The sequence below is a fragment of the Phocoena phocoena genome, chromosome 6 (assembly GCF_963924675.1).
Source record: "Phocoena phocoena chromosome 6, mPhoPho1.1, whole genome shotgun sequence".
In the NCBI taxonomy this organism is placed as follows: domain Eukaryota; kingdom Metazoa; phylum Chordata; class Mammalia; order Artiodactyla; family Phocoenidae; genus Phocoena; species Phocoena phocoena.
In genome coordinates, this window is record NC_089224.1 from 43890770 (window position 1) to 44034948 (window position 144179).

The 144179-nt window shown below is 35.7% G+C and overlaps 1 pseudogene; it reads right to left on the reverse strand.

Moving 5' to 3' along the window:
• Positions 1 to 142185: 142185 nt before the first annotated feature.
• LOC136124826 (spermine synthase pseudogene) lies at positions 142186 to 143278 on the reverse strand (annotated as a pseudogene).
• Positions 143279 to 144179: the final 901 nt, after the last annotated feature.

Here is a 144179-nt window from a genome sequence, read left to right on the forward strand (position 1 = left end):
AATGCCAATAAAATTTTATTACATTTATGGAGGGTAATTTTAGGATTACCCACGGTTTTAATTCCTATTGTCTAGTTCTAGGAAGATATTATTTTTAGGATGCAATTTAAAAAGTATGGATTTTGAAGTCAAATAGACAAGATTTCAAGTTTGACTCTGCTCCATCTACTAGTTATTTTATTTGTAGAAATTTGTTCAGTTATCCTGAGCCACATTTTACCCATTGTATAAAATTTATTAATATGTTTTGATTATTAGATTCCTATTAGAATTAAAAGCACTAATGTGTGTAAAGAGCCTAGTAGAATAACTGATTCTTAGTAAATCTTTATTGTTAGCTCTCTTCTCTTTGTTACTGAAGGCAAGAATTCTAGCAGAAGAAAACATACCACTTTCTACTTATTCCAGCTAATTTATTTCATCCATGGAAATAAAATGATTTCATGCTAAATATTACATGTTTTAAAAATTACCTTTCAAAACATCAAGGTAGCAGGATTTTATCAAGAAAGGTTGGATTTCCAATGATAGAGGTAACTGTAATACATCAAATTCAATAAGCCTCAATATTCTATGCAAATAATCATAATTCTCCAAACTCCATGTAAGTCACACTATGCCCTTTAAGTCATGAGTTGCTAAAGATCAGGGCTCATATTATCTTTTGCTGTACCACTAAGTGGCACCTAGAATATATCCAAGATAATGAAACACAATATACAATATTATCCTCTTTTCTCTCTCATTTATATATATATATATATATATATATATATATATATATATATATATATATATATATATATATATACACATCTAGATTTACAAATCATTGATTACATGGAACTTTCCCCATATATTCCAGCAATGTGTCAATTCATTTTAATAATAACCTAAAAGAAAGAGAAAAACTACTTTACTTATAGTTTTATAGTAACTAATTAGCAAATCAGACACCTGAACTCAGACTCATTGTGTCTGTACTATAACATGCTGGTAGAGCCTAGCCGCAGGGCTGGAAACTTTGCCTAAAAGAAAGTGTAGACATTCCAGATTTGTTACTCCAGGCTTGGTGTCTTGCCAGGAAAACCTTTAAGCAGTTCAGATAGTTTAGGAAAAGGGCAGTCAGCTGAAACAATGCTGACAGAATAGGCCACTAAGTCCAAAATATTAAAGGTGAGTTAAAAGCCAGGCAAGTAGGTGAGGACAAATGTAGGCAAGAATCTGAATGGAGGACATTCATAGATACTAAACATCCAGTGGACGGCATGCGGAGTGCATGTTAAATAATGATTATGCGGATCCTGGTACAGAAGAAACACGTTATCTCAACCAGGAGGATTCCTGCTGGGACAGGAAAAAGTGTCTGGGCAAGCTGACAATTTCCTTCTATAGGAGGGGGCTTTGTGGTGTACATATCTTGTTAGGGAAGCCAAATGTTCAGACACAACTGAGATGCTTTGAGCTGAGCATCTAGCATCAGGAACAAAGCAATTATGAAACCCACCTAAGTTCTCTTACCTTTATTTTTCTGAGCCAGAAGTGCTTGGGCTGAAAAGATTCTCTGCAAGATTAGTTCCATTTCTAGATCTTGAGGACTTACCTCTAGTTTCTTTATTTTCTTTGTTAAAGGTGGTTTACTTGACTAAAATCTCCTTGATGGCATAGACAAACTTCTCATTTTCACTTTTTACTGTGAGTGTCTTGTATGATGATGCCTAGTGTAGTCATTGCTGAAAACATATTATTAAATAGAATAATTATTTTTGACAAGGAAAATGTCCTCTTATCTCTTGTATTTTATGCATCTAAATATAGGTCTTTGATTGGCTTGAGGGAGTTCAAAATAGCTTCTTTGAGTATGTTTAGGTTACTATAAAATAAAAAAATCCCTGCATTCATTTTTTTATGTAGCATAAGTGCAAATGCTTTTTGGCATATGAAAACTAAACACTGGTACTCTGACACATAGGAAGAGCCAGGTCATTTATATCCTACTTAGTAACAATATAAATAATGAGATGCTAAATATTCACACACACAAAAGATAAAAACCTTAAAAGAGAAATTCGAGAAGAAGTCTTAAAGGATTTCTATTCTGCCTCTCTTAGAGAAAAGTGCTGTTTATTATGTTTGTGAATTGTTTTGGTGATGAAAATAGAGTTGGAAAAAAGATAGGGCAATGTACAACATAGTGTCATCTCTTTCTGTGATTTATTTTCTTATAGGGGTGGGGGGAAACAGGAGGGCAAATCATACAAATATTTTAGTAATAATAAAAATATGATTTATTTCAATCTCTTTTTAAAATGCCACTCTGCTTCAATCAGAGAGTGAGATGGTCATGCAAACAAATTCGGAACTAGATGATACAACTTTTCAAAAAGAAATGATTGCTACAGGCTAAATAAATGCACACATTCATAACACAAGTTGTCTTGTGTTTTCTCTTGCTATGCATATAGAAATTTATGGTGAAATATTATAATATAATATTTATAAGGCCAGACACTCAAACAGAATTGCTGAAATCACAGGACACTGCAACCTGCACTGCTGCCTTGCATTTAGGCCAACATTTTGGGGCTTAAGATGGTTAATTTTATATGTCAACTTGGCTAGGCCATGGTTCCCAGATATGTGGTCACACATGAGTCTAGATGTTTCTGTGAAGGTATTTTTTAGATAAGCTTAACATTTATTCAGCCAACTTTGAGTAAAGCAGATTACCTTCCATAATGCTGGTGGGCCTCATTCGATCTGTTAAAGACCTTAAGAGAAGAAGACTGAGGTTCCCAGAGGAAGGAAAAATTCTGCCTACAGACAGCCTTTGGACTCCAGCTACAACATGAATTCTTTCATTAGTCTCCAGTCTGCTGGACTGCTCTGCACCTTTGGGACTTGCCAACATGTTTCAGAATGGAATGACACATCTGAAAGTCACTTACACATTTTTCTGTTAACATTGGTTCTTGGATATGAATCCTCCCATTCGTTAAATTGACTCATTATCATTCAGAACTCCTTTCCTTTAGTGCTTTTGGAAATTTTGACTATGAGCTCATCTTCAGCAGGAGTTATTTTTGTGGTGGGGATTCCTTACACCTTGTAATTTCTAATTCAAAGTACCCTTACAAGGCATTTTCCAAGTTTCCCCTTCAGAACCTAAGTGTTTTTACTGGTTCCAGACCAGTTTTTATATTAACCTTTATTCTGGGATAAATAGTATCAACTGAGACTTCAAATTGAGGCATAGCCTTGGCATTTTGATGTTTCTCAGTTGACCCTATTACCATCTCTGTATGTGTAGGATTTAGCCAATTTCTCTCACAAAATTTTCATTCAAAATGGTGCACAGATATTTAAGGGGACACACAACTCTATATATTTCTTTTTGATAAGGGACATTTGAGAAGAATGGAGAAACCTACCACGCAGACACCTGGGTTAAGAGCTCTAAGGCAGAGGGTACTACAAGTGCTTGGAGTGTTGGAGGAACAGCAAGGAGACAAGTGTGGCTAGAACACAGTGAGAATGAGTGTGAGATGGGTGAGACGATGTCAGAAAGGCAGTAGGAGCCAGTTCATGTAAGGTGTTGTAGGCCATCCTTGTATGCAAGGATGAGAGCAGAGAGAGAAGATGGTGGCTTGGAGGAGGGTGGTAACAGTAGAAATGGTGAGAAGTTTTCAGATACTGGATATAGTTTAAAGTTATAATTTGCTGTTGGGATGATTATGAGTTTTTAAAGAAAAGAGAGGATTTAATTTTAGGAGTTTTATAGCTACGTGACCTTGGGTTACTAACTTTAACTTTTGTAGGTATTGTTTCTAATATATATAATCCATTTTACAGTAGCCATTAGCTACATATAAATATGGCTATTTACATTAAAATTAAAACTAATTAAATAAAATTAAAATTCAGTTCATGAGTAGTATTAGGCGCATTTCAAGTGCTCAGTAGCCACATGCATAGAAGGTTTCCATCATTGCACCAAACTTTATTGGAATGCGCTGGACTATTTTTAAAGGCCTTTCTACTCAAAATTTAATAATTAAATAATCTTAGTGGAAACATAGTGGACGTATATTGTTGCTATTTGTCAGTTAACTTATTTTGGCCAATAAGCAGTCTTGCTTAGGTCGTCAGTAAGTGCTTACTGAATTCAACTGAGCCGAGACCAGTACAGAAAACCGTAAGTGATACCTCTGACCTGAACAGAAGGCTAGCAGCTGCAATAGAAAAAAACCCAAAAAAAACCCCAAAACGGGTGGGGGGATGTGAGACATCAAGAAGAAGAATGGTCAGCTCTTGAAAAGTGATTAGTTAGGAAGTTGAGAAAGAAGTAGAGGACAACTGGACATTTAAAACAGCTGTGGAAAGGAGAAAACGGGTCAGAAGAAAGAGCAGTAGTGGGTCAGATGGGAAGTTGTAGCCCTTACAGTGCAAGCAGGTACTCTGGTGTGCATAATAAGATACTTGGAAAAAGAGATTAATCTGGAAACAATTTTTGGTGTTTATGTATTTTTCTTCTTTACATTCCTGTGTATTTAATAACTTCTCTACCCCTTAAAACACATAAGAAAATATATACATTGTATAAATAATTGCTGAACTAAATTGAAAATGGATTGATTGAATGCAACTATTTTTGCACTTTTTCCTCAAATGTACACAGAGTTATGTGTGGAAATATTTTAGTCTAACAAACAAGGAATAACCCTGGAATCTTTAAACTAGCTTATGCATATTAGCAATAAATTATGCATTTCCAGTTGGCATCTGTTTATTAAATAATTCACTTAGCTTAAATTTTGTCTAAATATCTTTCCCCAATAATTTACAAAATCTCCTGTCAATGAAATGAAATAAACCAAACTCATTTTTTCTCCCTCCTTCCCTCCCTCTCTTCCTACTTCTCTCTCCTTTACTTCTACTCACCTCTCTGCCCTCCAAGATGATAATAGGAAGGGTCTGAGATATACCAAAGATGTTATTAATTTATTCTGTGTTATATAGCAGTCAGAATTGATAGAACATTTTAGATGAGTGAAATACATGATTTATATGTTTAAGAGCCCTGGGAAGTTTTTATCAGCGCTCTAATTTTAAATAAAAGACTATTAACCCGCCTTCCTTTCTTTTTCTGCCATCCGCTCCCCAGTTCCTTCTACTGATACTGCTGCAAAAACTGAGGAAAACACTTTCTCACTGAGATCAAGCAGGGCTCTCTTGTAGTCCACTTTTATTGTCTTGATAACACAATTCTAGAATATATCATGTGTTTTTGGTCTTCAGTTACTTTGAGGGGAGGCACACTTGGTGAATTCGCTGTCAAGTGGTTTTCAAAGGAGCCGCTGCTTGTGCTTGATAGAGACCAGGGTGCAGGACCCAAATGGTAAATATTTAACAACGGGGAATTATTCTTCACTTGTTTGTACTCTGGCACAGATTTGTAATACTAATAATCAGCTTTAATTAATAGATGGCTGTGCCTGAAGTCACAAGTCTCCCAACAACAAATTACATACACATCTTATTAAAGCTTTTACTGCTGATGCCTCTTTTGCTGCAATAATGCACTCATCCTTCGATATGAACACCAAAAACATTGCCTGATCCATCATAGATGCTAAAAAAATCGTTGATTGAACAAAGGTATAAATAATGAAGGCTGAACCCTGCTATATCTTTCTGAGTGATTGTATTCCATTGTTTATGTAATAATATTGCCAGGTTTGATGAGGATGATAATAACAAGCAAATCCCCTGCATTTTAGATTGTATTGCAATTTGCAAAATCTTTTCACATATATTGAGTCAACCAATTTTCATAGAGAAAAGAGAGTTGAATTCACTTATTTTTTACAGGTCATTAGTATTGGTAACTTCCATCCAGGTAAGTCCCTTTGTCATTGATTCTAGGACTTCTTTAATTATACTGAACTGTGACCATAATGATTTATCTTGAACTGAAAGGTATTGAGGAGCAAGGAGGTTTCATGATGTTAAACATGTAAGGTTTTATCTAAAGGAGGCATTAGGAGAAAAGAGAATATTGTTATCAAAGTATTAACAGTCTACTTCTGTGATGCTATGTAAACACTATGCCAAAGAAATATATTCCTTAACTTATATTCTACGACCAGGATCATACAACCAGGGGCAGCCACAGAAGAATGAAAGAAAAGTTACTTGTGAAAGCAAGAATTGTATCCTTCAGTGTTCTATCTCTGGCAGTTTAATTAATATTTGGCTTGAGAGATAACTTGTTTGCTCTCAGAAGTTTAAAGCATCATTTCCTAAAGTGTATTATGCAGGATGGAAATCGGTGTACTAAATGTGATCAACATGGAGACAGGCTCTCTTCAAGGAAGGACTTGTGTCTGGGCTACAGGAAGTTGTGGAGGGCAGACAGCGGTCATCAGACTCTCTCCAGTTCTCAGCTCCTTCAGGGCAGGCCTCAGCTGCAGAGAACTGCGTTCTTGGTCTCCCTCATCTGGTGACTGAGGTAGGACATTTCCCCTGGCACCCCGGAGCTCCATCTCAATGTCTACATCGGGGAGCACAATCCAGGACACCAGAAAAATGGCTCCCTACTAAACGTTTGGGAAATCATCCAGGTTTTTACTTCTGAATTCTTAGAGCCTATAAATGCCCTTATGCATCAAGAATCTTTGAGACCAGACTCTGCTGTACAGCATTTCCCAAACTTGATAGTCACTTTTCCCCCCCAGGAACATTTCACCAGACTATTGTTCTGCAGAAAATGGGTTAGAGAATTGGAATAGCAATTCTCCTGATCCACTGTAGGTTGATTTCTCAGCCATGAACTCAGATAAATATTTTTGAACATATTACATTTTGCTGTACCACCTGTTGGGAATAATGAGTTTTCTTTCTGCCCGTTAAAAAAATTATATCTGATTTTTTTCCTATATCTATCTTTTGTAAGTCACAAGGGGACCTTCTTCATCTTATACCTCTCCTATTTCCCCAGGATGAATTCCGATTCTCCTTAGATGCTTCTTTGTACTTCAAGCACCCTCTGACTCCCTTCCTCACTCCTCGGTTGCAGCACTGCTGAACTATAGCTATATTTACATTGTCTTTACTACTATCATAACTTTAGTTTTTATTTGTAAGCTTTAATTTCAAACTTACAGAAAAGTTACAAGAATAGTATCAAAAAATCCATATACCCTTTTCCCAAATTCACCTATTGCTAATCTATTGCCCCACTTGCTTTCCACATGCCCACTCTCTCTTTCTCCATTATTAAATATGTATGTATATGTGTGTGTATATGTGTACATATATGTGTGTGTATAATTTTTTCTGAACCATTTGAGAGTAAATTGTTTACATTATGATACTGTACCTTAAATATTGGAGTGTGTATTTCCTAAGAGTAAGCATTTTCTTACATACCTACAGTGTAGTTCCCAACTTCAGTAAATTTATCATTGATCTAGTAACTTTCTCTTATTTTCTTATTTGCTATCTGTATTCCAATTTTGTCAGTTGCTCCAGTAATGTCCCTTAGAGCATGTTTTCTCAGTGAGAAGGCCCTTCTTTTTTTTTTTTTTTTTGCGATACGCGGGCCTCTCACTGTTGTGGCCTTTCCCGTTGCGGAGAAACAGGCTCCGGACGCGCAGGCTCAGTGGCCATGGCTCACGGACACAGCCTCTCCGCGGCATGTGGGATCTTCCCGGACCGGGGCACGAACCCGTGTCCCCTGCATCGGCAGGCGGACTCTCAACCACTGCGCCACCAGGGAAGCCCGAGAAGGCCCTTCTTGAACATGGAAAAATGAGCAGAGACAGGGATAGTAATTTCATTGTGTATATTTTTTTTTAATATTGGATCTGGAGTGAAACCAACACCAACTAATACTCCTTGAACAGTTGGCATATACTAGGCACTTTTACATAGATAATCTTGTTTAATCCTCTCAATAAGGCTATAAAGTAGCAGTATCCCCATTCAGCAAATGCTAGAACTGGAACTCAGGGAGTTTAACTGACTAGGCTAGAAGAGCAAATAAGAGATGGCTAATCCATTAAGCTAGCCCTCGGGGACTTTGTCTCTTCATCTTTGAATATGACACAGGCTCTACAGGCATAAAAAAATTCAATATTATTTTATTATTTGTTAAATCAACTGACTGAATGGACAGCTGGATGAAGAGACAGTACCAAGGTGAGACAACGGATTCTCGGAGTCCAAATTCAGCAATGACATGCAGTTAGAGGAGGCCTGTATGCCATTTTCTGTGTGTGTTGCAGTATTCTGGGATATAATGCTGATACTTTGCTGGGAAAAATTATGTTAATCCTTGAGAATTCTCTACCACATTTTGTTTCTTGATATGCCTCACATTTTACGAAGAATTACATTTCCTGGCCACTGGATTAATTTAATGTAGTTGTCATGTTCTTGTTAGGATATGCTCCAGCCCTGTGGATAATGAAAGCTCACTAAATAGAAAACAATAAAATAAAATAAATTGGAATAGGGTTTAAGAAGGAACAAATTAATGAGACTCTTACAAGGGGTATAACTCCTCGGAACGGAGAGCCTTTTATTTTTGTAAGGAGGCATCATTAATTATTCTAATCATGTGTACTCAAAGAAGAATATTCAAGAACCTTTTACAGGAGGGTTCAAGCAAGTTTATATCTTATTTTTTTCCTAAAGAATCTAGAAATTCCACGAATCAGCAGCTGAAAAATGTGTGTGTGTGTGTGTGTGTGTGTGTGTGTGTGTTAAGGTAGTTTGCACAAAGCTCCATCATTATTGAGGAGGTGATGATGTTAGATTTGCCTCAACAAGGGATTAGTTAGTTTATCAATTGGAGCTATCTGAATTTCCAGAAATTACCCTTCTGCTCCTGGATCCAATCTGGCTGTATATTTCCTTAAATGAGTCAGAACCTTTGCATTCTTTTCTTCCTGTTCTAACCTAGAGCTCTGTATGAGAGTGGAACTACAGTCATTTCTCTTCAACTGTTCTGAATATGAGTAAATTGAATTAAAACCCCCCCACTGTTGTACATCTCTGCAGCCGTGCCCCTTAGAAACAGCACTCAGGAGCTCTTGTTTTTGAGACTGTTCTTCCAGCATTCAGATTTAGGTACAGCAGGGGATGGAATAAGCAATTTTCAGATTCCATGGTGGGCTGGATTAAATTACTCCACAGGCGATATGTCTCACAGACCTACTACAATGGATTAAGTGTTTTGCTTCCTCTTTACATTTGAATATTTTTTCATAAGAGAAAGAAAATGTTAATGCAGACATAGTAGGGGAGAGACAGACAAACAAACAAACAAATTCAGTTAGCAAAGAAGCATCCTGGATATTTCCTGTTGGTGCAGGTCAGCCAGGACCAGATGGATTTGAAGATGAAAAGGTTGAAGCAGGCCATTCTGGTTGGAATTCATTAACAATTAATACATGTTCCATCAAGGACCAGGAGTAACAAGCAAGTTTGGGTTTCTTAAAAGATTTGTTTGTTTTGAATTCCTTTCTATAGTTTTATGACCTAGACTATTAGAACTTAAAAATAAAAAACCTAATATACATATAATTGCATATGGAGGAAAAACATAGGTAGGTATACAGAGTTAAAAAGACTTGGGCTGTGATTCAACAATCATATGAACTCTGACATGATATTTAATACTTTGAGTCTTTATTTTTCGATAGTAAATTGGAAATAACAATAACTGTCATAATTAACCTTTGCAGATATTACTAAAAGAAAATTTGAATCCTGTTTTCTTAACTGTTGAACACAGGTTCATAACTACAATCCTGTATTTCCACTTCTGTAGAGAATGAAAATAAAGCCTTAGAACTTATGATGTTAGCTTCCTTTCTTCTTTTTTTTTTTTTAACATATTCATTGGAGTACAATTGCTTTACAATGGTGTATTAGTTTCTGCTGTATAATAAAGTGAATCAGCTATACATATATATACATCTTCATATCTCCTCCCTCTTGCATCTCCCTCTCACCCACCCTCCCTATCCCAGCCCTTTATGTGGTCACAAAGCACTGAGCTGATCTCCCTGTGCTATGTGGCTGCTTCCCACTGGCTATCTATTTTACATTTGGTAGTGTATATATGTCCATGCCACTCTCTCACTTCGTCCCTGCTTACCCTTCCCCCTCCCCATGTCCTCAAGTCCATTCCTGTCCTGCCCCTAGGTTCTTCAGATCTTTTTTTTTTTTTTTTACATTCCATATATGTGTGTTAGCATGCAGTATTCGTTTTTCTATTTCTGACTTACTTCACTCTGCATGACAGTCTCTAGGTCCATCCACCTCGCTACAAATAAATCAATTTCGTTTCTTTTTATGGCTGAGTAATATTCCATTGTATATATATGCCACACCTTCTTTATTCATTCATCTGTTGATGGACATTTAAATTGCTTCTGTGTCCTGGCTATTGCAAATAGGGCTGCAATGAACATTGTGGTACATGTCTCTTTTTGGATTATGGTTTTCTCAGGGTATATGCCCAGTAGTGGGATTGCTGGGTCGTATGGTAGTTCTATTTTTAGTTTTTTAAGGAACCTCCACACTGTTCTTCATAGTGGTTATATCAATTTACATTCCCACCAGCAGTGCAAGAGGGTTCCCTTATCTCCACACCTTCTCCAGCATTTATTATTTGTACATTCTTTGATGGTGGCCATTCTGACTGGTGGGAGGTAATACCTCATTGCAGTTTTGATTTGCATTTTTCTGATGCTTAGTGATGTTGAGCATCCTTTCATGTGTTTGTTGGCAATCTGTATATCTTCTTTGGAGAAATGTCTATTTAGGTCTTCTGCCCATTTTTGGATTGGTTTGTTTGTTTTTTTGATATTAAGCTGCATGAGCTCCTTGTATATTTTGGAGATTAATCCTTTGTCAATTTCTTCAGTTGCAAATATTTTCTCCCATTCTAAGGGTTGTCTTTTTGTCTTGTTTATGGTTTCCTTTGCTGTGCAAAAGCTTTTAAGTTTCATTAGGTCCCATTTGTTTATTTTTGTTTTTATTTCCATTTCTCTAGGAGGTGGGTCAAAAACGATCTTGCTGTGATTTATGTCATGGAGTGTTCTGCCTATGTTTTCCTCTAAGAGTTTGATAGTGTCTGGACTTACATTTAGGTCTTTCATCCATTTTGAGTTTATTTCTGTGTATGGTGTTAGGGAGTGTTCTAATTTCATTCTTTTAGATGTAGCTGTCCAGTTTTCCCAGCACTACTTATTGAAGAGGCTGTCTTTTCTCCATTGCACATTCTTGTCTCCTTTATCCCAGATAGGGTGACCATATGTGCGTGGGTTTATCTCAGGGCTCTCTATCCTGTTCCACTAATCTATATTTCTGTTTTTGTGCCAGTACCATACTGTCTTAATTACAGTAGCTTTGTAGTATAGTCTGAAGTCAGGGAGCCTGATTCCTCCAGCTCCATTTTTCATTCTCTAGATTGCTTTGGCTATTCGGGGTCCTCTTTGTTTCCATACAATTGTGAAATTTTTTGTTCTAGTTCTGTGAAAAATGCCATTGGTAGCTTGATAGGGATTGCATTGAATCTGCAGATTGCTTTGGGTCATATAGTCAATTTCACAATGTTGACTCTTCCAATCCAAGAACATGGTATATCTCTCCATCTGTATCATCTTTAATTTCTTTCAACAATGTCTTATAGTTTTCTGCATGCAAGTTTTTGTCTCCTTAGGTAGGTTTATTCCTAGGTATTTTATTTTTTTTCTTGCAATAGTAAATGGGAGTGTTTCCTTAATTTCTCTTTCAGATTTTTCATCATTAGTGTATAGGAATGCAAGAGATTTCTGTGCATTAATTTTATTTCCTGCTACTTTACCAAATTCATTGATTAGCTCTAGTAGTTCTCTGGTAGCATCTTTAGGATTCTCTATGTATAGTATCATGTCATCTGCAAACAGTGACAGCTTTACTTCTGCGTTTCCGATTTGGATTCCTTTTATTTCTTTGTCTCCTCTGATTGTGTGACTAAAACTTCCAAAACTATGTTGAATAAGAGTGGTGAGAGTGGGCAACCTTGTCTTGTTCCTGATCTTAGTGGAAATGCTTTCAGTTTTTCACCATTGAGAATGACGTTGGCTGTGGGTTTGTCATATATGGCCTTTATTATATTGAGGTAATCTCTATGCCTATTTATAGACGGTTTTTTTTTTTATCATAAATGGGTGTTGAATTTTGTCAGAAGCTTATTCTGCATCTATTGAGATGATCATATGGTTTTCCTCCATCTATTTGTTAATATGGTGCATCACATTGATTGATTTGCGTATATTGAAGAATCCTTGCATTCCTGGGATAAACCCCACTTCATTATGGTATATCATTGTTTTAGTGTGCTGTTGGATTCTGTTTGCTAGTATTTTCTTGAGGATTTTTGCATCTATGTTCATCAGTGATATTGGCCTGTAGTTTTATTATTTTGTGGCATCTTTGTCTGGTTTTGGTATCAGGGTGATAGTAGCCTCATACACTAAGTTTGGGAGTGTTCCTCCCTCTGCTATATTTTGGAAAAGTTTGAGAAGGATAGGTGTTAACTCTTTTCTAAATGTTTGATAGAATTCACCTGTGAAGCCATCTGGTCCTGGGCTTTTGTTTTTTGGAAGATTTTTAATCACACTTTCAATTTCAGTGCTTGTGATTTGTCTGGTTATATTTTCTATTTCTTCCTGGTTCAGTCTCAGAAGGTTGTGCTTTTCTAAGAATTTGTCTAATTCTTCCAGTTGTACATTTTATTGGCATATATTTGCTTGTAGTAATCTCTCATGATCCTTTGTATTTCTGCAGTGTCAGTTGTGACTTCCTCTTTTTCATTTCTAATTCTATTGATTTGAGTCTTCTCCCTTTCTTTCTTGATGAGTTTGGCTAATGGTTTAACAATTTTGTGTATCTTCTCAAAGAACCAGCTTAAGTTTTATTGATATTTGCTATCTCTTCCTTCATTTCTTTCTCATTCATTTCTGACCTTTATGATTTCTTTCCTTCTACTATTTTTGGGTTTTTTTTGTTCTTCTTTCTCTAATTGCTTTAGGTGTAAGGTTAGGTTGTTTATTTGAGATGTTTCATGTTTCTTGAGGTAGGATTGCATTGCTATAAACTTCCCTCTTAGAACTGCTTTTGCTTCATCCCATAGGTTTTAGGTCATAATTTTTTCATTGCCATTTGTTTCCAGGTATATTTTGATTTCCTATTTGATTTCTTCAGTGATCTCTTGGTATTTAGTAGTGTATTGTTTAACCTCCTTGTGTTTGTATTTTTTTTACATATTTTTTCTCGTAATTGATATCCAGTGTCCTACTGTTGTGTTCAGAAAAGATACTTGATACAATTTCAGTTTTCCTAAATTTATCGAGGCTTGAATTGTGACCCAAGATATGATCTATCCTGGAAAATGTTCCATGAGCACTTGAGAAGAAAGTGTATTCTGTTGTTTTTGGAATGAATGTCCTATTAATATCAATTAAGTCCATCTTTTTTAATGTGTCACTTAAAGTTTGTGTTTCCTTATTTATTTTCGTTTTGGATGATCTGTCCATTGGTGAAAGTGGGGTGTTAAAGTCCCCTACTGTGATTGTGTTACTGTCAATTTCCCCTTTTATGGCTGTTAGCATTTGCCTTATGTCTTGAGGTGCTCCTATTTTGGGTGCATATAGATTTACAATTGTTATATCTCCTTCTTGAATTGATCCCTTGATCATTATGTAGTGTCCTCCATTGTCTCTTGCAATAGTCTTTATTTTAAAGTCTATTTTGTCTGATATGAGAATTGTTACTCCAGCTTTCTTTTGATTTCCATTTGCATGGAATATCTTTTTCCATCCCCTCACTTTCAGTCTGTATGTGTCCCTAGGTCTGACGTGGGTCTCTTGTAAACAGCACATGTATGCGTCCTGTTTTTGTATCCATTCAGCCAGTCTATGTCTTTTGGTTGGAGCATTTAATCCATTTACATTTAAGGTAATTATTGATATGTATGTTCCTTTTACCATTTTCTTAATTGTTTTGGGTTTGTTATTGTAGGTCTTTTCCTTCTCTTGTGTTTCCTGCCTAGAGAAGTTCCTTTAGCATTTGTTGCAGAGTTGGTTTGGTGGTGCTGAATTCTCTTAGCTTTTGCTTATCTGTAAATGTTTTAATTCTCCGTTGAATCTGAATGAGATCCTTGCTGGGTAGAGTAATCTTGGTTGTAGGTTTTTCCCTTTCATCACTTTAAATATGTCCTGCCACTCCCTTCTGGCTTGCAGAGTTTCTGCTGAAATATAAGCTGTTAACTTTATGGGGATTCCCTTGTATGTTATTTGTTGCTTTTCCCTTGCTGCTTTTAATTTTTTTTCTTTTTGTATTTAATTTTTGATAGTTTGATTAGTACGTGTCTTGACATGTTTCTCCTTGGATTTTTCCTATATGGGACTCTCCGTGCTTCCTGGACCTGACTGACTATATCCTTTCCCATATTAGGGAAGTTTTCAACTATAATCTCTTCAAATATTTTCTCAACCCCTTTCTTTTTCTTTTCTTCTTCTGGGACCCCTGTAATTCAAATGTTGGAGCATTTAATATTTTCCCAGAGGTCTCTGAGACTGTCCTAAATTATTTTTGTTCTTTTTTCTTTATTCTGGTCTGTGGTAGTTATTTCCACTATTTTATATTCCAGGTCACTTATTCGTTCTTCCGCCTCAGTTATTCGGCTATTGATTCCTTGTAGAGAATTTTTAATTTCATTAATTGTGTTGTTAATCATTGTTTGTTTGCTCTTTAGTTCTTCTAGGTCTTTGTTAAATGTTTCTTGTATTTTCTCCGTTCTATTTCCAAGATTTTGGATCATCTTTACTATCATTACTCTGAATTCTTTTTCAGGTAGACTGCCTATTTTCTCTTCATTTGTTTGGTCTGGTGGGTTTTTCCTTTGCTCCTTCATCTGCTGTGTATTTCTCTGTCTTCTCATTTTCCTTAACTTACTGTTTTTGGGGCCTCCATTTCCCAGGCTGCAGGTTCGTAGTTCCTGTAGTTTTTGGTGTCTCACCCCAGTGGCTAAGGTTGGTTCAGTGGGTTGTACAGGCTTCCTGGTGAAGGGGACTGGTATATGTGTTCTGGTGCATGAGGCTGGATCTTGTCTTTCTGGTGGGCAGGACCACATCCAGCTGTGTGTTTCGGGGTGTATATGAACTTATTATGATTTTAGGCAGCCTTTCTGCTATTGGGTGGGTTTGTGTTCCTGCCTTGCTAGTCATTTGGCTTAGGGTGTCCAGCACTGTAGCTTGCTGGTCGTTGAGTGTAGCTGGGTCTTAGCATTGAAATGGAGATCTCTGGGAGATCTTTCGCCATTTGATAGTACGTGGGGCCGGGAGGTCTCTGGTGGACCAATGTCCTGAACTCGGCTCTCCCACCTCAGAGGCTCAGGTGTGACACCCAGCTAGAGCACCAAGACCCTGTCTGCCACACAGCTCAAACATGGGAGAGGCGCCCTTGCTTGGAAACATGCAGCTGAGGAGCTTGGTGAGAAACTTTGCCATATACAAGCAGTGAGGCAGGGGCTCTCCTGAGGCACTGGATCTGTCCTTTCCCTGCGTGAGAGCTCAAGCACCAAGGTCTCACCCATGGCTTCCTTTCTTTTTTTTTTTTTTTTTGTGGACGCAGGCCCCTCACTGTTGTGGCCTCTCCCACTGCAGAGCACAGGCTCTGGACACACAGGCTCAGCAGCCATGGCTCACGGGCCCAGCCGCTCTGCGGCATGTGGGATCCTCCCGGACTGGGGCATGAACCTGTGTCCCCTGCATCAGCAGGCGGACCCTCAACCACTGCACCACCAGGGATGGCTTCCTTTCTTTTATCAACTTTAAAATGGTAGGATGCTGTGGGAGTGGGAGAAGGAAAGAAAGTGAATAAAACTGAAGAAGATTTTGAAATTTCTGGAAGCTTCTGTTATTCTTTTTCTTTTAAAACCCAAGAAAAGACAGTAAATATGAGTTCATCATTACAAAGAAATAAATCTGAAATCACAACAAAGCATTTTCCCTGTGGCCCTCATGGCTTTCCAAGGTAATTGAGTCTAAAGAAGAAAACAGAAGCGTATTATAAATAGAAACTAATAGACTAAACAGAAATAGAATTTGGATTTTTTTTTTTAAGAAAAACTCATATTGATGATATAATCTATTGTGTTAATGAGTGCTTATATACTTATAGAGAAAGTCAACCAACCCATTAAAGGACTCTCCAGTGTGGGCTCCTCCAATATTATCCCTGTGTTTAATACATCATATTTTAAAAATGAACCTGATGATGTCATTTAGACATACCCTATCTGTGACGACCAGACATCCTTTGGTGGCGCACATATTAAGTCTACTTTTTGGATCAAGAGAATGAGAGGTATTCCTAGGATTATATAAATAGAGAAGGATATTTGCATCTCCTGAATACTGTGTCTGGGGCTTTACTTTTGTCTCCCATACTAGCTCTCAGAGAGCATTATGTCAGAAAAAGCAGTATTTCTCTTCTGGTTCATCTGAAGAGATTTGTAAGGTCAAATACACACACTTAATTAGTGGAAAGTGAAATAAACACTCTTCAAGGTCTCTTAGCCCTATGATGGGGTAAGCTGCCAGCCAGAGCGGTGTATGACTGATGACACAACTAAGCAAAGCGTTTAGACAACTGTGTGCACTAGGTTTTGCTTAACAGCAAAGGAAGTAGTAAATAAATTGAATTTTAAGTCATCTGCAAATTAGACCATTAGTCACAGAGGCAGCTAAGTGGGCAGAGACAAGGACTGTGCATATATAATGATTTTTACTTTACTACCAAATATCCCAAATCTTCTTCCTTTGCTTTAAATTCTCACAATTGGGCTGAATCTAGAGGATGGCAAAACGCTATTTGGTTAACCCATTGCTTCCCAGTCTTTTTAATATTATAGAAAATACAGATATTGCATATTAAAAACAGCACATATGGGCTTTCCTGGTGGCACAGTGGTTAAGAATCCACCTGCCAATGCAGGGGACACGGGTTCAAGCCCTGGTCCGGGAAGATCCCACATGCCGCGGGGCAACTAAGCCCATGCGCCACAAATACTGAGCCTACGTGCCACAACTACTGAAGCCCACGCACCTACAGCCCGTGCTCCACAACAAGAGAAGCCACCGTAATGAGAAGCATGTGCACTGCAACGAAGAGTAGCCCCCGCTCGCCGCAACTAGAGAAAGCCCGCATGCAGCAACAAAGACCCGATGCAGCCAAAAATAAATAAATTTATTGAAAAAGAAAGCGCATATTGTTCCAGATATCACTCATGAAGCAAGTTTGAATGCCACTGAAAGGGGTCATCAGTTGCAAAATGAACTGCATATTTTAAATGTGAAGATTTACGCTCGAAACAGTGCATGTTAAGAGCCCTGCCTGGACTCTTACTGTCCCCTACACCTGAACCCAACTACGCATACCTCAGGTTAAGCACAGCCCTCCTTAGATTGGAACACAACTTCCTTCAGCAAAGTCTTGACTGCCTTGTTTGAGCGAAGATGGTTCACCTTCAGCACTGAGGTGCTCAGTAGAGTCACGCTGTGTACAGCCCTAAGGAACAGTGAGTGCTGAACCCCGCTTTACAATGCCTGCTGCCTGTGAGGACAGCAGGGTGCTGTTGGTCCACTATCCAAGAATTCCTTGATGAGTCTGTTTGTAACCAACCTAGGGTTTCTGCGTACCTCAGGCCCTACCCAGAAGTTCCAAAGATGCACTGACTCAATATCATGTACCATCCCTTTAAAGCATTTGCAGAGCACCAGCAAGAACATGGATCCCTTTCATGAAGCATCTGCTTTGCATCTTTCTAACTGCCACCTTAAAGACAGAGTAACAATGTCAAGAATTAGCAAGTAAAATCAGCTCTCCACTATCTGGTCTGTCCCATAAAGGATCTCTTGTACTAAATATTCTGTGTGGAACAAGAACAACAGTAGCTGAAAAGCCACAGAACTTGAAACTGGTTCAGGTGAAGGAATATTTTATGAATTGCTTCTATTATATTATAGTAGGCAGTATGTCACCAGAACCTGACAAGGTTAGGAATAATCTCATAATTTACACTCTAGGAGAACTCACAAAAGCATTTTGAGGTTAAGAATTCATTGGAACAGAGAAATAGTTTCACTTACAGTGATGTGAGTTAGAGGGCTATAAATCACCAGAGAAGTTAGCAAATTATTTTCCAGAGTATGTCAATTCACTTGGATAATATTTATTAATAATACTTTCCTAATTATAGGAAATTGTGTAAATAGAAATTAAAGTTAATTAGATATTACTCATAATTCAACCACCCAGAAGCAATTACCATAAATATATTGGAGCACATCTTTCTAGTCATTTTTCTATGAATATATAAATATGTATACAAAATATTAAGATATATTTTTTGTAAGTAAAAGTTCTAGCCACCAATTCCAGTGTGTGGGGGGAGGGTTTCCACAACACCAAGCAATTCTGTGACACCAGCTGGGTGTCCTACAGTTCAACTCAGTTGAGTTGACAGTATCCACTGAGAGAAAGCATCAGATTCCACAAGGTTAAGGGTTCAGTCCCATAAGACTGCCCCCACCCGTGCTTCAGATGCCAGTCACAAGGTCAGGTAATCACCACCTCTGCTTCTAACTGACCAGCTGTAGATCGGAAATTCCAATGACCTCTTTCTTGGTTTCAATTAATGTGCTAGAGAGGTTCACAGAACTCAGAGAAACATTTTACTTACTAGATTACTGGTTTATTATAAAAGGATACAACTCAGAAACAGTCAGATGGAAGAGATGCAGAGGGCAAGATATGGGGAAAGGGCACAGAGCTTCCACTGTGAAGGAGAGTGGGGCTTCTCTCCAGTTGCCCTACTTGCCTCAGATATGCATGTGTTTACCAACCTGGAAGCTCTCCAAACACCATCCTGTTGTTTTTTTATGGTGGCTTCATCATATAGGCATGACTGATGAAATCACTGACCACTGGTGATTGAACTCAATCTCTAGCCCCTCTTCCCTCTCCCAATGTTGGAGGATGGAACTGAAGGTTCCAACCCTCCAATCACATGGCTGGTTCTCTAGCAACCAGCCCCCCATCCTTAGGTTACCTAGGAGCTTTATAAAAGTCGTCTGATTAACATAACAAAAGAAGCCTTAGGAAATTCCAGAGGTTTTAAGAGCTCTGTGCCACAAACAGTGGATGAAGACCAAATATGTATTTCTTATTATAAATCACAATATCACGGTAAGCTGTTGCTTTTAACTAGTACATGTTTCAGATATCTCCCCTCCTCATTACTTTTATAATAGTGCTATGGACTGAATTGTGTCCTCTCCGACAAATTCAACATGTTGGAACCATAACCTACAATATGTCTGGAGCTAGATAGGTCTTTAGGAGGTAGTTAGCATTAAATTAAGTCATAAGACTGTGGCCTTGTAAGAAGAAGAAAAGAAGAACAACAGATTCTCTCTCTCTTTCTGCCATGTGAGGATGCAGTGAGGTGGCTGTCTGCAAGTCAGGAAGATGGCTCTTACCAGAACCAGACCATGCTGGCCCCATGATCCAGACTTGCAGCTTCCAGGGCTGTGAGAAAATACATTTCTGTTGTTTAAGCCACTCAGTTTATGGTATTTTGTTATGGCAGCCCAAGCAGAGTAAGACATAGACAGACTTCATTTGTATATAGTTTCTAGTTATCTTTGGTTATCACTTTCCTTTTCTAGTTCCTTTTCTTCCCTTCATACCTGACTGTTGCACACTGTCGTGATACTCAGGAACTGTATATGTTCTTTTTTTCAAAGAAAGAACCTTCCCAAACAGCATGAGGTGTTGAAAGGGATATCTTGGAACTTCCTTGAAAATGAATTGTGAGTATCTTCTAGATGAGAGTTATGATATAGCACCTAAAACATGAGAGTGAGTCTCCTAAATCATAGATTGTTAGTGCTTTTCGCTTTTAGCAGCATACTTGACAGATAAAAGGAAGGTATTTATATGTCAACTTTAAGCATATTTGTTAGCTGAAGTATGGAGAAATTACAAAAAATATTATGGAACATGTGAGTAAAGAAATGAGAGTGACTTCTGATGGGAAATCACACATTTGTAGGACACAAACTGTAGTTCCTTGTAAAACTTTCAATAGTGCTTGTGAATGGTGGGCTACAGAGCCAAGAGTAACCCTTAACTATTTTATTTATTTATGATTTGCTTATTGACAGGCTATTTTCCTATTTATATTTCAAGTAGTAAAATGAATTTTCTTTCCTCAGTTTACATCAAATGGTGTGGAAGGGAAGCAATTTCCAGAATGTGCTGAGAGAATGGGCAAAGGAAAATCATGCCAAGATTTTAAAACACTCCAGAACAAGGTACAAAGTAGAATTTCTCCTTAGGATAGCAGATGCATTAGCAGTAGGCACATTAAAAGTCTGTTCCCAGTGACAGGGTCTGTTTCTCAGGTATACATCATGAAAAATAGGGAAGAGAATGAACGTTGAAGGAAGTATGGAGAGAAGAACTAACTGTCTGTAGGTCAGAGCTTATGAGGAGTCCTTACTCTGGAACTGAGGCTCCTGAGGGAGATATCAGGCCATAGTCTGCAGTTCTCAGAAGTTAAAATGGGGGAAACAGAATCCCAGGTTGCTAAACAACTTCTCCAAGGTCACCCAACTAGCAACGAATCCAGAGCCAGTATTAAACTCTTCAAGTGCTTGAGTTTAGTTTTCTTTCCACTCCACACAATGACAACCATAATATTCCATATCTGCAAGTATGACAGTTTTCATTTGTAAGATTTCGAGTCTACATTTACTGTATACACCTAATCCTTAAATCAAAATAGGAAGATAACCTAAAAATAAAACTGACATTATTTCTTATTTCCAATCTCTCTTCCTCCTTTTGCTTTTTGGTCCCTAATTTTTATGCTAAAGACATTTATAGAGAATGTTACATTCTGGGGGAAAATATAATACCTCCAAATCCCTTAGTGAATATTCTTCATCAATTAATTTGGTTTCATAAGCACTCCAGAAGGAATACAAATAGCACCTGTATTTAGAACTGATTTTTTTCCTGCAGTGCCTTGGCAGGAGGGGGAAGTTGAAAGAGTGGGGTTATTTGGTAAAACTCTTTGCCCTTTTCTTTTTGTAAATGTTGTCTTTTTTTGTAAATGTCAAGTCCAAATTATAGGTGAGTATTGGCAGAGTTGCACAGACTATCTGAGACCCATTACAGCCTCTGGCATTTGTGCTGCTAAATTTGTAATGAGTTGCAGGTGTTTGTGATTGAATTTTGTGTTGCCTTTGTGATTGGCTCACTGCTTCACAGTCCATTAAGGCTACGCTTTTTTTTTTTTTTCCTTTGGTGATGTTAAAATTGTGGTAATACAAAAACTCCAGTTAAAAAATAAGGTAGATACTAATAGTTTTAACAGAGAGCAAGGTCTGTATGTTTTAAAACATGTCGATTTTCACAATAATCCATGGGGGCAGTCACCAGTTCAAGAATATATCTCAAATGTAATGATAATAGTTTGACATATTTCATTGAGATTGAAGTTGGAAGATATCATTTAGGCCATCTTCTACTCGAGCAGTTCTCAGTGCTTCAACATGGATAAGAATTACCAGGAAGAGATCCTTCTTTAAAAAAGAGTTCTGTTGCCTCCTTTTCTTTCTCTAAGATTTAGACTCAACAAATGTGGGCATAGAGGCCAGCAATCTGTATATTAAAAACCAAGATCTTAGGTCATTCCTAAATACGTGTTTCATATATGACTCTTTCAGAAGCACTATATCTAGCTCATTTCCTTTGCTTTATAGGTGAGGGATGAAGACCAGAGATTATAGAAAAAAAGATCTATTTGTGTTTCCTGAAGATTTCATGGAAGAGGCAAGTTTAGTAAGATAGCGTCATTCCCACTTCAGAATTATTGTTGTTTTTCTATTAGTTTAGATTATCCACAGACTTCACCGGGGCTTGTAGAGCTTAGTAATTATCCTGAGTTAGTACAGAGGTAGCATATACTATATTTGGTCTATCAAGTCCCTATATATAATCTGAAATATATATTTATATATTTTATAGGTATGGGTGTGTGTAGAGTCGACAAGGCAAATAAGATGATAATATAGAGTAGTTCATAGAATGTCTGATATAGAAAGGATGTGAAGTGTCATATGCTATTGCAAATATGTAGACTACAACTTTTAGATATGTGAATATCTTTCAGGATCTTACCCAGTTTCAGGATTATCACTAATAACACATTACTAATAAGTATTTTATGAACACTTACCATGCTCTTTTGATGAGCATTTAGTATGTATTATTCCAGTTTACTATCACAATAGCCTTATGAAGCTGGTACAACTATTTATTTAACCTTTTTTCGACAGGTGAGAAAATTGAGATTTGGAAAGTTTAAGTAACTTATCCAAGGTCAAAAAGCTAGTAATGTGTGAAGCTTGGATCTGAACCTAAGAACTCTGATTCCAGAGTCAGAGCCCTTGAGAACCAATGCCCCAATGCCACCCTGCCTTGGATATGTAGAAACATCACTACAGTATGGACCTACAGATAGCTGATTACCAGGGAGTGCTGCTTGATGAAACAAAAACTAAATAAGCACTATTGTATTTGCCTCATCTGATTCAGTACTGCATTTGCAGATCATGCCAGTGAATGCATAGCTGCCATATATATATATATATATATATATATATATATATATATACACACACACACACACTCATACCTGCAGTTTGATAAGCTACAGCTCTGAATAAGATCAAGTATAAATAAACCTATTTATGTATGTGGGTATATGTGTATATATCTATTTTCTATTTCCAGAATACGTGTATAAAATTAACGGAAACTCTAACAGAAACACACCAAACACAAATCATTTGCTGCATGATTTTCTTAACCTGTATTTTAATTTGGTGGTGCTCTACTTTGAATTTTAATTTTGCCTAAAGCTTGCTATCTTATTAAAATATTTACATAGGACTCAGGTATATATGTCAGATACAAGTAGTGTTGATTGGGTGCTTAGTGCCTGATATACAGTAGGCACTCAATAATTGAAGAAATAAAGCATGTGTTAGAAAGCATAGAAAATGCTCATATACAATATCTGTGTTAGTCATGGTCCTGGCAGGAAACAAATGCTCACCTAAGGGTTTAGCTAAAGCTACCCAAGAAAAGGACTATTTACAAAGGTTTGGGCAGTGAGGTATTCAGGCACTAAAAACAGCAGGAAGACATTACTACCTGTGAAAGGGCAAGAGGAAGAAATGGAGTTACCAGTGCCTGATAAAAGCTGGGCTAAGAAAAGAAGAGAGCTGCCAGGCAGAAGCTGTTACCATGGTCAGCTAGTGAAGAAACCATAGCCACAAAGGGAAAAGGATGGGGACCCAACAGGAAGAGGAAGTTCCTCTCATTGTTGAATCTCAAAGAGAAGCTTAAGGGAAAATGAATCTAGGTGATACATATCATGGATGTCAGGCATGGCCAAGAGTAGAGTGGAGAGGGGTACAAAATAGATCTGGGGTATAAGCTTTATATCATTTCATGCCATCTTTTCAACAATAATGTATCTTAGTAATTATCTCCATCACAAACAAAATTTTTATTTATTTTATATTATCAAAAGTATGTATTATGTCACCCAATATCTAGATGTTGGGGAAAAATTCACTTAACGGGAAAGTCAAAGTCCATGCTCTTGCTGAGATTATCTTTTAGAAAATAAGAAGACAGAAAATAAGACAAATGATGGAAAAAAGTCATTTCAGATAGTGGTAAGTGCTGTAAAGACAATGCAATATGGTTTTCCAATGATAGTTACTGGGAGAGGAGTAACTGGGAAAGAGATGACTTTAGACTGGGTGAGAGGAAAGGACTCTCTGATGAGGTACTATTTAATTAAGCAGAGACCTGTAGGATATGAAGAGTCTATGGAGAGGACAGCCTTTTAAAATCTGACAGAAAAGTGCTCCAAGGAAAGGGAACAGAAAGCACAAATGCATAAGACAGGAACAAGCTTGGTGGGTTATGTGAAGAACAGCCTAACAATGGCAGAGAGCCACGTGTTTGGTGAATATGGAGGAGAGTAACACAGGAGGTGGTGGGCAAGATAACACAGGGTCTTGGGATGAGTTTGGATTGCATTTACAGGACAACATAATTCCCTTGGAGGATTCTGAGCATGGAAAAGACGCTATCTGATTTACGTTTTTAAAAGATCCCTCAGGTTGCTACACTGAGAATAGATTATTAAAAAAAAAAGACGAGAACAGGCATGGAGACCTACTAGGATCGTTAGCATAGGATATGGTGAGGAGTCGATAGAAATGAGATTTTTTTTTTTTTTTAGCGTCAACATTCTTATGCAAATAGTGAAGAAAAAGGTGGGTGGGGAGCAAAATAATCACTACGGCTTTGGTCTGAGTAACTGGGTGAATGACAGTGTCACTTACTGAGAGGGGGGAGACTGAGATGGTCGTGGGTGGGAAAATGAAAAGAATTGGTGCATTTTATGTTTGAGATGCTTATGAGATATCCATGTGGAGTTTAAAGTCATGGAGCTGGAATGGATTATCTAGAGAGAGTGTGTAGACGGAAATGAGAAAGTTGAGCACACAACTGACTCAAAATTAAAGTACTTTTAATATATGGCATTCTTTTGGATACCTGAACTCAAATTGATGGCTAAGAAAGATTTTATTTTTCACTAGAATGTATTCAGCCTATAAATCAGTGTTTTTCAAATTTATTTATGTTTTTTAGCATCAGAAGTACTTTGCAAGCCAAATCTTGTGAAGGAAAACACTACATAAACATATTTAAATGTTGATTATATAAAGCTGGGTATGTATGGGGGCTTATTATAATGTTCTCACTACTCTTGAATGTGTTTAAAACTATCCATAAAAAAAAAAAGCATGAAAGAAACTGAGTGGAACTGTCCTATTTAAAGCAAGGGATGAGAATCTCAGGCCCGTTTCCTCATCTCCTTAGATGCTTTTCTATGGAATCCTTATAATTCCTCAGAATAAACTTTAAAGTTCCTGCCATTGATGAATACTTTTGAAATCTCTATGATAAGTTAATTAATTATGAGTTGGAAATACTGCACAGTCAATTACTATGGAAAACACTTTACAATTGTTATCTTACTAATGTTTAAGACCATCTTATATAATGGGTACTATTAGCATCCCCCTTTTGCAAATGGAGCAACTGTGGCTTAGAGAGGTCATGTAATTGGCTCAAGTTCAAGTAGCTGGTAATTGGAGGAGCTGTGATCCAAGCTCATGCTGCCTGACTTCACATTAATAACTACATTAATTACAGCAGTTGACACTCAAATTAACTTCAACAAAAAAATAACAACCACAAATTCAATCAGTCCTTTATTTAGGATGAGAATTTTCCAGTTAAGAATAGTAAAGATGTTAAATCCTGTCTGTGCATTTCTTCATGAGCTTTCTCTGCATTGTGTTTCTCAGAGCCGCAAGTTTTTACTCTTTTCTCTTTCTATTTACCAAATATTAAGCATGGAAAATGAATATCAAGTAAAGTAACAGTGACTGGCATTTACTCCTAACTTAGTGACAGCAGAATATGGAAGTTCAAAGAAATGATTAATTAACTCAGTAAAGCACCAACCATGTACGGTAACACCAATTCGAAGGCATTTTTACCAGGTTGATTTTTCTTGACTAGACTATTATCACTTTATTTTAGCTGAGATTTATGTCCAAATCAGGGAAAACTTTGATCCTGATATTTTTTTGGAGATCAAAGTTTCACAAGTAACACTGAGCTTTACAAGGTCTCAATGCAATGCATACTGCTATAAAGTATTAAACTAATGCAAAAGAATAATTTGCATTGGTGCTGGGAAATGTACCTTAGATATATGCAGGTACTCCAGTGCTCTACTGTAAACAATAATCAAGTTGAAATATGGAAAGAAAAGTGAATCTTGTATGACAACACACCTCAATCCACTCTTTTTCTTTTTTTCTGAGCATTTTGCTCCTAGATTTTAAAAGACCAGTTTGCCTGTTTGTTTAAGTAAATTTGTTTGTGCATTTTATTGTTTTTTCTTAGTATTTGTTGGGGAAAAGGGAAATGTAAAAGCTATTTTCTTGGTCTTTCTTGTTCTTTTGATTGCTGAATGATGCAGAATATATATTACTATTTTTTTTAACACAGGCTCAATTCATGTGTATGACATCCAAGCAGATGCTATAAACATTATGTCACTTCCAACCTCATAGGTTCAGCCAGCAGAATGACATTTAAAATCATGGTGATCACAGCAGAACTTTGATTCTTCATTTGTGAAAGGAGGTAGAGAAGCCCTTCCCATCTAAAGTAATTATAACTCTATCTGAACACTGATTTTGAAATAAAACTACATATGAAATGATACCTTTCTAATTAAAATGATTCTGTGGCCCTGCCCTTCTCTCTCCCCCTTTCCCCCCTCTCTGTCTCTCTCCCTCCCTCCATTTTCTTCACTCTGTTCCTTTCTCTTCCTTGTCCTCCTTCTATTTCTCTCACCCTATATTTTTCCATCTTTTCTCCTTTTTCTATCTTTCTTCTCTCCATTGTGGTATAAAGTACTGGAGAAGCTTTGACAATTACAATATTAAGTCTTTCATCAATGTGGTATATGTCTTCATTTATTTAGTTCTTTAATTTTATCAAATGCTTTATAGCTTTCTACATTTATATCTTATGCTCTTCTGGTAGATTTATTCTCAGGTATTTGATAAATTTCATGCTATAAGTAAAAAGTATCTGTTATAAAATTTTATTTGCTAACTTTTTGTTAGTAGTATATAAAATAAATTGTGTTGAGCAAACTTGTTAAGTTCAATAATTCATTTTAATACTGTGTTTGTGGATTTTTAAAAATTTTCTATACCTACTCATATCTTCTGCAAATAATGAGAGTTTTACTTTTTCCCTCTCTAATCCTTATACCATATGTCAGTTTGCTTGCTTGTTTGTCTTTCTTTACAGCATTACTGGGACCTCAAGTTGAGTATTGAAAAGGAATGGTGTTCCTGGGCACCTTGCTTTTTTTCCCCTAATTGAAAGAGAAAGTATTCAATACATCCAATTAAATATATGTTATGGATTTTTGGTGTAGATTTTGTAATATGTGATACAAATTTTTTTGTAGATTTTTAACCCATATCCAGGAAATTCCTTTCTACTCTTAATTTTGTATGCATTCTCATGTTCAGAAAAATATACCGAATTGTATCAGATGTTTTATCAAGCACCAGAACTGGACTCAGCCTGGAAATTTAAAACCTGATAGAAATTCCTACCGTAGCCACCTGTGCCTCAACTCTTTTTGTGTGTAAATATTCTTAATTAAAGAAACAATTTCTCTAATAGTTGTAAGATTATCCAGATTTACCCTATCTTCTAATTTCAATTTTGTTTATTTTCACTCTTAGGAATGTTTTTAAAATTTTTAAAATTTTAAAATTTATTACCATTAAGTTATGTAAAATGTCATATTATGCTAGTTTTAGTAACTATAGTATTTTTAGTAATGTCCTTTAAAAATTCTCAATATCAGTCATTTGTATGTACCATCTCTTTATTTTTCAATGATCAGTATTCTTGGGAGCATATCCATTTTATTACTCTTTACAAATATCCAACATTTGTATTTGTTGATTTTTTTCATTATATACTTTTTTAAATCAGTATTTTCATCTCTATTTCCTTCTTTCTTTTTTTTTTTTTTTTTCGGTACGCAGGTCTCTCACTGTTGTGGCCTCTCCAGTTGTGGCCTCTCCAGTTGCGGAGCACAGGCTCCAGACGCGCAGGCTCAGTGGCTATGGCTCACGGGCCCAGCCGCTCCGCGGCATGTGGGTCTTCCCGGACCGGGGCACGAACCCGTGTCCCCTGCATCGGCAGGTGGACTCTCAACCACTGCGCCACCAGGGGAGCCCTATTTCCTTCTTTCTAATTTCTTTGTATTTGATTTGTTTTATAATTCTAACTTCTTGAGTTGGATGCTTAGCTATTTTTTTCTGCTCTTTCTCTTTTTTAATATATGGATTTAAGGCTATAATTTCCTTCTAAATGTAGATTTATATGCACCTTATCATTTAAATATTTTCTAATTTTCATTTTAATTATCAATATTACAATTTAGAAATGTAGTTTTCAATTTCTGACATATGGGCATCTTCTGGTTATATGTTTACTTTGATTTTAACTTAATGTATTTGGGTCAAAGAAAGTTTTCTGCATGATTTCAATTCACTGGAATTTTTCACTGGAATCTTTGACAGCATATTTTAAATACTTGGAAATATTTCATATGTACTTGAAAATGATATGTATAACTAGATCAACTTTGTTAGTTGCAACGATCTAACAATCAAAATCTAAAAGAAGAAATTTGAAAGGTCTATGACCTTTACTCTTATCATTAGGAACATATGAAGATTTGGCCCTTGGTGTAATCCTGCTTGTAACACTAAGTCAAAGTTATAGGAGTATATTGGACCCAAGATAAATCCTACATACTAACTGGGCACCTCAAACTCATTTATTGAGTAATTTGTAATTGATAAGTAGGAAGTAATTAATGTGAGATAGCTGACCCTGAGGAGTTTACACAAAATCAGTTTTTATTTTGCTGAAGTACATCCAATAGTAATTCTTTATGAAAGTCTCCATAAAGAATAAACCATCTCCCAGGGGCACTGCCTTGCTTTTTAGGTAAAATTGCCCATACTTACCGGTAAATGCTTCTGCATTTGGTCCTTGAGAGACCAAACCTCTAGGATGTTCTAAGCACTATTTCTTATACCATCAACCTGTACATTTCCCCAGGGATTCTGACTATACCTATTACCTATTACTTCTGAGTTTAGAATATTTATGGAAAAGTTCCCACCTCTCCAGAGCTATTCTTGTATGTTTTTGGCTATAGGTATTTTCATAAATCTTATCCATATCTTTCTATATGTTAAGAACTTCTAATGTTCTAGGCCCACAAACAGTATTCTCTATTTCTCAGCACTAAGCATTTATTAATTTTAAATAAGTATTCTTAATGTTAAGAACTTTGGATACAAGCGTAGGCCTGTGTACTCAGGCAACCGTCTTGATTGATTCCTCAGCTTTTTTCTTCTTCTGAGTCTTTCCCAGTCTCTTTTGATGAGAACTGAAGAATTTTCCATTTATAAAGACTAACCGTCCAAGGTGAAGCACAGCATGGATGTGCTACCATAGTTATTCAAAGTGGTAAAGGGGATCATAATATGCCACCCCCCAAAATACCACTTTTCCTGTATTATTTTGAGCTTAAGCCCATTGAAAATCAACAGATGCAGAAAGAAGCCTTCTCAGGGCTTCCCATATCTGTCTGACAGCAGAAACCTCTGAGACATGAGGACTACCATAAATCCCCTCTCCCAGTGGAGTTTTATTGCTATGAAAAAACGAAAATTCAGAACTAAGATGGGCCTTCACAAACAAACTTGACTAAACAACTCTTATCTTCCATTGGTTTCCCCCACATATTTGCTTTCCCACAATTTACTGACCCTAGAAGCTCAAAATCGTTTTCCTTTCTCTTGTCATTTCTCCATAGATTTACTGTCCTTTGTTAAAACAGTATATAAACCTCCAGGTCTGATTGCCTCTTTGGAGTTTTTCATTTCATTTCTGTTAGCCCCGTATACATATGAAATAACCATGTTCCCCCTGTTATCTGTATTTTGTCCGTTCAATTTGCAGGGCCCCTGTTACTGAACCTAAGAGGATAGAGGAAAAAGGTTTTTTCCTCCCTTTCAGTGATGTATCTATAGTATGTGAAAAGACAGGTAGCCCCTGCTTTCTGAAAGTTCACTTTAAGCCACTTTGCTTTCAGGATACACCTACATTAGTACCTGTTTTCACTAACCAAAAGAAAACTGAGTAGGGTTTCTGTTTTTACAAACATGTCAAAAAGCAAAAATAGTGTTCAGTGTTTGTTTTGCAGTGAGCCATTATAGAGGAAGCATGCCCTGAGCAGTGAGAGTGGCATCACCAAGCTCCTTCCAGGAAACTATACTCAGCATCTCAGAATCAAGTCACCATTGCTTTTAACTGTGTTTGTGAGCATCTGTGCTTACCTTGATTTATTTTGTGTATCTGTTAGCAAGATGGGTCCTAAGGTAATTGCATCTTTGCTTTACACCACTTTGGCTTTCAGACAGTGGGGGAAAACTTTATAGGTGTGCTAAGTACTTACAGCCTCACAGAGTAGATAGCATAGTTATATTTCCAAGTAGGGGCATTGGGGCAAGAAATATGGATAATTTTTGGCAAGGAAAATGAGGGAGGAAATGGAAATAAGATAGGAAATTAAATGACACATATAAGAGGTAGTGGAACCCATGACATTTCTCACAGAACTAGAACCAATAATCCTAAAATTCATATGGAACCACAAAAGACCCCAAATAGCCAAAGCAATCTTGAGAAAAAAGAACAAAGCTGAAGGTATAACCCTCTTAGACATTAGACTATGCTACAAAGCTACAGTAATCAAATCAGTATGGTATTGGCACAAAAAAAAGACACATAGAAATAGAACATATTAGAGAGCCCAGAAATAAACGTATAGTCAACTAATCTATGACAAACGAGGCAAGAATATACAATGGAGAAAAGGCAGTCTCTTCAACAAGTGGTGCTGGGAAAACTGGACAGCCACATGTAAAAAACTGAGATTAGAACACTTCCTCACACCATATACAAAAATAAACTCAAAATGGTTTAAAGACCTAAATGTAAGACCTGAAACCATAAAATTCTTAGAAGAGAACATAGACATAACACACTTTGACATAAATCATAGCAATATTTTCTTAGATCAGTCTCCTAGGGCAAAAGAAATAAAAAACAAATAAATGAGACCTAGTTAAACTTAAAAGCTCTTACACAGCAAAGGAGACACTGACAAAATGAAAAGCCAATCTACTGAGTGGGAGAAAATATTTGTAAATGATGCAACTAACAAGGGTTAATATCCAAAATATACAAACAGCTCATACAGCTCAATGTCAAAAAAAACAAATAACCCAATCAAAAAATGGACAGAAGATCTAAATAGCCAGTTCTCCAAAGAAGACATACAGATGGCCAACAGGCACATGAAAAGATGCTCAACATCATTAATGTTTAGAGAAATGCAAATCAAAACAACGAGATATCACCTCACACCTATCAGAATGGCTATCATCAAAAAGGACACAAATAACAAATGTTGGCAAGGATCTGGAGAAAAGGGAACCCTGTATACTGTTGGTGAGAATGTAAAGTGGTGCACCCACTATGGAAAACTGTATGGAGGTTCCTCAAAAAAGGAAAAATAGAACCACCATATGACTCAGCATTTCTACTCCTGGGTATATATCTGGAAAAAATGAAAACACTAATTAGAACATATGCATACACCCCAATATTCACAGCACTATTTACAATAGTCAAGACATGGAAGCAACCCAAATGCCCATCAGCAGATGACTGGATTAAGAAGATGTGGTATATGTATACAATGGAATATTACTCAGCTATAAAAATAATGAAATAATACCATTTGTAGCAACATGGATGGACCTAGAGAATATTATGCTTAGTGAAATAAGACAGACAGAGAAAGACAAATGCTATATGATATCACATTTATGTGGAATCTAAAAAATAATACAAATGAATGCAAAACAGAAACAGACACACAGATATAGAAAACAAATTTTGTGGGGGGAGGGACAAATTAGAGGTATGGAATTAATAGATACAAACTACTAGATATAAAATTGATAAGCAACAAGGATATACTGTGTAGCACAGGGAATTATACCCATTATCTTGTAATAACCTATAATGAAATATCACCTGCAAAAATACTGAATCACTATGCTGTACACCTGAAACTAATATAATATTGTAAACCAACTATACTTCAATTAAAATAAAAAGAGGTAGTGGGTAGGTCAGTTTGGCTAGAACCAAGATTCAAGGAATAAGGGAGTGGAAACTGAGGCTAGTAAATTGGGAACAAGCTGTGTAAATTGAACCATGTCACTCCCTTGCACAGCATAAAACACTTTGCTTCATATAAGCAACAAAAGCCTTAACCTGTCCTTGCAATGATCTGAATAACCTGGTCTTTGCCAACTGCACAAAGCTGAACTCTCAATTTTCACTCTGATTATTATACGGGCTCTAGCTCACAGGCCTTGTTTAGGTTCCTCAAACATGCTTTTCCTCAAAATATCGTCATGACTTTGTATATGCTGTTCCCTTGGACAAACCTTACTTTTAACTTTTTTTTTTTTTTTTAATCAAAGCTAATCCTTCAGATCTCAGCTAAATTTTTCTTTCTAAAAAACAGTTTTTGATTCCTCCCTTCAATAACTTCAGGAAACCCTACTACACTCTCTGATAATACTCTGTAACTCTATTTTATAGTACTTAACAAACAGTAATTGAATAATTGCTTCTGTAATAGTTCTTTAAGTTGTTTCTCCCCTGACAGAGGAACAGAAGCTTTGCCAGGGCAGGAACTGTGGCTGTTATAGTCAGTGAACGGAGACTATAGAGAAGAATTTGAATTCCAATTGAAAGGAATTTTTGAAGCATGAAACTCAAACCGATGACTAAGATAATAAGAGTAAGCATAAAGATTTGAAAAATCAACCTCCTATTTATACATTTATCTCCCATATAAAATTTTAAGTTAATTGATAGAGGTGATTCTTGTTTCATTTTCAATTATAAGCCTGAAAATCTTTATAATTTATTTTTACAAATATGCTGTAGATTTGTGTACTAAAAGACACTGAATTAGAAATTGGAACATCTGTATTCTAATTCTTACCATTAGCTGGATGATTACGTTACCTCTTTCATACACCTGTATCATTGTCAGAATGTGAGGTTTGAATAAAACCATGTATATAAGTTTTTTTTTTTTTCTTTTGTACGTGGGCCTCTCACTGTTGTGGCCTGTCCCGCTGTGGAGCACAGGCTCCGGACGCGCAGGCTCAGCGGCCATGGCTCACGGGCCCAGCCGCTCTGTGGCATGTGGGATCTTCCTGGACTGGGGCAAGAACCCGTGTCACCTTCATCGGCAGGCAGATTCTCAACCACTGCACCACCAGGGAAGCCCTATATAAGTTGTTTTGATGTTTAAAATATTTTATACTTTAGCTGTTATTGTTATCTCAACATTCTGAAGTATTTAAGAAATTGTAATCATTGAATTAAAAGTTGGAGTTTTGTTATCAGAAATTTCCTCAAACATTTGTGATTTGAACATACCCTCTGGAGGCTAATAAATTAATGGACTTTTATATTATTATTTTTAGTATATTCTTGATTCTTACTTAAAAGTGTCTTCTCCCACCTTGATACTTTCCAAAGAATGCTACCATGTTGCTATTTTTTATTGCTTGCGGTTATTTTTGAAGACTTGGGTATATATTTCTTGGTTGGATCATGGCATACTCAGCTGTGAATGTAATGAGATCAATCCTAGGCATCCTCATATCAGGGTCCTCTTTTACAGCACCAGGCGTATTGGGATATGTACTCTACATCCAAACCATACTTCTGGTAACACACTGGCTTTTGATAAATGGATGTTGATAATAGTGAGTGTTGACCTGGGCCAACAATATTATTTTCAGCTAACTTTTTTCAGCTATTTGAACAAGATAAGGAGTGTGTTGCCACACATCAACAATAGCCAGAAGGAAAAAGATATGTTCTGTTTCTCACTAGAGTCACTTCAATGAGATGTCAATCAAAGTATGTTAGTCTAGTTGTCAGTACCCACACTAATACTGAAAGAAGCATTAAGCTTTACAAGACAATAAAGACAAGTTGGAGAGGTACCAGCAAGTCATTGGTTTTAATCTTAGTTAGATTAAGTATTCATTTTGACAAACTAAACAAAAATACATCTTAAAAAAAATAACAGAAAAGCTGTTGATTTTCAGGTCATTTCTCTAGGGAGGAGGGACTGGCAACTATTCTCCTTAAATGCTACCTTAGTGTTGGTAGTTTGCAAATATGGAGCATTTATTGTTTGATTTTTGTGCCTTCCTTACAACCTAAGTTTGGCAGAAACCCTACAGCATATTCTCAGGGAAAAAGAAAAAAAATTTAGACATTTCAACCATCTGCCAGGTATACCTATCAAATTATTCATTTCTCAGGCTGCTTAAGGTTATTTAAATTCATAGCTTTTCAAACTACTGACAAGGTTTGCACACTGTGAAGAAAATGAATATTGTTAAGGGTTAAATGGACAGCTTCACACTTTAAATGCATTATATATTCACCCCAGGCACTCTCCTACTGATTTTTCTTTTTATTGTTTTATTTTACGATCAGGAACTCTTCATAATTGTGGACCATGCTGACAATCTGCATGACAATGGAAAGATTCAAACAAAAGTGACCCAGGTGTAGGACAACAGTTGCATTATACCTAAGGAAACAAGATTTCACATAAATTTTAGATATACAAACAGGGCTTTGAGAAAGAAAGGTACACAAAGTTGAATCCACATTCCGCCTTGCTGGGCATATATACCCTCCTCTATGCAATTTGCATGACTTGACATGTAGACAGGCAAGATCACCTTTAGAAGTGGTCGTCATTAAAATGCAGGCTGTCTATCAAGAGAAATGGTCTCCCAGAAATCAATACCTTAAAAACCCTTGTGGCTAACTGTTCTGCCAGGCACTTTCAAATTTTTGTAACACTGAAAATAATGTAGAGTAAGTAGAGGTTTCATTTCTTTGATTTCTTTTTATCACATTCTGTCAGTCCTCGATCAAATTTCATAACTCAAAGACATACATTTACCACCAGGGGTAGTTCAAAGGGATGTTGACCTTTGATTTACAAAACCCCTTAGATTTACTCTGTGCTTTTCCTGAGAGGTTCTCCCTTTCCACATACCACCAGAATTTCTTATACAAATAAGAAAAAGCCTGCTGAGTTCAGGACATGGCTTAGGGCTGAGCTGGACCCTACTCCCCCTGGTGGCCAAGGGGTCATACTTCATGATCCTGCGTTTTGTTGATTGGTTTGCAAAACTGGTTTGGGGAGAGATTGCAAAGTATTGTAGTAAACTCTGATGCAAAGGGGCAATCATGCTGTGAGTGTCTGACAAGTATTGCATGTTTGTAAATAATTACACTTGGACCACAAGATTTGGATTATGACGCCCTTATCATAAAACCTTGCTCTTTCCTGTTAGACACACTTGGCAAAAGACATTCTAATCCTCCTTCAGAACTAAATAAATCAGCTTAGGCCAGTTACTTAACTTTTCTGAGCCTTGATTTTTCTTACCTGTAAAATAGGGCTAATAATTCTCTCCAGGTCATAGAATTCCTGGGTACAATAAATGAGAGAATATATTACAAGGACTTGGATCCATGATTTTGTAGACTGTTGAAAATGAGAGCTGTGATATGATCGTTGATATGATATCATTTTTCAAAATAATTGCTATAATGATAACTGATAGTTGTAAGGATAGTTCTCATCAGTTTCATGTAAAATAGTTACATTCTTAATTTATGAATTATGAATATTGTTCATTTATTAGAAGTCCTCAAGTTCATATATATAGAAAGTGGGAATTGTTTTTATTTTTCCTTCTGTCCATAAAAAGAAGATTACAATTATGAAGAGCCAAGTCTAGGCAAGCTCACACAAGTCTGAAACTAAAACAATGTCCCTTTGCACTGAAAACAATATAAAACTGTGTGGTTATGATAGCACTCATTAAACCAAAATACTCAAATTTTATATAAAATATGCAGTGTTATATTAGATATTGTTGTTTCAGTGAAATTTGCATTACTTAGAGGATAATAAATAAACAAAAATGAGATTTCTACAAAGATTGGGGACATTTGGTTGCTTGCATAGACCTTGAAGTTCAGAGGCAGTAGAGCATACATGGGTTCTGGTGTCAGATGTTCAGAGTTTGGTTTCTGGCTCCATCACTTGAAGGCGATTGTGACCAGGAAAAGATTCCTAAATATCTGTTTCCACATCTGCAATAGGGGGATAACAATAGCTTCCATCTTATAAGGCTTTTTAGAGGATTACATAAATTCATATGTATAAGTGTATGAAAGATAACTGACAGCCAATAATAATAATACTAGCTAACCCTGTATGTTCTTCCTCCACATGCATTGTCCGATGGATGTTTGATGACATTTTTAAAACTAAAGAATATATCAGTTGAATATTCTTAAAATGCTTAGGCCTGGGATTATGGTTACTGATTGATTGTCTTTAAGATAATGAGGAAAGAACAAATAGATGTTCTCTTCCACCCTTGAGCCTTAACAATAATCTTGATATAAGGCAATAAGGCTTCCGTTAGATACAAACAGGATTTCCTAAACCTGGAATACCTCGGACACTGAAATGGATTATTGAAGGAAGTAGTAAAATGTACTTCTTTGAAGAACTTAAAAAATGAGTTTGTTAAAGGTGAGAAGGATGCTTTAGAAGTTGATTATACCTGCAGGCCAGCAGATGAAAGATTAGATTATTTTACTTTGCTTTTTACAAGTCATCTTCAGCAACATGGAGCAGACTGAGAAGACTTAGACCCTAGACTATTCTCCCCTATATCCTAGGGCAGATACTATGGACACAGACCTATGTGCAGATTCTGAAAACCAGCAGTCAGAGGAGAATGTATGGAGTGGGGAGCTTTCTCCCTGATGTAACTGGCATTACATGATTGCAGGCTGGAATGGGAAGCAGCGCTTCTATAGTACTTATCCATTTTATCCCTCCTTTATCCTCTCCAAAACTATAAATAGCTTATAAAAATACACTGAATTCAGCAAGATAAAAGCAAACTAAAAATAATTATTGTGAGCCTTTCTGGACTTTGGGGAGGTGAACTTGGTAGAGAGTGTCAGGGATGAGATTACTGCAAACAAATATTGGCTGTGTGGTCCTGCATAATTGATCGAAGTGGATGCTAAATTTTTCTAAAGGCTATCAAAAGGTAGAAAACACAGTTATATAATTCAGGTATCCAAAAAATACAAAAAAACAAGCCGATAAACAAAAAATAATGAATTTCAAGCAAAATATAACGATTCCTCTTTCTAGGTTCAAACAGTAGCCTTCCATTGCTCACAGAAATGGATTTCACAGAGTTGGCTGACTCTTATAATGCCCTTCAGTGTTGGCTAATGGTGGACAAAACAAGTGCAACATAAGCTACCAGGCAAGGGTTGGTCTGTCAGTGAGTACCAGGGCTCCAGTATGTGGCTGGGATCCAGAGGCCACACTCTCTTCCCTGGTTAGGGGACTATGATGAACAAAGCAAAGGTGCAGACCTAATGGCATTAGGGAATTTCTCAGGTGAAAAAATAGGGACTAAGGTAGAGGAAAGAAGACAGAAATCCAGTTATCCAAACTGGGGCACAAAATGAAGATGCTGTCTGAGGAACAACGCCTAATTCCAGTTACAGAGCTGAGAGACAAGGTCAGAGTCAAATCAGAAGTGAGGGATTCAGGATGTGTAGTTCCCAAACAGTTGGTTGGGAAGGATTTATTAAGTCCATTCTGATTCAAGTGAGAGTAGTGCTAGAATAAACTTAGAGGTTGAGGTACAGCAACCCTAGCTGGAAGGCGTGACAGAGTATTATTGTAAGATATTATGAGAGTCCTTGTTCTGCCTTCCTTTCAAAATAAACCTAAAATCTCAACAGACTCAAATAGAGAATATTGTAAATGGACATGAACACATTAAAATTTTTCAGAAGGCAATTTGAAGTTATTCCTTTGTCATTAAGCTTGTTTTGACTACTTGTTTTGAGGCTCTAATAACTTTGATACAACTCCAAGATGTGCCACTATTTCATAAACCCTATAACTTCTTCATATCTACACTTCTATTATGATTTCCATTTGCCTTCTAAAGCCCTTTAGTCTTTCTTTTTGCTATTTCATTGCTTCCCTTCCCTACTACTTATTCAATAAAGTATTGCTTTTTCACACTTTGACCATATTATTCCTGCTTACAGTATAGGACAATAAAATTTATTATTTAACCCAGGTGAAAATATTACTTCATCTGTTTTCTACCACATTCTATATAGTTATACTCAATATTTTAATTATCCTCTGTTGCTTTAGTGTATTGTGGCAGGCTGTGCAGAAATTAAGTAACACAGCCCAATAGGTACAGCAATAAAGAAAAATAAGTTTATCTAACGTATTGAAAAAATATTTATCTCTTCTGAGGACTGATCTAAAGAAAACAAAAAGGAAAACTCAAATATATATTTTTAAATTGCTGTCATCACATAGGTGGCACTGATAGCAAGGGAAATCATTTTGTGCTTTAGAAAACAATGGTCTGCTGCTACTTTTTCTTTCTTGGGTAAGAAAATTCCCCTGAAGGTATACATATGAGGGTGAAGTTCAATAACATTTGGAGTTGCCTGACTTGGTGTCAGTTTGAAACTTCAGATTTCTAAATAAAATTGACAACGTCATTTATAGAAGCTTCACATTTTTATCTTTGGGACTAATAGCAGCAGGGAATAGAAGCATCTAAACAGCAAGATAGAAAGAAAGGTCCTATGATGCTTTGTGATTTTTAAATGAAAATAATAGAAGATGAAAGCAAATCTTTATTTCGTCTTGTTTGTGATGCCTAATAAATATGCTTGAGGGGATAAAAATACTCACTGAAAAAAGAAACATTTAAAAACTTGATAGGCTAAGCTATGCGGGTTCAGGCTTGACTACAATTCTTTGTTAATCCTTTTAGAAAAGGACCTTCTGAAAATGGCTTGAGGTTGAGTTATTTTTATTTTCTGGTAATTCGTTTATTCAATATTGAGCAACATTTTACAATTACTATTACTATATTCAAGGAAAGCAATGGAAGATACAAGAAAAAGATATGGTGTCTATTTTGTCCGTAAATGAGAAAATATATTCTTACCTTTGTAATCTAAGTACTTAGCATGCTATTTATAAAGTAGGCACCCAAATTTTGTTGAATTTTAATGAAGAATCTCAGTCTGGTAAGAGAAAGGAATAGTTGCAATATGCTAAGAAAAGTCTGTAATAGTATGCATGGAACACAATGGATGCACAGAGAAAGAAGTTCATGCTCCTACTCAGAGAAGTCAGCCCAGGTAAGAGGATAGTTGAGCTGAGTTTTACAGGAGGTGTAGGTGTTTATCCATGAGTTAAGGGAAGAGAAGAACAAGCCATGATACGCAAGATGCTTGTATTGTAAATCCATCTTGTGTTGTTTATATCACTGACTTTTAAAATTTAGAAGGTATCTTCTAGAATAAAGTGAAAACAAATGATAACTTATCATATTTGGAAAAAGATGAAAGATGTTTAGAAAAAGTAAATATGGGGCTTCCCTGGTGGCGCAGTGGTTGAGAGTCCGCCTGACGATGCAGGGGACGCGGGTTCGTGCCCCGGTCCGGGAAGATCCCACATGCCACAGAGTGGCTAGGCCCGTGAGCCATGGCCGCTGAGCCTGCGCGTCTGGAGCCTGTGCTCCGCAACGGGAGAGGCCACAACAGTGAGAGCCCGCGTACCACAAAAAAGGAAAAAAAAAAAAAGTAAATGTGCTCAACAAGTAATACAATATTCAAGGCATCAGGAAAACACAAACCAAAACAAATGAGATGGCATTTGCAAGTACTGACAAGACTTTTAAAGTCATAAATCCAAGATTGGTTGAAAAAACCAATAAAATGGAAAACATTTCTGGAAGAAATTTTGTCAAGCTAACTCACAACACACCTTAAACATATTTGACCCAGCAATTCTACTTCTAGGGATTTATATAACCCAGGTATGTACCAATATTTATATAACAATGGCATCATTAAATACTTATTTATAAAAAAGTAAAAGCACACCAAATATCCAACAATAACAATGGTCAAGAAACTTGAATACGTCAGCTAAAGAAATACTACCCAGAACTGGAACAGTATGTCTTTTAAAACATTTGATGTCAGAGAAGGTTGCTGAAAATATAATATTAAGTAAATAAAAAGGATACACAACAGCATATATGTAATGACACTGATGTATTCAAGCAAATGTATCTATTGCAACATCCACTCTATTCAGCCAACAGCAATGGTCTTGATTTTGGATTCATGAGTAAAGAGTCAGTTCCCCCAGCAGCAAGATTACCTTGTGTTAAGAAAGGACATAAAACAGGCAACGCAATAAACCCTGCTTACCTAGAGACCAACGATTCTCCCTTCATTCCACAAATTATTTCCCTCCCTCTATGTACATACCATTTCTCCAATCAAGAGGTGGAGATATATCCTTTCTCCTTGAATTGGGCTGAACCTTTAACTGCTTTCTGGTATTCTGGGATTTTGAGTCTAAGCATCATGAAAGCCTGGCAGTTTATGCTTCTTCCTTACTGTGACGTGACTGCTAAGAAGCTACATGGATAGCTTCATGTCATGAATCAAGGTGCCAAGATCATAGCCCCAGCTGAGTTTCTGGGAAATATTAGCATCAGCCATGTGAATGTCAATACTCCATCCCCAGTTGAGCTGTCCAGGCTGATGCTACAAGGAGCAAAGTTGGGCTTTCCTCCTGCCCTGTCCAGATGGCAAATAAATGGTGCAGATTTAAACCACTAAGTTTTGATACACAGCAGTAGAAAAACAAAACAAGAGACAAGTCCATAGTGGAGCTGAGATCTGAATTCCCTTCCATGAGACTTTTGAATGTCCCACCCACTTCAACCACTTTGCATTTGGGATCCGCATGGATACAAAATTCTAGACTCTTTGGGTATCAACCACCTCAGTTCAGGGATGCTAACAGATCTATGGTGACTTCAGCTTTTGTGCCTTATAGTTATGTAGTCTCTTGAGGAATACATGATTAACTTCCATTTACTAGTACAACCACATTTCACAAATATCATTACTCAATAAACAATCTGGGCAACAAGTTTCAGGTGTTTGGAGATCCTGTACATGCTACTTTGGACAGCTTCTCATTTTTCTGGGATCTTAGTATATTCCAAAAAGTTCCTTGAATTATCATTAAAAGGAGTATTCAATCAAAGGACAAATCCTCAAGTGTCACGAGGTAAAGGAGGTAACTGCTGTTTATCCTTTCTTTCCATCTATCTAACTGTATTTATATTGGGCTCCTTCAGGCTTTCACTGAGTGACCTCTCTGTGACAGAAAGCCAGATTCACTTTTTCAGGAGGCAGTCACTTCTTTTTTGACAACTTGTGTTTCTACACTGATTACCACGCAACAGTAAAACCCTATTGGGTTGGTGCCCGGGCTATTCCTCCTACCTATAAATGGTGAATGGGTGACCAGATTGGTAGCTTAGGGAAACATGTCAGGGATGCTTCACACAGCCTTTCTGCCCCATTTCTCCAAAGAGCCCGGAGGACAGCAGGAAGCATTCTGCTCTGCTCCTCCTTGACGGCGTTTGTCAGAATAAGTCATGCTACCTGGGAAGGCCTGTGGTGATACATTACTGCCTGTGACTGTATAGACATGTCTGTTTAATTATGGGGTTTCTTATTAGGAAGTCAAATATTGTCCCATATCTAGTTAACATTCTTCAATATAAAATTTATGGGGGTGACCATATATGTTGTTGTCTGTACTCAGAGACTTTTGAGAATGAGCGATGGTACCAAATAGAATAAACAAGTGTTATTGTTTAGGCAATACCAACTTTAGCACCAATAAAGCTGATATATATATTCTGTCTGATTTGTTCTTGTGGTTTATCATTTAATTGAGTCAGGCCTTATGATGGGAAGAATAGTGCTATTTTTTTGATCCCTTAAAATCCTAAAATTGATAATTTCTTTAAATTTTCTAGCTTTCAGAGCAATGCCTTCCAAAAGTGAAATACTTAAACTAGTCAGTGTGAAAAAAAATCTGGAAAATTATACTGTCAATATTGCTTTTCTTCAAAGGGTATGATTTTAGGCTAATTTCAGTATGAATTAACTATATATATTGAAATTATATATATATAAATATGTATATATATGGAGAGAGATATTCTGTGTTTGAATTTTTACAAGTATTTCAGTTTTACAAGTATTTCTTTGATAATCAGGAAAAAGAAATTAAAGAAAAAAGTCTCATGATAAGCAATGAGTATGCTTATTATGTAACAAGCCTTACATTATCTCACTTAATCCTATTAAGAACATATGAAGAAGATCTCATTTCCCTGTCTTATTAATAAGGACACTGAAGTTCAAAGATATTGTGCCCAGGTAATGATGAAACCAGAATTTGAATTTAGGCCTATTTGGGCCCACAGTCCACGTGGTTAATTGTGGTGTTATGCTGCCTTACTCTTCAGCTCATGATGGCTGATAATTGAGTTGGGAATTGATAGCTCATTTCTCATTTCACTCTATGTTATATGGTTGGTTCCTGTGTGAAGATAAGTGCACCTGAGCTCAGGTCTCAGATCAGCAGTGAGCATTCATTTCTAATTACCAAGAATATCTAGTATCATATTTTCATAGTCATAGACCAATTCCTTCACATCTAACATACACACTCCAATCTCAGTGGAAATTTTACTATGTCTTGCTTTCTATTTAGTCCTCATAGGACTGATTTACATGTCTTGGATATAGCATTTTACATATTTAGCTGTTTCTCAATTTTGTAATATTCAGCACATTGTCTGTTGGTTTTGTTTTGTTTCATAACTTACTATAGAATCAACAAACGTGTGGGTGCACATGAGTACAAGATTGATTAAGCACAACGTACTACATTCAATCACGTGTGCTGACAATCGGAATTAAATTTCACACCAAATCTTGTTTTCCATGTAATAGCTCACTTATCTTTTTAAGGGAAAATTTACTTATGCTGAAAGATCAGCTGTGAATTAATTAGATTTAGAGAGGCCAGAATGAAGGCCTACGGAAGTAACTGTGTGATCTTTTACCTATACTACAGATGTTATTCATTCAACTCTAAACATATTCTTCTTAAAAATAGATGAGTTTTATTGAAAAGAAAATGAACCTACACTAGGAAAATACGTATTGATTTTTAAATATTAGTGTTTTAATTGGCATTGGAATACTCTTTGCTTTGGACTCAAAATAGGAAACTGATCTTACTCTGAAGTAAGTTGCTGTGTAGTGATCAGCTCTGAAAGAAAGTGGTGAAAATCAAGAAAAGCTGCTAGGAGGAATGAGGTTGAATGAATGCAATATCAATAACATGAATGCTGCCCATTGGAAGGAGGGCATTTGGGGTGCCTTTCTAGTTTATCTACTGAAATTCTTACTTAGTCATTCTACACCTTGATTTTATCCATTATGAAGTAAAGATGATAATAAGGAATGCATTCCGTAGGAAAACTTTAAAGAAAACAGAATTGTTTTGAAATTTCTTATGATCAAATATAGTACAAATCTTCATAAATATATTGATATTAATTTTTGAAACAGAAATATAATGATAATAGCCATCCAAAGAGTGTCCCTTTAACTAATTTGTCTACTAAGTTTAAGTATGGCCAGTTGTTACATATTTTAAAAGTTCACGTAAATTTCCACTAAAGATTATGACTTGCATACTTTGAAATATTATTTTTCTTTAAGTGACAACTTATTTCTCTAGTAAACAGATATTCAATGCACAGAGTACAGATAAAGAGAGTTACTTCTTACCCATAGGAGTTCATTATCTTGTTGGGGGGTACAAGCATCACCCTGTCAGGAAAAAAATTGATTCTTTATGAATGAAAATTGCTTAGGTTCTCTAGGTTGAAGCAAAATGAAACGCTTTTCTTCTAGAATGATTAGGCAACTTGTGAAAAATTGATAAAAGGTTTTTCTCTTGTGTAATTCCTATTTTTAAAAAACTCTAAGTTGCCTATGTTTAATACAAAACATCATATATTAAAGTAGTAAAAGTTCATCTAGTGCCAAACACTTAGAGGTTTACAAATATTTTGGCACAAAGAGCTAGGGAGTAGAGGGTTCACAGCAAGGGGTCAATGCTTTTTCCCCTTTGACTCAAATTGAGTTGGTGTTTATTGTTTAATGTAGAATGTTTTTAAAAATATAATGAAAAAATGAAAGCATTCTCTTTTCCAGAGCATTTTACTTTAGTCTTAGATCTCAACTTTAAAAAAAAACCTTGACATAAAAATTGTATTAATAATTCATGGACTACATTAATGGCTGAGTTAAAACTTTAACAAGTTGGTATTACAAAACTGTCAAAAACGTAACAGCCCTGCCTTCTTTAATTTCAACTGCTTCTGATGAAGCGTAGGGAAATGCCTTATTGGTGTGCAGTGTTACCAATTATCTGACAGAGCCAGAGTGTATTTCCAGCTAATCAGAAATAAGAGTGCAGAATTAAATCTCCCGTGTGAAACTCATCATTTACATATTTATGATTCAGAAATGATAATAAGGCTAATGAGAAACTCACATACTGCCTTTAAAAGTCAAGTCAATCTACAATTAATTTTCAACAGATAAAGCTCCTCATACATAGTTGCAGAAAGATGATGTCTGTTGATAACAATTTATTTTAATTAAACATTACAAGTTGTATAGACATATCCATACATCATATAAGGGGGGTTGTTTTTTTAACTGCCACCTTTGGGCTAAGACTGAGATACAAGGTTAATGAAAATGGGTGTAACACAAGGAGTTTATACAAATAAAATGCTGATACATTTTATCAGATATAGTTTATACAAATAAAATGCTGGAAAATGGTGATAAAATATGCCTGCATGCACACACCTAACCCCAGCACTGCTTTATATGTGTCTGCGAGGATCAGAGAGGAGGTGACCAGTTATAGTTTGTGAGGGCTCTTTAAAGCTGTTGAAAGATTGGAGCTGTGTGTTGCATACACATTTCTGAGTTGAGGCAATACGTCGTATGCTATGATTATGCTCATTAAGTGACACTATCTTCAGAGCCAAGGCATTTGAATATGCTCACTGCTGCAACATCATTAACAAAAGAGATGACATGCTCCCACCCTTACATTCACTCTCACTAAGAAATTCCTTACACAAGTCATTAATTTGTTGATGCTGGCAGATGACCCTTTCTGTGTATAATATGGGTTTTAGTTCTCTGTGGGTGTTCTTATTTGTGCAAGTATTTGGGGGCACTTTAGTAGACCTTATTTTCAAAGCATACTTTTTTCCTTTGAGGTGGCTTTAAAATAAACTTGAAAAGTTTTAGTACCATAAAGTGTGCTTATTTCTATTTTACTCTCCTTTTAAGCTCATATCCTAAGAATTTTTGCATTGAATAACATTGTCCTGTGAGAAAGAATAGAGACTTAGTGTTTTTCAGCTCTGTTACAGTGCTGTGTAACACCTACTGTTTTCAACATCATTATGATAATAAAATAACAATAAAGAATAACAATAACAATAACTTATATAGTCATGGGAACAATAGAGGACAAATATAGCTCTAGAAAAGGAAAACATCATCATATCCACATTGCTGTATTCATTTTCTATTGCTGCATAAGAAATTACAACAAATAGTGGCTTAAACAATACACATTTATTATTTCAGTTTCTTTGTGTCAGAAGTCTGAGCACAGGCTAACTTGGTTCCTTGTTCAGGGTGTAATAGGCTGCAATCAAGGTGTCTATTGGACACCTCTGAGGCTCACTGTCTCTTCCAAGATAAAATAGTTATTGGCAGAAGTTGTAGTTGTAGGACTGAGGCTGTAATCTCCTAGAGGTTATCTACAGTTCCCTTCTATGTGGTCCTGCTCCACAGACAGTTCACATCATATCAGCTTGCTTATTTAAAGTCAACAGAGGAGTCTACTGCTCCAGTCCACTAAGACAGTGTCTTATGTAATGCAACATCATCATAGGAGTGACATCCCATCATCTTTGCCATATTCTATTGGTTAGAAGCAAGTCATAAGTCTTGCTCTCACTCAAGAGGACAAGTTTGTGAATCATTGTGGGTGACCTTACAATGTATCCAGTTGTCCATCACAGTCAGTGAAAGGCAGCACAGAACACTAGTTAAGAATATAGACCCTAGCTTACACATGCTCAAATATCAGCTCTATCATTTACTAGCTACGTGACATTTGCAAGGTACTTAACCATTGTGTGCCTCACTTTTTTCATGCTTAAAAGAAGGCTAATGATGAGATCTGTACCTAATCTTGTTGTGAGGATTAAGTGCATTAATTCATTTTAGACACTTAGAACACTGCCTGGTACATAGTAAGTTCTCGATAAATATTATTGTTGCTGACTATTATGGTGGAGTAAACAATTCTCATTTCCATATTCTTTAGGGAAGACTTAACACTACATACGTATATATATGTATATGGAAACCTTCCAGTGAAATGACAAAAGTCATGCTTTACCACTACATTATTTCCTTTGTGCCTACCAAGATATCTATGATTTTAATCATTGAGTTTATTATTTGTGCTATGCCTTTGTATCTTGACTTTTGGAGGTTACCCCATGAATAAAGTTTATGCCCTGAAACCTCATTTGCTCCAAACATAGCAATGCTAGATAAAATTAAAAACAAACAAACAAAAAACCAACAACAAAAAACAAAAACAAAATTGACCCAAGTGGAGTAAAAAAAAAAAAAAATTCATGCCTAAGATAAAAGACCTGGAAAATGTTAAGCAGCTGTCAAGGAAGAAATGACTCTATAATTAGAAGCAGGAAGAGATACCTAGAGTATGGCTATATGGACCAAAGGTGACTGAAAACATTCTACGTAAAACAGGGCTGAAGCGAGGCTAGGGTCTTGAAACTAGGGACTGACTTTGGACTTCTCCTGCCAACCTCAACTATGATGGCAGGTGAGGAAAAACAAATCTATTTTTTATATGAGAAATGAAATGTGTATGTTTTAGATACACAGACACACACACACAAGCTAGACAGGCAAAAGGAAATATGGAGAGACCCTTTCCATCAGAATCTAAAAAAAACGGGTTTGATGTCTCTGCGCTTGAATCTGCAACCTTCCCAATAACCCACAAGGCAGTAGAAAACCTCAACTGGAATTATAAGGTCTGGTTACGGAAAGGGGGACTGGAAGAACTGTGGAAACAAATGCAGAATCACCTGGCCATTTGGAATAAGCACAAAGGGAAAGAGAGAGAAAAAATTATAAATAAAAACAAAGGCAAATAGCCTCCACTTAAAATGAATTTACAAACAAAAATGTTAAAATACACTTAGAAATATAATACCAAAAAAGATAAGTAGAACATGAATTTACTGCAGCGAAAATTAATTTCACACAAAAATTTTTTTGTGTGTGTGGTACATGGGCCTCTCACTGTTGTGGCCTCTCCCGTTGTGGAGCACAGGCTCCGGACACGCAGGCTTGGCAGCTATGACTCATGGGCCCAGCCGCTCCGCGGCATGTGGGATCTTCCCAGACCGTGGCACGAACCTGTGTCCCCTGCATTGGCAGGCGGACTCTCAACCACTGCGCCACCAGGGAAGCCCCCACACAAGCATTTTTTAAAAGTATATAAAAAGCATTTTATTGTGGCCAGTGAAATAAAAGTAAGACATGACTTCCATAAAAAATACAAAAATTTGAAAAAAAATACAGATAGAAATTAGACTAGAAAAGGTTAATAGAATATGAATTAATTTAAAATATTTGAAAATAAAATTATTTATTTAAATAAAAAATAAAAAGGATAAAATTTAGAGTTAATACAGTAACAAGAAATGAGTGAACTGGAAGGTATACTAAGGCTTTTTAAAGAAAAAATATAAAGAGATTTTAATAAAAGCAAAGAAAGGTTTTTTTTTAAATACAAAAGAACATTTAAGAGACATGAAGGATAGACTGAGAAACACCAAAATTTGTCTAACAGGAGATTTGGAAATAATGAATGGCAGAAATAATGACAGCATATATTTGAAGAAATAATTATTGAGAGTTTTCTAGACTTAAAGGGAGACATGAATTTCCAGTTTAAAAGTTCATTTCAATTGCAGCTCTATTTACAATAGCCAGGACATGGAAGCAACCTAAGTGTCCGTCAACAGATGAATGGATAAAGAAGAGGTGGCACATATGTACAATGGAATATTACTCAGCCATAAAACGAAATGAAATTGAGTTATTTGCAGTGAGGTGGATGGACCTAGAGTCTGTCATACAGAGTGAAGTAAGTCAGAAAGAGAAAAACAAATACTGTAGGCTAACACATATATATGGAATCTAAAAAAAAAAAAAATGGTCATGAAGAACCTAGGGGCAAGATGAGAATAAAGACGCAGACCTACTAGAGAATGGACTTGAGGATATGGGGAGGGGGAAGGGTAAGCTGTGACAAAGTGAGAGAGTGGCATGGACATATATACACTACCAAACGTAAAATAGATAGCTAGTAGGAAGCAGCCTCATAGCACAGGGAGATCAGCTTGGTGCTTTGTGACCACCTAGAGGGGTGGGATAGGGAGGGTGGGAGGGAGGGAGACAGAAGAGGGAGGAGATATGGGGACATATGTTTATGTATAACTGACTCACTTTGTTATAAAGCAGAAACTAACACACCATTGTAAAGCAATTATACTCCAATAAAGATGTTTAAAAAAAAAAAAGTTCATTTCAAGTACCAAGCTGCATTTTTTAAGGTAAAAGTAAGTCCATTCCAAGGAACACTATAGTAAAATTATATAAAGTCGAAAACAAAAGAAACAATCTTGAAGCTGAATGGAAAGGAAAAAAACAAGAGATAACTGAACAAATGGGTATCATTAGCAACAGTAATTTGTAGAAGAAAATGATGTATTTGCTTTAAATAATCAGTTAACTATTTCTTTGGATTTAGTCTGTGTTCTAATTAATCTGTATATCTTTTGTTATGGCTACTATTATTATTCCCATTTTACAAATGAGGGAATTGAGGCCCTGAGAAGTTAAGAGACTTTCCTAAACTTATATAGCAGTTAAAAGGTAAAAGATATTTATCTTATGTTTTTATAACCAGCTTAATTATTATTTGACAGTAAGGACTAAGTCAATATTTTCCAAGATCATGTAATAGAAAGAATTTAGCACCCTACATCATTCAAATAACTCTTGGAAATTGCACTTAATTAAGAAGATGAGTGAACCCAGAGAGAATGCACAGGATGTAAGTAAGAACAGAAGCATAGAGCTTGACAAATGATGTCAGTAAATTTGCTTAACTGTAAATTTGATTTACAGTCAAATTTTACTGACTGTAAAGATAATAACTATTTTCTGAATTTAAAAAGGTAAAATAAAAACTCTGAAATATTAAGATGTGTTAATTGGGATGACAGTTATAATGGAGAGTTAAAGCATAGCAAGTTTTACTGCCATTTGGGAGGAAGACAAAAATACTGAATAACAGTTGACTTTATTAGATAAATATTTCAAGAATATATATTAAAATCATATTCTAAAAAATATATATATATTATAACTTACATATATTATGTATTATAAATTCCTGGTAGTATATGGATAAAAGAAGATTATGGGTTGTAGAAAACAGTACTAATAGTGGCAGAGAAGGAAAAAAAGAAGGGTAAACCCAAAATGCACAATAAAATGGTGGGAAAAGTTAAACAATATCATCACAATAAATGTAAATGGATTATATACACCTACTAAAGTACAAAAAGACTTTTTAAAAGGAAAAACTTATCTAGCTATACCTGCTTTAAAAAAATCACAACACAAATAAAACCACATTGAAATGTTCCTAACAAAAAAATGGCAAAGGATATACTGAACAAAAACTGTTCAGAAGAATGCTATTTGCCAATAAAATAATAGGCAAAATTAAAATTAAGGCAAAACATTAACATAGATTAAAAAGTATATGGTGTAATAATCAAAATAAAATTTACATAGAAGGCATAAAAATTATAAAATTTTACATACATAACATAATTAAGAAATCAATAAAGTGAAAAATCTATCAGACACCGATAAACCAAGCAGTTAAAGAAAGAAATCGTTAAGCTCAACATATTTTTATACAAAACTGACTATAATTTTAAAGAAATAATTATTCACAAAACACATTTTTAACTGTAAGGCAATTAAAATAGAAAGCAACACTTAAAAGATGGATTTAAAAAATAATTTATGCTTCAAAATTTTAAAAGCTTTCAGAAATAACTTAGTTTCTTTGAAACTTCACTTCCTTGAATGCTTTTTATAAATCTACATGTAGTATTTTATATTCCTTTTCTTTTTTCAGTTTCATCTTGTTAAACACTTGGCCCTTTTGTTTCAACCTGACAAAATCATCTTAGATATTAACTCACTCTATAACCAGTGTAAATTTTATTCCTCCATGATTGGTGTCAGTTTCTATATTAATAAAACTCTCTTCCATACACTCCTTTGAATCATTTATAAAAATGATAAATCAAAAATGAAAAATGTTAACAGAAAGGACAGAGACTTAAACTAATGTATCTAATTAGTGACGGAATAATGCATTAACCCTTTCAGATTATAAAGATTTGTATATTAATTATCTCTTCTTTATTCTCTGATACTGCATAAGATAGGAGTAATATAGCTTTCCTTTTAAGACTGTGCCCAATTATGGCCCTAAGCTTTTTTTACTTATCCATAACATGACCAAGAAAACATTGATTAAAAAGGAAAAAGATTTTGCTAAAGGCTTAAGGGAGCAAAGAAGAAATAGACAATAATACATGCATCTTCTGACATGCAGATATAACTTGGTTTTTGAGGCATACAGATTTTTCTTTGTTGACTTAGGATATAACAACAACAAAAAAAAGAGAGCGAGAGAAAGAAAACTTTCCAGAGTACTGACTTTCCAGTTCCTTATTTTCTTACTTGTAGGATAAATACTAATCATAAATTTCACCTCTAAGGAGTATCCTCAGACATCTAGACCCATTAGTAAAGGTCAAGAAAGAGAGCAATTTTATCCCCCTTACAATTTTGTGACTGATTCTCTAACTTTGTATACCTCATCAAGATAGCTATATTTTAAGAGATCAAAATAACAATAATATTCCAAAAGAGTTCCACTCATATGGTCATGGAGGAAATTATTCCAGAAATACAGTGCATTATTTAGGTGTTAAGGAGCTTAGGTACCAATCCTCACTGGAGTCAAGCACTGTAGTGTGAGTCAGAGCAAGAACAAGATTTTCCCCTCTCTGGGCCTAAGTTTTCTCATCTCCAAATCATGGGGTTGGGCTAATTTAGGTATAAGGCTTCTTCTTATTCTAATCTTTTGCTGGGCTATGATCTTCCCCACTGCACCCCATCTGTTCAAAGCTTGGCTCCCCATAAAACTCAGAAAAACATTCTCTCTCTATATCTCAGCTATCTAGAAAAATTTCTTCTTCTTCTTTTTGTAAATACCTCTTGGCAGGAATATCTCCATTTTTTCTGATTTAAGCTCATGGTCTTCTTCCTTTAGTGGCTTGGGTCTCCCTTTTCATGGGTGTCCCAATTGTGTATCTGGTTTCTCTGCAGCTATGTTTAGTTGGTTGGCTTTTTTACTTTCTTGAGAGAGAATTAATTCCTCTCTGGCCTCTCAGTCTTTGTGAGGCAAATAAACATTTCCTTTTATTGCTTGAATTGTCATGTAGGATGGTTTCTGCTATTTCCCTAAGCCTCTTGAAGGTAGGTTTTTAGCCAAATGCAATTATTCCCAAGTGCAGTCGGCTACATGACCTCAATCTTCTTCAAGCATATCCTTAGCCTACAGTGCTCTGCTGACCCTGCAAAGCTTTTATAATCCCTTCTCTTAAATATGCACTTCCAGAGGTAAATCATTAACTTTCCACTCAAATTGCTGTATCAACAACTTTTGTTCACATACATTAAAGGACATCAACTACCGGACATAAGCGTTCAAGTCCTTGTTGCAATAAGGTGATATCCTATGACATCTGTGGAATTTTACTGCCTGGTCATCTCCCTCTTCAGTATGCTATGAATTGGTGGGAAACATAACTAAATCTAAGAAAGTCAACTGTCATTTGGAAGATTTGTATAATAGATTCTAAGTTAATATATTAATAAGTAGAAGCTATTTTTTATTTGCTAGTGAAATACATACCTTGTCTTAGAGGGGTAGTGACATTTTAACTTGTCAATTAAGAGTAAGTACACAGTAGAGGGAGAAAAGAATGACAGGATATAGTATGAAAGTAAGAATAAATAGGTTTTGCTTAGAACATGTAGAGAAGTATTACATGATGAGGTTAAAATGATAGGCTGGTAAATATTATCAAAGATATAATCTTAAAGAGTTATAGTGAGGGCTTCCCTGGTGGCGCGGTGGTTGAGAGTCCGCCTGCCGATGCAGGGGACACGGGTTCGTGCCCCTGTCCGGGAAGATCCCACATGCCGCGGAGCGGCTGGGCCCGTGAGCCATGGCTGCTGGGCCTGTGCGTCCAGAGCCGGTGCTCTGCGACGGGAGAGGCCACAGCAGTGAGAGGCCTGCGTACCACAAAAAAAAAAACAAAAAAAAACAAACAAGAGTTATAGTGAAAGGCAAACTTTTCCTTTGAGGAGAGTAACATAATCAGGTTTGTGTTCTAGTATGATCATGAAGAGGATAAACTGGAGGGAAAGAAACTGGAGGTGAGATAAAGTTAGGAAATGTGAACTGAGGTAGTAACAGAGAAGAGGAGAAAAAGATGCTTTAGGAGTTGATAATCACCAGATATGGAGATGACAAAGAGATACCTAGAGGAACTGAGAGGGTGAGGCCATGTCTTATTGTTTTTTTTTTGATTTGAGGTTTCTCTCTATTTTATTTTTTAATTGGGGTATAGTTGCTTTACAATGTTGGGTTAGTTTCTGCTGTACAGTGAAGTGAATCAGCTATATGTATACATGTATCCCCTCTTTTTTAGACTTCCTTCCCATTTAGGTCACCAGAGAGAACTGAGTAGAGTTCCTTGTGCTATACAGCACATTCTCATTAGTTATCTGTTTTATACATAGTAGTGTATATATGTCAATCCCAACCTCCCAATTCATCCCACCACCACCACCCCACCACCTCACTTTCCCCCCTTGGTGTCCATATGTTTGTTCTCTACATGTGTGTCTCTATTTCTGATTTGCAAATATATTCACCTGTACCATTTTTCTAGATTCCACATATATGCATTAACATATTATATTTGTTTTTCTTTCTGACTTACTTCATTCCGTATGACAGCCTCTAGGTCCATCCACATCTCTACAAATGACCCAATTTCGTTCTTTTTAATGGCTGAGTAATATTCCATTGTATATATGTACCACAACTTCTTTATCCATTCATCTGTCAATGGACATTTAGGTTGGCACATGAAAACATGCTCAATATTAGTAATTATTAGAGAAATGCAAATCAAAACTACAATGAGGTATCACCTCACACTGGTCAGAATGGCCATAATAAAAAAATCTACAAACAATAAATGCTGGAGAGGGTGCAGAGAAAAATGAACCCTCTTGCACTGTTGGTGGAAACGTAAATTGATGTAGCCACTGCGGAGGTTCCTTAAAAAACTGAAAATAGAACTACCATATGACCCAGCAATCCCACTCCTGGGCATGTACCCTAAGAAAACCATAATTCAAAAAGACACATGCACCCCAATGTTCATTGCAGCACTATTTACATGTCTTATTGTTTAGTAAACGAGTAGATGGTGAAGTTATTAGCATAATTAGAAAATTGAAAAGAGGTGCAAGCTTATGGGAACCAAGGGAAGACATGATTTCAACTTTAGCAGTGTTGAATTTAAAACTGCAAATAAAAATGTGAGTATTAGGAGAAGGCTGAGATGTAGAGGTATGGAGTTTGAAAGGTGGCTGAAAAACAAAGACACTCCATGTTAATAATTGTGTTTATAAAATGAATGACAGTCTTTATGGATTGAATTCAACTTATTTGGATTGAATTCAATCCAAATTGCTCTTACTGTTAAGTTTATATTGAATTATTTAATGGTTGTGTGCTCCTCTTATAAACTTACGATTTGCCTCTGAAGTGGAGGATGGTTTTGTGGGACTGAGCCCCTAACCTTTGGGGTCTGCACTAATTCCATATACTTATTGTCAGAAATAATTAAATTGCAGGGCACCCAGCTGGTGTCCACAAAGAAATGAAGAATTGTTTGGTGTGATAGTCCCACATATTTGGTGTCAGAAGTGTTTGTGAGGATAGACAAACATAGATTTTCTTTCACTTACATACATGGAAAGTCTAGAGAGCTTTATAATGCTTCATTTTTAAGTACGAATACAAAGCACAGACCAAAATTCACTTTTAAAAAGCCTCACATAAAAATGACGATAACATAAATAAATGGAGGTAAAACAATGGTAGGGATAGAAGAATATTGCAAATAATTATAATTAATATTCTCATAGAGACAGGAAGATATTGTATCCATGCAATAAGAACAGAAGTTATTGCAAAGGAACAATCAGAGAGTAAAACATAGCTCTGGAAAATTAAAGTATGTAGGCAGAAATATAAAAATTTAATGAACAGTTCAAACTATATGGCTGAGAAATAATCCTAAAATGGAACCAGAAAGGCAAAGGCTGCAAAATAGGGCAGAAAAGTGAAAATCAAACAGTCAATGTAGGAAGCACAATATCTGATTAATTGGAGCTAGAAGAAGGAGAAAACAATGCACCTATTAGAAGGTAAATTATCCGAGGAAGTAAATTTCCATACTTAAACACTCTGGGTTTTCAGAATAGAGAACCACTATGATGAATGAAATTTTAGGACACCGGAGATAAAGGTATCTTTAAAAGTTTCAGAGAGAGATTGGATTCATTGCTTTTGGTTGTTTTGTTTTGTTTGAGTAAAGGGAAATGAGAGTATCATGCCACTTTGGTGCTCTGATGACTGCTCTGTCTATATATGTTTCCAATTTTAGGTAGTTCTTACTGTTTGCAGTCCCATGAAGATCTATCCCCCAAATACCTAATATTGCTATGTCCTTTGTCAATTTGGCTCCTAGAATAAGAATTTGAGGCTGTGTGTGTGTCCTGAGTAAAATTACCATGTACATATTATGCTTCCCAAACACAATAGCAAATGTATGGGGACATATGGCATTGTGATAGAGTGCAGGCTTAGATTTGAATCTCTGCCCCAATTCTTGCTCAGCCAATTACTTCCACGAATCTCAGAATAATAATACTTTCCATGCCTTAACTCACAAAGCTTTCAAATGAACTGATGACCATAAAAGCATTTTAAGATAATTCTGTATAAATATTCTGTTATTCAAATAATATAGCATATGTTAATTTATCTTAAAATTATTTTCACCTTAAAAGATCAATCCATAATATATAAGATAGGGGACTGCCCTTCCCAAATCACCCTAATCCCAAATTAGACGTTTATATTTATACATATGCTGCTTTATCAGCTTGAGTTGTTAGGACATTGTTTTAGTCATCACACTGATTTTTTTTTTCCTTTTTCCATTGCTTTCTGTTCTGTTAACCATTTTTTGTAAAATTCGGCTATGCTGGTACTTCCTTATTGATGCTATATATCCTACACTGAGAGGATTTTACCTCATTGTCCCTGACAAGCAGCTAATAGTATGCTTTCTCTTCCTTTTCCCAAATTCTGACCCATTAAAAACAATGAAAAAAGAGCAACACTATAACATTTTGTTAAGATGAGTCAATTCTAATATTGGAAATGATTTTGTGTGAGATAACAGAAAAACTATATATTGGTCTCTGCCTGCTGGCACAAGCTCCTGAAACCCTTATAAATTCCTACGGGATAAGAGCACCAGGAGCATCTTTTGTTCTACTAAGGTGACTCTGGATGGGCTCCTGCATGGGAGCAGCTCACCAGAAAGACCAAGCCATGATTAGAAGCCTGGAATTTTCTGCCCCACTCCCCTATCCTCCAGAGAGGGGAGAGGAGCTGGAAATGGAGTCAATAACTAACCACTCCTAGTTGAGGCAGCCTCCATAAAACCCAAAAAGCATGGGGTTCGGAGAGCTTCCAGGTTGGTGGATGCATTCACCCCAGCAAGATGATGCACCCCAACTCCATGGGGACAGAAGCTCCTGCACTCAGGACTCTCCCAGACCTTGCCCTATGCATCTCTTGCTCTAACTGTCCATCTATATCCTTTATCATATCCTTTAATAAACTGGTAAATGTAACTAAGTGTTCCATTGAGTTATGTGAGCCTCTCTAACAAATTAATCGAACCCAAGGATGGGGTTGTTGGAATCTTGTTGGAAGTGCTGAACTATAGCTTCTTGGTCAGAAGTACAGACAATGACCTGGACTTTTGACTGGCATCTGAAGGGGTTGGTTGTGGATGAGGGAAGGTTGTGGTGGGGACACACTTGTGGGACGGAGCCCTTAACCTGTGAAATCTAATGCCATCTCCAGGTAGAAAGTGTCATAATTGAGTTAAAGTCTCGAACACCCTACTGGTGTCACAGAGTTGTTTGCTGTGGGGAAAAACCTCCACAAGCTTGGAGACCAGAAGTGTCAGAAATGAAGTGTTTTGCGTGAGTAGTAAAGGAGACACACAGAGAAGAAACACACAGTGGGGAAGAACTAGGTTTTTCCCTACATAGGAAGGAAAAAGACTGGGTTGTTTTTCTATTACATTTTGTTTGTAGTCTATCCAGAAGCCAAACATATCCTGACATTTTTATAAAAGATTCAGTATAATACAGCTTTAATTTCCAGAAGATCTCAACATTGTCACTGGTTTTTACACTGGTTTGTAAAGTAGACTTTGGCAGCTTGGGTGTTTGTTTTCTTTTCCTTCCTATGGAACAGTTTTCTAGATATTTCTGGATAGTTTCTGTTTTTGATGACATTTACTTGGCCAATAATTATCAGTGTTATTCTTTTTTTTTTTTTTTTTTTTTGCGGTACGCGGGTCTCTCACTGTTGTGGCCTCTCCTGTTGCGGACCACAGGCTCCGGATGCGCAGGCTCAGCAACCATGGCTCACGGGCCTAGCCGCTCTGTGGCATGTGGGATCTTCCCAGACTGGGGCATGAACCCGTGTCCCCTGCATCGGCAGGCGGACTCTCAACCACTGCGACACCAGGGAAGCCCATCAGTGTTATTCTTGAAAGTGAATGTCTCATATAATGTATTGTCATTGTTTCTACATAGCAATGTTGACATATATCTGATCTAATAAATTAGCATAAGCATATAGCAGGAATATTTGTCAATAAAATGAATTCATATTCTAATGTATGGACTGACATAATTTTTGTAGAAAATATCAGACATTATATTTTTATATTCAAAACATTAAGCCCCAGTATCTCCTTTTCTTATTTTCTTATAGCAAAATCTTGATTTATGTTAGAAATTGCCATTCAGCGGGGGAGAAGGAAAGAGTCACAGGAAAATGAAAGGAATGGAACATGAATATCTTTACGATGAGTATGGTAATCTTATATTTTTGACCCAGTTAGGTACAGAAAATTATTACTCAAGTTAAGTTCAAATGATATTTGTTCTCCCTTCTATGAAAATTGAAGTCCATTCTTCCAGAATAAGTTCTTCAAAAACTAGTTAAATGATCAAAGCATCAAACATAAAGAAAATCTTTATGTTTAAATCTTTTTTCTATAAATATAAAATCTTTTATGTTTATATATCAGCCCTATAAAAATATAAAAACATAATGAACATTAATATTACAGATTTATTATTAGATATAGGACAGTTGGGGCTAGATTGAAGGACATAATTTAAAGTTGACTCAGAACTCTCCTTCCTGAGGAAGTAGGTCAATATTCCTATCAGAAAGTAAGTACTCAAGAGCAGGGATTTTGGTCTATTTGGTCCAGGGCCCAAAACATTACATAAAACATAGCAATCACTCAATTAACAATTATTGATTTACTAAATCATGAAATCAATTAAACACTGGGATGAATAAATAAAATTCATGGATTACAGGTCAAAACATTAGCAGAACTTACCAATTATCCTGTAATTTGGAGGATCAATACTGGAGTTCTGATTGAGTTAAGGTGAAGGCCTTTTCATTTGGACCCCATTTTCAGAGGGGGTTAACAACACTTGGTGGGATCTGCACCTGTGGTTGAAAGCCAAGAATAACTCTATTGAGCCTAAAGTCCTTGAGTTGCAGAGTTTCCTTTTACATGAAGTTTTTCCACTCTGAATGGCCAAATTTTGATTTTTCCCAATTGAGCAGTCTTCTCTTAATGCAGCAGGCCTTCTCCAGTTAAAGAGGCAACAGCATGAGGGAGAATGCCAGTTTCAGATATGGAGAGACCCAACATAGATCCCAGGTCACACTGACTCAGCAATTTAGACTATCATACAAATAATACGAATCACAAGTACATTTTAGTAGCACCAGATTTTCACTATCAGGGAAATGGATGACAACATAGACAATAAGACCTGAAAGATTAAATAATGAGCCAGTATACCAATATGAAAAGGGAGCTATTAGATTTACAGACATATATATTTGTATGAATTTTGTATGTATGTACGCAGAGTTCTTAAAATCCCTTTCCTTCTTCCTTATATTTTCAAATATCTGATTAAGTATTTTCCCCCCAAAACCTCAATGGTTTATTGATAAATTTCTGTACTGAAAATTGTTTAAAAACAAAGTTATAGGGCTTCCCTGGTGGCGCAGTGGTTGAGAGTCCGCCTGCCAATGCAGGGGACACGGCTTCGTGCCCCTGTCCGGGAAGATCCTACATGCCGCGGAGCGGCTGGGCTCATGAGTCATGGCTGCTGAGCCTGCGCATCCGGAGCCTGTGCTCCGCAACGGGAGAGGCCACAACAGTGAGAGGCCCGCGTACCACAAAAAAACCCAAAAAAACAAAGCTATAGCCTGTTCTTGGCATCTGAGAATCTGTGTCTGAGTGAAAGCAATTTAAAATTAAGAGTCTAGCAAATCACTTTTGGGAATTCACTAGAGAACATGACTTCATATGCCTGATAAAATACGATGAAACAAGTAATTCTAAACCATAAGTATTGCATTGACAAGGTAACATTGAGTCAGGTTCTTAAATTTAACAGTAAATCAGGGATCCATCATTTAAGTATGTGCCCTTCAAATTATGAGCCATTTAATATGTAAGCATATTAGTGCAAATGGGACTAAACAGCAAGGGGCTTTGGAAGTGTAAAATCTGTTGGAAAGAAATTTATTTTATACGATGTAGGTGAACTATTGTTAATGTGACAAATTTGCCTGGCATGGAAATATAGCTTTTTTTCTGTGGACATGAATGTAAAATTGGAGGTGCTGCGAAGTTTACCAATAAGCATCTGTAACTATATTGCTGAAACTTTCCAAATATTTCCCATGTCAATTTTTATATTCTTTCCTTTATTGTCCAAATTCATCACTCTGACAAGAGTCAAATAACTTCCTTTATCACTGTCTTTCCAATCTCAAGCAATATATGCATCTGGAAAAGTCAGTCATTCTCACCAACCTATATTCTCTAAAAAAATCTTTCACAATGAGGTCGACATTCCCAATACAGATTTTGTAACTACTGTGTAGTCTCTGTGACTTTTCACTGTGAATACCAAAAAATGTGCATTTATAAGCAATCTTTAAGATTAACAAACAAGAGTTGGATTAAATAAGTTACATAAATCTTTATGGGAAAGCAGTGGATTCTTTTGAGAGCTTGACCTGAAAGTGAAAGTAATTTAACTATGTGCATGCATTTCCTTCTACATGGCTGTATTTTTATATATGGCTACACATAGACATTCTCTTTTAAATATATTCTCAGAAATGACCAAGGCCTTCTATTTAAACAATTCAGTACATCCATGACCATTCAGGAAATGATAGCCATTTGAGAATTATTTCTTTAAAAAGATTTTTAACTAAATGACCCTTGAGGAGTCTTGATAAACTGCAAAATAAATCAATGAGAAAATACAGGTAAAACTAATTGAAATTGTATAGGCACTAAAATACAAGACGGCTTATTCCATGAAGAAACTATGACTAGATTTTGTTTTGAGTTTTCTTTTTTTTCCTCTGTGACAACTGTCCAGAACTCTTGTGAAACAATACAAGTACTCCATATTCAAAGTTAAGAAAAAGGCTCAAGGAAGCTATAACCATGTAGGCCAGATTCAAGGTAACATCTACAACTAACTTTAAAGCATTGTAAAACTGATTCATAGTAAAAGAAGAGCGAGATAACTGGAGTTGGTATGATTCATTCACTAGTTTAATTCCTTTTGTGAAAACTATTCCTTTCCATTATCACGCTTTATTTTAATTGTAAATAAAAACCATTTAAAATTCAACAAGTATTTATTGTGTTTACCACTCATCAGGCACTATTCTTTGCACTGGTGATACTTTGGTGAAACAAACAGATAAAAGATCTCAGTCCTTGTGAAATTCTGTATTTTCACAAAAGGAGGCAAACAATAAAATACAATGAAGAACCTAGGGTTAGGACAGGAATAAAGACTCAGATGTAGAGACTGGACTTGAGGACATGGGGAGGGGGAAAGGTAAGCTGGGATGAAGTGAAAGAGTGGCATGGACTTATATATACTACCAAATGTAAAATAGATAGCTAGTGAGAAGCAGCTGCATACCACAGGGAGATCAACTCAGTGCTTTGTGTCCACCTAGAGGTGTGGGATAGGGAGTGTGGGAGGGAGACGCAAGAGGGAGGAGATATGGGGATATATGTAAATGTATAGCTGATTCACTATGTTATAAAGCAGAAACTAACACACCATTGTAAAGCAATTATACTCCAATAAAGATGTTAAAAAAATACAATGAGTATGGTAAGTGAGATTAGAGTGCCAATGGCTTGGTCATGCACTGAATCCACTTTTAAACAGAAAGGTACAGGTAGGCTACTACTACATTGCTAAATTCACTTATGAGTTCTAGTAGAAAAATTTTTTTGGATTTGTTAGGATTTTCTACATAAACAATGCTGTTATATGTGAATGAAGACAATTTTACTTCTTCCTCCTTAATATTCATAACTCTATTTCATTTTCATGCTTATTGTACTGGCTAGAGCCTCCATTATGATGCTGATTATAAATGATGACAGTGGATATCCTTGTTTTGTTCCTGTAAGGGATAAAGATTCAATATTTCACCATTAAGTTGTTGACTCTATGTTTTCTGAAGAAGTTACCTTCTATATTTGGAAAACAATCTTGTTATGTACCTATAATGTTAAATTTTAATGTTAAACTAACCTTGCATTCCTAGGGTAAATCTACTTGGTCATTATGTTTTATATTTTTATGTGTTTCTGGGTTCCATTTGCTAATACACTGTTTAACATTTTTATACCCATGTACAAGAGGGATGCTGGTCTCTGATTTTCTTACCTTGTAATATTTTTGCCACATTTTAGTGTCATGTTTGTGTTGGATTCATAAAAACAGGTTGAAAAATATTTCCTTATTTTGTATTTTTGTAAGAGATTTTGTGAGATTGGCACTATTTCTTAGATGTTTGATAGAATTCACCAATGAAATCATATGGCTTTGTAATATTTTTTATCAAGAGTTCTTATAATGAGTTCAATTTTTAAAAGATACCGGAACATATATATTTTTACTGCTTTTTATTTCTCTTCCCCTCTAGGGTTTAGCCTTTAGCTAAATTTCCAACGTCCTCAGCTGCACTGTCTGAGAGAAAAGAGAAGGGAAAAGAAAGAAGAGAGAAATAGAAATCATTTTTTTGGTTAGGAGCACAATCTGTGGTAACCTTGACCTTGAATCTCTACTGCCCATCAGCAACTGGAAATAATTTCTTGGAGAACTAGTTCTAAAATCCAAGGATATGTGTTTAATCAGTCTAGCATGGCTCTACAAGTGGCATTCTCGACTTTCTTTATTCAAGACGTAAAGAAGATTAGCTAATATGTTTGCCCTCTGTATAGAAGCGGCACAAGGGAGCTACCAGAGATAAGACAGACTCTCACAGATATTTTAATGTTTGTGTAGGACTTATCTTTAAAAGAACTCAGCATATTTAAAATAATGAACCAAAGAAAACAAGCAACCTAAATGGAGATTTAGGTCACAATAGCTGAGGAACTTCATTGAAAATAATCAAACAAGGCTGATCCACATCATGTGCTTTGTGCCTGACTCTCGGGTCTTACTCAAAGCTGGCAGTGCAATTTTTCTCTTCCAAGCTTGACCCACTTGTGCATGGTGCTGATAATTATTTCAGTCTAAATTCCGTATTTTAGAAAGCTTCCCAAATTTTGCATAGTGCTGCATAAGACAATCATTAAAAGAGATACAAGTTTAATCAATCATTAAAAGAGATACAAGTTTAAGTGTAAACTTTTTATGGGAAATCAAATAACTTATATGATAAAATATCTGTGTTTGAAGTTTGTACTTAAGATGGTCTGGGGCATCCATCAGTTGAAGTGTATGGTCCTTTATTTTCTCAGATTAGCTACTAAGCCAGGAAAAAGTTATGTACCATATTGATTTTTCCTGTAAAACTAGCAAAAATTATTTCTTATAGAGGGTCATTTATTTTTAAATGGGGCATAGCAGTTGTTGCAAAAGGCAAAAGTTGACTTTGAAAAACTAAGTGAAAGGAAAAGAAAACTTCCAAAAGCACAGAACTTAAACTACAATTGGGAAACTAAGTTTTCCCAGTTAGTAGTTAAAAAGTTATCTACACAGCCCTATATAGTATTTTAAAATCAATATGCCCCCTAATTCAACAGATTAATAAGAATATTGAAAAAGGCTTATTTTAAGTTATTCAAAATTATTTTGTCTGTAACTCAGTAATTATAAACATTACACAAGAATATAGAGCTGTAGCAATAAAATCCAGTGAGAAAAGACATGATATCCATTAGTGAGGTAGCAACATAGTGAGTCATGTAATGTATATTAAAACTGATCATTGGTTATTGGCCAAAAGTTCAACAGTTTCATTCATTTTAATTCTTTGCTATTAAGAAAAACTATGCTAAATATTCCAAAATATTCCAAATTACCAAAGGGTCATTAACTCAAAAGTTATCCATATGATGATTACTAAGAAAAAACTTACTTAATGAATACAGAGACATTTTAATTAAATCCTTTGAAAAGTAGAAATGAGGGATATAAATAATTTAATAGTAGGTAGATGAACTAAGGTAAAGTCAGTGAAAGAGAAAAATGAAATTGTTTATTAAGAGCTCTGTCCTCGACTGACAGGAAGAGTCAGCAATAAAAGCTGATCAGTGTTCTTAAGATTAATAAAATATATTCCCTAGCAAAACTAAAAGGGAAATAAGAATGCATGCTATATTGTTCATCATTCCATAAAGTTATTATTTTGGGAAAAAGTAACAATTATGTATAAGTGTTTTATATATATATGAACATATATAGATGCAGGATACATAAAATAAAAAATTGATTCTAATTTGAAAAAGTTAAGATATACGCCAAGCAAAAATAAAAATCTCTACTAGCATACAAAAGTTCTTTGAAATATTTTATAGGATAATAATAACTAATAAATTATTATTTAAATAATAGTTATAAAGTTTAATAATTTTAGAAGTGAAGGCCTTAAGACTTTCATGAAACCCATAATTCCTCTGACATATGTATTATTCCAGACAATAATAGATGAACATTTTCCCCAAATTAGTAAAATTGTGAAATTAAATATAGGTAAAATTGTACAAATTTGCATATAAAGAATTACCATTCTCATGGTTTTCATTTTATAAACATATCTTAATGTAAGAATAAGCTAAATAAAATCAGCAATAAATTAAATTTATAGTGAACCATGACCAAAGAAGTTTATTAAACTTTTGAAAAATAATTTTTATTAAGAAAGACAGTAATGTAATTTATATATCTACACTTCATGAGAGAAATAATGATCTTTATAGAGCCTGAACAAACTTCCTGATTAAAAAACAAAACAAAAACAAATTAAATAAATTGTATTGAACCAGGGATGGAAAGATCTTAAACAAAATGAAGAATATCCTCAAAAGACCCAACTTTGTATTTAATAATGAATGAAAACATATCTTCCCACTGAAACCAGTACCTAGAAAACATTAAAACCCGTATCATGATGACTATGGAGGAAATAATAAAAAGAGAGATTTTGTATACGATAGGGAAAAAATACAGTATTATCAATACACAGATAATTGTTTACTTAGAAAACTCAAGAGGATCAACTGAAAACAAGCTTAAGATATGACAGAATTAAGTAAGATACATAATACAAAGAGGTGAAAATAGCAAAAAATAAAATGCTGAAAAAGAATATTTTATGTATGGATATTCATTATTTTATATAGCCATAATAATATAAGGAACAGATCATCAGTGTAAGGATAGAACTATAGATAATTGCAATAAAAAAGAATATCCTCCCCAAATGCCTAATATATTAAAAGGTAGTAAATATTAAAGATATTACTTCAAATAAGTGAATAAGTCTAGACTATATTTTCAATCAATGGTTGAGAAAATGAATTAATTATTAGGTAAAATAAAGTGATATCTTATTCACACCATACAATGCATCTTCTGGGTTTACTAATTATTTTTTTAATGTAGACATATAAAAAATTAATCCACAAAATATGCAGAAGAAACATAGTTTTTACTCATTTACTATCAAAGTAGTTACAGACTTTCTGACATAAAAGGAAAGAAACTATAAATAAAATATTTTATAGATTTGAAGACACACAATTTAAAAAATTGTGTCCAAAATCAATCAGATGGCAGTGAAAAGTGGGTATTTTTTTCACATGTTAATGGATAATGGCCTTAGAAAATAATGCTAAGGATATGTTTGCCAGTTTGCAAAATAAGTTTTAAAAGAGCCAATTATTTGCTAAAAAAAGAAACATTAAAATATGTTGGCGTTGTTCACCTATTAACTTGCAAAGGTAAAAAGCAATAAAAGCCAATGTTTTCAAGGTATGTGAAACCAGTACTCTCATATTCCTTTTTATCAAAGACTATGATGGTTAAATTATACATTTATCTTATATAATCATCTCATAAAGCCTACCTCTAAAATAGTAATATCTTCATTTTAGGTGAAAGGAAGCAGTGTGGTAGAGTTTAAATGATCTACTCATGGTCACGCAGCAAGATGCAGAACAACATTAGGACCCATGCCTAACTCCAAAGTCCTTACTTTTCTATATGCTTTCCTCCGACCCACATATTTGTTCCCTTAATTAAAGCACAGGGAGGCAACAATAAAGTGGTAGGGGTTTCTGATTTGAACTGCTAACTGTAAACCCTTCTACTTCTTCTTTATTCTAAAATATTCTTTAGAACCATCAAAATAACAAATAAAGTAAGGGAGCAAATTCGTAACGTGGAAAAACCATGAAGAATGCCATAGCTGGTCAGAACCATGAGGAATTCCTGGAACCTATGACAGTTAATTAGATTTATTCAGAAGCCTATGGAACTGAGGAGGCTCCAACACGATAGAAATAAAATGGGAATTAAAATAAATACAATAAAGTAAAATAATGAGTACTCTCAGAAGAAAAACAGGATATCTTCAGGATTAAAGGTAGCAGGGCATGGTAGAGGAAACAGAGTCATCAGTTAAAGAATTAAAGGGCTATGCATATAAAACAGATTTCTCCTATGTGCATCTAGATGTTAAAACATCAAGCACAGCCAGCTTTTCAAATGAAAGAGGAAATCCTGACCCTGATTACTTTCTGAGGATCTGCTGAGTAGAGAAATGTTAGGTCCAGAGTTAAATAGCAGCCAATACAAAAGACTGAGAGTTTCTTCACTCCCCACACCAGCTAATCTGACACCCTCAAGACTTTTCCTTTGGCCATATATTATGCACTTGCCCCCCAACTTTGCAACCACTAGAATGGGGACCAGGATACCTATTACAGATGTAGCCCTCACTAAGACTGAACCAGGGAATTTCATGTGAGCTTGGGGAAATATCCTCAAACTACCAATATTGATCAATACAGACCTTTACTTTTAAACATGGCACTACAACAAAGAATCACCAAGTTTTTGAGGAAATCAGCATCATGAAAAGAAGAGATAACCAATCACAGAAAAGAGAAAAATTAATATGTGGAATGAGTGTATATTAAGGAAATAAAAGATATATGTATGCAATTCAAATCCATTGAGATTATTGAAAGGTTGTCATACGGACAAAAGTAAAAGTTACTATTATACAAAAAAAATAATTAGAACATTGAAAATTAAAAACATAATAGGTGAGATTTTAAAAGTAAATAGACAAAAAGCAAAAAATTTGAATAACCTAACTGTAGAAAAAGTGAATAAAGGAAATGGAGAAGAGGGAATAAAAAATAAATAATTTTCCTGAGCTGAAAAAACCCTCAAGCATGGATGTTAGTGGTGGTGCTGAAGGAGATCTACAGACCTAGTGCAGACATTTAAGAATTCCAAAGTTAAAATGCTTCATAGTAGCTTCCTATGAAGAAAGCAGGCAAACAAAAGGTGACTGTTGTCACAGGGATTAGAATTAGACTAGCATCAGATTTTTGTTTTGTAACTCAGGATGTTTGAAAAAAATGGAGAAATATTTTTAAATTCCAAAAGAAAATTGTAAATGTAAAACTTTATAGACTTCAAAAATATTATTCACTTTTGGGAGGAAGAAAATAACGTATTCCAACTTGGAGGTTTTAATTGAGGTCAAGAACTACTGAACTCATAAAACACAAAAACGCAGTGTTGAGCAAAGAAGCCAGAAAAAATTAGAGTTGAATATACATAATGGCTGAGATTGTGAGTGTAAACCTTACGACAATCAATAAAATTTACATCTATAAAAGTAGAAGCATATTGAAAATATAATAAAGACCAGAAATTAAAACTCCAGAAGAATTCAACAAAATATGGGATATTGGAAGGAAACGGAGAAAGTGACAGCTTGCAAAAAGTATTTTTATTTGGAAGGAAATGTTATAGTTGCTGATGAGTTCACCATGTTGATAGAGAAATATGTTTAAATATTAAACAAATGTTTAATATAAATGTTACATAAATAATGGTGGAGTCACCATATTAGCACTCGATTACCAATCTCAAGATTTTTTTAATATGAGAAAAAATAAGCTCTGTCTTTTAAAATTACTTATTCTTATATGCAGTGGAACCTCATTCTGACCAACATATTTTCTATCTGGGCGAAAAAAATAAGCTCATCATGGGTTTTTTTTTTTTTTTTAACATTTGAGATTTTAGCTTCAAATTTCTATTTATTTTTTATGATTACCTTAAGATGTAATAGGAAAACCATAATTCAAAAAGAGTCATGTACCAAAATGTTCATTGCAGCTCTATTTACAATAGCCCGGAGATGGAAACAACCTAAGTGTCCATGAACGGATGAATGGATAAAGAAGATGTGGCACATATATACAATGGAATATTACTCAGCCATAAAAAGAAACAAAATTGAGCTATTTGTAATGAGGTGGATAGACCTAGAGTCTGTCATACAGAGTGAAGTAAGTCAGAAAGAGAAAGACAAATACCGTATGCTAACACATATATGCGGAATTTAAGAAAAAAATGTCATGAAGAACCTAGGGGTAAGACAGGAATAGAGACACAGACCTACTAGAGAATGGACTTGAGGATATGGGGAGGGAGAAGGGTAAGCTGTGAGACAGCGAGAGAGCAGCATGGACATATATACACTACCAAATGTAAGGTAGATAGCTAGTGGGAAGCAGCCACATAGCACAGGGAGATCAGCTCGGTGCTTTGTGACCGCCTGGAGGGGTGGGATAGGGAGGGTGGGAGGGAGGGAGACGCAAGAGGGAAGAGATATGGGAACATATGTATATGTATAACTGATTCACTTTGTTATAAAGCAGAAATTAACACACCATTGTAAAGCAATAAAAAAAAAGAATCATAAAAAAAAAAGATGTAATAGGAGGTCATTTTCCCCCTCTCATTGGTTATTGTATTCCATTTTCCACTAGATATATATTTCTTGCTAACATGCATCCTTTAGTAATACTTAAATATCCATTTTCTTTGCATTTCTGAAAAGACCTGTATTTTCTCCCTCACTATTAATGATAGTTTAGTTACCATTATTTCTATAAATGTATAAAACTTTAAGTTAAATTTTTTTATGATAGTAATTTGAAGACAATGTCTTCTTAAATTCAATGTAACAAATAGGAAAGTTAAGGTCAATATGATTTCTGTTATTTAAATAGTCGGTTACTTCTCATTAGGAAGCTTTCATAATTTTTCTCTTTTACTACAGGGTTCTAAAATTTTGCTATGATATGTATAAGAGTGGTTTTTGTTTATCTGGCTTGGGACTGGTTGTGCCCTTTCCAATTGAGGATTATGCCTTTTAAACAACACATTCTTTTTTTTTTTAATATACCTTTTATTTTTGGTAAGGACAATTTAAGTTCTACTCTCTTAACAAATTTCAATTTTATAATACAGTGTTATCAATTATAACTGATAACTGTAAACAATATATTTTTATAAGATTTATGTTGGAAGAGGGATAACCAATAGGCTTAATTCTTCTTGAACTGGAAGTGCATCACCTATACTTTCAGTAAGTGGATATGTGTGCTCAAACTTCCATCTGAAAAATGTTACAGTTTGACTTTGTCCCCAAGTAACCTGAGCTGATGTGGCAAGTAGCCCAACTGTACAAACATAGAAATTCTGAATAATATAACAATTTTCAAAATAAATAACTTCTTTAAAATAAAGTGAAATTCCAAGTGCTGGAAACAAAGAACAAAATCAAAACCAGTTCAGGAAGTGAGCAGGTAATGCCAACGGCCCTCAGGGGTTTTGGACTTAGCTATAGACCCTAGATCCCTAGAAAGCAAAACACCAGAAAGGAATCCCTAAGATATATCTTGCAGCTCCAAAGAGCTGGAGCACCTGTGAATAGGGACTGGAAATATTATTCCCTTTCTTGGGAATCGACACAAATTCTTATATCTTTGAGTCACAAAAATCATCTCTGAGGAATCAAGTAGAACCCATTAATATGTAGAAGGAATTGTAAGGTTAAAAAGTAAAATGTAAGTGAAGTCGGGGTCATTGACTCATTCAGAGTCAAGGCAAACAAAGGAAGTTAACTTTTTATTTCTGGGCAACATACACTTGTATTAAAAGAAAAATAAATATGACCTCACAATAACAATATTAAAGTTTAAACAGGAAAAGCAATCAACAGCTGAAAGTTTCAGTAAATACAACAAACAAAAAATTAGTATCCCAGGAATGGAATATCAGAATGTTCTGAAAAAAAAAATCTAAAAATTCAAAGTGATCGTGATGGCTAATGATCTAAAGCATCAGTGTTTTATATTGTTTAGTGTTCAATAATTATAGATCTTCTCCTGTGACAAAATTAAATTTTGTTCTGATCTATAAAAATAAAATAAATTTTCACAATTATTACTTCTTAGAATAGTAAAAAATAATATTAAATATTGTTAAAATGGCCATACTACCCAAAGAAATCTACAGATTTAATGCAATTCCTATCATATTACTGACATTTTTCACAGAACTAGAACAAATAATCCTGAAATTTATATAGAAGCACAGAAGACAAAGAATTTTCAAAGCAATCCTGAGGAAAAAGAAAAAAGCTGGAGGCATAATGCTCCCAGACTGCAGACCATACCACAAAGCTACAGCAATAAAAACAGCATGGTACTGGCACAAAAACAGACATATAGATCAATGGAACAGAATAGAGAGCCCAGAAATAAACCCATGCATCTATGATCAATTAATCTTCAACAAAGGAGGCAAGAATATACAATGGGGAAAAGAGGGGATCATCAGCAAGTGGTATGGGCAAAGCTGGAGAGCCTCATGTAAATCAATGAAATTAGAACACTCCCTCATACCATATACAAAAATAAACTGAAAATGGTTTAAAGACCTAAATATAAAACATGACACGGTAAAACTCCTAAAAGAGAACATAGGCAGAGCACTCTTTAACACAAACTGTAGCAACATTTTCTTGGATCAGTCTCCTAAGTCAAAAGAAATAAAAGCAAAAATAAACAAATGCAACATAATTAAACTTAAAAGCTTTTGCACAGCAAAGGAAACCATAAACAAAACAAAAAGACAACCTACAGAATGAGAAAAAATATGTGCAAATGATGTGACCAACTGGGGCTTAATTTCCAAAATATATTGTACAGCTACTACAACTCAATATTGAAAAAGCAAACAATCCAATCAAAAACTGGGCAGAAGACCTAAATAGGTATTTCTCCAAAGAAGACATACAGATGGCCAATAGGCACACAAAAAGATGCTTAACATCGCTAATTATTAAAGAAATGCAAAACTGCAATGAGGTATCACCTCATACTGGTAAGAAAGGCCATCATCAAACAGTCTAAAGATAATAAATGCTGGAGAGGGTGTGGAGAAAAGGGATCCCTCCTAAACTCTTGGTAGGAATGTAAATTGGTGCAGCCATTATGCAGAACAGTAAGGAGTTTCCTTAAAAAAATAAAATTGGGTTACCATATGATGCAGCAACCCCACTCCTGGGCATATATCTGGGAAAGGCAAAAACACTAATTCAAAAAGATACATGCACCCCAATGTTCATAGCAGCACTATTTACAATGGCCAAGACATGGAAGCAACCTAAGTATCCATCAACAGATGAATGAGTAAAGAAGATGTGGTGTACACACACACACACACACACACACACACACACACACACACACACACGCAATGGATTATTACTCAGTCATATACAAGAATGAAATATTGCCATTTGTAGCAACATGGATGGACCCAGAGAATATTATACTAAGTGAAGTAAGTCGGACAGAGAAAGACAAATACATATCACTCAGATGTGGAATCTAGAAAATAATACAAATGAATTTATTTACAAAACAGACCCATAGGCACAGAAAACAAACTTATGGTTACCAAAGGGGAAGGGGGGCAGGAGGGATAAATTAGGAGTGTGGGGTTAACAGATACATACTACTATATATAAAATAGATAAGCAACAAGGATTTATAATAACCTATAATAGAAAATAATCTGAAAAATAATATATATATAAATGTAACTATATCACTCTGCCTTACACCTGGAACTAATTCAACATTGTAAATCAACTATGCTTCAATAAACAATTAAAATTAAATTTAAAAATCAACGTGAAGGTGTGGTTCAATCATTTGTAACAAATATTCTTAGGCTAAGTAAAATAGAAAATTACAAAAGATTATCTTCATGCTTTTTGTTCCAAGGAAGTGAAAACAATTTTTTTCCTGAAAAGCTTAACATAGTATTCCCACCATCCCCTTTACTAATATACACAAGTAGCTAGATTAAATTATCTGACCATGAATAGTAAATAAAAAATTCCTCTTGAGTCTGAGAACTGGTCACATTTTATGAAACTCCATCAGGATTTCTACAAAGCAAGGATTTTTCTCAAATATTTAATCACTTTCTGTTTTTCTATTTGGTATGTCATATTTTTGTATATATATGTATAAGTATAAAATATTTAATGATAAAGCAAATTGACAAATGAGCAGAGTGGCTTGTATAACATTAGAAGGTATTTAATAAGTGGGAAGTCAATCAGGTAATATAGTCAAATCAAATTTTATTTTCTGCCAACAAATTAGTTAAAATATAGATTTCTAAACAAGGTATTTCTATATTTTTCATTAAAAAAATCAGGCAAGAATGAATTTGGTTGATTGAAACAGCTAGAATATTCAAATCAGAATTGGTCACATTTGCAGGGTAGCAGGTTGAGCGCCTCCTTTTTCCTAAAATCAAGATATACAGAGAGGCTTCTGGGAAGATGGTGGAAGAGTAACACGCGGAGATCACCTTCCTCCCCACAGATATACCAGAAATACATCTATACATGGAGCAACTCCTACAGGACACCTACTGAATGCTGGCAGAAGACCTCAGACCTCCCAAAAGGCGAGAAACCCCCCACGTACCTGGGTAGGGCAAAAGAAAAAAGAAAAAACAGAGACAAAAGAATAGGGACGGGACCCGCACCAGTGGGAGGGGGCTGTGAAGGAGGAAAGGTTTCCACACACTAGGAAGCACCTTCGCGGGCAGAGACTGCGGGTGGTGGAGGGGGAAAGCTTCGGAGCCGCAGAGAAGAGCACAGCAACAGGGGTGCGGAGGGCAAAGCGGAGAGATTCCTGCACAGAGGATCGGTGCTGACCAGCACTCACCAGTCCGAGAGGCTTGTCTGCTCACGCGCCGGGGCGGGCGCCTAGAGTTGAGGCTCAGGATTCGGTCGGAGCGCTGGGAGAGGACTGGGGCTGGCGGCGTGAACACAGCCTGCAGGGAGTTAGTGCGCCACAGCTAGCTGGGAGGGAGTCCGGGGAAAAGTCTGGACCTGCTGAAGAGGAAAGAGACGTTTTCTTCCCTCTTTGTTTCCTGGTACACGAGGAGAGGGGATTAAGAGCGCTGCTTAAAGGAGCTCCAGAGACAGGCGCGAGCCGCCGCTAAAAGTGCAGACCCAAGAGACGGGCATGAGACGCTAAGGCGGCTGCTGCTGCCGCCACCAAGAAGCCTGTGTGCGAGCACAGGTCACTATCCACACCCCCCTTCCAGGGAGCCTGTGCAGCCCGCCACTGCCAGAGTCCCGGGATCCAGGGACAACTCCCCCGGGAGAACACACGTTACGCCTCAGGGTGGTGCAACATCATGCCGGCCTCTGTCGCCGCAGGCTCGCCCCCAGCCCGACTGAGCCAGAGCCCCCGAATCAGCGGCTCCTTTAACCCCGTCCTGTCAGAGCGAAGAACAGACGCCCTCCGGCGACATACACGCAGAGGTGGGGCCAAATCCAAAGCTGAGCCCCTGGTAGCTGTGAGGATAAAGAAGAGAAAGGGAAATCTCTCCCAGCAGCCTCAGAAGCAGCGGGTTAAAGCTCCACAATCAACTTGATGTACCCTGCATCTGTGGAATATATGAATAGACAACGAATCATCCCAAATTAAGGAGGTGGACTTTAAGAGCAAGATTTATGATTTTTTCCCTTTTTCCTCTTTTTGTGAGTGGGTATGTGTATGCTTCTGTGAGAGATTTTGTCTGTATAGCTTTGCTTCCACCATTTGTCCTAGGGTTCTGTCCGTCCGTTTTGTTTTGTTTTGCTTTGTTTTTAAAATTTCTTTTCTTAATAATTATTTTTTATTTTAATAACTTTATTTTATTTTAATTTATCTTCTTTCTTTCTTTTTTTCCGTCCTTCCCTCCTTCCTTCCTTCCTTCCTCCCTCCCGCCCTCCCTCTCTTTCTTTCTTTCTCCCTTTCTTTCTTTCTTTCTACTTCTACTAATACTTTATTTCTACTTTTTCTCCCTTTTATTCTGAGCCATGTGGATGAAAGGCTCATGGCGCTGCAGCCAGGAGTCAGTGCTATGCCTCTGAGGTGGGAGAGCCAACTTCAGGACACTGGTCCACAAGAGACCTCCCAGCTCCACATAATATCAAACAGTGAAAATCTCACAGAGATCTCCATCTCAACACCAGCACCCAGCTTCACTCAACGACCAGCAAGCTACACTGCTGGACATCCTATGCCAAACAACTTTCAAGACAGGAACACAACCCCACCCATTAGCAGAGAGGCTGCCTAAAATCATAACAAGTCCACAGACACCCCAAAACACACCAACAGACATGGACCTGCCACCAGAAAGAAAAGATCCAGCCTCATCCACCAGAACACAGGCACTAGTCCCCTCCACCAGGAAGCCAACACAACCCACTGAAGCAACTTTAACCACTGGGGACAGACACCAAAAACAATAGGAACTACGAACCCGCAGCCTGCAAAAAGGAGACCCCAAACACAGTAAGATAAGCAAAATGAGAAGACATAAAAACACACAGCAGATGAAGGAGCAAGATAAAAACCCACCAGACATAACAAATGAAGAGGAACTAGGCAGTCTACCTGAAAAAGAATTCAGAATAATGATAGTAAAGATGATCCAAAATCTTGGAAATAGAATAGAGAAAATGCAAGAAACATTTAACAAGGAACTAGAAGAACTAAAGAGGAAACAAACAATGATGAAAAACACAATAAATGAAATTAAAAATACTCTAGAAGGGATCAGTAGCAGAATAACAGAGGCAGAAGAATGGATAAGTGACCTGGAGGATAAAATAGTGGAAATAACTACTACAGACCAGAATAAAGAAAAAAGAATGAAAAGAACTGAGGACAGTCTCAGAGACCTCTGGGACAACACTAAATGCATCAACATTCGAATTATAGGGGTTCCAGAAGAAGAAGAGAAAAAGAAAGGGACTGAGAAAATATTTGAAGAGATTATAGTTGAAAACTTCCCTAATATGGAAAAGGAAATAGTTAATCAAGTCCAGGAAGCACAGAGAGTCCCATACAGGATAAATCCAAGGAAAAGTATGCCAAGACACATATTAATCAAACTGTCAAAAATTAAATACAAAGAAAAATATTAAAAGCAGCAAGGGAAAAATAACACACAAGTGAATCCCCATAAGGTTAACAGCTGATCTTTCAGCAGAAACTCTGCAAGCCAGAAGGGACTGGCAGGACATATTTAAAGTGATGAAGGAGAAAAACCTGCAACCAAGATTACTCTATCCAGCAAGGATCTCATTCAGATTTGATGGAGAAATTTAAACCTTTACAGACAAAAGCTGAGAGAGTTCAGCACCACCAAACCAGCTTTACAACAACTGCTAAAGGAACTTCTCTAGGCAAGAAACACAAGAGAAGGAAAAGACCTACAATAATGAAACCAAAACAATTAAGAAAATGGGAATAGGAACATACATATCGATAATTGCCTTAAATGTAAATGGACTAAATGCTCCCACCAAAAGACACAGATTGGCTAAATGTATACAAAAACAAGACCGATATATTTGCTGTCTACAAGAGACCCACTTCAGACCTAGAGACACATACAGACTGAAAATAAGGGGATGGAAAAAGACATTTCATGCAAATGGAAACCAAAAGAAAGCTGGAGTAGCAATTCTCATATCAGACAAAATAGACTTTAAAATAAAGACTATTAGAAGAGACAAAGAAGGACACTACATAATGATCAAGGGATCAATCCAAGAAGAAGATATAACAATTGTAAATATTTATACAACCAACATAGGAGCACCTCAATACATAAGGCAAATACTAACAGCCATAAAAGGGGAAATCGACAGTAACACATTCATAGTGGGGGACTTTAACACCCCAATTTCACCAATGGACAGATCATCCAAAATGAAAATAAATAAGGAAACACAAGCTTTAAATGATACTTTAAACTAGGTGGACTTAATTGATATTTATAGGACATTCCATCCAAAAACAACAGAATACATATTTTTCTCAAGTGCTCATGGAACATTCTCCAGGATAGATCATATCTTGGGTCACAAACCAAGCCTTGGTAAATTTAACAAAATTGAAATTGTATCAAGTATCTTTTCCGACCACAACACTATGAGACCAGATATCAATTACAGGAAAAGATCTGTACAAAATAAAAACACATGGAGGCTAAACAATACACTACTTAATAACGAAGTGATCACTGAAGAAATCAAAGAGGAAATCCAAAAATACCTAGAAACAAATGACAATGGAGACACGACGACACAAAATCTATGCGACGCAACAAAAGCAGTTCTTAGAGGGAAGTTTATAGCAGTACAATCCTACCTTAGGAAACAGGAAACATCTCGAATATACAACCTAACCTTGCACCTAAAGCAATTAGAAAAAGAAGAACAAAAATCTCCAAAGTTAGCAGAAGGAAAGAAATAAAAAAATTAGATCAGAAATAAATGAAAAAGAAATGAAGGAAACGACAGCAAAGATCAATAAAACTAAAAGCTGGTTCTTTGAGAAGATAAAAAAAATTGATAAACCATCAGCCAGACTCATCAAGAAAAAAGGAAGAAGACTCAAATCAATAGAATTAGAAATGAAAAAGGAGAAGTAACAACTGACACTGCAGAAATACAAAAGATCATGAGAGATTACTACAAGCAACTGTATGCCAATAATATGGTCAACCTGGAAGAAATGGACAAATTCTTAGAAATGCACAACCTGCAAAGACTGAATCAGGAAGAAATAGAAAATATAAACAGACCAATCACAAGCACTGAAATTGAAACTGGATTAAAAATCTTCCAACAAACAAAAGCCCAGGACCAGATGGCTTCACAGGCGAATTCTATCAAACATTTAGAGAAGAGCTAACACCTATCCTTCTCAAACTCTTCCAAAATATAGCAGAGGGAGGAACACCCCCAAACTCATTCTACGAGGCCACCATCACCCTGATACCAAAACCAGACACGATGTCACAAAGAAAGACAACTACAGGCCAATATCACTGACGAACATAGATGCAAAAATCCTCAAGAAAATACTAGCAAACAGAATCCAACAGCACATTAAACAGATCATACACCATGATCAAGTGGGGTGTATTCCAGTAATGCAAGGATTCTTCAATATATGCACATCAATCAATGTGATACACCATATTAACAAATTGAAGGAGAAAAACCATATGATCATCTCAATAGATGCAGAGAAAGCTTTTGACAAAATTCAACACCCATTTATGATAAAACCCTGCAAAACGTAGGCATAGAGGGAACTTTACTCAACATAATAAAGGCCATATATGACAAACCCACAGTGAACATCGTCCTCAATGGTGAAAAATTGAAAGCACTTCCACTAAGATCAGGAACAAGACAAGGTTGCCCACTCTCACCACTCTTATTCAACATAGTTTTGGAAGTTTTAGCCACAGCAATCAGAGAAGAAAAGGAAATAAAAGGAATCCAAATCAGAAAAGAAGAAGTAAAGCTGTCACTGTTTGCAGTTGACATGATACTATACATAGAGAATCCTAAAGATGCTACCAGAAAACTGTTAGAGCTAATCAATGAATTTGGTAAAGTAGCAGGATACAAAAATAATGCACAGAAATCTCTGGCATTCCTATACACTAATGATGAAAAATCTGAAAGTGAAATCAAGAAAACACTCCCATTTACCATTGCAACAAAAAGAATAAAATATCTAGGAATAAACCTACCTAAGGAGATAAAAGACCTGTATGCAGAAAATTATAAGACACTGAGGAAAGAAATTGAAGATGATACAAATAGATGGAGAGATATACCACGTTCTTGGATTGGAAGAATCAACAATATGAAAAAGACTCTACTACCCAAAGCAATCTACAGATTCAATGCAATCCCTATCAAACTACCACTGGCATTTTTCACAGAACTAGAACAAAAAATTTCACAATTTGTATGGAAACACAAAACACCCTGAATAGCCAAAGCAATTTTGAGAACGAAAAACAGATCTGGAGGAATCAGGCTCCCTGACTTCAGACTATACTACAAAGCTACAGAGAGTATGGTACTGGCAGAAAAACAGAAAGAGAGATCAATGGAACAGGATAGAAAGCCCAGAGATAAAGCCATGTACATATGGTCACCTTATCTTTGATAAAGGAGGCAGGAATGTACAGTGGAGAAAGGACAGCCTCTTCAATAAGTGGTGCTGGGTAAACTGGACAGGTACATGTAAAAGTATGAGATTAGATCACTCCCTAACACCATACACAAAAATAAACTCAAAATGGATTAAAGACCTAAATGTAACGCCAGAAACTATCAAACTCTTAGAGGAAAACATAGGCAGAACACTCTATGACATAAATCACAGCAAGATCCTTTTTGACCCACCTCCTCGAGAAATGGAAATAAAAACAAAAATAAACAAATGGGACCTAATGAAACTTCAAGGCTTTTGCACAGCAACGAAAACCATAAACAAGACCAAAAGACAACCCTCAGAATGGGAGAGAATATTTGCAAATGAAGCAACTGACAGAGGATTAATCTCCAAAATTTATAAGCAGTTCATGCAGCTCAATAACAAAAAAGCAAACAACCGAATCCAAAAATGGGCAGAAGACCTAAACAGACATTTCTCCAAAGAAGATATACAGATTGCCAACAAACACATGGAAGAATGCTCAACATCACTAATCATTAGAGAAATGCAAATCAAAACTACAATGAGATATCATCTCACAACAGTCAGAATGGCCATCATCAAAAAATCTAGAAACAATAAATGCTGGAGGGGGTGGAGAAAAGGGAACCCTCTTGTACTGTTGGTGGGAATGTAAATTGATACAGCCATTGTGGAGAAGAGTATGGAGGTTCCTTAAAAAACTACAAATAGAACTACCATATGACCCAGCAATCCCACTAGGCATATACCCTGAGAAAACCATAATTCAAAAAGAGTCATGTACCAAAATATTCATTGCAGCTCTATTTACAATAGCCCGGAGATGGAAACAACCTAAGTGTCCATCATCGGATGAATGGATAAAGAAGATGTGGCCCATATATACAATGGAATATTACTCAGCCATAAAAAGAAACAAATTGAGCTATTTGTAATGAGGTGGATGGACCTAGAGTCTGTCATTCAGAGTGAAGTAAGTGAGAAAGAGAAAGACAAATACCATATGCTAAAACATATATATGGAATTTAAGAAAAAAATATGTCATGAAGAACCTAGGGGTAAGACAGGAATAAAGACACAGACCTACTAGAGAATGGACTTGAGGATATGGGGTGGAGGAAGGGTAAGCTGTGAGAAAGCAAGACAGAGGCATGGACATGTATACACTATCAAATGTAAGGTAGATAGCTAATGGGAATCAGCCACATAGCACAGGGAGATCAGCTCGGTGCTTTGTGACCGCCTGGAGGGGTGGGATAGGGAGGGTGGGAGGAAAGGAGACGCAAGAGGGAAGAGATATGGGAACATATGTATATGTATAACTGATTCACTTTGTTATAAAGCAGAAACTAACACACCATTGTAAAGCAATTATACTCCAATAAAGATGTAAAAAAAAAAAAAAGAAATGCTCAGCAGGATCTAAAAATAATTGTAAATATATATATATACAGTAAAGGCATGTTTAATTGTGATCCAGAACACACACCAACAAACGCACGTGCATGAATTGGAAACTAACTGTCATAACACTTTACTTATCCTTATATATATGATATCCTAAAAAATCTTTCTTCTATTCTATTTCATTTTATTATAAATTCTTACATGCTGATTATAACCACCTGATTGATTTTGTGATCTACTAATAGGCCTTAAGAATCTGTTTTAAAAACCACTAATCTGAAGTAAGCTATTCATTTTACAGATAGAAGAGTAAAATCTTTGACAAATAAACTCACTGCTTTGAGAACTCATGTCAGAATTCAGTAAAATCCAGTTTTTATTGTTATTTCTTTTATCTTTGTCGTAATGTATTATTCTGCTCTGTTTGAAAGCATAACCGTAATATATGTAAGTTAATTTGATCATTATGTGGAAAAATTTCATAATACATTTCTGAAATATAAGGGGCTGACCTCTTGCAGATTAATAGTGTAAAACTGCATTTTGTGGAAAAGTTAATTCTTTCGCATTTTGAACTATAACCAGCCATTTCAGAACAGAGTTGAAGTCACTGAAGGTTACATTCCAAGAAGTCTACAACATCAGAGGTCAAGCCATTTGCTTTTTGCAGTTTAAGATCGTATATCTTAAAGGATTAATCTCCAAAATATACAGGCAACTCATGCAGCTCAATATCAAAAAAACAAACAACCCAGTCCAAAAAATGGGCAGAAGACCTAAATAGACTTTCTCCAAAGAAGATATACACATTGCCAAGAAACACATGAAAGGATGCTCAACATCACTGATCATTAGAGAAATGCAAATCAAAACTACAGTGAGGTATCACCTCACACCAGTCAGAACGGCCATCAACAAAAAATCTACAAACCATAAATGCTGGAGAGGGTGCGGAGAAAGGGGAATCCTCTTGCACTGTTGGTGGTAATGTAAATTGATACATCCACTAAGGAGAACAGTATGTAGGTTCCTCAGAAAACTAAAAATAGAACTACCATATGACCCAGAAATCCCACTACTGGGCATATACCCTGAGAAAACCATAATTCAAAGAGTCATGTACCACAGTGTTCATTGCAGCTCTATTTGCAATACCCATGACATGGAAGCAACCTAAGTGTCCATTGACAGATGAATGGATAAAGAAGATGTGGCACATATATACAATGGAATATTACTCAGCCATAAAAAGAAACTAAATTGAGTTATTTGTAGCGAGGTGGATGGACCTAGAGAAGGTCATGCAGAGTGAAGTAAGTCAGAAAGAAAATGCATCCAATATGCCTCAGGGCATGGACAGTCCCCATTACTACTCCTGTTTCATAATGGTTTTTATACTTGATAATAACAAAGAACGATGACAAAAGAATTTATAAGAAATAGATAAAATTAGCAATGGGGATATTACTGAAGATAAATATTGAGCCTGTCAAATAATGAGTATAATAAAATGACAAAATAAAACTTCAGTACACATAAGAATATCACGTTACAGATACAGTAGGAAATCTAAATTGAGAAAGAAAATAAAATAATAAAAAAATGACAGAAATTAACCTATAAATAGGTTGATATCACCTACGACAAAGAACAATATAAAAAGAAATGAACAAAAAGAAAAAATGGAATGGGAAAAATTGTTAAAAAGTAATATAACCATTCTAAAAATTGGGTTGCTTGCTTCTTCTTACTGATTTGAGCACATTTCTTATATAGTCTAAATAATACTCTATTGTTAATGAAAGCCATTATACTTATATATCTTCTGCTGGTCTGTGGCCAGTCTTTTACATTTTTGTAAATATATATACATTTTGATATACATGATCTTATAATTAAATATATATAGTATATTTAAAATATGTTATTGTTATAAAATAATTCTATCATATTTTTATAATAGTTTTAAAGTTTCAGTATTAATATTTATATCTTATTACATATGGAATTGATTTTTATGTAGGTGCAGACAAGAAATGTAATTTTACTGTGCTATTTTAATTTTTCTTGTGTCTTTAGGTTTATTTTTCTTTTCTTCCTAACTTATTGATTTGAATATTTAGATCACTTTCCCTAGTATTTCTTATTTTCTGATAAATGATAAGAAGAAAAAGAATTATTTCTGTCTTACTTCAGCTACTGTATTTTGGAGTTTCTTTTTACAGCAGTATATTATGAATGCTAGATAACAGCATTACTATTATTGGTAAACTTCCTTGTGTGTTCTAGCCTGATCACTTCCAATGTTTCTCAGTTGAGAGATGAACCATCAAGATAGTATATCTTGACATTTTTCTTTATTATTTCCACGCTTTTAAACTGTAAACTATACTTTTTTGTGTGTGTGAGCAACTGACAAATCTATGAAATCAAGTGAAAGAAGATGTTAAATTCTTTATTATTTTATTATATTTATAAGGGAAACTTCATTATCCCTTTGGTACTTTGAAAGGACAGAGTGTGTTGTCTATTTGACCCATGACTGTCTCTCATTAGTCTGTGCTTGTGATTTCAGCCAGCCTATAATTACTGATGGAAATGACTGAACTATCATCATCTGAAGTCTAGGAGAAAAGTCAACTCTAATTGTAATTTGGTCATAAGTAAGGACTGTACTTATGTCACCATTATTAAATATATGTACTTTTATTATGACAGTGAAATTCACTTTTCCCTCACTTAGTTGTGGAGCAGCCCAAAATGCTAGGTACCTTGAATTTCCTAACTGACAATCTCTGATGTCAATTCAGTTAGACTGCCATTCTAGGTATTAAGCTGGTGCAATCATAAGGCTTACTTTGCTTCTTTCTCTTTCCTTAAGGATCACAATGCTGCACTGTTTAATTGCCAAATCCTGGAAATAATTTTTTTTGGATATTTTAGTTGTTTCATATGTTTTAGTTGTTTAGTTGCTTCATGTGTTCTGTTTAAGATGTGTCCTGTTTAAGAATCTTTTATTAAACAATAGTCATGAAGATCATCTCTTATGTTTTCTTTCAGGTGCTTCATTGTTTCATACTTTTCATTTGTATCTACAATTCACTGTGAATAAATTTTTGTGTATTATGTGAGGTAATTTTTTTCCAAATAAATATCCAACTAATCTGACATCATTTATTGAAAAGATCATGTTTATCCACTGAATTGCATAACACCTTTGCCATAACCAGATGACTGAATATATGATCCTGGGAGCATTGGTCCATTTGTCTATCCTCGCACCAGAAAGAGACTATTTTAAATATGTTAAGTATTTAATCTGATAATGTGAGTCCTCGAACTTTATTCTTCTTTCAAAAATTGTATTACCTATCCAAGATTTCTTAATTTACAAATTCATTTTAGAATCAGCTTGTCAATTTATACACACATACCTGCAATGAATCTATAGGTAAATTTGCAGAGATTGACATTTTTACAATATTGATTCTATTAATACATAAACCTGGTCTACTTGTCTATTTATTTATTTCTTCTAATTGAGCTTACAGTATGTTTTTTAATTACTTGCTCCATCCCTTGCATTTTTACAAACTGGTAGCTTTATCTAAAAGCTTGATTATCTTCAATTTAAATTTCACTACCTTAATTTTAAGAACTTTTTATATTTCTTATACAAAATTGCGGAAGTAACATACATTTGCTCTGACCTATTGAGTATGAGGAAAATAAAAAGTTTTGCAGGAAACTCGCTCTTGTTGCAGAAAAACAACATTTATCCATTTATCATAATGTACAAATCTTTGGTGTCCTTTCTCATACAAATTTAGACTACTATACAGTCAATCTCTGTTGTGCTTTTTTATACGAATAGCATCATGTTAATCACATTACTATTGAATTTGCGTTTGTTGCTGAAAAATAAAACATGAGTATTTCTGCAGTCAAGAGATTAGAGGTATGGCATTTTTTCTTGTATATGTGCAAAATTCTACTTCATAAGAAAGTTGTACAATCACTTCTCAGCATTTTGGCTAAGATCAACTGAAACATTTTCCTGCTTATGAACGTTATGCTTGTTTACAATTCAAACATAATGTGCATATCAGGATGATTCTTTCTACGTCACTATTTTGTGGTTGTTGTGACATCAAAGGCCTACAATTCCATACTGTTTACAGAGTTGATTTTCATAGTTTCTGTCTATATATAGTTACATATTTCTTTGATTTCAGTAAATGGAATCCTGAAACACCACTAAAAGTTCAACTATTTTATTTCACTGCTTGGTTGCATTTTGTATTTCTTTGTTTCTCTGAAGACATTTTAATATATTTCCATTTGGCTCTGAGACAGCTTAATGCCTCCATCCAGACCCTTACATCATTATTTTCTCTAATTTGAATAAACAAGAGTCTTTGCTCCACTGCACATGTCTAAGGTTGTAGCTAAGTTTTTCATCAATCTCTTTATAATCTGATTGAATTCTGTATTTTCTCCATGTTCTTCCTTCTTGTAAAATATGTATATATTCCAGCTGAATATGTTTTGTGAATTTAAGGTCACAAAAATAGTTTTACTTGGAGCCTACTCAAATGAAACATTTGCTACTTCACTCCTTGCAATGAGGAAGAAGTCTAGCCTCAATGGTTTGTCTTAATTACTCTGAAATCAACAAATCTAGAAAACATTTATTGTTCTCAAGATTTAAAATTCTTACTCATGAACAATTTAAAAAATAACAAATAAAAAAAATTTTAATATTTGTGAACTAGAATGTTTAGCTTTTGAACGAGAAAAGGCATTTGCAAAGATGTAATGAAGTGTTTATTTAATAAAACATATTGATATAACTCATCCAATTTTGTAATAAAATAAAAATTCATGCTATAAGTTTGGCTTTATATAATAGTAAACTTTAGATTTTTCTTTTCGCTACATAAGTAGGCGTGATCATTATAATAACTACCATTTTCATACATATCTCCAAATAGTTTATTATATCTATTTATACTAAGCATACAATGGGTATTGAGCTATGTAAATCTGTTTACAATGCAGATGAATCAAACAGAAAGTTCATGAAAATAATGAACCATGATATTCTCTTTACTATTTTAAAAAAGCTTTTGGGTTTCAAGTCATGTTATATGTGTCTTACTTAGATTCCATTCTTTCAGTGGTATATGGAAGATAAAAATTTAGGGTATGGGAACATAAAGCTCTCTTAAAGTAAAAACTAGGGAATTAAACCTTGTATTCATAATTCTTAGCTGAAAAACAGTATGCACCACCTCTTTGACTTCTATAATGATGGTAGATCTAAAATTGAGAATTTCTCAAGATTCTCCGGAAACTGATGGTGTCACAGAGACAGCTTTCCAAAAAACTTTGGATCAGTCAGCAACTACTAGATATGTACCAAAATGACAGTGACATTCTTCCTTGTCTCATTCTCTTCCTTTTTGTGATTATATTTTTCTCACTCTGTTGGTTTAAGGTTTGTATTGAAAACTCCTTTTGGGGAGCAGGAATCAGGGGCAATTGATATAGATCTTTTTGGTACCTGTCATTTAATAAACTGGGATCATGTAAAGATGCAGATTCTGATTCAGTATGTCTGGGGTCATACCTGAGATTCTGTGTTTTAACAAGCTTCTAGGGTGTACAGATACTACTGGTCCATGATTACTTTGCAGAGCAAGAAATCTAGAAAGAGCATTGCATTTGGTATTGTAAGTGTTAGTAGCAAAAACAGTGAAAGTTAGAGTTAGTACAGCTTGAAGTTCCTATATTAAATTTTACTCTCCTATGCTAATACTATTCAGGCAAAATATAGCAAATATAAAAAGGAAACTAAAAATCTAGACATGAAAGTATTCGTTTAACTAACTAGAATTATATCATGATTCCACATAAAAAGAGTTACTCTTATACCAGAGAATCTTGCCCTTGACATGTTCTTCCTAATTATTGTATTAATCAAGAGTGACTAACTTCTTGCCAGAAAATATTGCTTCTTTATGAAGCCCTCTTAAGGTAATTATCTTGCAATGCAGTAAACTCTGTCTTTCAATAGGTGATAGAATATTAATAATCAAAAAGGAAATAGCTCCAAAATTTAATTACATTTCAGAATTCTCTGACTGCTGATTCTGTTTAGGTTTGCAAAACAGATGCAAAATATCATTAAACAAATTGTACAAGAACCAAAAAAAAAAATCAGAGAATGAATTCAATACAAAGTCATGAAGTTAATTATAGTATTATGTGGCTAAGCATTACATCTTATGGAGCTATAGATATCTCTGATCTGTTTGGTGATGTCCTAGAAAGTTAGCCATTCAACATATGCCATAATTGAGTCCACAAGAACAGCTAAAGAATGAAATAAGGAAAATAGTAGGCAAATTCATAAATTTTCTATTTATATTTCCAACCACAGACACATTCTTTATTTAACTAACAGATTGTGTATGTATAGGCCATTAGTTATCATTAATCTATGAAACAGTTCTTGAATTTCACAAGTAGGTTTGAATTTCACGAGTTGCATTTCACATCAGGGAGTCAAGATTGTTCACCACTTTTATATGATAACACCTGTGATCAAGGCATGAAGGCTGATAAACTAGCATTTAGCTCTTTGTATAACCACTTAAGCAGAAGGATAAGTCACGAATTTGCCAATTGCTCTCCCCTACTGAGAATATTAGCTGATATTCATAACATATGCACATGAAAGCTTGAAAGTTTTTGTATCCTCCCTCATCCCAAAACTTAGAGTATTAAAATGCTGGTGCCCATAATCAAATCCAAAAGAAGAAACTGGACTCAGTATTTAGGATAGCATCATTTCTTCACGGCTATTTATTATGTATGGTAGAGTAGAGGCTCTGAGGAAACCAGGCATTGAAGTTTGGCAAGTTAACTGTATACTTTTTCTGAATTAAAGGAGACAACACTCATTTGTTTTTTTCTAAAATTTTAAAATAGGTGAAATATGCATAAACATTGCAGGTATGGTGTCTGTTCCTTCATTTCATGGAAAATGTGGATTTGTTTGTTTTTACCAAAATTGGTAACCTTATATCTCCATTGCTTGTTTCATGTTTTATATAAGACTCTAAGTAGAACAACATCACTGCTTTTATTAAGACAAGATGGTGGAGGAGGAGGACCTTGGGCTCACTTCCTCTCACGGGCACACCAAAATCACAACTAACTCTGAGCAACCATTGATAAAAAAAACTGGAATCTACCAAAAAAATATATTCTACATCCAAACACATAAAGAAGAAACCAGGAGATGGTAGGAGGAGCACACTCCTGATATCATTAAATCCCATAACACCAGGGTGGGTGACCCACAAACTGGAGAATAATTATGTTGCAGAAGTTCTCCCACAGGAGTGAGAGCTCTAAGCCCCATGCCAGGCCTCCCAGCCTAGGGGTCCAGCATGAGGAAGAGGAGCCCCTAGAGCATTAGGTTTTCAAGGCCATTAGGGCTTAACTACAGGAGTTCCACAGGACTGGGGGAAACAGAGGCTCCAATCTTGGAGGGTGCACACAAGGTCCTGTGCACACCGGGTCCCAGGACAAAAGCAGTGACTCCTTTGGGGCCTGGGCCAGACCTACCTGCTGGTTTTGGTGGGTCCTCTGGGGAGGCAGTGGGCAGCTGTGGCTCTCTGGGGTCATAAAATATGGTGGTGGACATTGCAGGGACCTACATGAACTCTGGCTGGGGGCAGACATTTTAGGTCCTTGGCACTGAGACCTGGTTCCACCCAACAGCTTGTAAGCTCCAGTGCTGGGATGCCTCAGACCAAACAACTGACAGGGTGGGAACACAGGTGCACCCATCAGCATGCAGGCTACTTAAAGACATCTTGAACCCAAAGTCACCTCTAGACACACCCCTTGACACAGCCCTGCCCATCAGAGGGCCAAGGCCCAGCCCCACCACCAGTGGGCAGGCACCAGCCCCTCCCTCCAGGAAGCCTGCACAAACCTCTAGACCAGCTTCACCAGTCAGGGGGCAGACACCAGAAGCAAGGAGACTAAGATCCTGCAGCCTGCAGAACTGAGTCCAAAAACACAGGTCAGAACCTACCCTGGGAGCAGGTGGTCCCTGGTCTTGGGGTTATGAGAGGGGAGTGTACTGCTGGGGCACATAGGATATCCCACACAGAGGGTCACTTCTCCAAGGTTGAGAAACATAACTAATCTACTACATGCATAAAAATACAAATAGCAACCTAGACAAAATGAGACAGCAAAGGAATGTGTTCCAGACTCAGGAATAAGATAAAACCCTGAAAGAACAATTAAGTGAAGTGGAGATAAAGAACAACCAAACAAAGTTGAAGAATACAATAACTGAAATTAAAAATACACTAGAAGGAGTCAATAGCAGAACAAATGAGGCAGAAGAAGGAATCAGTGAGCTGGAAGACAGAGTGGTGTAAATCACTGCTGCAGAAAAAAAAAAAAACAATGAAAAGAAATGAGGACAGTTTAAGATACCTCTGGGACAATGTCAAATGCATCAACATTCACATTATGGGGGCCCCAGAAAGAGAAAGGAGAGAGAAAGTGCCTAAGAAAATATTTAAGACATAATAGCTGAAAAATTCTCTAACATGGGAAAGCACAGAGAGTTCCATATAAGATAAACCCCAGGAGGAACATGCCGAGACATACAGTAATCAAACTGACAAAAATTAAAGACAAAGAGAAAATATTAAAAGGAATGATGGAAAAGCAACAAATAATGAACAAGGGAATCCCCACAGACTAGCAGCTGATTTTTCAGCAGAAATTCTAAAGGCCAGAAGGGAGTGGCATGATATATTTAAAGTGATGAAAGGGAAAAACCTACCAAGAACACTTTACCCAGCAAGGTTCTCATTCAAATTTGATGGAGAAATCAAAAGCTTTACAGACAAGCAAAAGATAAAAAAAAATCACACCACCAAAGCAGCTTTACAACAAATGCTAAAGGAACTTTCTAAGAGGAAAAGGAAAGTCCACAACTAGAAACAAGAAAATTATGAAATAGGAAAGCTCACTGGTACAGGCAAATATATAGTGAAGGTAGGAAATCATCCATACAAAATTATGATATCAAAACCAGTAATTGTAAGAGGAGAGAACAAGTGCAGTATATTTGAAGTGCATTTGATATTAAGAGATCAGTAACTTTAAACAATCATGTATTTATATAGACTGCTATATCAAAAACTCACCGTAACCACAAATGAAAAATCTATAATAAATATATGCACAAAAATGAAAACAGAATCCAAACATGACACTAAAGATAGTCATCAAATCACAAGAGAACAAAAGAGGAAAGGAAGAAAAAAGACCTACAAAAACAAATCCAAAACAACTAACAAAATGGCAATAATAACATGCATATTGATAGTTATGTTAAATGTAAATGGATTGAGTGCTCCAACCAAAAGACATAGACTGGCTAACTGGATATAAAAACAAGACCCATATATATATTGTCTACAAGAGACCCACTTTAGATCTAGAGACAGATACAAACTGAAAGTGAGGGGATGGAAAAGCTATTCCATGAAAATGGAAATCAAAAGAAATCCAAGTAGCAATACTCATATCAAACAAAATAGACTTTAAAATAAAGACTGTTACAAGAGACAAAGAAGGACACTACATAATGATCAAAGGATTAATCCATAAAGAAGATGTAACAATTGTAAATATATATGTCCCAAAACAGGAGCACCTCAATATATAAGGCAAATGTTAAGAGGCATAAAGGAGAAATTGACAGTAACACAATAATAGTGGGGAAATTTAACACCCCACTTACATCAGTGGACAGATCATCCAGATAGAAAATCAATAAAAAAACACAGGCCTTAAATGACACATTATGGACTTAATTGATATTTATAGAACATTCCATCCCAAATCAGCAGTATACACTTTTTTTCCAAGTGCACACAGGACACTCTCAGGATAGATCACATGCTGGGCCACAATGCAAGTCTCAGAAAACTGAAATTATATCACATATCTTTTCACTATGAGATTAGAAATCAAGTAAAAGAAAAAAACTGGAAAAAACACAAACACGTGGAGGCTAAACAATATACCACTAAACAACCAATGGATCACTGAAGAAATAAAAGAAGAAATAAAAAAAATATCTAGAGGCAAATAAAAATGAAAACACAATGATCCAAAACATATGGGACGCAGCAAAAGCATTTCTAAGAGGGAAGACTATAGCCATACAAGCTTACCTTAGGAAACAAGAAAAATCTCAAATAAACAACCTAAGCTTATTCAACTAGCGAAAGAAGAACAAACAAAACCCAAAGTTGGGAGAAGGAAATAAATCATAAAGATCAGAGCAGAAATAAATGAAATAGAGACTAATACAACAATAGAAAAGCTCAATGAAACTAAAAGTTGGTTCTTTGCAAAGTTAAACAAAATTGATAAACATTTAGCCAGACTCATCAAGAAAAAAGGGAGAGGGCCAAAATCAATACATTTAGAAAGGAAAAAGGAGAAGTCACAACCAACATCACAGAAATACAAAGGACCATAAGAAACTACTAGAAGCAACTATATATATGCCAATAAAATGGATGACCTAAAAGAAATGGACACATTCTTAAAATGTTACAATCTCCCATAACTGAACCAGGAAGAGAGAATACAAACAGATCAGTTACAAGTACTGAAATTGAATCTGTGATTAAAAAACTTTCAACAAACAAAAGTCCAGGACCAGATGGCTTCACAGGTGAATTCTACCAAACATCTAGAGAAGAGTTAACACCTATACTTCTGAAACTATTCCATAAAATTGTAGAGGAAGAAACACTTCGTAACTCATTCTATGGCCCCATCACCACCCTGATACCAAAACCAGACAAAGATACCACAAAAAAGAAAATTACAGGCCAATATGATTGATGAATCTAGATGCAAAAATCATCAACAAGGGCTTCCCTGGTGGCGCAGTGGTTGAGAGTCCGCCTGCTGATGCTGGGGACACGGGTTCATGCCCCGGTCTGGGAAGATCTCACATGCCACAGAGCAGCTGGGCCTGTGAGCCATGGCCACTGAGCCTGCGCATCTGGAGCCTGTGCTCCGCAAGGGGAGAGGCCACAACAGTGAGAGGCCCACGTACAGCAAAAAAAAATTGTCAACAAAACACTAGCAAACTGAATTCAACAATACATTAAAAGGATCATAAACCACGATCAAGTGGGATTTATCCCAGGGATGCAAGTATTCTTCAATATCTGCAAATAGTGTGATATACCACATTAACAAATTGAATAATAAAAACCATATGATCATCTCAATAGATGCAGAAAAAGCTTTTGATAAAATTTAATATCCATTTCTGATAAAAAGTCTCCAGAAACTGGGCATAGAGGGAACATACCTCAACATAATAAAGGCCATATATGACAAACCCACAGCTAACATCATACAAGACATCATACAAGACAATGATGCCTATTCTCACCACTTTTATTTAACCTAGTTTTGGAAGCCCTAGCCACAGCAATCAGAGAAGAAAAAGAAATAAAAGGAATCCAAATTGAAAAGAGGAAGTAAAACTGTCACTGTTTGCAGATGACATGACAGTATACACAGAAAATCTTAAAGACACTACCAGAAAACTACTAGAGCTCATCAATGATTTCAGTAAAGTTGCAGGATACAAAGTTAATATACAGAAACCTGTTGCATTTCTATACACTAATAAAGATCAGAAAGAGAAATTAAGGAAACAATTCTATTTTACCATCACATCAAAAAGAATAAAATGCCTAGGGACAAACCTACCTAAGGAGGCAAAAACCTGTACTCTGAAAACTGTAAGATGGTGATGAAAAAAATCAAAGATGACACAAACAAAAAGATATACTGTGTTCTTAGAATGGACAAATCAATATTGTCAAAATGACTAACTACCCAAGGCAATCTACAGATTCAATGAGATCCCTATAAAATTACTAATGGCATTTTTCACAGAAATAGAAAAAAAAATTTTTAAATTTGTATGGAAATACAAAAGACCCCAAATAGCAATCCTGAGCAATCTTGAGAAAGAAAAGTGAAGCTGAAGGAATCAGGCTCCCTGACTTTAGACCATACTAGAAAACTACAGTCATTTAAACAGTATGGTACTGGCACAAGCACAGAAATGTAGATCAATGGAACAGGATAGAAAGCCCAGAAATAAACCCATGTGCCTATGGTCAATTAATCTATGACAAAGGAGTCAAGAATATACAATGGAGGAAAGACAGTCTCTTCAATACTGCTGCTGGGGAAACTGGACAGCTACATGTAAAAGAATAAAATTAGAACATTCTCTAAAGCCATGCACAAAAATAAACTCAAAATGGATTAAAGGCCTAAATGTAAGACTGGACACTATAAAACTCCTAGAGGACAACATAGGCAGGAGACTCTTTTACATAAATAGCAGCAATATCTTTTTGGATCTGTCACTTAGAGTAATAGAAATAAGAACAAAACAAATGGGACCTAATTAAGCTTAAAATCTTTTGCACAGCAAAGGAAACCACAAGCAAAACAAAAAGACAACCTATAGGATAGGAGAAAATAGTTGCAAATGATGCAACTGACAAGGGATTAACCTCCAAAATATACAAAGAGCTCATGTAGCTCAATATCAAAAAAAACAAAAAAAAAATCAAAAAGTGGGCAGAAGACCTAAATGTCTTCCAAAGAAGACACACAGATGGCCAACAGGCACCTGAAAAGATGCTCCAAATTGCTAATTATTAGAGAAATGCAATTCAAAACTACAATGAGGTATATCACCTCATACCAGTCAGAATGGCTATCATTCAAAAGTCTACAAATAATAAATGCTGGAGAGGATTTGGAGAAAAAGGAACCCTCCTACACTGTGGGTGGGAATGTAAATTGGTGCAGCCACTATGGAGAACAGTATGGAAGTTTCTTAAAAAAATTAAAAATAGAGCTACCATATGATCCAGCAATCCCACTCCTGGACATATATCCAGAGAAAACCATAATTCAAAAAGATACATGCACCCCAATATTCGTTGCAGCACTATTTACAATAGCCAGGACGTGGAAACAACCTAGATGTCCATCAACAGATGAATGGATACGGAAGATGTGGTATATATACACAGTAGAGTATTACTCAGCCATAAGACAGAATGAAATAATGCCATTTGCAGCAACATGGATGGACTTAGAGATTATCATCTAAGTGAAGTAAGCCAGACAGGAAAAGACAAGTATCATATGATGTCATTCGTATGTGAAATCTAAAAAATGATACAAATGAACTTATTTACAAAACGGAAACATATTCACAGACTTAAAAAACAAACTTACAGTTATCAAAAGGGAAAGAAGGGTCGGGGGGAGGAATAAATTAGGAGTTTGGGATTAACATATGCACACCACTATACATAAAATAGATAACCGGGGCTTCGCTAGTGGCGCAGTGGTTGAGAGCCTGCCTGCCGATGCAGGGGACATGGGTTCGTGCCCTGGTCTGGGAAGATCCCACATGCCGTGGAGTGGCTGGGCCCGTGAGCCATGGCCGTTGAGCCTGCGCATCTGGAGCCTGTGCTCCACAACGGGAGAGGCCACAACAGTGAGAGGCCCACATACAACACACACACACAAAAAGATAACCAACAAGGGCCTACTGTATAGCACAAGGAACTACACTCAATATTTTGTAATAACCTATAAGGGAAAAGAATCTATCTATCTATCTATCATCTACATATATATATATATATATATATATATATATATATATATATATATATATATAACTGAATCACTGTGCTGTATACCTGAAACTAACACGATATTGTAAATCAACTATACTTCAATAAAAATAAATAAATAAAAACAACAACATAGGATGCATCCTATTAATAAATGTGGGACTCTTCAATCATGGATGTAGAGTTATTTTGTGGAATAAATCAAGTAAAACCTATATTTGCTTGATTGCAAAATTTAAACTCTTTAATTCTATAAATCCCTAGTTATTTATAAACAGAATAATTAAATCAATTTATAAATGGTACATTTAAAATTATATATTGCTTATATTTTTACTTACATTTATTGCTTACATTATGTTATAATGCTTATATTACTGGGATGACTTCAATATATTTTATACAAATTTAACCAGTTATTTTGTTATACATTTCTCTGAATCGAATAGTTACGACTGGATATCCATATGCAAAAGAATTAAGTTGAACTCTTATCTTACAACATATACAAAAATTAACTCAAACTGGATTAAAGACTGAAAATAAGACTGAAACTATAAATTCCTAGAAGACAACATAGAGGAAAAGCTTCATGTTAATTGATTTGGTAACTATTCTTGGATATGACACTAATAGAACAGGCAACAAAAGCAAAAACAGACAAATGGGACTACATCATACTTAATTTCTGTACAACAAGGGAAACAACCAATAGAGTGAAAGGCAGCCTACAAAATGGGAGAAAAGATTTGCAAACCATATCTCTGACAGGGTTTTAATATCAAGAATTTATAAAGAACTTCTACAACTCAACAACAAAAAAACAAATAATCCAATTTAAAAATGGGCAAAATACTTGAATAGACATTTCTCCAAAGAATATATACAGATGGCTGACAAGTATATGAAAAGATGCTCAACATCACTAATCACCTGGGAAATGCAAATCAAAACCACAAAGGGCTATCACCTCACACTCATTATGATGGCCACTATCAAAAAAGGCAAAATATCAAGTGTTGGCATGAATGTGGATAAACTGGAATGCTTGTGCACTACTGGTGAGAATGCAAATTGTCCAGCCATTATGGAAAACAATATGGAAGCTCCTCAAAGAATGAAAATTAGAATTATCATATGATCCAGCAATTCCATTTCTGGTTATATATTCATAAAAAAGGAAACAAGATCTTGAAGCAATATTTTTACACTCATGTTCATTGAAACATTTGCAATTAATACATTCACTGAGCAACAAACGTCCAACAAACGTGAGATGAACGGATAAAGAAAATGCAGGATATACATACAATTGAGTACTATTCATCCTTAAATGATGGATATACTGTGGTATGTTACAATTTGGGTGAATCTTGAGGACATTATGCTAAGGAAAATAAACCAGTCACAAAAAGAGAAAGAGTGCATGATTCCATTTATGTGAATTATCTAAAGTAGTCAAATTCTTAGAAACAGAAAGTAGAATGGTAGTTGCTAGTGGCTAAGGGAACGTGAAAAAGGGGAGTTGTTCAATGGGTTTAGAGTTTCAGTTTTGCAAGATGAAAATGTTCTAGAGATCTATTGTAAAATAAGATGTATATGTTGTAATTTACTGTACTGTACGTTTAAAAATGGTAAACGATGGTAAATTTCATGCTACAACTTTTTTTATAATAAAAAAAGAAAATAGGAAAATTCTTTCACTGTAATCAGATGGATTTACTTGGGGAAACTGAAGGAAATAAACATAACCTCTAAAAAGTAGAATATTGTTTCCAACAGAGAAAAGAGAGTGAACCTTTTACTGATACACCTATATTCTTTTTTGTTTGTTTGTTTGTTTTTTGCGGTACGCGGGCCTCTCACTGTTGTGGCCTCTCCCGTTGCGGAGCACAGGCTCTGGACGCGCAGGCTCAGCGGCCATGGCTCACAGGCCCAGCCGCTCCGCGGCATGTGGGATCCTCCCGGACCGGGGCACGAACCCGTGTCCCTTGCATCGGCAGGAGGACTCTCAACCACTGAGCCACCAGGGAAGCCCCACCTATATTCTTTAATTAAGGAACTAATAATGGAAAATAACAAATGTTATATAAAACAATGAGCGAGGTAGGACTTCATAGAAATCCAAATGAAACATTATACAATTTAAAAATATTAAATATTGGACATATTATACATCTGTGCGTACTGAATAATCAAGGTGATATTGGAGTTTTATAACTCTGAAGAAATTTGAATACAATATTTTTTGTGGTGTTCTAAATTCCTGTGTAAGCAAAGAGGTTCATGGCAGTTATTTAGAAAATACAAACTTTTCCTCTTTGATGATTTTTCACTTAGTTTAGCTCAAAATGGATAAAGAAATTGAATTATTCATTTTCTCCTAAAATACTGTGAGAATACAGAGAGACTTTAAATAAGTGATTTAAACAAAGAATATGGAAAAACTAATAGATTTAAATTTATAGCATACAATTATAAAATGGCATATGTGAATTTTAAGTAATAGGGTACACATTCATTAAAATTATTTGACTCCAGTAATATTCAATTAATGGGTCTTTAATGCTCCATTTCATCAGAACTAGGAAGATAGGAAGAGATAGGAAATAAAGGATAAATTTTACTGTTTTAATTCTTGTTTCATTTGACTTCTGTTTCTTCTCTGTCAAAATTTTATTCTTTTAATCAGTAGAAATCTGAGTTTATAATGACTACCATTATAAATTAATATGTAAGGATGTATACTTTTTCTTTGGAATAAAACCCAAAATTGCTTTGATATTAAAACATTTCAAAATTAATTTTTATGCATAGTGAAAGAGATGATTAAACACTATTATTTCCCCAAACTGCTAAATGCACTTAATTGGATATACTGTATAATAATAGTTGAATGTATCTATCTTTTGACATTAAGAAATCTTAATTTATTATAATTATTTACCTTTTGCCTCTGCTTACATTTTCCTCTCTTACATGAAGGGAGAAGATTAAAGAAATATATTGTAGCTTAAGTCGTTATCTTTCTTTATAGAATTAAACGTTTTATGACTTTTTAAAAAGATTTATGCCACAGGTAAATGTGTCTGGGTCTTGTTTTTTATTTTAATGAAGGAACTGGGGAAGTGGGTCTACTTGCCACCCATGAAGTCATATTCTTTCTATTGTAAACCTGCTTTCCTTACTTTCCATGGTCTTGTCAGAAGGGATGGATATATAAAGAGGTCAGCCCCCTTCTTCACACTTTTTCATTTTCCTATCGCTCTGTCCCACTTCCTTCATTTAAGGGAACAGGAGTTCGTATTTTGGGTGATATTTCCCCCTTTCTGGTGGGAATGACAAGTAGTTGAAGAATTCTCAGTCCTAGAGGTTAAGATCTAGGGTGTTTGTAAGATAAACATGATAGTAATGGTTATGATTAAATATTTCAGGGCTATCTGGTCAAATTAATGGTAATTATAGATGCTGGACTACTAACAAAGCCAGAGAGAAAACTATACATTTAACTTCATTAATAATTACTAAAACTTCTTAAATTTATATAATGTATTCATTACAATAATTATGCACTCAACTATATGTATTACATAAACATTACATTTAAAAATTATCATAGTATATAAATTCTATAACCCTAGTGTCAATTTTTAGATTTTTTCAGCTCCGGTGGAATGGTTGTTATTTATTATTAGTGGTAGTATTAGAAGCAATATTGCTGTTACCAGTATCACCTACTATTATTAGCACCCACCTCCACTCTGAGCTCTGGCTTTGTCATTATGTACGTCCTTAAACAGGTTCATTTAAATACTAGATTAAAATGACTCTTGGACCATTTACCATGGTTCTTCTTTAGTGCTGGCATCTCACATTCCTTTTTTCACTTTTTTTCAGCATCTTCTGATATATCTGCAGGTAAATTCTTGACCATGTGACTGGTCTTTGTACCTGTCGCTTTGTTTCTTGGTACATGCATCCTTTGGTTCTTGTTTGTTTCACAGACTTTTTGACCTGCTACATTAATCTAGCCTTGTTTTTGATATATTCCTTGATTATGACTTCCCTACCTGATTCTGATTCAGATTTTTTTTTTTTCAGAAATCAAATCTTCATTTCTTGGGGATTTCTCAATTCTTCGTTTCCCGGAAGCTTACCCTGCAGTCATCACTGATAAAACGAATTACACTGATTAAATGCCTACTGTGTGCCCAGTAGTGAGATAAATGATCTATACATACAAAAAAAAAATGTACAGTATTCTGCTGCCACCCTCAGCATGCAAGACTCCCTGATTCTAATGAGCTATGTGTTTGGTAATAGATTTCATCGTTTCAATAGTTGCCAAGCGTCTTATGCTTCTACCTACCAACAAACCGTTTTCTTTACTATATGCTAGCAATAATTGTCTTCAGTGTCAATCACTCTATCCTTAATCACTAACTACATGGTTTTGTTATTACCATAATTATTGCTATTATTACTATTGTATGTCATTTCTGAATGCAGAGGGGAATTCTGAAGAAGGAATATTTTGAAAAGAATGGTACTGACACTTTCACTAAAAGGAAATGAATTATGCTAAATGTAAGTCAGAAATTTTGAATCAAAAAAAGGAACAAATTGTTTGTGTGAATTTTTGTTGTTAGTAATTTTTGTTAGAATTTTTCTTGCTAGTAATTATAGTATCATTCCTTTTCTGAGCTGCCTCAGAATTAATAAGATGAACCTGTTAGAACCCCGTGGCTATATAGTCCTCTCTCTGTTGCTGGCCAGGTAAACTGAAGAGATCAGGGTATACAGCAGTCTGCACAAACCAGACCCTAGACCCTTAAATTTCCAGAGTCCACTCAGAGCTAAAATAGCTGAAAAGAACTCATTTCAGGTTGTAATATTTTGCCATTTGACAAGATGCACACTCTCTAGGAACATGATTTTCAATTAAGACCTTCGTACTAGATGATATGAAGATGACAGCAAGAGTGAGAGAGGGAGAGAGAGAAAGCATATTAACTTCTAGGTGTTTTTAGGAACATTTATGGCTCACCCAGTACTAATTATAATATGATTTCAAATGTGTTAAGTTAACATTTCATGAAGTCCTTTTCATATGCCAGCCTTAGCAGGTCTTATTTTTGCTTCCTGCATATTTTCAGGCACCGAGATAAGTAGTTCATATTGCTTCTTTTCCTTTTATAACTTTTTAAATATGTGTGCACTCAAACATTATTTCTTAACTGGATCTGTATCGGTCCCTTTCCCTCTTTAAGCTCAGATATTTTAATTGTACCATTTCCAATATATTCATAATACAAATAGCATATGAAATGTGTCAGTCTTCACATTGAATTTATAAATAAGTCTGGTCACAGTCAAATAATTTCACACATTGCCCAGCATAAACGTCAATTTAAAATATGAAGCTCATAAATAAAATGAAAACTGTTACCCCGTGGATCTAAAAACAGTTATTATGTCAGAGTTAATCTTTACATCAGCTTATGGTCTTCCTACACACTGCTTTAAATGTGAGCCCCTAAATACCAAGGGTCCTTTCTGCATAATAAATCTTACTATGTTAACTCATGTGCAAATTTAAATTGGGAAAACATCATCATTTACCTGAATGGAATTTAACCTGTGGAAAAGAAGATAATTGTATTTTTGTAAAGGATGAAAAAACAACATGAGATGATGCCTTTTCATTGAAAAATAAGCAAGGCTGTCTGCCACGAAGTCTTCTAGAGTGCTCCACAAAAATCATGGAAGCCTAACCACAGACTGCTGACTCTTTTCAAGGATTGGGAAGCAGATCTGGTAGGTCCCAGACTTTGAACCAAACCACTGACACTTGACACTCACTGTACAAAGTATGTAAAACACAATTGGAAAACAGAACTATACCAATAGATGTTCAATTTATAAAGGGATCTGCAGGGTAGGTACATATTTTCAAGGGAAAAGCACTATTCTACATTTTCCCAAGGAAAAGTAGAAATAAATATTCTTTATTGCCACCATGGAGTTTGCATTCCCTATGCAGGAACAAATGGGGTAATTTTTGTTTGTTTGTTTTTTTGCGGTATGTGGGCCTCTCACTGTTGTGGCCTCTCCCGTTGCGGAGCACAGGCTCCAGACATGCAGGCTCAGCAGCCACGGCCGACGGGCCGAGCAGCTCTGCGGCATGTGGGATCCTCCCGGACCAGGGCACGAACCCTTGTCCCCCGCATCGACAGGCAGACTCTCAACGACTGTGCCACCAGGGAAGCCCCAAATGGGGTAATTTTTAAATGTGCTGATGGGGAGTCGCCTATGTGGCAACCCTGAGTGGCCTCATATAATGAATGTCTATATAATTATTTTTACCAAAAAATCTTTTTTTTTAGTCTCTTTTGTTTATTTCTATAAGAGCTACATTTTATAAATAATATCAACAGTGAACTTTTTACCTGGGGTTACTCCAGTGATGTTTGCAGAAGGTCTATATTTTGTAATTGTTTGGACGTGCATGGATGTCTCTCTTAGCTTTTCAAATGATTATAGCTTGATTAGTTGTAACAATTTTTGTTATGCAAATTTCCAAAGCCACTTTGATTTTTAACAGCTATGAAAATGTTTTGTTGTCATTGTTGTTTTAGTGGTGGTTGTATTTCTTTTCTCCTATTTAGATGCTTAAATAACTATTATTTTCATGAACTGTAGAATTTCACCAGATTTTCCGCTAAAGGTTATAAATTATTAATTTTGCCTAGAACATTATAATCCCCCTCCAAAATATCTCATTATGGTTTTTTTTCTAAATTCTGATTACTTCTGTGCCTCAATATCCTCATCTGAAAATGACATAGCACTTACTTCATGGTTTTGTGTGTGTGTGTGTGTGTGTGTGTGTGTGTGTGTGAGTTAATATACATAAAGAATTTAGAATGGTAAGTAATTTAACTGTTGTTTTAAAACTGTTTCTTCTGACTTCTCTTTTAGGAGTTTACTCTAAATGCACAGTTAATATTAATGTTCTCTCAGTGTTTGTCATCTTCTGTCATTTATTGAGATTTCTGTGCACCAGATACTTATGCAGTTTGCATAATTTTTTATCTGTATTTTCCCAATGGTCATATCAAATAGGTATAATTTCCATTTACTGAGAAGGAAATTTTAAGTCATGGAGACATTAAATAAGTTGCCTGAGGATAAATGGTTAGTAAGTGTAAGAGCTACAACTCAAACCAGGTTTGAGCTGATCTCAGAGCCTGGGTTCTAGATTCTAAGTGCGTATTTTACCATTACTTTGTCCTTCTTTAGTCAGTGTGTGTGTGTGTGTGTGTGTGTGTGTGTGTGTGTGTGTGTGTGTGTATTATCTGTTTCACTGACCTAGATTTCTTCAGGATTGGTATTCCATAGGTGAAAAAAACTCTGTTTTCATCTGTTTGTATTTCATGGAAACAAGGATTTTCCCTTTCCTGGAGAATAGATGGTGACTATTTTCTAAAATCTTGCTTTCCACGATTATTACTAAAAAGATGTCACTCATTTTTCTACTGTCTTTGCATTTTCATATGGTTGAAATTGTTCATGATTGGTGCTAGATTTTGTTTCTTCTGCTCACTCAAGCTTCCTTGGAAAATAGGCTCTGAGGGACATGGCTCTATAATCCTGCTTATGATTTATATTTCATGACAGTACAAGCTCTCAGTGCTAAGGCTGGGTGAAAGGGTTAGGGCTACTGGAGGTATTTTTGAAAGTACAATTTAAATTTAATTCTATTGTTGGTGGGAAAGGTTGGAGACAGGAGGAGAGTCACAATGAATTCACCTCCACATAACGACCTAAAGCTCAAATCCAGTCAACGAGGCAAGGATCATCAACAGCATTTTGCCTGGATTTGGGATTGAGAAGTATGACAAGTGATCCAGAGCATTTAGTGTCTTGGATTTCAGACACTTGATTTTCAAGAAGATTTTCTTCTAAGATTTCAGATGACAACTGAGTGGTCTTCTAGAATCACTGTGTTCGAATTCATATGGACTGTGTGAATAATACTTGATTGATTCTATTGTATACCATCAATTCTAAAAATGGTAGGGATTCTTAAAGCAATAATTCTCCAATTCTTGACCTTAAAGCCCTGGCCTTAGAATCATCTGAGGAGATACTTCTACTGAATCAGAATTTCTTGGGTTGAGCTAAAAAATCTTTTGAAGTTACCCCAAATAATTAATTAATTAATTACCCCAAATAATTCTATGGCACACCGAAGTCTGAGAAAGAAAAATATTTTTAAAGAACATGCAGTATACTCAATTATTTTCTCTCTAAAGATATTATAAAAAATTTTTTTCAAATGTTTAAGCGTTTTACAAAAAAATTATTACAGAAATTCTTACTCTTACATTTTCCAGGAAATCTCAACAGGAAAATTTTTTAGTAAAATGTTGTGAAGTACGAGAAAATAGTGTTCAATACCTAAAATGGAATCTCCTCACTTGCCAACAATAATCACTTGTAGAAATAAACCAAATTCTCTGACCTCTCTCAAAGGAATTAATTTCTCTTAATGTTTTCTTCAGTCAGCCAGGTAGACAAGAGAAAATCAGGAGAATTAAAAGAGTTATTAATCTTTTTTCCATATTCATTTATCATTCAAACAATAAAAAGCAATTAAGATTTTCAGTCTAAAAACAATTGACCTATTAGAATTTTAAGAGCACTTCAAGTAGGTGCCTTTTTTATGTGGAAATGAAATTACATTGTGTCTTAAAACATCTTTGTTTTAAAATATCTTTCTCTGATAAATTATATGAATTCTATAAAACTCTATTATAGAATGTTTTCCACATTTTGTAAGGTAGGTATGTATTTCTGTAGCTATTGTGTTAACTAATAATTTATTAGAAACCAAAGGGCTTTTTAAAACACTCTTGATATTAGTAAATATATATATACATGTAGATGTATACACATACATATATATACATATATGTTACACATTATATAATAATATGAGAATAATTTATAATATTAACAGAATGATATAATATAGGACAATGAAAGCAAAATTAAATATATTTTGTTTCTGAATTTAGGTTTTAATTAAAGGACAGAAATTTGACCTATTTGGTAATGATTCAAGGCTTTATACAGTTTTTTATATGATTTTTAACACACATTTTAAATGTGGCTGTTCAGTAAAAGACAGTGTACAGTTTTAGGATGAGTTTTAGGATGAGCACTATGTTAGAAGTCAGAAAACATGAGTCCTTGTCCCACTCCATCACCAGGCAAATAACTTTAGGCAAGTCACTTTAAATGTTCAAATTTAATGTTAACCAAAATTAAAGAACTTTTAATTAATGACTTCTAAGGCTCATGCCAGTTTAAAACTGAAGAGCCTTTCATTCTAATTCTGATTTCCAGTTGTGAGAGACAGGGTGACAGTTTTAGCATAGTGAAGAAATACACGTTTTATGAGAACAAAGAATTGCTCAACATATAAGGAAAATAATAACAGATATCATACCCTATTAAGAATATTCATTTAAATCTTTTAAAGCATTTTTGATGGTTCTTTTTACTACCACATGTTTATATATTTGTCTAATGCCTTAAACTAACAAACTAAATAAAGCAAAAGTGTTCTTGCTGTGTTAGGTCTAGGTCATGGTGAACATTTATTTTTACATAATACAGAGTGCTTCAATTGTTTTCTTTCCCCAAAAGTGTGCTAGTAAAAATTCAAATATTCACGAAGTAAGAGAAGTGTAAAATAAATATTTGTATACCTACTACCTAGATTCAATAATTAATTTTCACAATATTTATTGTATTCCATAGCTTTCCATTTATTCATCTCTCTAGGCATCTGTCTGTCATTATTTGTCTTGTAGTTTTGATGGCTATGTCAAAGTAATATGCAGTCATCCATACACTGGTGGGGTTCAGGGCATGCTACCCCCAGTACAGCACCTTGGCATACTGAATATCTTAAGTTAAAGGAGTTTAAGAAAATGGCAGAAGCAGGAAGGTCACTTTGACCTTCCCCTTCATCTCCCTTCTTCTCTGAAAGCAGGAGATAACTGTCCCACATGAGATGCACCCTCCCTGTATTAGGAGTAAAGAGATACCCTTATCATCAGAGACAGGGAATTTAGGGCTGCAAAGGTTCTATAAACAAACCTTGTTACTTTTCCACTATATCCTACCCATGGCCCAAACCTCTTTGTCTTGGCAATTCTTTACATATTTTTTGTTTCTTTGTCTAAAAGGTATAAAGCTCTTGTTACTTCTTGGGGTTCTTCATTCTCCTGTGAATGTTCCCATGTACATGTAAAAATTCACTAAACTTGTATGCTCTTCTCTTGTTAATCTGTCTTATGTCAGTTTAATTCTTAGGCCCGGCCAGAGTCCCAAAGAGGGTAGAGGAGAATTTTTCCTCCCCATATCACCATCACTTTACCCTTAAACACTTCAGCCTCCAGGGAATTAACTAGATTTCAATATTTGTTTACTGATCATTTTTTTTCTTTTGAGATGGGGGAAAAATATATGTGTGTGTATTTATTTCCCTGATTGTATTTTAAAGTGCTTATTCAATATAACTCTTAACGTGTTCGCTTGTAAACAAAACAGCTAATAATTATCATGATTTTTTTGCTTTTGTTTTAAAAAACTGGGCTGACTATTGGTTTTCTTCTCTCCTTCCTAGGACTTTACAGTAGAAGTTGCCAATGCAAATTGCATCCAGACTATCCCAGGTTTGAAAACTGTGAAAATTCTATAGTGTAGATAACTGAAATGAGGAAGAGAAAGAGGAGTATGGGAGGAAAACACTGAGCCACAGGCATTGCTGACATAAAGAGGGAGAAGGAAGATCAGTTAGAAATGAATAAAAATTTGTACCCCTCGTTCATGAATAGGAAATCAGGAAGTTCTCTACATGGTTTGTGATAAACACAGTATGAGCCTTGTTTCATTCAGAGACCTTAGCTGCAACCACAAGACCCTCTCCAGCTTATAAAAACATAAAATGAACTTATTAGAGGGTTTTAAATGTTTCACAACTTCTCTGGGAACGTGGCACCAGAGAATCGCCACCCAAGGTTATACAACAAAGAAGAGTACACAAATATTACACTCCCTGACAATTTTCAGATACAATGGCACTGCCGCTGAATATTGGCACTGCAGCTTACATAGTGGACATTGAGCACAAAAAGCAAAATATGGCACAATTTATAGCACAATCTCTGCCGTTGCTAGTTTTGAAAGCTTAAGTTTATTGCCCATTCTCTGCCTCCCATATAATGCAATGGATTTTTCACATTGATGTCTTTCAAACCAATGTTTATGTTGGGTATATCTGATTGACCAAATCTAGGTCACATGCTATGCTCCAAGGGTAAGAATGGCTGGGACAAAGAGTTACCTAGCTTCTACAATGGTATGGTAGAACTTATAATATGGGAAATTGCCACAGTGTGAAAATCCTCTTCAAAACACATGGGTCAAATGTTCATTAGAATCATCATCATGATACCACTTTGTCCAGAAGTGTTTTCTGGAAGGAATTCCTATTTGTTTTCTGAAATCAATGTATGTTATGCTAGTGTCTTTCTGCTAACCTGTCAATTTGGTAATTCTTTTATAATGCTGCACGCCTCTGTCCTCTCACAAAATCCTGTGTTCCTCACTTCTTTTCTTTTGGAAGTTATATTTGAGATCTGTTTATTGAAATCAGATATAATTACACTTTCTCCTAAAATTCTCAATTCCCAGTTAATTTCACTAATTTATATAATTACAAGAAATAGAACAGATCAGTTTTTTACAGTGTTTCTGTAATTGTTTTCTTCCCTTCCTCCTTCCCACCCTCCCTCCCTCTCTTCCTTCCTTCCTTCCTTGTCCCAATAGCTTTGGGGTTTATCACATAATTATAATGTTAGGGGGATAAACCAAATATTTATGAATGTGACTAAACAAAAGAGGTGATACAGTCCTTGGAATTAGTCATATTTATTTTACCCCCATGAATAAATGTGGTACAATGAGATAATTTGAAATATCTGAACACTGAAACAAAGCTCTATGGTTATTATGAAATAATAGCTCAAAAATCTTGATGTTTCAATTTTATTCAGAGGTTATGAGCTGTAACGAATGACTGAAATGCTTCCAACTAGGGTGCAGGGGATTATCTTCATGGAGTATAGTAAGATGTCTCATTTTTTTTTTTTTTTTTTTTTTGTGGTACGCGGGCCTCTCACTGCTGTGGCCTCTCCCGTTGCGGAGCACAGGCTCCGGACGCGCAGGCTCAGCGGCCATGGCTCAGCGGCCATGGCTCATGGGCCCAGCCGCTCCGCGGCATGTGGGATCTTCCCGTACCGGGGCACGAACCCGCGTCCCCTGCATCGGCAGGCGGACTCTCAACCACTGCGCCACCAGGGAAGCCCAGATGTCTCATTTTTATAAGAAGGAAGATCTAGTCACTGGATAAAAGAGGGGATTTATTTACATTTGTGAGGTTTTGAATAATGCACCATGTTTACAAAGGTTTGATATTTGAAACAAATCACAAATAACAGAAGTGCTACTATAAAAAAATTTATATTTTGGAAACATAAATAAGTACACTAGAGCCAAGAAGCAAAATATCAAAATTAATTGCTCAAAGGACTGGATGAAAAGGCATGTACTTTTTTTCATGGAGTTGCTGGATCGATGATTGGTCCATTTTCCTTTTGTTTACAGAATTTAAAAAGGAGAACAGATGATAGTTACTAATCTCACTGAAAGTGAGTAGTTCAAAGATTATGAAAGAGTAGAGACATCAATTTTAAAAGAAGACTATTAAAGGTATTTGTCATGGAGTCAAACAAACTCAGATCATGTCACAAGATCTTAAAGATACTGATTAATGGAAAATCAAGCTGAAGTCTTCTTGATATGGAAAAAAAGTTAATGTTGAGAATTGAGACTTAAAAGATGGCTAGGGTGCTTGACTCTCAACAGATATCTGTTAAAGGAACACTATTATCTTGAAGCATAATTTTTATCTATTGAAATTATTTATTTTAGAACATAAGGGATGACACTGCCTGTATCTTTTGTGTATATTTATTCCTTTTTCATAGTTTAACGATATGCTTATGATCAAAGGAGAAAGCTATTGATTTATGGAAAATGGGAAATATTAATTATATTTTCTTAAGTAATCAGAATTTTGTTTCCTACTCTATAAAATTATTAAAACTGGGCAATATATTTTAATAGCCACTAATTTTTAAAAATAATTCATTTCAGTAACAGCTAAGAAATCAATGTGAACACAGGGTATTAGATTTAACACTTGTGTGTACATTTCTTAAGAATTTACATATTTTGTTTGTGTTCATTAAAAGAAGTCTCTGCACATCAACCTCAAAATGCCTCTATTTTTTTTTTTACTAGAATGTCAACTATGTTAAAAGACTGATATGTCAACTTATGTTGACCTAGGATACACTGGAAAGTTATATCCTGCTTTAACAAGCATTTACCTATTGGTCCTTCACGTAATTAAAGAGAGAGACAGACTATATCTGGTGAGCAGTCACTTCAGATATCTGATCATCCTCAAGCTACCAAAAAGTCACAGAGGAGACAGGTTTTATGGCAACTGAAGAAACACCATCCACTATCATCTCCTAATGTCATCCCATCATATTTATTAGTTCTGTTAACTTAGAGAGTGGAAAGGAAATTAGCATGACCGTTACTGGTGCTGTTTTTCTTTTCTTTCCTTCTTTTTTGTGAGAGGGTAATTCCCACATTGTCAGGAAGAAATGTTAAATAAATTAATATTTATAAATTAACATAATAAATTAACATTTCAAAATAAATTATTTTGGTATTGCAATAATTGTCTGTTGTTTTGTAAAGGTTTCTCCATAGTACTTGATATTACAGACCTGGCTATTGGAATTTGACCAACACCCACCCATGTTATACATGGACCTTCTTTTCCTGGATCCTCTATGGAAAAAATGAAAAACATTCTAGGACACTGAAAGTGGCGGTTCTGACTGACTCTGTTGGTCAAATAAGGAATCATTCAAAACATTAAAATAGCTTAATATAGACATAATACTGGAGCAGAAAAGACTTCAGACCCCAATTCTTCAGTGGGTAATTGTGACTACTTCTCTAATTTCCTCCAAATCCTCAGAGGCATAGCTATGTTCGATCTGCTAAATCTTAGAAAATATAAAGTGAAACAAATTGACTATATATAGTAGCTGAAATCTAAATTATATTAGTTTTGAATGGGGTGTCCTGTTTATATCTCCACTAAAACTGTAATCATTAGGAATGAGGAATTTCTCATCCCTGGTCAGGGAGTCATGTGTTCTGGGTTCTGTTAATAATAATCTTTTCTTTTTGTTTAAGTGTTTTTTTTTTTGATGTGGACCATTTTTAAATTCTTTATTGAATTTGTTACAATATTGCTTCTGTCTTATGTTTTGGTTTTAAAACAAGCTTTAAGACGTTGAACATTCTACTTGAGACTTCAAAATCTAATCTGTCAAAAAAGGATTAACTCAGACCCTTAGATCTCTAAGTTTCTTTCTTAATTAAACACTGTTTATTTGCTCCAACAGAACCATTAATTCATCGAATATTTACTGAGCATCTACTATACACCAAGTACTCTTCTAGAGTCTAGGGATACAACAGTGAATAAAAGAGATACTTCTATTTTAAAGAAGCATAAATTGTATTTGGGAAAAACTACCCTATTTAGTTTTTATATTTATCAATGATATTCATTTTAAAAAACATTGCATTAGGCTCCATTTGTGCAAATGAAAGTTGTTTTCCATTTTTATTTGCAAAGTATCTACAATTTTTATCATCGTAACCATGATAATAAAAATTTGAGATACAGCAATATGCTGAGGTCTCAAAACCTCAGCATAGTCTGTATCCTCTTCTTCTCCCTGCCCTACATATGAAATTGATACCACCTTCTAAATTATGTCATCCTAACACTGAAGTGTTTCTTTATCCTGAAACCGGTTACAGCATTTCAGTCTTGTGCCATCACCGTTTATAACTTCAAACCTTCCTTTTCCTTCTTGCTATTTTTGACCTTTACAAATCTAACATCCCAGTTGGTCTCCTTGGCAGTTCATTGCACACACTATAACCTGAAGAACATTCTTAATACTTAACCCTAATTATGTTGTTTTCTAATGTAGAAAGCATTAAGCTTTCTTAATTTCCTTCAAGATACAGTTCAAAATTCTTAGGTTGGTGAAGAAAATTCATCCTGCCTGGAAGTCACTGTGCTATTAGCATTTCACATTATCTCTGTTGGAAGGCTGGAGTTTGGCTTTATGAATAAAAGAAAGAACAAAATTATATATTTATTTGCTGAATCATGTGTAGGAATTTGTGTAGAAGTGTTATTTCTTTTGGGGAATATTCTAGGGACATGGTTCTAAAATTTTGTCATAATGCCTTTAGATTTTTTAAAAGTTATTGAGAGCTTTGGATTATGTTGTTTATATCTAACAGTATTTAAAGCATTAGAAATTAAAACCTAGATATATTGAAAATATTGTTATTAATTCTCTTAAAAATAACAATAATAAATCCATTACATATTAATGTAAATAACATTTTTTAATGAAATTAACTATATTTTCCCAAACCAGAAAATAAAAAGAAGAATGAAATTGTTTTACTTTTTTTTTCAGAGCTCTAAAATGTTTGGCTTAATAAGCTAAATTGTCATGTCCGTTTCTGCATTCAATCCGTTGTGATATGTTGTTTTGGTGGAAGATTATTAAGAAAATAATAATCTATTATATATATGATAGATTATATATATAATTGGAAAAGGTAGGAGTATTCTAAGCTTTTTCAGATAATCAAGAATATTCCTTTTTAATACCACATTAAAACTCAATTATTAGTAGGTTCTTATAGGTTAATGATAATATGGAATCTGAAACCATACCAATAACCTTTTTGTGTAAAAGTGAGTTTCACAGACAAAGAATATCAATACTACTATGAAAATAATTTTTACCTGATGAACTGCCTGAAAGAGCCTTGAGAACCACTATATAGGAAATAAGAAATAAACTGATGTATCTGTCAGATCGACTGAGACTATAGTTTTCAATTTCAGAAAAAGTCCTAGTTCCTCCACTTATATGCTACATGACCTAGAGCAGCTTATGATGCCTCTCTAGGCAAGACTTCCACCCTCTAAAATAGGAATGATAATAATGATATTAATTTTAAAATATTTTATGATATTTAAATGATGAGGTCATGCATATAAAATGTGTGGCAAAGTCGTTGGTCAATTGTAAATTCTCAGTAAATGCAATCTATTATTGTTTTAAGAAATAAAAAAATCAGTAAACTATTGAAAATTAAACAAGAATGTAAGTTAAACAATCTTATGTATTTGATCTATATTTTGGAAGAAGTTTCAGCCTTCTTGGCTAAGAACTCTGAGCTCTAGGGCATCTTTGGGATAAATAAAGCTTCCAGAGCATCCATATGGCCCAGAGTAGGACTGAATTATCACAATAAAAAAGGCTCAGTGAAACAGAAGTCTTAGGATGCCTGCAAAGATTTTGCCTCAAGTAGTAACAAAACAAAGCAAAATATGTTTATGCAGTTATAAGAGGAACTAACCAAGAGAATGAAAAAAAAATTCAACCAAACCAATCACAATGGAACTGAGTTGGACAGTGTTTGCCTTGTTTGAGAAAAACATTTTTCTATCCTTTCATTACCACATGCAGTGTATAGTCCCATGTGATTAACAAAATCATCTTGAAACACTGGCATGCCTTGGCTACAGATGAAAAATTAAATGGCAAATTTAAATTCCCGCCCCTCATCTCATTTAAGAGAGAATGTTGTTGCACTTGGATTCGGGTCTGTCTAATCAGGCGGCACATTTCCTATCACGTCTAACACCTGGCTGACTCCCATGTGCCAACTGTGCCCAGTGCAATGATATGTCTGGAAGTAATTACTTCTATCACCCACGTAAGGGCAGGGGATATGAGACCCATCACATGCTTACCTTTTACACAAACTTCATTTTTCATTTTAAATGTCTGTGTGAGTTGGCCCATGTAGACTCAACTGAGTCCCTAAAAGAGAAATTTTCCCCCAAATTGCAACTGGAATGAGAAGTATCAGATAAGGAAAGTACCCTCACCAGTTACTCAGTCTTTCCTACAAAGCACATATATACATATAATTTTGATACTGACATTTTTTTCTAAGTGAACAAAGACTGTCAACAGCTAAATTCATGCTATAATGGTTTGCCATATTCCTATGTTTTGAAATGACATTGTTCTCAGGATAAAATGTCCTGTGAACAAGAAGCCACCCGTGACATTGGTTGATGCTTCTTATTAGATTTGATCTAATTTTGTTGTGTGTGTGAATTCTCTTTCTCTAGTATATACATTATAGAAAGATAATAGATAAATTGATATAGATATGATATTTTTAATCTAATTGTACAAACTAAAATCCTCCACAGTGACATTATAATCTTCAAATACTTTTCCTTCTGCTAAACTTTGTGCTACAGACATCGATTAAATCATCTTCTCTTTCAGGACCCTTGGGTATTTAGATTATGATATCTTTGGAGTCTTGTTCTGGCATTCAATCAATGCATGCAAGAGAATATGTTGTATCATATTTAGCAGACTAAGCTCTCTGAGGAAAGGATTAGCGAATAGTTACTGAGTACATTTTAAAAGCAGATTTTCTCTGTAATATCTATGTCTATTCTTGGAACATATAACCAGATATGTTCAAAATACAGATGCAAAAAGGAGAGATATCCTAAATAAAGTATATTCATCTGATCTGCATATTTTGAAAGACCCGATTCTTCCCTGCTTTCACATTTTATTTTTATATTTTAATTGGAGCTTTGCATAATTTAAAAGTGAGATGGATAATCAATACAAAGATCAATTCAGCATGAAGTCTATGCATGAGATCACTAAGGTTTTCTTGGCTAAATGCTGTAAAAACTTGTTCAGTGTCTCCAATTAACATAATGTATTAAAATATATTGTAATAATAATATATAAGTATAAATACATGATATAGAAGGAAAATCAGAGGAAGAATACCACAATCTTACATGAAACTAAAAAGTGATAATTTTACATAGTAATATTCAATTATATGTATACTGATAAATTGGAATTCCAGTAAAGAAAATACCAGTCCCTTGTAGCCTCCTACCACATCCCCTTTCTCATCTGGTGTTCTCTGAATCCTTCAGCTACAGAGCCACTCATCCAAAAACACTCTCACCTTAATTCATTTTTAAAGAGAGAAAGTGGTCTCCTGTTTGAGGCAGACATATAATAGGGGCATTCTGCTGTTAACCACATAGGGGGAGGCCATTTTGACATTAGCTAACATCTTCTCTGACCATCAGAATTCTTATATTCACTGACAGGAGAAGGAATTCCGTGACAACAAATGGCATCAGCTGACTTTCATCTCAGGACTCATATTTCAGGAGATTTGAGTAGTGTGACTGCATTCCAATTTGAAGTAGATGCCCCTTCTTTCACACAGAAAAAAATATAAATGATGAACTTTCATTTTCTGTTTATAAAATCATGGCATAGAAGGCGAATTTGCTTACCAATATTTTAATATTGTTGAACTTGCATACAAAATACAAGTTCAATGTATCAAAAATATTATAATAATAAAAATTAAAACATAAAGTAATGAAACTGAAAACAGACCAATAGAGAAAATAAACACATGAAAAGTTGGTTCTTTGAAAACATTTACAATAAATTAAAAACCTTAAAATTATAAGCCGTGGGCTTCCCTGGTGGCACAGTGGTTAGCAATCTGCCTGCCAATGCAGGGGACATGGGTTCGAGCCCTGGTCCGGAAGATCCCGCATGCCATGGAGCAACTAAGCCCATGAGCCACCACTACTGAGCCTGTGTTATAGAGCCTGCAAGCCACAACTACTGAGCCCATGTGCCACAACTACTGAGCCCACGTGCCTAGAGCCCGTGCTCCACAACAAGAGAAGCCACCACAATGAGAAGCCCCTACACTGCAACGAAGAGTAGTCCCCGCTCACTGCCACTAGAGAAAGCCTGTGCACAGCAACAAAGACCCAATGCAGCCTATATATATATATATATATATATATGCCATGCTAGGAAAAAACACAAAAAGATACAAATCACCAATATCAGAAATAAATGAGTGGTCATCTCCACTGATTCCATGAATATTAAAAGGGTAAAAAGTAATATTATGAACAACTCGACGCCCACAGATTTGATAACCTAAAATAAATGGACCAACTCCTTGAAAGACACAACCAAAACTCACACAAAGATATCTGAACAGTTCTCCACCTTTTAAAGAAATTGAATCAATTATTAACAGTCTTCCAAACCTACCAAAGCACCAGCCCCAAATGGGCTCACTGGTGAATTCTACCAAACATTTAAGGAAGAAATTGTATCAATTCTCTATGGTCTCTTTTGGAAGACAGAATCAGAAGGAAAACTTCCTAACTCATTTTGAGGCCAGCATTACTCTGATATCAACATGAGAAACAGACATTACAAGAAAAAAACACTACAGGCCAATAACTCTCATAAAAGTAGATGCAAAAATCCTTAAAAGTGTGAACAAATTAAATCCAGCAATGTCTAAAAGTAATTATACACCACAATCTTGTGGGATTTTTCCCACATATGCAAGTCTGGTTCGACATTTAAAAATAAATTCATGTAATCCACTAAATAAACAGGCAAAAGAAGAAAAAGCACCTGATCCTATCACTAGATGCAGAAAAAGCATTTGACAAAATCCAGCACCCATTCATGACAAAAACTGTCAGTAACCTAGGAATAGAGGGGAACTTCCTAAACTTGATAAAGAATATCTACAAAATGCTTAAAGCTAGCATCTTAATTAACAGTAAAAACTAAATGCTTTCCTGCTAAGATCAGGAATAAAACAAGTATAATTCCCTACACCATTTCAACAGTGGAAGTCCTAGATAATACAATAAGACAAGAAAAGGAAGTAAATGGAACACAGGTTGGGAAGTAAGTAATAAAACGGTTTTTATTTACAGATGACATCATTTCTCTGTAGAAGATCCTAAAGAATCAGCATTCAAAAATCTTCATGAAACTAACAAGTGATTATAGCAAGTTTTCAGGATATAAGATTAATTTACAAAAGACAATTGCTTTCTTATATACCAGCAATAAACAATTAGAATTTGAAATTAAAATCACAGTACAATTTAAATTAGCAACAAAATATGAAATACTTAGGTATAAATCTAAGAAAATATTTATAAGTTCTATATGAGGAAAACTATGAAATTCTGATAAAAGAAATTTTAAAAGAGCAAAATAAATAGAGAGGTATTCTGTACAGATGGGTAGGAAGACTCAATATTGTCAAGGTATCAGTTCTTCCCAACTTTATCTATAGTTTCAGTGCACTCTTAATAAAAGTTCCAATAAGATTTTTATGGCTATCAACAGTTTCTGAAGTTCACATGGAAAGGCAAACAACTCAGAACAGCCAACACGATACTGAAGGGCAAAAACAAAGTCAGAAGACTGACATCATCCAACTTCAAGACTTACTATACAGCAACAATAAACAAAAGAGTGTAGCATTAATGAAAGAATAGACAAAGAGATCAATGGAACAGAACAGAAAGCCCAGAAATAGACCCACCCAAATACAGTTAACTGAGCATTAACAAAGGAGCAAAGGCCATTTGATGGAGAAGGGCAATCTTTTCAACAAATGGTACTGAAACAACTGGACTTCCATCTTCCAAAAAAACAATCTAGACATAGATTTTACACATTTCACAAAAGTTAACTGAAAATGGATCACAGACCTAAATGTGCAACATAAAACTATAAAACTCTTAGAAGACAACATAGAAGAAATCTAGGTGACTTTGAGGTGATTAGCTTTTGGATAAAACACCAAAAGCAAAATTTATGAAAGAAAAAAATGTAAATTGGACTTCATAAATATTGAAAACTTTTACTCTGTGAAACAGAATGAAAGCACAACTTACAGACTGGGAGAAAATCTTTGCCAAATACATATCTGATAAAGGACTGGTATCCAAAATATACAAAGAACTCTTAAACTCAGCAATAAGAAAACACACAATCCAATTAATAAATGGACAAAAGACCTGAACATATAACTCACCAAAACATACACAGATGGCAAACAAGTATAAGAAAAGGTGCCTGATATCATATGCCATTGAGCTGCAAACTAAAACACCAAATATATACCACTATACACCTATTAGACTGGCTAAAACACTGACATCAGCAAATGCTGGTAAGGGTTTGGAGCAACAGGAACTTGTGTTCATTGCTAGTGGAAAAAGCCACTTTGGATGGCAGTTTGGCAGTTTCTTACAAAGCTAAACATACTCTTACCATATGATCCAGGAATTATGCTCCTTGGTACTTACCCAAATGAGTTGAAAGGATATGTTCACACAAGAAGCTGCACATTAGTGTCTATAAAAGCTTTATTCAGAATTGCCAAAACTTGGAAGTAACCAAGATATCCTTCAATACATGACTGGTTAGACAAACAATGGTACATCCATACAATGGAATATTATTCGGCGATAAAAAGAAGAAATGAGGGAGACGCAAGAGGGAAGAGATATGGGAACATATGTATATGTATAACTGACTCACTTTGTTATAAAGCAGAAACTAACACACCATTGTAAAGCAATTATACTCCAATAAAGATGTTAAAAAAAAAAAGGAAGAAATGAGCTATCAAGCTATGAAAAACATGCAGGAACCTTAAATACGTATTTCTAAGTGAAAGAAGCCATTCTGAGAAGGCCATATACCATATATTCCAACTGTATGATATTCTAAAAAATGCAAAACTATGCAGACAGAAAAAAAGTAACTGGTTATTTGTGGTTTGGGTGGAGGGAGGGATGAATAAGTGGAGCAAAGGGGATTTTTAGGACAGTGAAATTACTCTGTCTAAATTACTCTGTCACATTTAGGATGGTACTGTAAAGGTGAATGCATGTCACTACACATTTGTCAAAACCCATAGAATGTACAACCCAAATTGAATGCAAATCTACATTATAGACTTTAGTTAATAATAATGTGTAAATATTGCCTCATCAAAGGTAACAAAGTGTACCACACTAATGCAAGATATTAATAATAGGGGAAACTGTGTGTGGGGTGGGAGGGTTTGGAAGTATCTGTGAATTCACTGTACTTTCTGATCAATTTTTCTATAAACCTAAAATGGCTCTAAAAAATAGTCTATTTATAAAAGTGTAGTAGCTTAAATGTCACATTACTTAAGAAGTTAAAGGATTATACCTCAACAAATACTTAATTATACATTCCAGAACTCTTTATAACAGAATATGAGATCCTGAGGAAAACAGTATTTTTTCATATAACATCTTTACATGAAAAGAGTAAGCTTAACTGTAAATCAAACTACTGCCAAAAAAGTAAAGGCTTGATATTTACTATTGTCAATACAGAAGAAAAGGGCACAGTTTTACAAAATACACATCATAATATTTTTAAATTATTACTATTCTTTATGGTGAAACACTTTCTCAGAAGAATATGTTTAGTTTGATAATCTAAAAAATTGGAAAAATGGAATTAAAAACATCACATACAGTGTATAGAAAAGGATTTAGAAACACATTTAGTCTCATAAAGTAAGACAGACATTTATACCTCTAAATCTTTCACGCAAATGCAGGGCTCTATTTTAAAGAAGCATCAGGTAAAATGGTATAGATTCAAGTATAACACATTTTCCCACAAATTACTGAGTTTCTTTTCTACCTATTATGGGCCAAGAGAGATGCCATTTACTTAGAATTTAATTCATGCATCTCTAATGTTAAGTAATTTAATATGATTTTTTTATCTCATTAGCACAAAAATGCTGAAATATGAGTTTAGTTGTTTCCTTTAAGGAGATGAAAAAGTTCAATGAATTTATGCGTCTGAGATTTGAATTTAATTTATTTGACTTCAAGAGGTTGTATTAACCATTATTCCCTGCCTCTTCAGTAATTTACTTATTTAACTAATAATGACTAACCTTAGATGATTTATGTATAAGAAATTATATTTTTTGGAACTTGCCATGGATTGATATTTTTTGTACAAACCTCAGTCAGTGAAGCTACAAATCCAAATCAGGTTAAGAGATTCTAGCAACAACCACTATTTTAAAATAAAGATAACAGGATTTACAAGAAACTTGTTTTTCATATCATTAATCTTATGAAGGATATAAAATTGGGTCTATAATTTGACCATACACAAAAATCAACTGCAGGTAATAAGGAGTTGAATATTGTATTTTTAAATATGTCAACTTTTAGAGGAATATAAAGCAAATATATCTATTTTTTTGTACTTAGGGTAATAGCCTAGTTATCTATTGTTATACAATAAACTAAAATGTAGTGATTTAAAACAGCAATTATTACCTCTCACAGCCGGGTAACTCTCACTTGAGGTCTCTCATGTGGCTATAGTGGATGGAAAGATAGTGGTGAATGGGTTGAAGGTTTCTGAAGGCTTGGTTTGGCTGGATACCTAAGATGGTTCACTGATCTGGACAGCAGCCACTCTGACTTTGGTCCCAGAGCCTAGAGGCTGGGATCTTAAAGGACGTATCCCAAGTGGGAACATTTAAGAGACTCATTCTGTGTCCCAGTCAGAGAAATCCCAGATTGTCAGTTTTGCTTAGAAAGTCACTAAAGTCAGCCTACATTAAAGGGCAGGGGAATTATATTCCACCTCTTGATATGAAAAGGATGAGATCACATTACAAGACTGTTATGTGGAATGATACTTCTTAGCGTGCTAATCTTTGGAAAATGTAGTATGCCAAAGATAGAGAAGAAGTACTTGGGTAAAATAAATGTACTAACCATAAAATAATACATACAGCCCCATTAAAATGAAAAACTTATGTTCATTATAGTACAGTCAGTTTGGAAAATAATTTGTTATTATCTTGAAAATTTGAACCTTCCAACATACCTACCCTACAACTCAGCAATTCTTTTCTCAGGTATATACCTTCAAAAGATACTTGCACATTAATAACTAGGAGATGTGTCCAAGAAGGAGCCTTGTGCATAATGGAAAAAACCTTGGGAAAAACTAAATGCCAGCTATTAAAAATGGATAAGTAATTTGTGATATATTCTTTCACACAATAAAATGCTATAGTAGTGGAATGGAAGAATATTCACATTATTATAGTATTGAAAGAAATGAAGTTAGTCCCAGAAGACTACATAGTATAATCTCAATTTTATAAAATCCCAAAACAAGCAAAACTAAGGAACATATTACTAAAAACTTGAATAATAATATTTTAACGTAAAAATTTTAAAATAAAAATCAGTGTAAAAACGTCAATGATAAATAAAATATCAAAAATTTAAATACAAACAAAAGCAGATTATGCAGTACCATGTCTAGCCATATTGAAGCTTGAGGAAAAGGAAAATCTTTAAATTGGTAAATTAGATAGTAAATTGGTAAATCCCACCACTCCCTTTTCAAACGTAATTCAGTCGTGTCAAGCAAATTTTAAACTGTGCATTAACTTCTGACACAGCAAACTTGCTCCTAGGAGTCTGTTATTAAGAAATGTTTGCAAATGTACACAAAGGTAGATGTACACTGCCAGTCTTTGCAGTAGGTATTCTTCAATATGGAAGAAAATAAATCATGATACATAAAAACCAATAAATTATGATATATAAAATAATATCCAAAGATTAAATAATAAAGTCCAAAATATGAATTACATTGTCCTACTTATTTTTATTTATGCTTATACAGAAAAATTAACTAGGAAGATCTACTTCAAACTTTTAACAGCTGTTACCCTTGGAATAAAGATTGACAAAGAGTGGGAGAGAGAGCTATTAGTGACGAATGTTATTAGAAATTTTTACAAGGGGAAAATATTACTTGATAATTAAAAAGAATAACCCTAAATTAGTATTATTAGAAATAATGTAATAGAAATTGCAAAAATGATTGCAGTTAGGGATACTGAATTAGAAATAGTATTTTTCTTTTGCTGATTACTCGAGATCAAATGACATTTCATGAAAACCGTATTATTTACTAAATCCATGTTTTACCAGGTTCAGGTCTATAGGAGAAAAACTGAAGATGGCTTTTGGCTAGTTGAAACTTTTAAAAGTGAACCAAAACTATTCTTGAGTGTTTGGATGTATTTAATAATTTTGACAGAGGTCTAAATTCTGGCCCAGGAGGTGGGTCCCTTCACTCTCCACCAGTATTTGCATGTCTATGCTGTTAATGAGATTAAATATAAGCATGGGAAGCCCCCACTTTTCCTATTTAAAAAAATCAAGCTTTTAGCACATTATAATTTTTCCTCCTAAATTATTTCGGCCAAGGAAGTCAGAGTCCTAAATCGGAGGAGAGAAAAATCTCAGTGATTTGAAGTATTTTCATAATATTGTTTGCTTTAGATGAATACATTTATAATTTCAATTATTCCTTAAGGCTAATAATAATAACAATCTCATAAATTCATATTCCAGTTAATATTCTAGGTGTTGAATTGATACACTTTTAGTAAGATAGAGGAAAATATATATAAAGACATAAGTGGGAGAAAATAACATGAGAATCTCATAATAAGACAGAAATCATTTGATTCACTCAAATTTCTTTTAGGAAAGGAGCATTTTTAAGCAAGTGTTGTGGAAAAGGAGATCCCAGTCTAAACGTGTGGTAGAAAGTGGGACCCCAGTTGTTTTACATATACGGGGAGAAGGAAACGTTTGTTTCTAAAGCAAGTCAGGGAGAAAAATAGTAGGAAGGGAAATGGAGATTGAATTAGTGCGATGAGAAAGACCATAAGCTATATGATACAATCATATGCAAAGTCACTTTTCTTGGTGCTCAAAGAGCACCAAGAAAGAAAGATATAAGTGATTTCATAGAATTACAGAATTTAAAAGATTGTGTAATGTCAGTTCACATCAAGTTAAACTAGCTCTCCAAAGGCCAGGGGATTCCCAGTCAGTACTTGAGTTATTATGCTATTAAAAATGTTTATCTACTATACATATATATATAATTTTCCAACTTCCTAGCACTGGAAAATTCCAAAGTTATATGTCCATATATAATTAAAATATACTTAGTACACATCCCCAAATATACTTAGTACACAAATATAGGTAAGTGTTAGCTGAAGTCTACAAAGTCACATGGTAAGAAATGAAGCCAGATTAAATTGAGGTGATTAGAAAGAGAATGTAGTGAATGTCTATGATACGATTTGCTCTTTCTTGAGGTGTTGGTATCTTCCTCACTGAACCTTAACTATTTCATCTGGATAATAGAATTCTATCCAAAGGACCAACACCATGCCCTGGAGTCTGGGATAAAACTGAAATGAATGAGTTATCTTCAGGGTTCAGCACAAGTTAGCAAGTTTAGGCGATATGCTAGAAACATTTAAGTTGCCTCAGATAGTCATAAAGTTTCCTGGAACCAAGTTGATTACTCTTAGCCTCCTCCAAAGCCTCTTACAATGTGTACAGGTCATATTTTATGCCACATACTAGGCATTCATGTGCTATGCAAAACAGTAATAACAAAAGTTTACACTTCAAGCTGCTGAGTTTGAATTACTACTTTGCCATGCATCCTCTATGTGACCGTGTACATATTACTTTACTTTTCTAAGTCTCAGTTTCCTCATCTGCAAAACAGAGAAAGATTACCTATCTTACAGGGATGTTGTAATAATTAAATGTAGTAATTTTATAAAACTGTTTTACATAGTGCCTAACACAATAACCATTAACTATTATGTGTTTGGCCAAGTTATGGCTGGTATATGCAGCCTATGAAGCCATCCTTTCCTATTTCTCTATATCAGAGGCAGTCTAACATTTTAGAAGTATCGTACTAAAAATACATTTTATGTCATAAACCTTCATTTTTGTATTCTATCATATTTGTCTTTCTATTTATCATCATTGTCTTCACCATCATATTTTATAATATTCTCTGTGTTTTTAATTTTCTATTGTTTATCCATCTACCTATTTACTATTTACTTATTTAACTCATATAACTCAAATTTTAACCTGTACATACTCATTCTACACTTTCCAGATTCCTAAAAGGTGACCCTGGCTGTTCTCAGGCTCATACTTCCATGTCCATACAGCTTCATGCCGACATATGTAGAAATAAGGAAAGGAGGCCAGAGAACAAATAAAAAAGTTTAGTTTGGAAACATTTTCCTTGATCTTATTTACTGTATTTGGAGTGAAGTTTGTGTTGATCACATTTACTTCAACAGCAAAGAATGTTTTGTTTCTTTTCACTCCATTGTTACACTTGAATAGAAAAGGGGAAAGACTGTACCTCTTATTTTTTCCATACCATAAAGCTTGAATAAAGTCTAAGCACTCATAAGTGTAGATCTGGGGTTGGCCAGCTGTTCCCTGCATGTGGATAGTTGTAATGACTCCCTGGGTTCCCTCAACCTAAAACACACTTAAAAAAAAAGCTGTCATATGAACATGGCACCTGCCCTATCACATATGTCTCCAGCCATCTGGAATGCCACATAACCAAGTCCTTGACTCAATATTTTACTTACTCCAGTTTTGCTGCAAGAGTTTAAAAACAAGCTCTCAAAAAAAAAGACTTTCCTTAAGAGTAGTATATATTTTCATTTTTGTAAACTATGGGATGCCATCAAAGATGTCATGACCCATAAAAATGTATAAAATAACGTTTATATCTTAATAATACTGAGTATATAAATAATACTTGTGATGTTTTCAGAAAGAGAGTACGTTATATTTTTTAAGGTATTCTAGGCTCTGAAATATATTTTCATTATCTCTGCATAATTTTTCTTTAATTTCATGAAACATCCTTGAGGTAAACTTTTTGACTTATCAAGAAACTATCAGGAGAGGGGGAAGACGGCGGAGGAGTAAGACACGGAGATCACCTTCCTCCCCACAGATACATCAGAAATACATCTACAAGTGGAACAACTCCTACAGAACACCTACTGAACGCTGGCAGAAGACCTCAGACCTCCCAAAAGGCAAGAAAGTCCCCACATACCTGGGTAGCACAAAAGAAAAAAGAATAAACAGAGACAAAAGAATAGGGACGGGACCTGCACCAGTGGGAGGGAGCTGTGAAGGAGGAAATGTTTCCACACACTAGAAGCCCCTTTGCGGGCGGAGACTGGGTGGCGGAGGGGAAAGCTTCGGGGACGCGGAGGAGAGCGCAGCCACAGGGGTGCGGAAGGCAAAGCGGACAGATTCCCACACAGAAGACCTGTGCCGACCGGCACTCACCATCCTGAGGCTTGTCTGCTCACCCGCCGGGGCGGGCGGGGCTGGGAGTTGAGGCTCGGGCTTCGGTCGGTGCGCAGGGAGAGGACTGGGGTTGGCGGCGTGAACACGACCTGCAGAGAGTTAGTGCACCACGGCTAGCCGGGAGGGAGTCCGGGGAAAAGTCTGGACCTGCCGAAGAGCGAAGAGACTTTTTCTTCCCTGTTTGTTTCCTGGTGCGTGAGGAGAGGGGATTAAGAGCGATGCTTAAAGGAGCTCCAGAGACGGGCGCAAGCCTCGGCTAACAGCGCGGACCCCAGAGACGGGCATGAGATGCTAAGGCTGCTGCTGCCGCCACCAACAAGCCTGTGTTCGAGCACAGGTGACTATCCACACCTCCCTTCCAGGGAGCCTGTGCAGCCCGCCACTGCCAGGGTCCCGGGATCCAGGGACAACTTCCCCGGGAGAACGCACGGTGCGCCTCCGGCTGGTGCAACATCACGCTGGCCTCTGCCGCTGCAGGCTCGCCCCGCACTCCTTACCCCTCCCTCCCCCCGGACTGAGTGAGCCAGAGCCCCTGAATCAGTGGCTCCTTTAACCCTGTCCGGTCTGAGCGAAGAACAGACGCCCTCCGGCGACCTATACGCAGAGGCGGGGCCAAATCCAAAGCTGAACCCCGGGAGCTGTGCGAACAAAGAAGAGAAAGGGAAATCTCTCCCCAGCAGCCTCAGGAGCAGCAGATTAAATCTCCACAATCAACTTGATGTACCCTGCATCTGTGGAATACATGAATAGATAACGAATCATCCCAAATTGAGGAGGTGGACTTTGAGAGCAAGATTTATTATTTTTCCCCTTTTCCTCTTTTTGTGAGTGTATGCTTCAGTGTGAGATTTTGTCTGTATAGCTTTGCTTTCATCATTTGTCCTAGGGTTCTATCTGTCGGTTTTTTTTTTTACTTTTTTTTATTTTTATTTATTTATTTTTTTATGCGTTACGCGGGCCTCTCACTGTTGTGGCCTCTCCCGTTGCGGAGGACAGGCTCCGGACGCGCAGGCCCAGCGGCCATGGCTCACGGGCCCAGCCGCTCCGCGGCACGCGGGATCCTCCCAGACCGGGGCACAAACCCGTGTCCCCTGCATCGGCAGGCGGACTCCCAACCACCGCGCCACCAGGGAAGCCCTTTTTTTACTTTTTAAAATAATTTTTTTAATAATTATATTAATAATTTTATTTTATTTTATCTTACTTTATTTTACTTTATTCTCTTTCTTTCTACTTTTTCTCCCATTTATTCTGAGCTGTGTGGATGAAAGGCTCTTGATGCTGCAGCCAGGAGTCAGTGCTGTGCCTCTGAGGTGGGAGAGCCAACTTCAGGACACTGGTCCACAAGAGACCTCCCAGCTCCACGTAATATCAAACAGCAAAAATCTCCCAGAGAACTCCATCTCAACATCAACACCCAGCTTCACTGAACGACCAGCAAGCGGCACTGCTGGACACCCTATGCCAAACAACTATCAAGACAGGAACACAACCCCACACACTAGCAGAGACACTGCCTAAAATCATCATAAGGCAACAGACACCCCAAAACACACCACCAGATGTGGACCTGCCCACCAGACGTGGACCTGCCCACCAGAAAGACAAGATCAAGCCTCATCCACCAGAACACAGGCACTAGTCCCCTCCAACAGGAAGCCTACACAACCCACTGAACCAACTTTGGCCACTGGGGACAGACACCACAAACAATGGGAACTACGAAGCTGCAGCTTGCAAAAAGGAGACCCCAAACACAGTATGATAAGAAAAATGAGAAGACAGAAAAACACACAGGAGATGAAGGAACAAGATAAAATCCCACCAGACCTAACAAATGAATAGGAAATAGGCAGTCTACCTGAAAAAGAATTCAGAATAATCATAGTAAAGATGATCCAAAATCTTGGAAATAGAATAGAGAAAATGCAATAAATATTTAACAAGGAACTAGAAGAACTAAAGAGGAAACAAGCAGTGACGAACAACACAATAAATAAAATTAAAAATACTCTAGAAGGGATCAATAGCAGAATAACTGAGGCAGAAGAACGGATAAGTGACCTGGAAGATAAAATAGTGGAAATAACTACTGCAGAGCAGAATAAAGAAAAAAGAATGAAAAGAAATGAGGACAGTCTCAGAGACCTCTGGGACAACATTAAACGCACCAACATTCAAACTATAGGGGTTCCAGAAGAAGAGAAGAAAAAGAAAGGGACTGAGAAAATATTTGAAGAGATTATAGTTGAAAACTTCCCTAATATGGGAAAGGAAATAGTTAATCAAGTCCAGGAAGCACAGAGAGCCCCATACAGGATAAATCCAAGGAGAAATATGCCAAGGCACATATTAATCAAACTGTCAAAAATTAAATACAAAGAAAAATATTAAAAGCAGCAAGGGAAAAACAACAAATAACACACAAGGGAATCCCCATAAGGTTAACAGCTGATCTTTCAGCAGAAACTCTGCAAGCCAGAAGGGACTGGCAGGACATATTTAAAGTGATGAAGGAGAAAAACCTGCAACCAAGATTACTCTATGCAGCAAGGATCTCATTCAGATTTGATGGAGAAATTAAAACCTTTACAGACAAGGAAAAGCTGAGAGAGTTCAGCACCACCAAATCAGCTATACAACAAATGCTAAAGAATCTTCTCTAGGCAAGAAACACAAGAGAAGGAAAAGACCTACAATAACAAACCCAAAACAATTAAGAAAATGGGAATAGGAACGTACATATCGATAATTACCTTAAATGTAAATGGATTAAATGCTTCCACCAAAAGACACAGACTGGCTGAATGGATACAAAAACAAGACCCATATATATGCTGTCTACAAGAGACCCACTTCAGACCTAGGGACACATACAGACTGAAAGTGAGGGGATGGAAAAAGATATTCCATGCAAATGGAAACCAAAAGAAAGCTGGAGTAGCAATTCTCATATCAGACAAAATAGACTTTAAAATAAAGACTATTAGAAGAGACAAAGAAGGACACTACATAATGATCAAGGATCGATCCAAGAAGAAGATATAACAATTGTAAATATTTATGCACCCAACATAGGAGCACCTCAATACATAAGGCAAATACTAACAGCCATAAAAGGGGAAATCGACAGTAACACATTCATAGTAGGGGCTTTAACACCCCACTTTCACCAATGGACAGATCATCCAAAATGAAAATATATAAGGAAACACAGCTTTAAATGATACATTAAACAAGATGGACTTAACTGATATTTATAGGACATTCCATCCAAAACTAACAGAATACACATTTTTCTCAAGTGCTCATGGAACATTCTCCAGGATAGATCATATCTTGGGTCACAAATTAAGCCTTGGTAAATTTAACAAAATTGAAATTGTATCAAGTATCTTTTCCGACCACAACGCTATAAGACTAGATATCAATTACAGGAAAAGACCTGTACAAAATAAAAACACATGGAGGCTAAACAATACACTACTTAATAACAAAGTGATCACTGAAGAAATCAAAGAGGAAAAAAAAAAATACCTAGAAACAAATGACAATGGAGAAACAAAGACCCGAAACCTATGGGATGCAGCAAAAGCAGTTCTAAGAGGGAAGTTTATAGCAATATAATCCTACCTTAAGAAACAGGAAACATCTCAAATAAATAACCTAAATTTGCACCTAAAGCAATTAGAGGAAGAAGAAGAAAAAAAAAAAACCCCAAAGTTAGCAGAAGGAAAGAAATCATAAAGATCAGATCAGAAATAAATGAAAAAGAAATAAAGGAAACAACAGCAAAGATCAATAAAACTAAAAGATGGTTCTTTGAGAAGATAAACAAAATTGATAAACCATTAGCCAGACTCATCAAGAAAAAAAGGGAAAAGACTCAAATAAATAGAATTAGATTTGAAAAAGGAGAAGTAACAACTGACACTGCAGAAATACAAAAGATCATGAAAGATTACTACAAGCAACTGTATGCCAATAAAATGGACAACCTGGAACAAATGGACAAATTCTTAGAAATGCACAACCTGCCAAGACTGAATCAGGAAGAAATAGAAAATATGAACAGACCAATCACAGGCACTGAAATTGAAACTGTGATTAAAACTCTTCCAACAGGGCTTCCCTGGTGGCGCAGTGGTTGAGAGTCCACCTGCCGATGCAGGGGACGCAGGTTCGTGCCCCGGTCTGGGAAGATCCCACATACCACGGACTGGCTGGGCCCTTGGGTCATGGCTGCTGAGCCTGTGCTCTGCAACGGGAGAGGCCACAACAGTGAGAGGCCCGCGTAGAGCAAAAAAAAAAAAAAAATCTCCCAACAATCAAAAGCCCAGGACCAGATGGCTTCACAGGCAAATTCTATCAAACATTTAGAGAAGAGCTAACACCTATCTTCAAACTCTTCCAACATATAGCAGAGGGAGGAACACTCCCAAACTCATTCTACAAGGCCACCATCACCCTAATACCAAAACCAGACAAAGATGTCACAAAGAAAGAAAACTACAGGCCAGTATCACTGACGAACATACATGCAAAAATCCTCAACAAAATACTAGCAAACAGAATCCAACAGCACACTAAAAGGATCATACACCATGATCAAGTGAGGTTTATTCCAGGAATGCAAGGATTCTTCAATATACGCACATCAATCAATGTGATACACCATATTAACAAATTGAAGGAGAAAAACCATATGGTCATCTCAATAAATGCAGAAAAAGCTTTTGACAAAATTCAACACCCATTTATGATAAAAACCCTCTAGAAAGTAGGCATAGAGGGAACTTTACTCAACATAATAAAGGCCATATATGACAAACCCACAGCCAACATCGCCCTCAATGGTGAAAAACTGAAAGCATTTCCACTAAGATCAGGAACAAGACAAGGTTGCCCACTCTCACCAGTCTTATTCAACATAGTTTTGGAAGTTTTAGCCACATCAATCAGAGAAGAAAAGGAAATAAAAGGAATCCAAATCGGAAAAGAAGAAGTAAAGCTGTCACCGTTTGCAGATGACATGATACTATACATAGAGAATCCTCAAGATGCTACCAGAAAACTACTGGAGCTAATCAATGAATTTGGTAAAGTAGCAGGATACAAAATTAATGCACAGAAATCTCTGGCATTCCTATACACTAATGATGAAAAATCTGAAAGTGAAATCAAGAAAACACTCCCATTTACCATTGCAACAAAAAGAATAAAATATCTAGGAATAAACCTACCTAAGGAGACAAAAGACCTGTATGCAGAAAATTATAAGACACTGATGAAAGAAATTAAAGATGATACAAATAGATGGAGAGATATACCATGTTCTTGGATTGGAAGAATTAACATTGGGAAAATGACTCTACTACCCAAAGCAATCTACAGATTCAGTACAATCCCTATCAAACTACCACTGGCATTTTTCACAGAACTAGAACAGAAAATTTCACAATTTGTATGGAAACACAAAAGACCCCGAATAGCCACAGCAATCTTGAGAACGAAAAATGGAGCTGGAGTAATCAGGCTCCCTGACTTCAGACTATACTACAAGGCTACAGTAATCAAGACAGTATGGTACTGGCACAAAAACAGAAATATAGATCAATGGAACAGGATCGAAAGCCCAGAGATAAACCCACCCACATACAGTCACCTTGTCTTTGATAAAGGATGCAGGAATGTACAGTGGAGAAAGGACAGCCTCTTCAATAAGTGGTGCGGGGAAAACTGGACAGGTACATGTAAAAGTATGAGATTAGAACACTCCCTAACACCATACACAAAAATAAACTCAAAATGGATTAAAGACCTAAATGTAAGGCCAGAAACTATCAAACTCTTAGAGGGAAACATAGGGAGAACACTCTATGACATAAATCACAGCAAGATCCTTTTTGACCCACCTCCTAGAGAAATGGAAATAAAAACAAAAGTAAACTAATGGGCCGTAATGAAACTTCAAACTTTTTGCACAGCAAAAGAAACCATAAACAAGATGAGAAGACAATCCTCAGAATGGGAGAAAATATTTGCAAATGAAACAACTGACAAAGGATTAATCTCCAAAATTTACAAGCAGCTCATGCAGCTCAATAACGAAAAAGCAAACAACCCAATCCAAAAATGGGCAGAAAACCTAAATAGACATTTCTCCAAAGAAGATATACAGACTGCCAACAAACACATGAAAGATTGTTCAACATCATTAATCATTAGAGAAATGCGTGCTCGCTTCGGCAGCACATATACTAAAATCATTAGAGAAATGCAAATCAAAACTACCCTGAGATATCATCTCACACCGGTCAGAATGGCCATCATCAAAAAATCTACAAACAATAAATGCTGGAGAGGGTGTGGACAAAAGGGAACACTCTTGCACTGCTGGTGGGAATGTGAATTGGTACAGCCACTATGGAGAACAGTATGGAGGTTCCTTAAAAAACTACAAATAGAACTACCATATGACCCAGCAATCCCACTACTGGGCATATACCCTGAGAAAACCATAATTCAAAAAGAGTCATGTACCAAAATGTTCATTGCAGCTCTATTTACAATAGCCAGGAGGTGGAAATAACCTAAGTGTCCATCATCGGATGAATGGATAAAGAAGATGTGGCACATATATACAATGGAATATTACTCAGCCATAAAAAGAAACAAATTGAGCTATTTGTAATGAGGTGGATGGACCTAGAGTCTGTCATACAGAGTGAAGTAAGTCAGAAAGAGAAAGACAAATACCGTATGGTAACATATATATATGGAATTTAAGGGAAAAAATGTCATGAAGAACCTAGGGGTAAGATAGGAATAAAGACAGAGATCTACTAGAGAATGGACTTGAGGATATGGGGAGGGGGAAGGGTAAGCTGTGACATAGTGAGAGAGTGCCATGGACATATATACAGTACCATACGTAAAATAGATAGCTAGTGGGAAGCAGTCGCATAGCACAGGGTGATCAGCTCCGTGCTTTGTGACCACCTAGAGGGGTGGGATAGGGAGGGTGGGAGGGAGGGAGACGCAAGAGGGAAAAGATATGGGAACATATGTATATGTATAACTGATTCACTTTGTTATAAAGCAGAAACTAACACATCATTGTAAAGCAATTATACTCCAATAAAGAGGTAAAAAGAAAGAAAGAAAGAAAGAAAATATCAGTTTCTACCTATGAATATTGCAGATATTGATTACTTTAACACTTCAGTGAAACATAATTTTTGAGGACAGGGAGTGCTTTTATAAAGACAGATAGAGATAATATGCTTGAAATTTTACTAGCTCTAGTTTGTGTATTATATTTTTATGAGTCAAGAATTCAATGGGGATATCTAGCATTTATATACAAATTAAGAAATACAAATTTCTGTTACATAGTTACTATTTTTGTAGCACAAAGCATACTACAGCATTTTGACATGATTTAAGGGAATTACAGTTTTACTGCTTTGAGTTTAAATAAGAAAAATAAATCAGATAGCTAAAAATTACGTTAACTTATCGGTCACATTATTTTTTAAAAAACCCTCAGAATTATCCTAAAATGTTCTGTATTTGTAATGTACAATTTTTCTGTTTCAACAATAAACTCTCAAAAATGTATTTTTGATTTTGTGTTAATGGAAGTTTTCTTTTGGTTCAAAGGAAACATTGGTAGTAGCATGAACACCTGAAAGTACAGCAGGCGTTATAATGGGGTGGATGTTGCTGCTACAGTTGTAGTTAAAATGGGTGCTTGTCAGCTTCATACTAACGAATTAGCAATAAATAACATGTATGGTAACTCTAGGAGGGAATATACTATTGTCTAGTACAGATAAATACATATATAATATAAACTGTGTGCCTGAGACAAAAAAATACTGCAAATCACATGCACTATACAGTTATACACTCTCTGCAGCAATATTGCAACCAGAGAACAATACGTAGTTTTAAAAGTTACCTTCAGTGAAACACTCCTACTTCCATCAATTTTATCGCAACCAATCACCATATTCTGTGGATGGCTGTGCTGACATTAGAATCCTTTCTCTTTCTCTAGTCAAAATGTTTTATATGTTTTTTGTCATTTTATTAATTTCCTGCTTTGGGAGTAATTTTACTGTCAATTCATGAGAACTTTGAAATGTCATGAAACTTTTGGAAAGTAGAGTACTAACAATTAAAATTTAACCCAGAAGTACTTCTGACAGTATCATTTGAATGTGCAATCTCTGCATATAACATAAGTGAAGGCAAGGGGAAAAAATCTGTAAAATGAATAGAGTTTTGACAGCAAATATTCATAGTATACAGCACATACTTATATATGTCATAGTAGTAGCTTCTGTAACATACCAATGCATTGGAAAATGAAATGCACAGAGACATGAAGCTATGAGGTGGTGCAGACTGTCATTTTTCATGTTAACAGAGTATTTTGTCAGCCTTATCCAGCAAAAACTCTGATGTAGAAAACAACATTTCTAACAGATCTGTCACCCTCTGTCCTTCCTTTTTATTTTGCATACGCATCTCACAGTTCTCTAAAGGGTTTGTCTGCCCATTTAGCCCTTCATGAAATCCCTGAGCTGCCTTTTTCATCTGGAGCCTCCATGCACAACTGTGAATACTCCATCTTACATCTCACCTGACAGGTGAGGCTTCCCCAAATCCCGGGTACTGTTAGAGGACTTGAGGAATCCTCTGTAAGAAGGAAATCATGAGAGCAGAAGGAAATATCTGTTCTCAAGAGAAGTCCCTGAAGAAAAAAATCAATCGTGTGAATTAAAAAGCTTTTGATGAATAAATAATACATATGCAATAAATTAATTAACCAATTTTCAAGTCAGGCTTAGTATAGCATTCTAGAGTTAGCTAGCATTGCATCAATCAAAATGTAATCATTTGGTTTTGCTTCATATGATTTTCAAATACAAAATGACTGTGCCAGTTGAAGGCTACCATTTAAGAGACTATAATAGCCAAAACCAGGTGGTTGGGCATTTGCTTTCCAATGTACAAACCAAAGACTAAAACAAGTATTTCTTCATAAACACTATGACCACTGTATTTAATAATGTTGACATTTACATAAATGGATTGTAGTGTAGTTGTCGAACATATATTGGGATGACGCCATAATCCTGTTTTAATTAGATGGATGTTGTGAGCATAGAAAAATCACAAGCTGCACTCCCTGTGGTGATGCCATACTGGCAAGGAATCAATCACCACGGCTCTGGTTGCCATAGAAACTGATAGCTTCTGCACCACCATCTAAGTGGCAAATGATTGGTGGTATACTCATAACACAGGGAGAGCAATGAGTTTTTCTATCCTGTCCAGCAGCTGTGCCAGAGAGTTAATTAAAAGCAGAGAACATGAAACAAATCTAAATCTGTGAAGAAATGAAATGTACAGTACAAATTGAATTCCCGTGTTGAACAGAAATTAATATGCAGCGCAAACCACAGAGCTGCCTGAACAAGCAGCAGCTGGGAATCTTGGGAAATGCTGCCTCTGAGGCAGTTAGAGCTGAAATGTGGAGAGGGCACCTCCTTATCTTATTACCTAAACAAGCACTTTGTTCAGTATTTGTGTTGACTGATGCATGCAAATTGAAGCCTCAAATGTTGAGTTCCTGTTTCTAAGCAGGAAGGACAAAGCTTAACTAAGATTTAATTAACAAACGGTTAGCAACTGCAGTTTATCAGCTGTGAACACAGTGTAAGTAAATGTTTCTACTTCTGTACTAGAATTCACCAGACAACCTCTGTGAAAGTCAATGTGTTTTTATTGATAAGCCACAAATTCGGAATTCGTATTTCAAATATTACAAGCTGAGGAGCAAGTATCTGAAATGCTTTCCTAAGAAGTAAGAGAAGCTTGACATAGAAATAAAGTTTATTTTCTTTTTTCCATAGAATGAGCTACAACAGATCAGGCATGAAATATTTAACTAGAGAGAGTCATGATTTCTTGGTTCAGTCCACACCCATTCTAGGATTTCAGTAGTATCATTTGGAAAAGCTAGTGCTCCAGTAACCTGTTCTCTGCGTGAAGCCAACCACTCCCACTGGGCAAGTAGAACAACCCAGAGAACCACACCATGTATCTCTATAACTGCCAAGTATGTGTGTTTATAAGGAATAGAGGAAAGAATAACATCTTAGATCATGCAATTTACCCTTCTCCCCCAACTAGGACAAAATCAGGAAGTGAGCATGGCTAATTATGGAAGAGCAAAAAATGGAGAACTTCAGAGTTTATATCATTATGACACATATGCACTTAATGCCCACCTAATGAACTGCTAGAGTTTTTTCTTTTATCAAGATGTATTTTCCTCTATTTAGTCCTCTATTTCTAATGGCGATTGAATTGCTTATCTAAGAAGTATTTACCCAATTCTTCCAACAACCCATTTTATTTTCCAGGGTGATAAAACAACAAGAAAGCAAACACCATGCTTCCATATTATACTTGCTTATGATGGACACATCTGTATGAAACAGATTTTCATATATAGTTAAGAACTACTTGGTTTGAAAATATATATATGTCCATGGCATATGGAGCAAAGTTCTGAAGCAGCTTTTTCAAGAGGAGTTTTGTACACTTTGAAGACCATGAATAGGTTTCCAACAACTGGTCGAACCAATGCTATTTTAAGAGAAAGACTTCAATCTGACATAAGATGGGAGAGATGAATGAAAATGTTATTGAAATAAAGGGAGGAGGAGTTTCCAATATTATTCTAACTGTACCATTTTAAATATAGCCAAGTTAATTATACCATGCCTATTATAATCTCTGAGTAGAATCACTAATAATCATTAGTAGGAAAACCATCTGATGTCTTCATGGAAGTGAGTATCTGAATACATGAAAAGAAGACTTTTTAAAAAGTACATAGTGTCCAAAAATACTGAAATATGGTGTTAGAATGTACAAAATAAAAAGTTTAAGTAGTTAATGTGTAAGGCTAGAAATTTGTATGGTAAATATATCTTTAAGTAGACATTTCAAAATGGAGTTCAAAAAATTTTAATGCTGATGAAAATATTCCTTTAAATTCACAGATGTAGGAAGTTTCAAGGTAAATGTATATTTTCAAATATTCTATGTGGTTAGAACCCATTATATCTGGTGTTAGGGTCATATAATGGGATTTTATGAATCATGAAATAGCAATTTCTGTGGTTAATAACACTAAGGATAAAATTCTTGAATCCATATCCCTTTTCCCATTGTCATTGTCCTGACTTATGTCTCTATAATCTCTGATTTGAGTTTTTATTATTGTCCCCTAACTGATATCCTTGGAGTGCCATTTTCATCTTTACGTGGAGAGGAGGGGATTGATATGTTTCACTTGATAAACCTCTACAGGTGTTTTGAGAATTGTGTTTCATTTTACCCACCATACCCAGATGAGAACAAGGGCTCTAAAGGAGTGTAATCCAACCCGCGCATTTACCAAAATCAACTAGAAAACTTGAAAAAAGGTAAGAGAGAGAGAGAGAGCTTGAGTGCTGGCTGGCAGATTCCCAGGATACTGTAAATCCTGATCTAGTGGTTCTGCATAGCACTGAGCATTCAAAATTTTAATAACTTTCACAAGTGAATCTGAAGAGCAAAATCACTTTAGAAAAAGAGACAAAAACTTAGCCTTAACCAATTCTGACATCTCTTGATCTTTCAACCAGTTTTACTGATGACCATTTCATCTGGGGAGAATTATGGTGAAGTCCCATAATTTGTATAAGTGATACTAATCTTGTTACCCTCTTAGTCAATTTTTTAAACCATTTTGGTGTGACTGACGTTATGAGAATAACAGTAAGCAAAGGATCTTTTCTTCATAAATTTACAAGATTTTACTGACTCCCCAGAACCATCCCTGATAAAATAACCCCTCCTTTATATACTCTAGGTTACATATATGGCCTTCTCAGAGTTTCTTCTGACTTGCACTTTGCCTTATGCACGTAGTGAAATTTTAGTTGTTATCATTATTATTTATTATATGTAAGATCCTTTATATAAAGACTTTAGTTACAAATATCTTTAGATCTAAGTATCAGGAAATAAAGCTTTGTTTCTCCTGAAAAATAAATCATATGCATTTGTAAAAGAATGTTAATTAAAGTGCAACCATTTTATTCTCGGTGTCAAGTGAAGCCCCCAAAGTGATATATGCCATATACTAAATTGAAGTACAAGACCACTGTGAATGACTTGCAAAATAAGTCTGTGGAAAACCTGTCCTGCAACTCTGAGCTTCTTCATCACAAGTTGGGAAGTAGGATGTCAACGGGTGATTCTTTGAAGAAAGTTGGTTGTGTGTGACCCCATCCCATAACTGGGTTTCTCCTCTCATTTCTATTCAAAGTAGAAAAACTTTAAGGAGACCTTTTGGAGAAAGTATAATGTTTCCCCGGAAATGTGGAAGCAAAAGTCAACTGATACCCTAACAAGCCTAGGAAGTCTCAAGGATAAGAGACTGGAAGGCTAATCATTCTCACAATAGAACAGAGAGATGGCCATGTCAGGCCAGATGTTGTCAGAGCAAATTATATATGAAAGCTTCCTGTGGACCAGATGTAGACTACATACCATAGAAAGCTGGTATGGGGCTGTCTTAGAGACTGACCCAAAATATTGCACAGGGGGCAAGGAGCAAGGTAACTTAGATATTTCTTGAATGAAAGAATAAATATGTCCCTTCTCCAGCAATGCAAGCGTTCTGAAAACCCACAAAATGTCCCACAAGAAAATGAATCATTTTAAAACACCTGTGAGACTCAGAGAGCTTGACACATAATTACAGCTTTAGTCAAGTAAGAAATTCTTTGTCCTTCTCTCCTTTTGTCCAGCATCTGTACCTCAACAGATCCTGAAGCTAGATTTACCTCTAATATTTAAGGGTTCCAAGAAATATCATATGTCTAAAGAATTATCTATGAATTAAAGGAAAAAGCTCTTAGATAAAATATGTTCTGTTATTTTAACTGACAAATATATATTCTTAAATATATGAGGGACCAGAGTTGAATTTAGAATTCTTAATATCCTTTTAGTCCATTGCTAGAAACTGGCAGAATATAGAAAGTCCACCGTTGGTCTCCTGATGTATTGGGAAAGCATATAGCCTGTCTCTCTTCTCATCTGACCCCAGCTCCTTTCAGCACCATGAGGAATCTCACAAATACACATACAAATACCCAAGACCAAACGTCCATCTTTCATCCTCACTGCTACAGACAACTGGACCGTGGCCACCCCCCAATCTAAGGCGTGATCACAGCAGCAGAGCAGCCCTCTTAGGAGGGCTACCCCTAGGGAAGAGCCCTGCACAGACCATGGGATCAGGCTTGGCATCATTTGGGCAAAGAATAACAGGGTCCTGCATACTTCTAGCATAGTGAGGCTAGAGAATGCTGGTTCGTAAACAGTATTCCTCCTTGCTCTGGATAATCTCTCTGTCCCATGTGGCTGGACAAGACTAGGAGATAGCCAATAATGGGACTCTGTAAAGCACAGGATCCAGAGTAAGAGCTCCCATTCCTGGGTCTAAGGGAAAAACTGTCTGGAAGAATCAATGACCATTGTTAGCATGATGAAGACTAGAAACACACACACACACACACACACACACACGGCAGAGAAAGAGAGCAGAAGCCAACCATGCCCTCTTTTCCACAGTGTGGAGCTGACCTACGGTTTGCGCAAATTAGTGAGAGGAGTAGCTTTAACTTTGGGAAAATTTGACATATTGATTCCTTTAGGCATTTCAATTGCTCGATTAGTCCTTAAATTACTGACTGGGGGGCTTTTTATGACTTGGTAGTGATTCAAAATTAATGAGACTTGTCCCAAATTTCATTCAGGGGAAGAGAAAGAAATTGCCCCACAGGAAAAAAAAAAAGAAACAAAAGAAAACAACATGTTGCTTACAAGTGAACTTACAAGTCCTGCTTATTTGATATAATTATTACAACTTTGTTCCTATAAACTATGAGAATTTTGTAGTTAATCATACATTTCTTTGTTTTGATTTTTGGGAATCTCAGTCAAGTATGTATACTAGTTATTTACTACATAGGCTCTTATGGACTATGCTTGCATATTACCTTTTTCTCTGGTCTTATGTTTCCATCTATATTATTCTAATTCTAAGGTTGTTAATATTTCTATTTTATTTTGTAGTGCATGTATTTTTATAACTGGCCAAAATACTTTGTTTATATATAAACACACACACACACACACACACACATATATATATACACACACACACACACACACAATTTTTTTCTGATTTGGTTACAAAACAAAGCAAGATCAGATCAGAACAGACTGGACCAGGGAAACTTGAGGGCCACAAGCATTGTCTAAAGCACCATGGAAAATTCAGGTATCATTAGGAGGATGATGCTATCTAAAGAGACCCCCTTTCACTAATTGGTTGTGTGTGACGGGTAAAAGATAAATTGTAGTCAGCATTTTAATTTATTCACTTAGCAAATATTTGTTGAGTGCTTATTCTATGTCAGTTATAGCATGCAGACAAAACAAACCTGGCCTCTCCACCACTGAGTGAGAAGGGTAGTGGCAATGCTGCTTTATTTTTTCTATATACTGCACAAGACTCCACATTTGGTTTAATGTTATCCGGTTGCTGCCATGAAATCCTAACCATTTTTGAACACGGAGAATTTTCAATTTGTACTGGGCCCTGCAATTTATGTAGCTGGTCCTGGACAGTGGCTATATGTTCTAAGTCTTTGCCAATCTACAAATTCCCCCAAACACTCCCATGTCTCATCTGGATCTGGCATTTACACTTTTTATGCCTGTGAATGGACTTAGGCTTCTTAAGACACAACACTGGCCCATTAGTGTGTCCCTATCAGGAATAAAAAAGAACAGTTTGAAACTTTACACAAATCCTCTCCTGTGTCAGCAAGACTCCAGAGTGACTTATTTAAATGATTATTTTGTAATGTGCTTATGTTTGAGGAGAACAAGTCTCATGGGAGAAAGAATTGTGTAAATTGAAAAAAATTGTGAAGTAATCCTTAGTAATCTGCAGATTTGACACCATGTATTATTCTTATTATCCTTTTGTGACTTCTGCTTGGTAGGGTTCCTTTCTAGCTATATCCTTTAGCACAGAAACTCGAAACCTTAGGGGACATTAATTTCTCCTTCACAGTTCTCTGCTATTCAGGTTTGTTTGTTTGTTGTTTATTTATTTGCTATTCAGTTTTTAACACATACTGGGCACCCACAAAACCTTTAGTCTTGTTATCTGTGTATGGATTCTTCCCTTGAATGGTCTAACATTTACCTTTGCATCCTCAGTAAGTACTAGAGGCAGGGCCTGAAACCCAGAATTATTTACTGAGTGATTGAAATAACTTCTCATGTTCAGGACTCAGGTGAGCATTTTACACGTGCCATTTTATGGGATACAGAAATTATCCCACTCTGTAAGCTTTTATAAAATTCAGAAAGTTGTATTTGAGCCCTGTAATGCACCCTTTGCAATGGGTGTTTTCTTTGTGATGCAATTCTAGTATATCAAGGCCCTTGAGGTACTTCAGAAACTGCTCCTTCTGCATGGGGGTTCAGACATCTATCTTAGACTGCTGTGTCATGTTAAGATGTTCATTTAAAACTTAGGTCAGTAACTGTCCCAGGCTGAGTTCTCTGGAAGCACAGCTGATATGGAGTTTCGGGTGCAAGATGTTTATAGGAGATCAAAACTGGTGAAGGGCTTGGGCAGAAGCAGGATTAGTGAGAGAAAGAAGTCAAACTGTAATGTGCCTCAGCCAGCCATACAGCGAGCTTTGGAGGGAGTCTCACTTCTGGTTGAAAAAGCAGAGCCTGTATATCATCTCACTCAGTCACTGGAGGCAGGTAGCCTTGGGGTGGGCTTGCCCTTGAGCAAAGTGGTCTTTGCAGCTGAGGCAGACCTAGAAGTTGCAGAAAGCTGAAGGCTATCTCCTGACTTCTCTCTGTGTAGCTGGGCAGCAAGTTCTTCCTTGAAATGAGATCTGGGTAGTGCATCCCCATGTCTATCACAGATTTTCATCATAATACCTCCTGATCTAACTTACTAGATTAAACAATCAGAATAATTAAATTCTGAAAAATTAAAATTCTATTGCATAGTGAAGTGAGGTGTTCAAAACACGTGCACCATCATGAAAATTACAGCAGCAATTATATTCTGTAAAGCACTACAAAAAAGGTTTCACAATATATTTTTTAATTCTAATTACGGGCCTTTTAAACATTATGTTATCTATTTACCAACAGCCTGAGTGAGGAAACTTTGAATAAAATATTATTGTATCACTGACAATGTCATTATTCTCATGATCCTGGGTGACTTCTGCAAGGCCTTATAGACTCTAGACAATCTTTTTTTGTTTCAAAATAGAACTGTTGCTGGCTTTATTAGTCACAGGAGATGTAATATTTCATCATCAATTTCATTAGTATTTCTATTATTCTATTACTTTTTTCTTATCCTCCAAAGGGTATCATTTATTATGTTCTATAATTAATTTTTTAAATTGCTTGTTTAACTTTTTTATATAAAATCTCCAAACACTTTAACAGAATTAACTTTTTTTTTTTTCCATAGCTATATACCTAGTACATAGAAAAGTTCCCAGTACAATTTGGGAGGTAAATAAATATTTAAGTGACTAAAATAAAAATGAATGAGTTGGCAACACCCCAGGACAGTCTTAAATAAAGATGTGAAACAAGTACATAAATGATGGTACAGTACAACACTGAACATTTAAAATGCCTTAAATTCTCCAGCTCTCTAAACAGAGAAGACACTCAATAAATGGAGTTCACACAGTGTTAACACATATGAAAAAGGCCAATGTGTGTGTTGGGAGATGTTAACCTTATGCTAAATATGATTTATCAACACACTGTTGTTGTAAGAAGTAATGCTGGCACAACCTAAGAGTTTCCTAATGAAAGCACAGCATTCTAAAAAAAAGATAATGGTGGTGCCGTGTTTCTTTTCATTAGTTTGATCATATCTGAGGTCAGTTGCTTTAGGTTTTGACAAATGTGAATCAGTTTCTAGGATAGGAAAGTTATAGGGCAATGAGAGAGATGTAAAAAGATATTTCATCTGGACTACCTTCTTCGTCTTCAAAAAAAAAAAAAAACCCTATATGTTGGCCCTCTAATTCCAGGAGAATCCCAAAGGAAATAAAAGATGCAAAAAAATTTGGATAGATCATTGTACATAAGTTTTCAATCCTAGGAATACACAATTTAAAATCTAAAACAACTTACACAGATGATGATAGGAGAGTGTTCAGGAAGCTAGGATGAGATGCAGTCACTAAAAGTAATATTTTAAAAAGTTTTACAGGCTTTAGCCAAGGCTTGTGATACATTTCAATGAAAAGTAATGTCTCAAATTATTAACAATATAAGTTCAAAATATGCATCTCTCTCTTTCCATAACCAGAGGGAAATACACTAAAAATTTTAGAAATGGTATTGCTTTTCTTCCTTTTTTATTATGTTTTCCACAGTAATGGTTTTTTTTTGTTTGTTTTTATAATCAGGAAAAGAAAGCTTATGTATAAGTCAATTATTTGTATCTTTTGTTCCTTTCCCCTCATTGTAAAACTAAAATTTACAACTTATTTCCTGACAAAGAAAAAGAAAATATGCTTGGGGATTAAACATATGTGCTAATTCAATGCTTTTATTTTCCACTATCTGAATTTCCTAAATAATATTATTGATTTCAACATGTCTGCTTTCAAAATTTGTTCAATTAAGCTTACTTAAATAAATTCAGGAAGAGTAAGGCCAAAATCATACGATACAGGACAAAAGGAAAAAAGCCAAGAAGTAAATAGGGTGAGGAAAATAAAAAGGCTAAAAGAAATCTTATTAGCCAAATTCCAGTGGTTGAACCAAAATGCCAGTATAAGCTTCCTGATAGCTTGCATGAAAAAGGCAACAGCACATTATTCTAATTAATTAATCATTAGGAAAGTACTAACTTATCAGGAGGGACTGGGCATATACTTTGATTTTTTTTTCATATTAATTCATTCATGTATTTAACAAAAGTTCATCGACTATATACCACACTGTAAGGAATTAAACTAGAGGGGAAAACAAGTATAGGCAGTACAATCCCAAGTGAAGGTAGGGTTATGGCAGATGAAGGAGAAAAGTCCAGGCCTACAATCCTCATAAACTTTGTCTCTGAGGTACTGGTCTTTGTGTGCATGTTTATAAGATTTGTGTTATGTTATAAGGTCCTTGAAAGCTGTTTGATATATACTCCTTGATATTGGAGCTTACATCGATGATATACCTAGTTATTATAAGGACTATATGTTTAATGTCTGTCTTCCCCACTTTCCAATGCTTTGCCCTCTCTCCCCACACAACCTAAACTCTACAAAGCCAGCAGTTGCATATTTGCTCAAGCTCTATCTCTAGAGCTTAGAACAGCAACTTGTTCCACAGTAAGACTCAATAAATAGTCCTTTAGGTATTGATGAATTGATTTAATGAATGACTACAATCTTCTCTCTAAGGCTCAGATTTCAGCATGATTTTCTTAATTTATAGTTATAACAGTTCTTTCCTTTTAATAACACTGGTTTCCTTAATCGCGGTTGGCTGGATACTAACATGCAGAGGGCTTTTGGGGGTCATTTTCTACTGGCTGCTCAAATTTGAAAATTGTATAGGTCATCTCTATATTGGTTAGTGCACTTTTAAAGGAGTGTTGCATGTTTTCATAAGAAATCCTCCCTTATAACATGTCCCATTTTCATTATAATCTACAGATTGATCCCTATGGTCTCTAGATCTATACAAATAATATAAACGTTTTAAGATGTCAGAATAAAATGTAAAAAATATTATACCTCAGTATGCATCATTAGTTTTCAAATATTTTCTGAACATAGGAGTTCTTCCATCGAAAGAAATCCAATGGAAGACTCTCATATCGAAAACTTCAAGAGCATCTCTCATTGAAAGAGTATAAGGACAAAATATGTGATCTCTTATCCCTTATTCTCTTCTCTTTTTCCTCCCCTTACTCCCCTACACAGTTTGGTAGCCTTTGGTGTGTCTGTTCAGAAACCTATGGCTTCTAAGAGTTAGAAAAACATTGTAGAATGTAAGTTTTGATTGTTAATGTGAAGTATTTCTTCTGATGAGAAGGTTGCACCAACATATCTGGCATCAAAATCATGTTAAAATCTGTCCCACAAAAAGACAGCAGGTTCTAACTCAACTACTGCTGTATTTAGAGATGTGTGGAAATAACTCATTTTAGATGTTAAAGAGAAGTATTTTGGCTCAGAACATTAAGCAATTGGACGACAATTCATGAGCTCAGGTTTTTAAGTTTTCTTTTTGCAGACACGTTTGACACTGGGAGAATCACTGCTTCTCTTTACCTTGGCTTACTCATCAATAAAGTAGCACGTGATTAGGCTGACTCACCTCATTCTCACAGAGTGTTTATTCACTAGCACTGATAATGCACTATTCTGTCTAAGAAACCAATGAAAAATATTGCAAGGAGCAGGTAAAAGTGGTCACATTTGTAGCTAAATAATAATTTGAAGGAAACTTACAAAAGCTTCAGGTATATAAATGAGAACAAAAACTTTGGCTAATTTAGGTAACATTTAACAAAAAATAATTTTCAGCGAAGATGAACAAAGTAGCTTGGATTCGTTTTAATTTTACTGTAAACTGAAGAGACAGCCAGAGTTAGGGCTGGGGCAGGAGGTGTGAGGAGCACTTGGGATGTGTGCTATAATACTAATAAGATAAGTACATATGGCTTTCAAGACCTTGAAAAGAAAGAGGATTTTGTGTGTGTGTGTGTGTGGTACGTGGGCCTCTCACTGTTGCGGCCTCTCCCGTTGCAGAGCACAGGCTCCGGACGTGCAGGCTCAGCGGCCATGGCTCACGGGCCCAGCCGCTCCGCGGCATGTGGGATCTCAACCACTGCGCCACCAGGGAAGTCCAAGAAAGAGGATTTTTTTTTTTTTTCTCATTTGTAATTTTAATCGAAGCATTGCTATTCATTTTTAAAAGTCTTTCCTTATAAGCACCAAATTTTAATACCTATGTCAATTTGGGGGGAAAAGGAACTCCCGTCAAGAGCTTCCCTCCAGAAGAAAACAATGATGTTCATTCCTCCAAACAATCAAATTCGAAGTCTACCAAAACAGAAACAAAAAAAGCCCACACAGAAAAACAAAAACAAAAATCACATTCTAGAGGTTCAGTGCATTTAGCAGCCTTCACTGTGCTGTCTAATCATCCTTCAAAAAAATAACTCTAGTTCATAAAAATATACATTTTCCATTTGATTTTTAAATTAAAAAATAATTTAAAAAAGGAAACTTGAAGGAATTCACAATTAATTGCCTGACTCCTTTCCATATCATGTACAGCATATGAAGGTCAGGAAGGCTATTTGCAGCACCCATGATTAGGGGAAATTGATTTTCAAGGTTTAGCTTTCTTCCAAACTGTAAAATATCCACAATTCCAAGTATGAAGGGACACAGACGATCTCCTTCAAGAATTCCACAGGACAATACAGGTGCCCCAGCTGTTCTTCATAGAGTGACAGGGCTTCAGTCAAATGGACACAGTTTCCCTGTGTAAAATATTTCCCATCCTATTTCAATACTTTCATTGAGAGGTCAAGAATCAGTCTGAGAAACTCCCATGTGGAATCTTCTTCCGGAGATGTGGAGATTGGAACAGCTGTCAAATCATTAATCACATAATCAAACTCTCTCCCTTCTTTGGCGTACCTCTTCAGTACTGGAATACAGTCTTCTATTAGAACCTGATAGCAGTCTCCTTTAAGATTGTCTAGGACATCACCACATGTTTTTCGCATGGATTTCTTACATGCGTCAATCACCATTTGGTCAATCTCTACCATAGTGACCATCTTTGGTTTCAGTTTGACTATTTCACATAATATGCCCCCATCTCCGCCTCCTAGAATCAGTACATCTTTGCCAGTGTAATCTTTGCCGCTGCCCATGATGGCCCGGGTATACGCCAGATCACTTTCCGCCAAATTAACATCCCCACCGAGGATGAGAATATTTCCAAATTGTTTTGAGTGTAAAATTTTAATGTTCTGGTAAGGTGAGTCTTCATCATACACCACTTCATCTATGTCGTACTCAACCAGGCGGCCATCTGCAGTGGGCCAGTATCTGTCAATGGCCCCTCCTCGAACTATGGGTGGTAATCGCTTCACCCGCTCAGTACTGTCCTGACTCAATTCTTTCATTCTTTCTTCTACTTTGTTCAAAAGACTGTCAACTTCTTTGCCTTGCGCATTACTGTCGTAACTCTGAAGGTCCAGCAACACCAATCCATGCGGGTAAATTCTCAAATTGGCAAAGTTGCCGTTTTTGTTTACGTAGGTCGCTAAATAGCCATGGTCCTGCCAGGTGTGCACCGACCCCATCATCCCCTGCTCCTGGAAAATAGACTGGAGGCCTTTCAGAATGGTCTCACCATCAGCTTTGGTGCCGAGCATGAAGTCAAGGGTGCTGTGCCGTGCTGCTGCCATAGTGAGGCGAGGCCCTGGGCCATGCCTGGGGGAGGGGGCCGGGGAGACTGGGGGGCCGCGCGGTGTGTCAGGCTGCAGCCGGCGGGGAGTGCCAAGAGGATATTTTTGACATGTTGGAAGTTTGAAAGAAAAAGATCTTGCTAGTTCTGTGTACTGGAATGCAAAACTGATTTAAAAAAAGTCTATCATTATAAATCTGACATTAGAATGTTGCTTTTGACTACTAGTAAATTCAGCCCCTTAATTCTCTGCTTGAGAATGGATAGTTATTACAGCCATAATAGAGAATATGAAAATAATAATAAACTTACTAACTAAAATGACCATTCTTTATCTCATATTTAAGGTAATCACACTGTATGCCCTAAGCAACAGTTTAGCACCTTGTTCTTAGCCATGTGTACAACAATTTTAGATTAATAGCTGAATTTCCTTAGAGAAGAACTTGAACTTCATAAAAGGTCACTCTCTTTAGTTCAGAATGCTTTTCTTACATTTCAATCACTTTGCATTTTTATCAGTTCTCCCACTGAGTGGCTCAAATCATTTCACCAAATGATCTTTTCAGATGAGGTGAAGCAGCCATTTTGGGGAAATTCATTAGAATGGAGGCCACCAGAGCACCATTTGCTCAGTTGAAGTACTATTCACACAGGCTCAAGGAGTTAATGTGCTTACTAAGTGCTGCAAAATAGTTTATTCCCCCAGAAAAGTCTCTCCCCAAAATTCATCAATTCCTTTAACATGCTAGCAAAGCAAGGATTCAAGGACTTGAAGCCTAATCCACTGGATAAATTACAGATCGTTCAAGGTGACATTTTTTACTTTAAGAGCAAGGTCTGGGAAGACACTGATTAGAAGGGGAAAATACAAAATCTCGAAAGAAGCAGAGATGGATTAA